The following is a 144,179-nucleotide window of genomic DNA, read 5'->3' on the forward strand; positions in this document are numbered from 1 at the left end:
CCCTCCAAAGTGGTGCCATTCTGTCTGGGTTACCACAGGGGTGTGGGAGGGGGTTTAGACACCCAGGACCGAGTTGCCTTGCCAACTCCGGTCGCACTCTGGTGTGATTGGGCCAAGTGGTGAGCCACCCCGCTCACCACTTAGCGTGTTTTGATTGACAGCTAGGCTGAATGAATGGGGGTTTTCTGCATAAAAGCAGGGCTTTTGGGACTGGATCTTTAGAAGTCGCCACAGGACCTAAGAATCCGACGAGGGTAAAGCTGAGCTGACCTGCAACGATGACACCTCCGGTGGAGCCCTGCGGAATCGACTCACCACTTCCCGACGACAGAGGAGATCTCCCTGCCGGAGAGTCTCTTCCCCTGACTGGTGGAAACAACCAGTCCCCTTTGCTTTTTCTTCGCTACAGGACGCAGTGGTCGAATTGCCCGTGCAGAGCACTTCGGCAACCGGATAGCCACTACCCCTGTACCGCGACCAAATGGTGGTGCCTTGTGACAGAGCACTCCGCGGCTGGTCTCTTCCCTGGTGGTGCACCGGACTTCACTTTTCTTCGACGACGAGATCATCTCTACTCTTGGCAAAGACCCGACGTGCATCCACCACCAGGAACAACTGCCCCCGCCGGAGCTGTCTCTCCACAAACAAGGTACCGTGTCCGCCTGGCTTCCCTTTCTGCCAGATAGAGTGAGGTGTCTTAATCCTCGCCTTTCCATTGGGTCGCCTCCAAGCTTTCTTTAACGTGTTGTTCTGAACTGGTCCAATCTTTCCATAACAATTTGCGATAAAGACTCGAAGCGCATTTCCACTGAGACACTTTTTGGGACATATCGCCTTGCCTCTCTCCGAGTGGGCCTGGCCTCTGAACCTTGTGATCTGCAGTAGACCCTGCCTCACTTGCCTTGAATTTGTCCGTAAAGTATTGGTACCGAGTTGATTTCGTAACCTGCCTTATTTTTTTCTCTCCCGTCCTAACGAATACTAGAGTGCCATCTAGGTTAAAGCATACACCTCTGTCTGCAAATAATTGATGCCGGTGAACCTAGACTTGTCGAACTATTGTTAGGGGGATTGATCTTTTTCTTCGTATAGTAATTGTGATTGAAGTTGTTTGCCGTATTAGTGCCAGAGTGTTTTCTATAGATGTGTTGTTATAAATAAATACCTTTATATCTTTACACCGAAGCCTTGTTCCGTGTTTGCTTGTTCTACTGTGTAGATTGCCCTATCATGTATACTCCACATACTGCCTAACTCTTCTTGAGTGAAGTCTGACTGCTCAGCCACAGCTACCAAGTGAATCTGTGTTGTACAGACTGCTACCAAGTGGGTTTACTGTCAAACACCTGTAGTCCTAAATCTTTTGCAGTGGTCTCAGAGGGAACTGCACAGGTTTCCGCCTAACAGTCCAACTCATGTCCCCCTGCACCCCCACCCCCCAGCATCCAGGGGCAGCCTCCACCAGGCCCCCATTCATGTCTCCCACCACCCCCACCCCCCAGCAGTGCAGGGGCAGCCTCCACCAGGCCCCCACTCATGTCTACCAACATCCCCACCCCCCAGCAGTGCAGGGTTAGCCTCCACCCGGCCCCCACACATGTCTACCACCACCCCCACCCCCCAGCCACCCGGGGCACCCTCCACCAGGCCCCCACTCATGTCTCCCACCACCCCCACCCCCCAGCAGTGCAGGGGCAGCCTCCACCAGGCCCCCACTCATGTCTACCATCACCCCCACCCCCCAGCAGTGCAGGGTTAGCCTCCACCAGGCCCCCACTCATGTCCCCCTGTACCCCCACCCCCCAACAGTGCAGGGGAACCCTCCACCAGGCCCCCAGTCATGTCTCCCACCACCCCCACCCCCCAGCATCCAGGGGCACCCTCCACCAGGCCCCCACTCATGTCTACCATCACCCCCACCCCCCAGCATTGCAGGGGCAGCCTCCACCAGGCCCCCACTCATGTTTTCCTGCACCCCCACCCCCCAGCATCCAGGGGCAGCCTTCACCAGGCCCCCACTCATGTCCCCCTGCACCCCCATCCACCAGCAGTGCAGGGGCAGCCTCCACCAGGCCCCCACTCATGTCTCCCACCACCCCCACCCCCCAGCATCCAGGGGCACCCTCCACCAGGCCCCCATTCATGTCCAACTCATGTCCCCCTGCACCCCCACCCCCCAGCATCCAGGGGCACCCTCCACCAGGCCCCCACTCATGTCTCCGACCACCCCCACCCCCCAGCAGTGCAGGGTTAGCCTCCACCAGGCCTCCACTCATGTCTACCACCACCCCCACCCCCCAGCCACCAGGGGCACCCTCCACCAGGCCCCCACTCATGTCTCCCACCACCCCCATCCCCCAGCATCCAGGGGCACCCTCCACCAGGCCCCCACTCATGTCTCCCACCACCCCCACCCCCAGCAGTGCAGGGCACCCTCCACCAGGCCCCCACTCATGTCTACCACCCCCACCCCCCAGCAGTGCAGGGCCACCCTCCACCAGGCCCCCACACATGTCTCCCACCGCCCCCACCCCCCAGCAGTGCAGGGCACCCTCCACCAGTCCCCCACACATGTCTCCCACCACCCCCACCCCCCAGCAGTGCAGGGGCAGCCTCCACCAGGCCCCCACACATGTCTCCCACCACCCCCACCCCCCAGCAGTGCAGGGCACCCTCCACCAGGCCCCCACTCATGTCTACCACCACCCCCACCCCCCAGCAGTGCAGGAGCACCCTCCACCAGGCCCCCACACATGTCTCCCACCACCCCCACCCCCCAGCCACCAGGGGCACCCTCCACCAGGCCCCCACTCATGTCTCCCACCACCCCTATCCCCCAGCAGTGCAGGGCACCCTCCACCAGGCCCCCACTCATGTCTACCACCACCCCCACCACCCAGCAGTGCAGGGGCACCCTCCACCAGGCCCCCACACATGTCTACCATCACCCCCACCCCCCAGCAGTGCAGGGTCAGCATCCACCAGGCCCCCACTCATGTCTACCACCACCCCCATCTCCCAGCCACCAGGGGCACCCTCCACCAGGCCCCCACTCATGTCCAACTCATGTCCCCCTGCACCCCCACCGCCCAGCATCCAGGGGCAGCCTCGACCAGGCCCCCACTCATGTCCCCCTGCACCCCCACCCTCCAGCAGTGCAGGGGCAGCCTCCACCAGGCCCCCACTCATGTCTAGCACCACCCCCACCCCCCAGCATCCAGTGGCACCCTCCACCAGGCCCCCACTCATGTCCAACTCATGTCCCCCTACACCCCCACCCTCCAGCATCCAGGGCACCCTCCACCAAGCCCCCACTCATGTCTACCACCACCCCCACCCCCCAGCAGTGCAGGGGCACCCTCCACCAGGCCCCCACACATGTCTCCCACCACCCCCACCCCCGCAGTGCAGGGCACCCTCCACCAGGCCCCCACTCATGTCTACCACCACCCCCACCCCCCAGCAGCGCAGGGGCACCCTCCACCAGGCCCCCACACATGTCTCCCACCACCCCCACCCCCCAGCCACCAGGGGCACCCTCCACCAGGCCCCCACTCATGTCTCCCACCACCCTCATCCCCCAGCAGTGCAGGGCACCCTCCACCAGGCCCCCACTCATGTCTACCACCACCCCCACCACCCAGCAGTGCAGTGGCAACCTCCACCAGGCCCCCACACATGTCTACCATCATCCCCACCCCCCAGCAGTGCAGGGGCAGCCTCCACCAGGCCCCCACTCATGTCTACCACCACCCCCACCCCCCAGCCACCAGGGGCACCCTCCACCAGGCCCCCACTCATGTCCAACTCATGTCCCCCTGCACCCCCACCCCCAGCATCCAGGAGCAGCATCGACCAGGCCCCCACTCATGTCCCCCTGCACCCCCACCCTCCAGCATCCAGGGCCCCCTCCACCAGGCCCCCACTCATGTCTACCACCACCCCCACCCCCCAGCAGTGCAGGGGCACCCTCCACCAGGCCCCCACACATGTCTCCCACCACCCCCACCCCCCAGCAGTGCAGGGGCAGCCTCCACCAGGCCCCCACACATGTCTCCCACCACCCCCAACCCCCAGCAGTGCAGCGCACCCTCCACCAGGCCCCCACACATGTCCCCCTGCACCCCCAGCCGTGCGATTTGCCTGGGTACGTGTATTCCTGGGGTGCGCGGGTAGTCTCCCATGCGATACCATCAGGGTACGTGTATTATGGGTCCGCGTGAACTTCCACACGCGATACCAGCAGGCTATGTGTATTACGGGGTTCGCGGGAAGTTCCACACGCGATTGCCCTGGGTACGTGTATTTCGGGGTGCGCGTGAACTTCCACACGCGACTGGGCCTGTGAGAGTGGGGTATGTGTATTCCAGGGGTGGGCGGGAATATTTACTCGCGACTGGGCCTGGGAGAGCGTGTTATGTGTATTCCTGGGGTGGGCGGGAAGATTCACACGTTCGCCTACAACGCGCCGAAAAATAAATGGTCCAATCCTGAAACACGTACGCCAGCATGAAGCAGGCGTACGTCGATCCGTGCAGCACACAAACAACAAACAAGCTCAGACGCCAGGATGAATATACCGTTCCTAGCAGCAGTGGCCGTGAGTTACCAAAGGAGGAGGAGGAGGATAGTGAGGGCCCGAATTTTCACTCCCAGAACCAGCCTTTTTGGGATGCCTGATGACCAGGTGTATGGGAGGTACAGGTTTCCACCACACATAATTCTGGACCTGGTCAGTGAGTGGGAGGATGACCTCACATCGCCCACCCTGTGCTCCCAAGCACTCAGCCCCCTGGAGAAGGTCCTCAATGTACTGCACTTCTTCGCCAAAGCATCATTTCAGCGGACAAGTGCCATAGTGGGTGGGGTGTCACAGGCCACCAGTCACACTGCCTACACCAGGCCTTGAACATCATCACTGCAAGCCCATCAGTCAGTAGGCACATATACCTGCCCAGGACACCTGCAGAAAGGCAGGCTTCCGCCCTCGATTTCTACGGTGTTGCACAATTCCCCAAAGTGCTAGGTGCCATTGACTGCACCCATGTGGCACTACGTCCCCCCAGGGCATCTGAACACATCTATAGGAACCGCAAGCACTGGCATTCCATCAACGTGCAGGTAGTATGTAATGCCAAGGGAATCATCACCTCAGTATATGCCAACTATCCAGGGTCCACCCACGACAGCTTCATTTACCGAATGTCTACCCTAAGCCGGGACCTAGAAGCTGGGCGGCATGGCGATACATGGCTGCTTGGTGAGTATGAATGCCACTGCACATGCATGCATGTCCGATGCAGAGTTATGTCACTACCCCACTAATGATACCCATCACCTCCTCACCAGGGGACAGTGCCTACCCTCTGAGCACCCACATGGTGACGCCAATTTGGAACCCCATCACGCCTCCCAAGGTAAGATACAACACAGCCCATATTGCAACCCGGAGCATAGTGGAGCGCACATTCAGAGTGCTCAAGTCACGCTTTCGCTCCCTTGACCGTTCTGGCGGGCAGCTGTTATATGCGCCCCCAGTAGTGTGCATGATCATAGTGGCAGCATGTGTCCTGCACAATGTTGCAACACGGCGGGGCCTGGCTGTGGACATGGTGGTGCCCCCACATCCCCAACCACATGCACGCCCACTGCGCATGGGAGGGGAAAGGGCACAGGGTGAGGCAGCCCATACGCAGCTGGTGGCTAATTACTTCACATAGAAATCACACCCCTGAGGAGTGCACACAGCCCTGGCACATACCATCTGATAGGCAATGATGACTCGACCTGACAATTATGACGAACAAAGGGACAGTCAACTGTCAGAACCACAGCAGCCTGAGATTGTTCATGTGGAAGTGTCACAATGTGTGCATCCCTACCTACACAAACACCACCAATGCAGTGTCATCAAAAGACACTTCCATGCTGCAGAAATGAATACCCACTCGCAAAATACTACATGAAAACAGTGCCATGTCACCCAGCCCCTCCCCGGCACGGCCACACAACACACCATGGCATGTCATGCAATGTGAGAGGAAAGAAATTAATCCCCACAACATGCCCCAAGTGTCACCAGCTACAGTGTCCCTAATGGAAACATGTCCACACATGAAATGCTCACAGTAATGCAGGACCTGCAACACACATTACCAAATACTTACCAAGAATACCAATCACCTACACAACCTCCAACCTACCTTAAACATGACATTACAGACTTAAAAATTTGGTAGCCTCACTACCTGATGATGCCAGCACTTTGAACACTTCCAAGTATACAGTGTTAGCGCCACGCAAGAGTGTAGGTGCACTGCTTACAACATGGACTCCAGTACCAAGGTGGACCGCCTTGTGAAGACATGAGAAATGGACCTGCAAATTAGGAGGATGAGATGGATGCAGAGGCACATATCAATATGCCATGCAGTGTACAATACAACAACAATATGCACTATGAATTTATACACAGTATTGACTACAGACTGCCCACACATCGAATGGGAGTCCAATGTCACCATGTACGTCAATGTCACTTGGGCACACCCTTTGCAAGCCCATGGAAACGGGAAGCAGGACGGGTGAGTGTCACAAAAACCCAAGCATCTGAACCAAATGCATGTCCCCAGCCACAATGCAGCGTATGCCCACGGGAGCCACACAAGGCAACACACTGTCCCAAAAAAAATCAAAAATGGCCATTAATGGGCCGGGGGTGTGGGGGAGGCCACCCAGGAGGTCCGAGGACAGGATGCACACCAAAACCCACTTACACGGCTACCCTATTGTGGGAGAATCACTGCTGTCACTCTCCTCACCCTCTGCAGCTGCATCAGGAGGTGGTGGCACTATGGGAGGCAGCCCACGCAAAGCCCTAGTCTGTTCCTCCATGGCAGCAAGCATGCGGGTGTGGTATGTCTCGTTCTGGAGGATAATTGTGCGGAGGTCCCCATGCAACAACTCAAGGGATGCCGCCCTAGTTGCCTGCATCTCAGCTGAGAGCGTACGTGTGAGATGCTCCAGCTACTGTTCTGTCCTTCTGTTTGTTGAAGCCTCAAGCTCAACAAGAGTCATCCTGAGGTGAAGGAGTTCCACCCTCAGGGCTTCCCTGTGGCCCTGGGACTCTATGGAAATGGCTTCCCGCAGAGTTGCCAGTTCCGCCCGCCTGTCCCTGTCGGACGCCAACATGTCCTCCCTGTGTGACTGGCAGATGGAGTCTGTTGCCTGCTGTAGTCGCTCCATCAGCCTTTCGGGGGGGACAAATGGAAGTGGCCACCCTATCCATGGCCTGAGCCATCATCTCTGATGATGCTGCCTGTTGGGTTGCCATACCGCATATGGATTGCTCCCATGCGGTATTGCCAGGTGGCTGACGGCCACCACGTCGGCGGGCACCACACCTGTCTGGGGCAAGGCGAACTGCGCCTTGCTGTGCCGGCACTGCTTGAGGCTGCAGGACTGCATTCCCCCTCTGATCTGCTGGCCCAGGAACAGGATCAGATGTCGCGGAGTGTGACCCTGCATCCATAACCACCAAAGGCGTACCTGCCAACATTGACATCCCCATTGAGGGTTCTAACCCTGGTGCAGGTGGGTCAGACAGAACAGAATCCCTCCCAGGAACACTCACCTGCGACGGCACATAGGTCTCATCATCCGAATCGACACCTGAATGCAGCTCGGGGGAGGTGCAGCCAGGGACACCCCTTGAGAGCACGACCTGCAGCAGTTGTGGGTTCTCACCCACCACCACACCACGTCCCTCACTGGTGGTCGGTCGGGCCTGAGACCCCTCCTGAGTCTGCACCATCTCCACAACCCCAGCAGTATCAAGTGCGTCATCCCCTGCAAAGACATAAAAGAAAACAAATGGAAACAGGCATTAGCACTAAGGCACACAATTAGGGCTGAGAAGCTACAGAAACAGTACTTGATTGACACATGTCCCACATGACTAAAACCCTCCCATGCATGCACCGTCACTGCGTGTGAAGGGGAGGCAGATGGCACACATTGATGACACCAAGATGGAAGATGAACACATTTGCTGCATGCTGCCTAGCAGTGGCATCACACATTGGCCAGTGATTGGCAGGTCAAATACACATGCCATCACACAGATGGCATGTACCCTAGCCATAAAGTGAAGAGGGAGAGGAGGGCACCAATTGTTAATTCAGTCCAGTTTGCTCATGAAATTGATTTTTTCATTGAAATGGTTCAAACGTTTAACCTGGAGCTGCCAGTCCAAAATGGTCCTATAGCACAGGGACATGTCTAAACAAATCATGTCCAGGAAACAAAGCCAGTCCACTGTACCATAGCCATGTCAGACATGTGACAATAAGACTGAGAAATCCAGAGTAAAAGTGGTGGTATGCAAACAATCTGCCTGAATAAACAGAGGAAAATAAGCCAAAATGTTTTGGCAAGATGACACTTCAAGGGCAACTGGCGTGGTGTTGGGCTGGATGTCCAATGTTGGCAGAAGAGATGCTGCTATACCCAAATGCTGGTGCGCAGAATGTATTGGGTGAGGCACATGGGTGACCCAAACCACTCAGGCACACACACCCTCACCTGGCACCCAAACAGAAGCCCTCCCACACACACCATGCACATGGATGACACACACATGCATGTGCACTCACCGGACAATGCCTCGTAATCTGCCAGTTCTCCCACGCCTTGGATCTGTTCCTCCGTGACGTAGGTCCCAGCAACCCGCTCATATGGAGTGAGTTCTATGTCCTCTGCTGGAGACCCACCTCCAGTCACTAGAGTTGCGGCACGACTTGAGGCCAGCTTATTCTTTGCCCTGCGCTTCAGGTCATTCCAGCGCTTGTAGCATTCAGTAGCTGTGAGCCTCACGATTCCAAGGGCACTTATGATGTCCGCAATGGTCTGCCAGTGTGCCTGACGTTGTGCAGGTGTGGTCTTGGATCCTGCAACAATCACCATTTCACGGTCATGTGCGGACACATACTCTACAAGTGCATTCAGTTCGGCCTCATTGAAGCTGGGCTTCCTTGACGGGCCGGACTGTGCAGCCGTGTGTGGGGCATCAGCCTCTACTGGACGAGCACTCTTCCTCTTCCGCTTGGAAGGTGGTGGGGATCCTGAGTGTCCTACGCTGCTCTGGACACTAGGGGCAGGAGCCCCGGTGGACTCTGTACAAGGAGTGTGGGATTGCACACTCAGCATGGGAGTTGGTGCAGGCATTAGCTCAAGTGTGATGGTGTCAGGGGGAATGTCAGCATGATGGACTTGGACCGACACTGTCCTGGCTGGGTGTGTGAGAGGTGGGGTGGATGGAGCCGCAGCTGCCCCTGCAACCTCCCCAGCCTGCCTACGCGGGGCAGCAGATGACCTAGCTGCCCCTGATCCACGTGGCCTGATGACACCAACGTGCACCGGCGCACATGGCCTAGACCTGCTGACCTGGAAGTCAGCCATGGAGTCACCCTGTGCCAGGTCTGGTTCCACAGTGGGCTGGTCCAACAAGGGCTGAGCATGGATGGTGTCAGCCACGTTAACCTCAACCAGGGGGGGGGCATGAGTGTCCCTGACTGCTCCTCCACACATGGGGGGCTAGGGGCACCGGATCCACCACGGCCACCACTTGGGGCTCGGCCACCTTTGCCACCCTTATGGCTTGTTCGCCTCCCAGCCATGGCACTGATGTTATTGTGCGTATGGGAGTCGATGTGAACTATTGTCCTGGGCAATTGGGGGTCAAAGGGGTTGGGTACCAGATGGTAATCGTACCCTAGTGCTCTAGCAAGGCTGTATGCCACCCCTGGGGAAAGATGACGGGTCACGCAACGCACAGGCACCCCAAAAAAGGGAAGTAAGGTGCACGCAACCCCTCCTAGACCACGTGTGTGGAAAAATAAACCTGCACTACGCTGTGGCACCCAGAAACACAAGAATGAACGTATGCGTGTCACACGCATCCTAGAATGACCTCTGAAGAGGTACGCTACACACGGGGCAAGCACAGATGTTAAATACGTGCGCGACTCACCGTCTGCCAGGAACAAAAGCGTGAAAAATATGCGCGTGTGCACGTTGGCAACACCCCGCCAAAAGAAGAATTGTACTCTGTCTGAGGAGACAGGACAACAGTAGAAGGGAACGCTGTTTGAGGAAACAGGCCCAGGAAAAAGAGGAAAAGAGAAAAAGCTGTCAAAGGTAACAGGGAGTACGAACTTGAAACGCCGTGAAGTAAATCGCGTGTGAACCGACAAGAAGTACAGATTTCACCCACTCGCTCTCCACGAAAAGCACTTGCAAGGAAATGGCGTTCTACACGTACCTTTTATACACACGTCACAGACGCGCATACGCGATGAGGCCATTTCCACCAATTACACGCTTTGACACTCGGACGTGTATCTTTTTTTTTACACGCGCCATTCTCTACGGCCATGCGTATGATGTCATAGCTGCGCATGGGGGCCTTTGGGCCAATGAAATTGCGTATGCGTGCAGACGCGCTTACGCGCTAAGGGTCTTTCCTCGAATTACACGCAGACGTGCAGGACCTTTCACGTGCCAAATCACTCCGTATCAAGCTGGCCATGCGTAGGCACACGGAAGACCACGCTCCTGCCCAGAAAGCCGATTTACTGCCCCCCAGAGCCCCAAGCACGCTCCCACCTGCGATCTACTGCTGCCTGACTGCGTGCTGCCCACGTGCCCTGCCATTTGCTGCTTGCACATCAGCCAGGGGTGTGTTGCTGTGACCACCCCTCCTGGAACCGAAGACTCTCGACTGGGATTCCATCGCTCCACAGCCCAGCTCCAGGACCCAGTTGCCCACCCACTCCTGCCTCTGGGGTTGTCATGTCGGGCACTGCAACATCTGGCAACACTGACAACCCCCGGCCAGAGAGGCAGAGGGGCACCAGCTTCAGTGCCAGGGAAGTTGGTGTCCTGGTGGACCAAGTCCTGGGGCAGTATGATGCCCTCTATGAAAGTGTGCGCTGCGACAAGGAAGGACGGACTCGGATCTGGACGGACATCGTGACTGCCATCAGCGCGGAGGGGGTGGCAGTCCGTGACTTCCAACATGTCAAGAAGCGCTGGGAGGACTTCAGGTCCAGGACCCTGAACAAGGCCCGGCGCCTCTTGAAGGCAGTGGATGCTAAGGGGCGCTGGGGCCACTTGTCGGAAGATCAGATGAGGGTCCTGGAACGCATATCCCCAGCGCTCCACAACCAGGTCCTTGAGAGGCAGACCCGTCTGGAGTCGAGCGGTAAGTGTACATGCATCATGATTGTAAGCTGTGCGTGTGGTTATGTGCCAGTAGTGTGCCGGTTGCACATCTGTTTGTATGGGGCCGAGTATGGGTGGGGGTGTACAGGACCTTGAGGCTAACACAAATGCGAGGGCTGTCATGTGTGAGACATGGATGCCAAATGCAGTTGTGTGGGCACACATGTTTGGATGAATGTGTATGTAAGTAGGCATGTTCGTGATGTCACGCATGTATGTTGTTTTCAGCTGCATGTATCAGCACTGTGTACATGTGCACGTGTGTGTATTTGACAAGGGTGCAACAGTGATGCAACATGGATGCATGTGACAGCGGGATGTGGAAGCCTGATTGGCAGATGTGACATGGATGCCCATCGGAACAATGCGATAGTTAGCTGAGGTGTACACATGCATGCACGTGTGGTGGTGTGCGTGCATGTGTAGTGCACTCCCTGTGTTGCATGCGATGTCTGGCTCACCTTTGCCTGCTCATGCTGTTGTATGTGTATGGATGGTGCTGGCAGTTGCGATGTGGCTGTGGTATGGCTCATGTGTGCAAGTTGAAAAGTTGAAAGGACATGTGTGTTGCCAATTGTGATGGCATGTCTGAGGTTTGCCAATGCCACTCATGTGCAACTGTCATGTGTGTATGTGTCCATTGAACAGTGCCCTGATGCCTGTGTTTTATTTCTCCCTGTCTGCAGCGTCAACTGATGAAGAGGGCGGAGAAGGTGCTGTGGAGCACAGCGGCGGGGATCGCACCGCCAGCCGGAGACGCAAGGCCCGGCTCCCCTCCCAGGTTGTGATCTCGTCGGGGAGTGAGGAGTCCGGTGCCGCGTCCCAGGCCACAGCTGCCGGGGGGAGGTCCAAGAGGTGGAGGTCGGAGTTGGACTCCTCGGCAGCAGAAGGGGCAGCTGGGACCCCACAGGGCCCAACGGGGGAAGATGGCACAGAGTCATCCAGGTTGGTGGGGGGTTTGGTGGAGGAGGAGGCCGTGCAAGCAACAGAGACGGGGTCTGGAGGTGGGGATTCCACTGGTGCTAGTGGTGCAGTGCAGGACCAGGGACAGGAGGCAGCACAGTTCACCGCGGAGGTGCCTGTGTGCAATCCTGTCCCTGATCCTGTCACTGCATCATCTTGCACCAGCAGGGATGCCTACGTCCAGACCCGTTTTCAGGCAGGGGATGAGCTCACGACAACTGGCCTTCCTCTGCCTGCGGACGTGGCTATCTGGGTTCGGGTTGAGCTTGTCCTGACTGGTGTGGCGTTGCATCAACGGGCCATGCGAGGTGACCTGCAGTCTTTTCATGAGGAGACTGCACGTCATCTCGAATGGCTCGTTGACCGCGTCGGCCTACTGGGACAGGTCACCCAAGCCGGATTCCTCCGTTTGATGGGGCTTGCTCAGACCCCCCTCCTCAACTGAACCCCCTATGCGCCAGTCGTCCTCCGTGCCATCTTCCCACCCATCAGTCACCTGGGTGCCCTGTGGAGCTGCCTCTGACGGTGTGGCCAGGCTGGTGGAGGAGGCATCCCTGACACAGTCGGGAGTCGGACGTCCAGCAGGGGTGGCCACATCAACGACTGCACCCCAGCCAGCGGAGGATGTGCAGGCAGCAGGAGGCAGTGCACGGGCAGAGGCACAGCAGCAGCAGCAACGTGGTGGGAGCCATGATGGCTCGGGGCCTTCGACATCGGAGGGGCAGGCATCGGCCGGAGGGCAGGAGGACCCAGGACGGGAAGTGTCTTCCGTGTGGCAGCGGTTGGGCCACGTCATAGATGCGGAGCGGCAGCGGGCATAAGAGGCATGGCTCACGATGGTCAGGGCGGAGAACTCCATGCAGAGGGCCCTTAGGCGGGCCGAGTGCCTCGAGGCAATCCGCAGGGAGTTTGGGGTGAACATGTGGACAGCCCTGCGGACCCTCGGGGCCATGGAGGAGGACCGCCTCCGGGACATTGAGCAGGAGTTCGATGATGCCCCGGCCCGGAACATCCCGAAGTGAGCCGTCGGATTAGCCCGCTGCCCTTGTAAATAGTTCTGTAGTTAGTGTTAGGTTTCCTTTGGTTTAGCATTTTTTTGGACCTTTTGGACAATGGGCCACATTTTTGTATATAGTTTCTTTTTTTAGGTCGTGTTATTAGATAGGTTTCATTTCTTCGGTTGGGATCATGGACCCTGGATTGTTTATCTGTATATAGTTGACTTTTGGATTTTCATTTTTTTTTATGATTTCCCCATGGAGCAATGGTTTTCGATTTTAATTTTCCATTGGATTTACTTTTGTGGACTGTGACTTTGGACACCTTTCCTTTGCATTATGATTTGTGGTTTTGCATTATTTCACGTACCTGCTGGTTTTTTATTTTTTTTATTTCCATTATTGTTTGTTTATTTTTTATTCAATTTATGTTGCTTTTAATACATATTTTTTCTTCAAACTTCAATGTGTAGTATCATCTCATTGGTTTCATGCATATCATGATATGGGTTTTGACATTCACTGACTCCCATTGGGTGTATGTGAGGGACATGTGTTCATTTCCAAACTTGCAATTGGGGTTCTATCATGTTTTTGCCATTTCTAAGTGGGTGGATGCAATACTCAGGTGGGTGTTTGGCATTTGGAGGCTGACCATAAGGGCCAGGGATCTACATTGTGGTGACATGTTGGCTGGGGGTAATGAGTGGGAGCCTGGTGGAGGCTGCCCCTGGTGGCTGGGGGGTGGGGGTGGTGGTAGACATGTGTGGGGGCCTGGTGGAGGCTGCCCCTGCACTGCTGGGGGGTGGGGGTGATGGTAGACATGAGTGGGGGCCTGGTGGAGGCTGCCCCTGCACTGCGGGGGAGTGGGGGTGATGGTAGACATGAGTGGGGGCCTGGTGGAGGGTGCCCCTGGATGCTGGGGGGTGGGGGTGGTGGTAGACATGAGTGGGGGCCTGGTGGAGGGTGCCCCTGGTGGCTGGGGGAGATGGTAGACATGAGTGGGGGCCTGGTGGAGGGTGCCCCTGGATGCTGGGGGGTGGGGGTGGTAGTAGACATGAGTGGGGGCCTGGTGGAGGCTGCCCCTGCACTGCTGGGGGGTGGGGGTGATGGTAGACATGAGTGGGGGCCTGGTGGAGGGTGCCCCTGGATGCTGGGGGGTGGGGGTGCAGGGGGACATGAGTGGGGGCCTGGTGGAGGCTGCCCCTGCACTGCTGGGGGGTGGGGGTGGTGGGAGACATGAGTGGGGGCCTGGTGGAGGGTGCCCCTGGATGCTGGGGGTGGGGGTGGTGGGAGACATGAGAGGGGGCCTGGTTGAGGGTGCCCCTGGTGGCTGGGGGGTGGGGGTGGTGGAAGACATGAGTGGGGGCCTGGTGGAGGCTGCCCCTGCACTGCTGGGGTGTGGGGGTGCAGGGGGACATGAGTTGGACTGGTAGGTGGAACAAATCATTTTACAGGGAAAAGAGGTTCACATTGCGTACATTTTAGTAAGCTATATGTGGCTCATTTAAAATGCGGTAATCTTGCAGTTAGTGTGTCTTATACATAAGTTGGAGTTTTGATAAACATGTTATTCTGTAGCTAGTTGAAATACATTTTAGCTTGCATCATGTAGCAACATAACGAGCAACAATGTAATTGCAAATGTCATCATGATAGGGTAAAACTTTGTAGCGCATAGAAGTGGGTTTGAGTAAACTTGTGAAGTAGATATGTGGAGAATTAGGATAAATGTGTAATTAGATTGCTATGGTCTCAAGTATTCTGCCATCTTTGCATAAAAAGTATTCTTAAAGCTTGCAGGCTCATCATAGGTAGAGCATTAGGCTGCAGTGTTTCTGGTTTGCAGCGGTTGAGTGCCCTTTCCTCTGCAAGTGTTTTGGATGTCTATGGTCAGGAGATGGGGAGGAAGCAGAGCACATCAAGCAGATGGCATAGCAAGCCAAATGGTTGCTGGAGGCAAGAATAGAATGAACTGCCATTAGGTCTGTTTTTATGGTTAGATGGTTGTGTAGATGTGATGGACAAACTTCCTAGGAACACAAAGCCTTGTTATTGAATGACCAATGGGCCCGGTTACATTGCGAGGGTCGTATTGGGGATAGTCAATGAATACATGAAATGGATGCTGGAGGGTACAGCTTGACCAGTGTTTTATGATTCCAATTGGGATGATAAGCAGCATACGTGCTGGGGGGCCATGTTGATTTAAGATTGAAGTCGCATGAGGTGTTGCAGAGGAATACTGAAGGAGCAGTTCATGGCACCAGCTGGTCCAGGATAATGAGGAGACCATTGTACGATCAAAGGAATGGCCATTGTTTTCACTTCTCCCTCTCTTTTATGGGAATCTTGTGGTGGTTATGCATATCACAAACTGGGTTTGTTTCTTTGACAAATGAGGCAAGTCAATTATTGTAAATTGTGTGAAACGACAGACCAGTTATATTTCAAAACATCATGACTGACTGCGTAGTGAGACCACATAAAAGGGGATGTGTTTAGATAGTTGTATCCAATGGGGTTAGATAATATAGGTGATGTTTAGGTATTTGTATAGGAGTTAGCCAATGGAACTATGGGGATTATGTTGTAACTGTTATGTATTAATTATGTCAATTGTCTGATCTTGTGTATAAAAGCTGTAACTGTGTTGAACACTACAAGGAGTTGTTAGTTTTCAGTTTTACGAAGTTGACTAACCCTTCCGGCTGTTTGCATGTAATAAACTTGCTTTTCCGGCAACCTGCAATCTTCAGAATTTTTGTGTTATCGGGTTTTGGGTTTACCCTTCTGCAATTGTTTTGAATGATAGCGCTTAAATGGCCTGGCTGTAGGCACTATATAAATAGAAATAGCAATAACAACCACATCTTGCTACAGCTCAGTAGTGGGAAAGTGGGGGATGGGCTGGTGAGCCAGTTTCGGGAAGAAATTGTTCAGTTCATCAGGGAAAGCTGCATAAATCTCATGAGATTACAGCGGCAATGCCGCAAGATGTGCTCAGAAAAGAATGTGCATGACACAAAGCGATGAATGATAGGGGTAATGGGAGGGGGTCAAAGAGGGAAAAAGCAATTGAGTTCAGTGAGGGGATCTGGAAAAAAGAAGGGGGACACACGTTGAGTGCCTGTGAGGAAATGGCATACTTTTTAATTCTGAGCAATTTTTCTCGTTATCACATGAATTAGCGAACCGCCACTCTACTGCAGGAATTTCTGCTATTGGAAATGATTACTGTGAAATTATTGCTGAAGTAAGGTTTTAGAAAGGTTTAACATCTGCAATGCCTCCATCTAGTGGGCAGGGGGTAATGGGTGTTAGGTGACAAATTAATGGTGTGACATGGGCAGTGGCCATGGCTTGTGGGCCCAAAAGAAAGATATTGGCACAACACGAACAGAGGCAACAGTCAGATGCCATAGCAAGTGAGACCTATACAACTTTGCAACATGTTCAGCCTTGGCCATTGCTGATGGCCATGGCTAGTGGGCCCAAAAGAAAACTATTGGTACAACATGTACAGTGGCCACACCAGGAGGACATGGCTAGTGGGCCTTGAGGAAACCAAGGCGTAGTAAAACCCTTGAAATCAGTGGAAAAACATTTGTTAAGAGAGAGTTAAGGTAATCAGAATTACCGCATCAAAACCCCTGAAGTTCAGCACTCGCATTTAAATCAAGTCCACCTAGTAGAAGAAAATGTGTTACAAAAACTAAACACTGATAATGGGTAATGGCCAGGAGAGGGCCAGTAAGGAAAAAAACAATTGAAGGGAGTGGGTGTGTTATGGTGATGTTTTAGCATAGTCTTCTATTATTGTGCTGAGAGGAACTCTGGTGAGAGATGCTATGACATGATGCTATGACATGTAAGTTCTGGAGCATTGCTTATAGAATGTTATTGCTTGACTAACCAGTCAGTTGATGTTACACTGTGGAGATGGTTTGGGGTCTCTACTACCCAGTCTTCCTCATAAGCAATAAACCATCTGTCTAACTCATGTTGCTTGGTTCTTTGCTTCTACAGGGTGGACCATGGAAAGAGGAGGGGTGACTCTTGGTGAGTGCCTATGAGGCCATGGCTAGTGGTCCCCAAAGACACCTAGTGGTGCAACATGTGCAGTGGCCATGGCCGAAGGCCATGACTAGTGGGCCCGAAGAAATCTATTGGTGTAACATGTACAGTGGCCATGATGGAAAGCCGAGGCCACTGATCATAGCCATGGCTAGTGGGCCCCAAGGAAACCTATTGGTGCAACATGTACAGTGGTCATCTTTGAAGGCCATGGACAATGGCCATGGCTGAAGGCCATGGCTAGTGGCCCCAAAGAAACCTGTTGGTACAACATGTACATGTGGCCACTGCCGAAGGCCGTGGATAATGGCCATGGCTGAAGGCAACAGCGAGTGGGCCCCACAGAAACCTATTGGTGCAACATGTACAGTGGGCCCGAAGAAACTTTAGTATAACAAAACCCTTGAAATTCAGTGAAAATACATTAGTTAGGAGAGATTTAACGTGATCAGATTTAATGTGAAAATACATAGTAACAAAACCTTTGAAATTCAGTGAAAAAAACCTTGGTTGAGAGAGTTTAGGGGATCAGATTTACTGCATCAAAACCCCTGAATTTCAGCACTTGCATTTCTTTCAAGTCCACCTAGTACAAGAAAATGTGTTACACAAACCAAGCAGTGATAGGTCGTAATGGCCAGGAGAGGGCAAGTAAGGAAGAAAGCCATTGAAGCAAGTGGGGGACCATAGAAAGAGGAGGGGTAACATTTGGTGAGTGCCTGTGAGGCCACGGCTAGTGGTCCCCAAAGAATCCTATTGGTGCAACATGTGCAGTGGCCATGGCCGAAAGCCGAGGCCACTGATCATGGCCATGGCTAGTGGGCCCCAACGAAACCTATTGGTGCAACATGTATAGTGGCTACTGCCGAAGGTCGTGGACAATGGCCATGACTGAAGGCAATAGCGAGTGGGCCCCAAAGAAACCTATTGGTGCAACACGTACAGTGGACCAGAAGAAACTTTAATATAACAAACCCTTGAAATTCAGTGAATATACATTAGTTAGGAGAGAGTTAAGGTGATCAGATTTAATGTGAAAATACATAGTAACAAAACCTTTGAAATTCAGTGAAAAAACTTTGGTTAAGAGAGAGTTTAGGTGATCAGATTTACTGCATCAAAACCCCTGAAGTTCAGCACTCGAATTTCAATCAAGTCTACCTAGTACAACAGAATTTGTTACACAAACCAAACAGTGATAGTGGGTAATGGCCAGGAGAGGGCCTGTAAGGAAGAAAGCAATTGAAGGGAGTGGGGGGACCATGGAAAGAGAAGGGGCGACACTTGGTGAGTGCCTGTGAGACCATGGCTAGTGGTCCCCAAATAAATCTATTGGTGCAACATGTACAGTTCCCATGATTGAAAGCCAAGGCCACTGATCATGGCCATGGCTAGTGGGCCCCCAAAGAAACCTATTGGTGCAACATGTACAGTGGCCTTGGCCAAAGGCTGTGGACAATGGCCATGGCTGAAGGCCATGGTTAGTGGGCCCCAAAGAAACTTGTTGGTGCAACATGTACAATGGCCACTGCCGAAGGCTGTGGACAACGGCCGTGGCTGAAGGCAATAGCGAGTGGGCCCCAAAGAAACCTATTGGTGCAACACTTACAGTGAACCTGGAAGAAACTTTAGTGTAACAAAACCTTTGAAATTCAGTGTAAAAGCCTTGGTTAGAGAGTTTAGGTTATCAGATTGAATGCAACAAAACCTCTGAAATTCAGCAATCGAATTTCGAGAATGTCCACCATAACGATGCGTCCCCTGTTGTGCAGTGTTTGACAACAATGATTACATAACTGATGACATCACTGGTGACATCACTAATTACATCATACAATACATCACTCATGTCATCACTGATGGTGTCACTAATTACATCATGCAGGACATCACTCATGTCAGTGATTTGATTAATTATATTGCGAATATGACAACTCTGTTTTTTGACATAACATATATTTATATATTTCATACTTACACAGTACAACGTATTCTGTATTTATTTGTCATTTATATAGCGCTTTAGGCCAAAGTGCTGCACAGACCAAACTTACAGTACAATAAAATCAGGATAAAGGAAAGTACACAATTTAGCAGATTTTACATCAGGGCTGGAGGAGATGGTCCTTTAGTGTAGAATAAAAGGACAAAAAAGAAGTGATAGAATGAGGAGAGATAGGTAAAGTATTCCAATGAAAAGACGTCAACAATGAGAATTAATGAAATCATGAATGGTTACAAGGGGGCAGAGCAACTGATAATCAGAATTGAGATTGAAAACAGAGAAGATGAACGAAGGTGCATCATAAAAAGAAATGAGAGATAAAAGATGAGGAGAGGAAAACCATAAAGTGATTTTTTTAAAAATACAGAGAAAGTTCCATTTAAGACGCAAATGAAATGCTAGCCAACCAAGAGAGGAAAAAGACAAAGAGATAGCATCTTGAGGAGGAAGTAAATGTAAAAGACGAGAGGCACGAAGACCAAAAAGTAAGACAGAGCAATAGAAAAGATGTGAAAAAATAAGTGTTAAAACCAAGCGTTTAGTGGCATTAAATGCAAGAAAAGGGCAAGCTCTGCAAATATTGTAGAGATGATAATGACAAGAGCGAGACATAGTAGAGATGTGATGAGAAAACAATAGATCAGTGTCAAGATAAACACCAAGATTGCAAGCGGTAGAAGAAATAGGAAGTACAGATGGGGGGAAAGAAACAAAAGGAGAAGGAGGAGGAGGAATGGTGTTATTCAGAAAGAAAAGACCTTTAGTTTTGGAGGCATTGAGAACAAGAAAATGAACTGGCATCCGAGATTTTATAGCGAGAAGACAAGAGGAAAGATTATAGTGAATGGAGGAAGTAAAAGAAAGAAAAGACAGAAAAAGTTGGGTATCATCTGCATAGAAGTGATGAGATATCCAAGAAGGCGAAATAATATCTGCCAACTGAGAAATATAAAGAGAAAACATAAAAGAACCTATGACAGAGCCTTAAGGCATCTAGTGGGGAAAAAGGTAAAGTAACAGAAACAGTCTAAGCCCAAGAAACAGAATATGGCCCTCATTACGACCCTGGCGGAAATCGTGGTGCAATATGCACCATGGAGCATGGCGGAAAGCTGCCGATACCGCCATGGGGGTTGGCGGATTTACCGCCCCATTCCGACCTTGGCGGGGCGGTAAATCCCCATTCCCCATTTTACCCTTCCCCATTCCCATTTTTGCCCCATAGGGTATAATGGGAGTGGGGAAGGCGTTAATTACGCCACCGTAAAATACGGTGGCGTAATTAACAACAAGGTCCCGTAGCGCCATGGATTTCTCCGCCCGGAAAAACCAGGCGGAAAGCGCTCCATGGCGCTACGGGAACTCGTAGTAGGGCGGACGGGTCCGCCGCGAATACTGCTGGCGTAAACCCACTCCGCCAGGGTCGTAATGAGGGCCTATGTCTGATTAGATAGGTAAGAACTAAACCAAGATGAAACAGAACCTGAAAAGACAAAGGAAGAAAGAGAAGTAAACAATAAAGTATGATCCACCATGTCAGAAGCAGCTAATAGATACAATAGGATGAGTAGAGAAGATTGTTTTGAATACTGAGCAGAATGCAGAGAGTTATAGACACAAAGGAGAGCAGTTTCAGTGAAATGAAGAGGATGAAACTCAGACTGAAAACAAGGATGAATAGAGTAATCAGAAACCAAGAAAGAGACCTGAGAATAAACAAGACATTCAAGTAAATTAGAAAGATTGGGAAGAAGAGAAATAAGATGGAGATTTGTAGGCGAAGAAGGATCTAAAGAAGGATTTTTTCAGAATAGGAAGAATAGAAGCATGTTTGCATAGGGAAGGGAAGATCGAAGTACGAAGAGAAATATTAAAAATACAGGTAAGATAAGAAATCAAGGAGGGATATACTTTTGGTATAAGTAGTGAAGGAATAGGATCACAAGGAGACGCAGTGGTTGTTACTCACTCGTAACAAGAAGGATATCACAACTGAGAAACTACTTCCACTCATGCTCCCACTATTAAATTCGGTCTCCACAACTTGTGCTGACCCTACCGTCCTGGTGAACACCTACAATCGAGCTATGTTAAAAGCATTGGACTCCATTGCGCCTCTTAAACAGCACAAAGAAAAACCACGCAACCACCTTAATTCCTGGTTCACCCCACACCTACGAGAACTTCGGAAAGAGAAACGTAAAGCCGAGTCCCTCTGGAGAAACTCACCTACGCCAGTAAATAAAATCAACCTTCTAGCCATCACCCTCTCGTACAAAGAAGCCATACTAGCGGCAAAAAAAGAAGTCTATAATAACAGGATCTTACAAGCTCAATCCAATACTAAGGAACTCTTTAAAATTCTCAAGGAATTAGAGTCCCCAGTTGCCCCCCTCGACACATGCACCTCTGACACCGAATGGTGCGCCAACATTCAAAAAGCATTACTTAACAAAATCACTACAATCCAAGCTAAAATCAACACTACAAAAAACATCTCCTTGACTCAGCAGGTAACTCCCAACCCTCCAACTTCTCATCCCCCAATCACTCCTTCAAACCTTTCAGCTTCTCACCTCTTACCATTAGGGAAGTGGAAAATATCATCAAGAAGTTAAAACCATCCAATTGTCAAGGCGATGCCTGCCCAGCACCAATCATGAAGGAAGCAGCGCCTGAGCTCGCCCCCTTTATCACTTCCCTCATCAACTCCTCCTTTAAATCCGGCATAGTACCAGATAACCTTAAGGATGCATGGGTAATCCCCTTAATCAAAAAACCTAACTTAGACCCTAGTAACCCCACAAACTATAGGCCCATCACAACAGTACCATACCTTCTAAAAATCCTGGATCGGGCTGTATATCTCCAAATTCAAGACTCTTATCTCGATAAGAACAACATATTAGGACTTAGGCAATCTGTTTTCCGGCCGAGACACGGCACAGAGACAGCTCTAATAGACCTAAAAACGCAAATTGAGGATTTGAAAGACAAGGGCAAACAAGCGCTCTTACTCCTCCTAGATTTATCCGCCGCTTTTGATCAGGTGGACCACCAAATCCTCTGCCAGCACCTCAAAACAGCCGCACACTTCTCTGATGCAGCCACCTCCTGAATCAGCTCATTCCTTGCCAACAGATCCATGAGAGTCTTCTCATCTCTTGCCTCTGCTGACCCAGCACATGTCCCTTGCGGAGTCCCACAAGGCTTGTGCGTATCACCCACGCTCTATAACATCTTTATGAAACCACTCTTTGATATTCTTGACCATCTGGGTGTCACCTACACAAATTATGCGGATGACACCCAGATACTCATCCCTATCACCGGTGACTATGTAACTGACGCCAAAGCTCTTAATGCAGTTTACACCGTCATCCGGGCGTGGATGGCCCACCACGGTCTCTGCCTAAACGATGAGAAAACTGAGCTACTCATCCTAGGCTCTCAGTCCAAACTTTCAAAACTTGACAGCAAATATGATGCATTCAACATTGATGGTAACATCATTAAGGTCACCAATGTCACTAAAACACTCGGAATCTACCTAGACTCCACCCTCTCGCTCACCAGACAAACCAATTCAGTAGTTTCAGCATCTGCATACACGTGCAAATTAATCACTGTTTGCAGGCCCTTCTTAACTATGGACAACTGCCTGATCCTTGCGAGAACCCTCATCTTATCTAAAATTGACTACTGCAATGCCCTTTACCTTGGAACGAGTCAAAGAAACATTGACAAACTTCAGGTAACCCAGAATAACGCCATTAGGGCTGCTCTCAACATACCTAGGCGCGCCCACATCTCATCCACTAGACGCAACTTACGATGGCTCACTATCTCACGGCGTATCGCACTCAAAACACTGGTTTTAAGCCACAAAGCACAGAGCAACGCAGCACCTGCCTACTTGTCTGAGCGCTTTACACAACACACCGCCCACATACCTCTAAGATCTGCACATGCACACACACTCATTATTCCTAGCTTCAAGCGACAGACTGCCAGAGGCTCGAGCTTCCCAGTCCTGGCAGCGAAGCTTTGGAACTCACTACCCAATGATCTCAGGAATGTCCCCTCCCTCCAATCCTTCAAATACAGAGCAAAACAATGGCTCTATGAGCAAGACGAAGCCTCGGCCACCCTTTTGTAAACACCTATCTCATGCTTCACAACCTCGATTACCGCTGTATATACTGAGCCGACAAACTACCTCAGTAAATATGTGTATATGTCCTTGCTCTATGTATGTATATATATTATGTATTATGTAATTTGTAACTGCCTTCTGTAACCCTCTGTAACCATTCCAAACATGCGCCCTGATGCCCGTGGGCAGGCTGCGCAATATAAATAAATAAATACAAATACAAATACAAATGAGCACGCACTAGAAGAGATAAAGTTTCAGAATTAGAAATCAAAGAGAATGATGAAATAAACAGAGTTGGAGAAGATGTAGACGAAGAGGAAGAAAGAGACGGTCAAGATGGAACAATTGCAGCACAAAGAGTAGCCACTTCAAAGGAAAAATAAGTGGTAAGATCAGACACAATTACGGTAGAATTAAGGGATTAATCAGGAGAAGGCAGAGAGAGAAGAAGAGAGAGCGATTGAAACAGAACCCTCGAATAAGCAGATTTTAGTAGTATGACCATTTGACAGAGGGAAGTAGTCATTTTATAATGCATAATAAGAGTAAGAGAAACAATATGAATCAGAGAAAGTTTTGCACCATTGCCGGTCAAGGCGATGGGGAACTCGCTGCATTGAGCGAATATACAGAGTAAGCCAAGGTTGTGGTGGCTTCAGAGAAGAATAGAAATCAGAGGCAGGATATAAAGAATCAAGAGATGTATAAAGAAAAGAAGAACAAATTGAAGCTGCATCATCGACGGAAAGAGCAGCAAACAAAGAATGAGAAGGGATATCAGAAATGCAGGAAGATACAAACAAAAGAATTATTAAAAGCACGAAGATCACACCGAGAATATGTAGATAATTCAAGAGAGGATTAATTAGTTGATGAAATAGAGGAAAAAATATAAAGGAATAAAATGGTGATCAGAAGAATAAACTGGGTGAACAGAAGATGTAGATAGTGATGAAGTAGGGATAAGATCAAGACAGGAACCAAACACATGAGAGGGGGAGTGAGGAGAGTAGGAAGATGATAAGCGTCAAGCATTGGAGGAAATGGGAGAGAAGAATGGACAGTCGAGAGTTGACGTTAAAGTCACTCAGTTAAATAAAAAGGGGTGAACAGGGGAGAATAACAGTAAGCAGAGCATCACTATCATCACAAAAAGTAGAAACGGGACCAGGAGAGTGATAAACAAGTAAGAATGTCAGTGAGCAAGGTTTAGAAAGAATAGTCAAAGAATATTCAAATGAGTAAAGGTAGGAAGAGACAGAGAAGTAGGAACAGAAGTAAATGATGAACAGTAGAGAATACAAGTCACACCCCCTCGGGCCAACAGGCCAAGGGTATGACGGAAAACAGTAGCAGAGGTGGAAAGAGATGCGGGAACTGCTGTCTTAGAAGACGAAAGCCAGGTTTCAGTGAAACACAAAAAATGCTATTTTAATTGAAGAATTGTATCCAGAACCAAATGAGATTTGTTACATGGTGAGCAAGCATTCCATAAAGCAAGATTATTAGGAGACAAGTAAGGGGCAGAGGTAGGTTAAATAGGGTTGGAATAATTACGAGAAGAAAAGCAAGGAGCAAAGCCATGGTGTGTAGAAAGAATACGAATTGGATTAGTCATATCAATAGCGACGACTGGAGAGGAACAATCGGGTCGAAGGAGTAATAATGCCCTTGTTTATTTAACTGTAATGCTGCTCTACAATTATACAGCATAAGTAACTGAATTTTTTGAATATTAACCAAACTTTGAATTCTAGATTATAAACTATCACCATGCACACAGGCATGTACTTTCTTTTGTATGTTGAATTGTTTTTTAAACTTGTCCTTTAGAAAAGAATGTGTTCATGGAATATTATTACATTGAGGAGAATTGTAAATTTAAATGTGAGCATTGACTGTTTTCATAACACTTACTATTAAACATGGTTTTACTTCTAATTGTTCTTAAATTTGTTTTACTATTACATACACTTAATAGATTATGTTTGAAATACCTGAAATAGATTTACCGGAAACAGGTACTTTCCCTGCAATTAAGTATTGCAATTGTTTACTAATACATGACATTCAAGCCATTTCTATAACGTTACATATTTTGATTTTAAAGTTTATAAATTGATAAGTACTACAAATTAAATCGCCACACATAATCATATCAAATTTCTATATTAGTGTATTATTCCATGTCATGTTGTTATTATTGTTAGGTTTAGTCAAACAATATATGTTTCAAAAGAGGTCCAAAAAAAATATTTAATCAGTACTGTCACATTTGATGTAATTATTGATCTCATCGCTGATATCATGCATGATTTACTTAGTGATGTCACCAGTAGTTTCATCAATGATGCTCGAAATGCGATTGCTGTATTTCACGGGTTTGTTGCGTTAAATCTGATCACCTTAACTGTGTCTTAACCAAGGTGTTTTCCACTAAATTTCAAAGGCGTTTTCACTGATATATATATATGTGTAGTTATGATTAAGTTGCTAATCCCATAGGAAGAGCACTTTTTGGGCGGCTTATAAGTTTGCTCCCCCTGGACGAATCCTCACCAAACTTTGCAAAAAAAGTATATGGCCCACTCTGAATTATTTTTGCTAAGTTTGGTGAGGTTTGTTCCAGGGGGGGAAAAGTTATAGGGGGGTCCCCCAAAATGTTTTTTCCCCATAGACTGAATGATGAAAAAACTTTGCTCATGCCTAGAGCTCAAACCGCTGGACGGATTTTCACCAAATTTGCGGTAGGAGCAGCGGCTTGGTCCCGTAAGCGTGCTTTTGTAAATTTGGTGAAAATCTGTCCCGTAGTTTTTTTAAAATGATCAAAAAGTAGGTCTGCGGAGTCACTTCCCTGTTCGCTCCGCAGACAGGACACCGATTGGCTAATCGGCTTGCGTCATGTCCGCGGACATGTGATGTGTTCGCTGATTGGATGGTGAAGAGTGTGCAGTGCGTCAAATTGTTCTGATGAAAAAACACAACATTGCACTTGTCAAACTATAATAATCTCTGGGGAGGTGAGAGGTGATTCGGATGGGATGGGATATGGCTGTAAGAAGCAAAAAACTGTTGTTTTTTTGTCATGAAAGTCACACGGTACATTTGGAGGTGTTCCACAATATGTGCCTAAACTACAGGCAAAAGAGATTGCATTTTGGCATTCAAGGGATGGAGATGTATAATCATGGAATTGTGGACTTGGAAATATAGATTGTTGCTTCTGCAGTCTGTAACCCCAACCTTACCTTGTGGTATTACAGAGTAATACTACATTTCGAATGTCCGTTCCTCTATATAGTTTATATTGGTTGCCCAATATTTATTAATATTAAATAGAAGCAATTTCGGGTTATTTTACACTCTTAATTAAAACGCTTGATGTATATAAATTGATGTGCTGGTGGTACACCCAGAGCGCGGAAAATAAAGGACTAATGTGTCTGTGTTCAAATGTAATTAAAATAATAATGGAGTCAGACTGGCACCCCCAAGAGCCTGGCATCTCAGGCTGCCACCTGCAGTGCCTGATGGACATGGATGAGAATAACAGTTCTTATGGATGCGGTGAGGAAAGCTGTTGCAAAGTAAGAGTGTATTTTGATTCTGAGTGAAGGTCACCAGCTTTGAAATTTTGGTTGTGATCTAAGGAAGCCCACGCATCGGACACAAAGTATAAGGTTCAATTGTTTTTTGACCTTGAGAGAAAGGGACCATTCCGAAAGGAATTCAATGAAAGGAGGTTTTTAATAATGAAGGTATGATAAGGTTATGCATTCCAAAAGTGGGTAAGGAACATGTACATTTAGTTTATGAAGAATTGTTGGTGCGAACGCAGTAAGCGTTACGGTCTGAGATACGCCAAGAGAATGGAAATGGTGAATATAATGTAAGTTTGATTTTCGACGATTGTATACCGGAACGACCATTAACTTATTATTATCTGAAGTTTATTTTTGGGTTACATTCTATTGGTCTGTTCTGTGTGGTTTATTGCAATGAAACGCAAGTACAATTTTTGTGTGTAGTTGTCTTTTTAACATTGTTATGGGGAGTCCAGCATCGAGGTGCATGTAGACCACCACTCGGTTCACACAGGTTCAACGCTAATATTTTATTAAAATGTCATGTATGACCATCTCGAATTGTGTATCACTTTCCACGTTGTTTTCTCTCTGTTGAGATTGTTTGATGTCTGTGCTAATCATTAGTTTAAACTCTATGACGAATTAATAAGTCAATAGATAAAATGCAATAAAGTTCAGGTAGTGAGACACATTTTCTGTTCTGTTTTCGAAACAGATACATTCTGCCATTCTGCGATTGTCATAGATTCCAGATGCCAACTGACGGTTTTTTCAATTGGCAGCTGAACATAGTTGTCAACACCTGGATCACAGAGACTCTTTTTTGGGACGATCGCCCAGGGCCCATATGCCCACACGCTGTACTAGCGATTAGGAGTAACATAACATCCTTCACGGTGGTCTAGCCCCAAGTTGATGCAGAAGCTTTGGAATTCACTGTGCGACCCAAGCGCATATTTACGTAAAACGAACACCTTGTGTACGCAAAAATAACAACGCGTGACTCATGATAAACATTTTGGATGGCGAGCGAAGAAACAAATTTTAAATTTGATTGAATATGGCAATAGTCGGATGTTCTCGGAGCATTTATTGTGAAATAAAAGTACTTTACAAATTGTACAGTGTTGTTGTTTTCTTTTAAAGTATGGTTTAATATCCGAATTGTGATGTTCTGTGTTGTGAGTCGATGTGTGTTGATTTTCGGGTTCTGTGTCACGTCACGTAGGTGATTATGGGCGCGTTTGGCTACGCTGATGAGGAACGTCACTGAGAGAGGTGGAGAATATCAGGAAGTTAGGTGATGTGAGGCTCAGGGGAGGGGCATATGATTTAGTAACGTCAGGGCAGTTTACCTTAGGCAGATGCAGCAATGGATAAGAATAGCACAAGATGGACGCGCCCTGCTGCCAGATTTCGCATGTTTATAAAAGAGGAAAAGTGAGGTAAGGTGAATTGGAAATGTTTGCGATAGATCAACGTATGTATAAAAATACATGGCCGAACCCTCGGGACAATGATATTTTCTGACCATTACACTTGTCAAACTTATGAAATAATGTCTGGGGTGGTGAGGGGTGATGAGGATGGGATGGGATATTTCTGACCTGATTTCGAATGAGTTTACAAAGTTTGGTGGGATTTTGTACAGAGCTTATACGACGATTGTATGTGCATTCATTTGACAGTTTTGAAAAAATAAAACATGGGTGGATTTCCAGAAAACTTGCGTAAGGCGCATTGGCAAGGATCTACAAGCATGGTTTTGCAGATGTGGCAGTGTTTTCTTATTCGACAAGTGTCATGATGTAGTTAAAAAAAATATCGGTATAGCTTTAGCGACTGAGCGGTAGCCTGTGGCCATGGGAGGTGGCCAGAATGTCCAGGTCATGGAATAAGGTCATGATCCAGACAATCTGGCTACTGGCCATGACCAGAAGGGACAAAACATAGGATTAAAGTGGCCATGTCCACCTAGGATAGATTTGAAAGAGAAGAAAAATGTGCTTGTGGTATCATGGTCAAAGGGTGTCCTTTTTGCCTTCTGCAGGCTGCCATGGAAAGCGAAGAGGGCCCTGTATGGACCCATCGTCTTCTTTGTCCATGGTGGCCAGAGGTGTCCTGGTGTAGGAAGCAAAATCCTCTTTTTTAGCACTTTGGGTTCCCGCTTTGGGAACCTAGGTTGCTAATGGCTTTCATCCCCCATTTGAGGGGCTGTAATGGGGGGATAATGGTCCAGAGACCTCGTTATCCACCCTCGCTTTGCTTGGGCTGATAACTTGGGCTGCTGACCCGGTATCCACCATTCCAGTCCCTGGAACGGAGGATGAACGCCATAATATTCCCATTAGCATAACACAAAATGCAAATGGACTGTTGGAAAATCTTATCGAGTGTATGTACTTTACTGAGAAATATAAGGTAGATGGAGTCTATACGTTTTTGTTTTTAATTCTATTTTTTAACTGTGAAAGGTGGTTCCTAAAGGAACATTTATTTTGTTTTTGGATGCATTTATTTTGGCAGGAGAGCTTAGAACGAAAGGTGGGGAGGGAAATGAGGGAAGAGGCACCAAACACTAATATGGAGGGGTAGGTGGACAGGGGAAAATGTTGCGAGTGTGTTATTTCTAAGGCAGGGGGCAGTGTTTCTCATGCTCCTTGAGTACAGCAGTGGTGGTGCCTCTTGGGGAGGAGGGATGGCATTAGCTGATTCTATTTGAAGATAAATAGCAGTTTTGCTAAAAGTATGTACTGTGTACTTGATTATTAATGGATGAGTAGGAATAGGTGTTGGAGCTGTGCAAGGGAAATTTTGAAGTTGAAAGTTCCTAAATCAGTAGAAAATGCAGTTCCGAATTGTTCGCGAAGCACAGATCTTATCGTGAAGTGCGTACAGGTTCTCGGACACGTCATTATGCTGCGCGCCAGCATATGGTCATGTGGCACTCTCCGGAAGGTCTGCAATGAAGTCAGATGTTCGTAGACAGTATGGTTAAGTTGCATTAATAAAAACCTATAAAATTCAATGAAAACACTTTGTTAATGGAGCGTTATGGTTAAGTTGCGCTACTAAACACCTATGAAATTCAGTGAAAAAACGTTGTTAAAGGGATGTTATGGTCCAAGTAAATTTTTTTAAAAAAATGAAATTCACCAGTTATGGTAAGCTAAGCAAACATAACTTCGTGCCACCACCGTGCACTGCTAACACTAACACCCAAGCCATCAAAGATGACATCACAAATGTCATTGATAACATCACTGATGACATCACATGTCTGGCTCACTCTTTTTTCCTTTACTGATATATCTAGACCAGTAACAGTTAGGAACTAAAAATTCACTGTACTATAGTATAAAGTACTATATTTGTAGACTTATACTTCAAATATGTTCTTACAGTAATTCACTTAGAGTCCACTCAAAACATATGAAACATATACAAAGGGGAAAACACAGACTTGGAAGACAGCAATGCTTTCTATGTATGAAGATGATTAGTACGGTTATCAACACTGTCTTATAGTTCTGTTGTTTTTTTAATACTGTACTTTCCCTGGATATGCTCATATTTGTACACATTGCACTTACACTACTTTCCTTAGGGTTAAGTCACAATATGTGATAGTTATACATAGTGAAGTAGTAGCTTTGAAGCAGAGCAATCAGTTCTGTTCATGAAGATAATCAGTTAGATTATGAAGATTGTCGGGTAATACTGCTGTTTTTTTTGTTTACTTCACTTTCCCTGTATATGCTCTATTTGTATGTGTTGTTTTCTGTTTGTGTTTTGTGTGCAGTAATGCAATAATGTAGTAAGTGGGTTTGATTAGGTACACAGTATGCAAGATTCTAATAAGAAAGCATTTATAATTTTAGTATTTAACATGGCAAGATTATTAATATTGCATCTTCATCATGTCTGCTGCACACTATGACCATGTTAGTACATGTGTACTTTAGTATATTGGAAAAAACATCATAATACAATGCTATTTGGATTAATGCATTACTTAATGCACTACGTGCCTCATGATATTTATTCCAATGATCCTTGACACTTTTTTATTAGCATTACAATAAGAATCCCTTGTACAGACTTTTCATGAAAAGTAAATGCACATGTGATGTCATCAGTGATGTCATCAATGACATATGTGATGTCATCTATGATGTCCTGGGTGTTAGCCCTAGCAGTGCACGGTGGTGGTGAGAGTTATGTTTGCTTAGCTTACCATAACTGGTGAATTTCAGGGGGTTTTCGGTTTTATTTGGAACCATAACGTCCCTTTAACAAAGTTTTTCACTGAATTTCATAGGTTTTTAGTAGTGCAACTTACCCATAATGTCCCCTTAACAAAGCTTTTTCATTGATATATATATATATAACAGCAGGGGAGGGGCTAACTCTGGTAGCCTGCTCAATATCCCTTTCAGCCACTCATCTTCCCCTCCAAACCTTTTCAGGGCTCATCCCATCATCAGGGAGGCAGTCTCTGCTTGCAGCTTGCAGTCAGTACAGGTGTTTTAAATCAGTGCCCATTTTGCAGCAAGGACCTCTGGTAAATGTAGTTTTCAGGTTACAGGGAGCCCGCTCACCCCCAATCACCCACAGTGTGGTGGTGGTGAATAGTCCACAGTATGGCACTCTAAAGCTGAGCATGAGTCACCCCGGTGCGGCACCCTACTGTAGTTTAGATATTCCACCTTCCAGAAGTCCATATTGAACAGGTATATTGAGAAAAGAACCTGAGTGTGCTCCTCAACAACTGTACTGTAATCTATATGGAATACTTGAAGGTGGAAACTCCAGATTCGAGTAGTGGATTGCCACACTGTGTGCTTCTCCCGATCCCTGACTGTGGGTGATTGCGGGTGAATGCATTCCCTGCAACCTGAAAACTACAGATACCAGAAGTCCTTACTTCAAAATTGCCACTGGTTTAAAACACTTGCACTGACTGCAAGCGGAGACTGCCTCCCGGATGATCGAATGAGCCCTGAAAATGTTTGGATGAGAAGACTGTGGTTGAAAGGTATATTGCGCAGGGAACCATTCATGCTGCATCCCCCATCACCATCGCCTGTCTATCCTAATTTCCCTATCCGGAAAACATTTTGAAACTTCTGTTTCACCTCCCACCTTTTTAACTTTTGAACCTTGTAAGGCGCTATGAGATCCTCCGGGTAGGACTAGCACTGAACATAAATTCAAATAAAATAAATAAAATAGAATATAATATTGTTGGGGTTGATTTTCAACCCTTATAACATTTTCTCTCATGGCTCGTCTGATATTAACATTCTTACTGTAAGCAGATCCTACCTACTCTTCACAATTCATAATTCTTATGTTAATCGAAATGCGACTTGAACGCATTGAAGCATCTGTGAAACACATCTTCACTTATCTATGGGGCGCCGCTCGTAATGACTCGTCTATTGAACTGGAATAGGAATAGAAATGCTACTTTTGCCCTCTTTGGTAGAAACCACTCCTTTCTGGACACCTGAGGACACTTAGGATTAATTAGAAAATCCCCATCAAGAGCTCAGCGGCCAATATCAGCTGTCACAATCCCATGTCCCCCTCTCTCACCTCTTTCAAGTGCAAAACAACCTGTGTCTAAAAATGTGCCATTGAATGAAAGGGCAGGCCATCGCCATGGGCTTTGACTCGGGCCTATTCATGCCCACCCCGCTATGAATACAGCAAAATCTCAAATGAAACTTTTAATCTCCCCACTGCATTCAGCCTGCAGAGAAAAGGCTTTCCTTTTATCAAGTCCCCCTTAAACCTTTTGTCAGCTCTGGCCCAGAAAAAAGGCAACATTTTCCCTCTGACACTGCAAGAGATTTTTGCCTTGGAAAATGTGGCACCAAAACACATTTTGTTGATGATATCAATAAGGAGCTCTCCTCTGACCAGCGAGGTCTGGGTCCAAGTGAAACTATGCGCTGGTTCCCAATTGGAGCAAATCCACCCCGCACACGTTTTACTGCCCCTGTGATAAGGAAGGAACAGCACAGGTTTTGCTCTGAAGTGTATCACATTAAGATTGTTTTCACTAGTGCAAAAAAGTAACAAATTGATATTGCACTCTGTGCCCTTTATGTTCGCCTCGTATCTTGCTCAATCTTTGAAACATAGAGCAATATATATTTGCCATATTCCCTTTTAAATTACAGAAAAAGATAAGAAATCATCATTCATTAATTTCAATTATACAAAACTTAACGTGCTTTGGTGCAGAGTAAATCTACTGCCAATACTTTGCTCTGTTTACTAACATACAAGCAGTCTGCAGTGGTCCTTACTCTATGATAGTCCTGTCCTGGTTGTTATAGCAAAAATGGTATTAAATGCTTTACTTTTGCATTGAGTTGAAATTGGCAAAGCTACGACAAAGAGATTAAGAAGACACCTTGCTAAAAACAAATGTGCGTGGAGATGTACTTCTCTCATCACACCTGGCCACAGAAGAAGGCTCTTTGACCCGGAAGACAGACACCTTGCTAAAAAAAAAATGTGCGTCGATATGTACCGCTCTCATCACACCTGGCCGCCCTTTGACCCGGAAGACACCTTGCTAAAAACAAATGTGCGTGCAGATGTACTTCTCTCATCACACCTGCCACAGTAGAAGGCTCTTTGACCCGGAAGACAGACACCTTGCTAAAAACAAATGTGCGTGGAGATGTACTGCTCTCATCACACCTGGCCACAGGGGGAGGCCCTTTGACCCGGAACCAATCGTTCAAGTTAGTGCTTAATTTGTAAAAAGATAAGTGCCAGGGCCCAAATATTTTCTACCACTCATGTGACACTATGGGTGGGCAGTTCCCCACCACTGCTCCCACCACTCATAGCTGCTCCCCAGAGAGTCAATATATGTGGTGTTACACTACAGCTCGCAGCTGCTCATTGTGGTGGATGGATGCACTATCACCACTTTTTGGTAAACACCCCCACAAATGAACCACTGTATCAAGTTAGAGAAATACTTTCCACATACAGTCTATGCCTGTTACAGTCATCCTGTACGCTGCTCATTGTGCAGTATTTCCAATGCATTGCACAGCATAAACCACACGGACTTTTTCTTCCAAACAGTTTCCGCATGAGAGGCTGTTGCTCAGAGCACACAATCAAATCGCATTATTTTGGCAGCATGATTGCTTATGGAGCTACCCCACTAAGTAAACATCTGGTTCATACAACTTTACACGCTGCACGAGCTTCACCCTGCTTCACGTTTTGCATGCTTCCTTTAAGGGCGAAGCACAAGCCATGAATGCCTAGGGCTCCCCCCCCCATTTCCCCCGTCCCATCAGCACACTAGGCCCTTTCCCTTCAAATGACGTATTACTTTGTTCTTGTCACTCTCCCACCCCCTCCGAGCAGTAACACCTATATTGTACGTGCCTAGATTGCATTGAGATCCCCAAAGCCATTCACAGGAAGCCAGATGGGGAGGCCGAGGGTTCGGCTCAGCCTCTTCACTCTTGGATGAGTTTTGTGCAAAGCTGAAAGATGGAGCTCTTCCCTTCACAGATCCAGGCAATTAAACACGCAGGCGACGGGAGAAGGATAGAACATTCTGTGCATGTTTTGCGCACATAAAACACTGTCAGTTGTTGTATTGTTGGTTTGTTATCGAGTTATGCTCTAGAATTCCTCCCCTGAATGCAACCCATCGAAAACTTGGAAAATCAAACTTGATTTTTTGGAGAACATTTAACTTCGATCTTAAAAATGTTATTTAAATTTAAATAGTTTCCAAATGTTTCCAAACACTAGCTGGGGATTTTGATTGGCAGACAGACAATCTCATTGCCCTGCTTTGGCAGATGGTGAATGCAGTCTTTCCAAATGACTTGCCATTTTTGTGATGTATCTGAAGTTTGAAAGGCTGTTATCCAATTCAGAGGAAGTTTCATCAATGAGATGTGTGCATTAGTGCCCAGAAACACATCTAAAGAGAGCAGCAACATTGGTCACTTATACAAAGGCAGACCGCACTCTTTTCCCCTTGTGAGGAATTCGAAATTCCGAATGGTGGCCTTCGCGTGTTTTTTTAAAAAATTTGATATGAAATAGAATGATGGTAGGTCAACCTCTGGAAAATGTGTGTGGCTAATGCGCACACATGTTCCTATGTTCACCGCACGACATACACATAGACCTGTGCATTCTGGGCAGACACAGCCTACAGGCACAGTCCTCCCTGTCATATTTAGTTGGGATCTGACAGGTGGAGTACACAATGTATCTCAGAAGGGGGAGGGCCGAAACCTTCCTCCACCCTTGGACAGCCAAATTAACTGTCAAAGGCTCCATAAATCCACCCTGTCAGTTTGTTAACCCTCTTCAGATTGTGGCAGCAATTAACATAATTGATATACTAATAGAGTATTCTTCAAACAGGCCCACACGGGGCCTGGCTGCAGAGGCTAAACCAAAGGAGACAGGAAAACCCAACACCCCTTTCATATGTCAACCTGAAGCCAGCTCCCACCCTAAAATTATCAATGAGAGTAAGCTGTCATGTCTGGGACTATGTGTTTACAGTAGACAACCCCTGCAGGGGCACCCCATTCAGAAAGTACAAGAATTTGGTTTGCGGGACACAGAAAGTCTGTTCTCTCAGCAGCTTCAAGTGACACCTGCCACTTTAATCAGGAACCACAGAGAGCTCAATTAACCAGAGAAACACAAAAGACAGGAAGATGGGCGGGACTTAGTATTGCATGTGTTCACCCCTTTACCGTTTCTGTTGCAAAGCACTCTGGTTATGACCTCAGGAATACAGTAGATTGGTGGTGGAGACCCAGGATTGGTTCATTAAGGTAGGCTTAGCCTACACCAATCACGGTGGCCCATTTGGCTTTAAAGGAGGGCTGAGACCTCTTTTCGGGAGAACATCTGAAGACTTTGCAAGGAGTAACAAGAAGAACTCAGTTGGACCCTGGCTGAAGGTACAGTCTGCCTTACAGCTTCCGCCAGTGAACGAAGGCCAGGATCTCCAAAGAGGGAAGCAAGATCTGTCCCTTAACCATCTCCCAGGGAACAGAGGGAGATACTGAATCCAGAGGACCCTCCAGCAGCTCCAGAACCGGTACCTGGCCAGCACACAGCATGCCATGCTAGGCTCTGCAGCAAGCTTCCTAGGTGGAAAGTGCCAGAGTGTCTCTGAACCAAACCAAGTACAAGGCTGTTGCCTGCAACACTCTCCTCAGCTTTGGGCCATCCGCCTTAAATGACGACACAAGCCCAGTGAAGAAGCTAGGACGAGTGCATTGACAAGCATCAACCAGTGTCCCCCTTAAAGGACATTTTCGAGCCAGTCGAGCCCCTCGAGCTGCAACCGGCTGCGCCGCTGACTGTTATGCCGCAGTCCCTCATGCCGTCCAGGACACCTCCACCAGTGCATCAGACCCGCCGCCCAGCACTGAGGCAGTGATTCCTGACCCTGAGCCGCTGTGTAGACCGTCCTGCAGCTGTCTGTCCAGCCTCGCTCGCCGAACTGCCTGCCACCTGATACCTGCAGCAGTCTCCCGTCTTGGACTGTGTCACAGAAGCTGCAAAGCGTCCTGAAAGCGACTCTACACTTTCGAGCACCAAGAACTTCTACAAGCACAAGGTACATTGTGGTTCTGTCCCACTTATCCTTCTCCGAAGGCTGCTAGTGACATTTTACAACCCATTTCTCCCTTTGGGCTGAAACCAAGTATCCTTGAACGATTGCGATTAATTACTATACCGACTTCCCTCCTGTCAATATCCAGAGTGCATACCTTTTCCTTCCTGAAACTGTCTGTCCTCTGCATTCCTTCACACAGTGGGTTTTATTTTGTAGTGTGCTAGAACTGTCTGTTTTATAATAATAAAGTAGATTTTTTTATACAACCTTGACTGGACAGTCCCTTTTATCATTGGGTAATTGTATATTCGCTGTGTTGCAACTAACCAACGATCCACGACCTTGCAGAGATAAGCCTGCCATTCCATCCACCTTCCCAAAATTGGACAATGAGGTTTATAATTTGCTTGTGTATCCAATCTGTTCAGATACCTTCTGATATACTAGAGTTTGGGGCTTATTGAGGGTTTAGAAACCGATATTCCTCCCTTGACCAATGGGGTCCCAGAAGTTGATTCATCACTCCCCTGCTATCTGTACCTTTTGTTTTGGCAATGAAACCCCAAGCGGTTAGCCATTTTGCCAGAGATTGTATTTATTGAGGATACATTGTGACCAGAAACATATACATAAGCAAACAACAGATGGGTTGGGGGTTAGCCTGAGTCAAGCACCATACAATATAGGGAAAAAGAGACTGTTTTCTGACCTGTGGATGAGGGGGGGAGAAATGTGACAAAGATTGGGGACAGGAAAAACACATAAGAGAGACCTGGAAATGAAACAGTTTAGAATGTGCAGAAGAGTGGAGTGCAGATAGGTCAGGTGGACAAGTAAAGTGGGAGTAGGTGGTGGCACCACTTTTGTCATTGGAGCTTAAGAGGGGACATGAATGAGTGAATAGTTGTAGAGTTTTTACCATTTAGGGGAAAGAAGGTGAAGCAAGACAAGGAAGAAGGCGCGGAAGCAAGGGGGAGCGCAGGGAGAGCAGTGAAAGGAGAGATTCCAGCACAAAGAAGAGCAAAGGAAGTACCTGGGTGTTTATCGAGGTAAGGTATCAGATAGGCAGGGGGGCAAGACCATTCAGGGATTTAAAGACAAGCAGTAAAAGTTTAAAGACAGATTATTTTTCATTAGGAGTCAACCAGAGCGAAGATGATGGGTGCAGTTGGGAGAAGAGCAGGAAACATTGTAGAGAGTCTGCATCCCCAAGTTAAGGACCTTGTCAAGGTGCCAGAAGGAGTAGAGAGGGATGCTGAGATGAAGGGTGGCACAGTAATCCAAGCATCTAAGTGCCACGGTTAGAATATGGACTTTAGAGGAGTTGTAGGTGATGAGGGGACGGATTGTTCCGATATTAAGTAGAATAATCCTGGCCTTGGTCACATTAGAGCTAATGAAGTGCTGAAGGTTGAGGTCATTGTTTAAGACGTTCCTGAAGACCTGGAAGCCTTCTGAGAGGGGAAAGCAAATCAAGTGGAAATGAGATGATGAAGGAAGGAGGCAAGAAAGTAGATTACCTTGGTTCTATATGAGTTAAAACAGCCAAGAGCCATAGCTGAGAGACAGCAAGATATACAGGCAGAAAGCTCAGGAAAAATGTCAGAAAGGAGAAGAAGGCTTCTTGTTGGAGGTAGTAGATGTAGAGGGTAAATAGTATGCGGCTAGGGATGCATCCTTGCGGGATGCCGACAAGGACTTGGGTTGAGTCAGTGTTCATCAAATCCCAAGAAATGGAGAAAGACGGATGCAGGAGGAAACAGGCTATCTATTCAGAGCAGTTACCTCGGTGCCAAGGCCATTCAGGGTAAAATAAAAGAGAGGAGTGGTCTATCAAATCAAAGGTGGCCAAAGGTCAAGTAGGATTAGGATGTAGGATCATTTGGAGCAGGGCTACAAAGTTAGAAACATGAGTCAGGGTAAGTTCTGTGCCTGAAAGATAAGATTGGAAAGGGCACCTGAGACTGTTTGAGTCGAGATAGGAAGCTATCCTGAAGGACTTTTAGAACATTTAGTAGGGATGAAGTATCCAGACAGATAGTTGATGGGATTTTCAGGGTCATCCGAAGGCTTTTTACCGATATGAAGAACAGTTGCAATTTTGCAGTAGGCTGGAAAGGTGCCCTGAAATGAGAGAAGTTGAAGATGGAGGTGAGATGGCAGATGAGAGGTGCAAGTTCCTTGACTGTCTGTGGCCACAAACAGGTAAACAGGGGGGCATTAGGTGTTGGAAGTCATAAGAATGCACGCAGTTCAAGAGGAGAAGTAGGGAAGGAGCATAAGGTGCAGGTGGCAGAGATCAACAGAGTGTGGAGAAGGAAGCAGGGGAGTGAAATAAGAGTAATGTAAGGGTGTTTAGGTTTTTTCAATTTTAGAAGAGAAGTAGTTGAAAGAACACAGAAATATCAAGGCCACAAATGAAATAGACCAATCATGGGCTAAAAAGATACAAGTATCTTTTATTACTGTACAGTTTACAAGGCAAAACAGATAGCTATCTGGCTCCCAACACCTCGCAGTGTGTACCAGCCGACACAGAGAGGAGAGAGAGTGCTGGACATCTAAACACTGGCCTTTTTATACATTTCCTACTGTATTGTCCAGCCTCTCTTCGCGTTAATAATTTGTGGTCTAGAGTTCATGGCTATTTCACATAACAGATTTTACAATATTATGCCAAGGATTACACAAGTTTGTACTTCCATGAAAATACAATAGTGATGTATGTTCTTGGATCCACGGTAAGCCTTATTTCAAGAGTCTCTACAATGTAGTTCAGCGAAAGCATACGCTCGAGGTTTGTTCTTCATTGTCCCAATGTTTATAGAAGGATGAGGCTTGTGAGCACAGACAAAACTTGAATGGCAGTTCGTATGAAGCACAAGGTTTCTTTGATCATTTTAAACAGTCAGCTCTCGGACAACCTAAACATTAACAGAACTCAAAGGTCATAAGGCTTGGCTGCAAGTCGAAAACACAGTCCACCATTTTAGAACATAGAACCCAAGTGAAAATCAAAATGGCGGACTAATCTTAAAATGGCGGTGAAGTTAACCCAAAAATCAGAACTTTGCAATGCGGTTTTCTGTGTAACGCAAATGCGCTTAGGCCAATATTCATAATAAGGAGGCACTATATAATTACGGTTTAACAAACCCTCCTTTTGGCCTCAGCCAAGAGCTTTACTAAAAATATTCGCTTTACTCGCAACTCCACGTTTCAATATCCGTACATCCCGAATCACATTCATCAGATATATCGGTCGCCATTACATCCTTGACAATAATATCCTTCATCACAAAAACATTAGTGATCTTCTCGGGTGCATGTATATGCGGTCCTAATGTTCCTACAGTTTGCGCACAACATCCCCCTAACATTGAACATATGGCAGGAAGACATTGTATGCAACAACAACAACAGAACAATAGAATACCAAGGATTACCACTAAGGCTGAAAAAAGTTTCCATCCCCAAGACCGTAAAAAGTCCCAGAACCAAGCACTAAGATCCCAATTTCCCTCGGGAACATGTACTTCTGTACTTAGGATGTGCAGATTTTGTATTGCCTTGAATATGGTAGGGGAGGCGTCAGGTACAAAAACACAATAAGCAGATCCCACCAATTTACATACTCCACCACGCTCAGCCAGGATGACGTCTAACACCATCCGGTTCTGTAGAGACGCTAATCTAATTGCTTTCTGTTCTAACGTCATATTGTAGAGTATGTCGGTGGTCCGGTTGATGGTTTTCTCCAATACTCTTGCTAGTCTTCTAATATCCTCGGAATTCATGATCTGTCCCCAAAAGGGCACAAAGGATTTTGCTACATCACCCATGACCTGCGAAGGAGTATCACCATTCTCGTCCCGCCTTGGACGAGCTCTAGAGACCTCAGAGGTGCTAGCTACAAATACCCCTGGTAGCAGGATACCTAAATAACAAAAACCCTGCCAATCTCTAGGTAGCCAAGGATAAGCTTCATTGCCACAAACAAAATAAATGGGATCAACTACATACAAAGGTCTGTCCTCACTCATCAAATTCGCAATATTGGTACAACCCTCAAAAGTACCCATTGACTGAGAACCATCCCTTTGTATGCAGAAGGAAACAGAGTTGGGGCTATGATTGATAGTGTAAGAAGGAGGCATGGCATCCCGGTTGCCTACAGGAGCCATTTTGAAAGAGATTAGCGATTGGAAAGGTCTTGAAAGTCTATCGGAAGGCCTAATAGAAGTAACATTGAGCTTGCTCCTATTTGCAAAAAGGGAACATCCGAGAGGCGTCAAGAATCACCTTCCAAACTCATTCAAATTAATCCCATCGAAGTTCCCTGAGATGCTGTCATTCCAACGACCAAAGAATAGTGCCCTTAGAGAGGCGTAGCATGCAGTAGTTAAAGGCAAAGGACAAATATACCAGCCCAACCCTTTTTCCCCGTGTTGTGGCAAATGCGAACATATCCAGCAATTAGTTCTATTCAAAATCGCATGGGTCGCATTCATGATTAACAAAAGTGTATTGTTGTGGTAACTCTGTCTGTGTTGGGAATCGCTAGAAGGTAGAGTGTGCAGATGCACGAAAGGAGAAGACGTAGTGGGAACACTCCCAGTGGGTATCAAAGTTTCAAGTGGACGCACCCCTTCAATATACCAAAACCCAAGAACTATTACTACTGTTAGACCAGTTAACATAATTACAAGAAAACAGTAAGTCCTCAAGGACCATGAATTTTTATGTCTATTGTCTTTGCTAGCCACACAATCAATTGGTTGCTTCATACGAGTAGGGTTAGCGACATGCATTGTTCCTCAAAGTTCATTCTGGAAAGTCTCTGCGACAGACTCCTTAAGTTCGTTTGTTGGTGATCTACTGACCACGTGATTTATCTTGATTGAAGATAAAGCTTTGCCGGTCTCAGCCACTTACTTATGTTTCAGTGAGAGAGTGGCAAAGGACTAGCTCAACAGTCATTTCCTGTGGGCACAGCCGTGCTGTGCTGTAAGTCTAGTGCCATGGATGGAGATTGCACCTTAAGACTCCAGGCACTGTGTGATCTGCGAACAGAGTGTCGTTGCTTCCTGATGGAAGTGGTGAAACAGAGGCAAGATTGCCCAAGGGTGCAGAAAGATCTCCGAAACATCCTTGATGTTGTTCAAGATAGATTGATCACCAGGAGCAGAGCAAGTAGTTTCCGTCTTTTCTTCTTCATCGAGTGGCAAAGGAGAAGGTCCTCTCCAGCACGATGCGAGACTGGATGCTCTCTCAAATGATTTAGTAATTTACACATTTTTCTAGCACATATGTGAGTGGGACCATGAGCCATTGTAACCATGGCGATGACATATGCATCGGGTAGCATCCATCTTTTCCTTTTGTTGTCCACCCAACAACCTTCCTCATCCAAACTTGCTAAACCCTCAGCCCAGTGTTTAAGTTCTTCTGGAGTGGCATCAGCTTGAGTATTCTTTATCGAATCAATCCCTTCATCTATTGTACAGGTATTTGTGGTTTCTTTCGTGACATACATTTCTGAGTATAAATCAGGAGCAGTCTGTTTAGCTATCCTGTCAGCAAAAGCATTTCCTCTCCTTACATCATCTACTACCTTCTGATGTGCGGCGCACTTCATGACTGCTAGTTGAGTAGGAAGTGCAAGTGCTGAGAGTAGCTGAACTATCAAGGTGCCATGTTGGATTTTTGTTCCATGTGAGGTCAAGAAACCTCGTTCTGCCCATAACCTACCGAAGTTGTGAACCACCCCAAAGGCATATTGGCTGTCTGTAAATATATTTACTCTAAGCCCTTCGGAAAGTTCACAAGCTCGAGTCAGTGCGATAATCTCTGCAGCCTGCACAGAGTTATGCAAAATTATCTTGGTCTCCACGATCGTGCTTAATGTAGTGATGGCATAAGCAGCAGTGGAAGGACCATTCGAAAGTTTGAAGCAGGAGCCATCACAAAACAGCTCCCCTTGTGGATCATTCAGAGGTGTGTCATTTAAATCAATCCTGCCTTTAGTTTCTTGCTCTGTGGTATAAAGGCAGTCATGTGACACTTCGTCACTGAAAGCAATTTCTTGCGGAAGAGGTAACAATTCAGCCGAATACGCAACACCTCTTAATTTGCATATGCGGTGCAAATAGAATCAGTTCGTATCTCGTTAATCGTGTGGAAGTAAAGTGTTGCGTTTGCGTTCTGTTTAATAGAACATCTACGGAGTGAGGTACCATCATGGTTAAAGTGTGACCTAAAACCATACCCTCACTTTGTTTTACAGGCGCAGCAGCAGCAGCAACAGCTCTCAAACATCTCGGCAAAGCGCATGCAACAAGATCAAGTGTGGAGGAAAAATAACTGCACAGTCTATTCTTCCCCCATGTTCCTGCGTTAACACAGCCAAAGCACATCTGTCATGTTCATGCACATACAACATGAAGGCCTTTTCATAATTTGGTGTGCCCAAAACCGGTGCTGGACACAGTGCAGTCTTCAGCAGATCAAAAGCTTTCTGGTGTTCCAAGTTCCATGGTAATGGAAAGAAATGCCCTTCTTTGTCAATGCCAACATTGGTTTTATCACTAGTGAAAAGTTCGGGATCCACTGTCTACAGTAAGAAGCCATTCCTATCAAGGCTCTGACTTCCTTCTGTGTATTTGGGACAGACATGGTAGAAATGCTTTTTATCCGTTCAGGTGTCAATCTTCTTCCCTCTTTTGACAGGAGATAGCCTAAATAGGCGACCTCCTGTCGACAATACTGAAACCTTTTTAATGAAGCTTTATGCCCATGCTTTGCTAGATGAATAAGCAATAACACGGTACCCTCTTTGCAAGCAATCTCTGAGTCTGCAGCTAAGAGAAGGTCATCAATGTACTGCAGCAATGTACAAGTGGAAGGCAACTCAAGTTTATCGAGCTGCTCTTTCAAAGCCCTACTATAAATGCTCGGACTCTCCGTTTACCCTTGTGGTGCATGGGTGAATGTAAACGAGTGTAACCCCTAGGGTGAATGCGAACAAACATCTACTATCCACGTGTATGGGAATGCTAAAGAAGGCATTCTTAAGATCCACCACACTAAAATGAGTAGCAAAAGCTGGGATCATTGTTAATATCGTAGTTACATCAGGCACAATTGGAAATTGGGGAGCAAAAATCTTATTGATAGAGCGCAAATCGATAATGAAACGAACAGGAATCCAATTATCCCCTTTCTTGTACACTGGTAAAATCGGGCCATTGCACAAATGTCCTGCAATTTCTTCAATTACTCCACAATGTACAAAATCGGAAACTATACTCTTCAAAGCTTGCTCACAATCATCTGAAATCTTATACTGTGGAATACGTGGCAACTTAACTCCTAGTTTCAAAACAATTTGAACAGGCTCAATTTACAAAATACCAACATCATGGTAGTCAACCGCCCATAAACACGCTGGAACTTCACTAAATTCAGGCGGCAAAGGTCTAGTCAAAAACTTTGAGGCAGAAGATTGCTGGATCGAAATCCTCAAACGTACTCCATCCGAAGAACAATTAATTACCGCATTTAATTCCTTCAAAAGATTCAACCCCAACAAATTCTCTCCACAGTTCGTTGTCAGAAGAAACAGACAGTGATCTGTGAATGGCCCCAGTTAAATCGGTACCAGCCGGGAAACCGGACTAACCACTGCCGTGCCAGAAAACCCTACAGAAACGTTATTCTGCCCTGACAGTGGGATGTCTAGAACCCGCAAATGATCAATGGAACACTTCTGTGCTCCTGTATCTATCAAAAATAGATGCTTCCTATTCCCCACCGTCATCTCAACGTAGGGCCCTTTCTGATTAACGGGAATAGGTGTTGGTTCCAGACCCTGCTTCGGGCTGTCCTAACGAAACAATATATCGTCGAAGACAAGATCTTCAGAAATATAGGCAGTTGAAGGATTATCGAAAAATGTTCTGCTATCTATACTAGGTTGCTGATTATCTTGCGAGAATGACTGTGGATTTTGAGCAACCTGGCTTCTACCAGGGCCCTCTACCCCAGGGCGGCCTCTGGATCGTCTACCCATGACACCATATGTGTTATTCGACCTTTGCTGAAGGGTCGGGCATTGTGCTCTCCAATGACCCTCTTGTCTACAATAAGCACATTGGTTCACGTGTACAGGACCCAACTGCGCTTTACTTTGTGGAACAAATTGACCTCAAAACTGTGTACTCCCACCTCTAGGTCCTCTAACCATCTGTTGCAATAATACTTTGGTTTTTAGATCTCCCGTTTTCTTTTCAATCCTCTCTTTTTCATTATTGACTCTATATTCGTAATACTGAGCCATATGCAATACTTCAGACTGAGATTTAGCTTGTCAAGCACTCTTAGAAGTCATGATTTGTGACTGGATATCAGGCAACAATCCACACACAAACTTATCCAGAAACAATCTTTTCCCTCACTCGGTGCTTAAATCCTATATGCTAAAATCTGAGAATACTTGTTCGAACCAATTAAAGAATTTGGTAGCACCTTCAGATTTTCCTTGGGTACAAGCAGTGAGTTTGTCCCAAACAATCCTTCTCTCGGGAACCAGAGTTTTTAATTTCATTACTATTCTGTCTAGCAAAGTCAGTATCACTTGCGGTGGTCTCTCACCAGCTTTCCTTTCTCCGTCTATCCTCACCAAGTTAACCCATGTGTCACCCAACCCTGCTTGGTCATCTACAGTCCTAATCTGTTTCCATAAATCAGCAGGTAGGATCACGGGAAACAACAAGTCTATATCACCCAAAGTGAAAACTGACGAATGCAAGACAGATTCTATTTCTTTGTAAAACCCTGTTGGATTTTCCCTAATGTCTGGAATCGACTGTCTAATAGTATTCACTTCCTGTCTGGAGAACGGGACATGAACAAATTGTGATACATAGTGAGCTTCAATATTGATGGCTGCTGTACCTGCTGCGACATTAGCTGGAATTTCAACTTTAGGAACGAATGTCGGAGGAACCTCTTTCATAGGCAACTGAGAACTAAGCAACTCCGAACGTTTGTTAAGCAACAGAGCCAAATCGAGCGCTAAAGTGGTGGAAGCACTATCAGGTGCAAAATCTCTATTATGAATAATCAACAGTTCTGCGGGACAACAAATCTTTTTCTGTATACACTCATCCTGCAGGTATTCTACCATTACCTGTAACACTTTCTTCTGAATTTCTGGAGTATACTGACCATACGTATCATATACTTCTATGGGAGATATCGACACATCCGAAATCAAATTCGCGTCTCTTCACTCGTTGACTTACAAGGAGGAAGGAACCGTTTCTGCACGTACAAAGCGTCCAAACTATCATCATCTGTTTCATCATTCTGTAACCATTCTAAACTCAAAAACCCTCTCGACATGCTCATATACTTTCTCCGCAGTATCCCTTGAATAGGCTAAAACATTCAAATTCCTCAACCCTTGTGGGACATCCATGTCCGTCAAATTATTCCACATTAGAGCCAAATGTATCCCCATCCCCTCAATAAAGACATTCTGTTCGGGAATACTTTCTAGATTAAGGAGTGTAGCTAAGACAGTAGATATTTCACCTTTCTCTATACATTGCTTAGCCCATGCATTCAAATCTCTCCTCTTATCTTTAGAAACTATGCTCCTAGTCACCACTTTTGATTCAACACCCGCCCCTTCATCAGCTACAAGCGGAGCAGAACCACTTGGGAAAGAGAGAGTAGACAGATCCTGTACAACAGGTAGCGGAGACACTACCACTCGTAACAAAGACGGAATTACCGGTACAGTAACAATCGGTAAAGGTGGAGGTACAGGCGGAGGAACAACAATAGGAAGAGGAGCAATAGCTGGCGGCGGAGGAGCAACGGGAAGAACAGGAATTGTTACGGGAGGAGGTACGACAGTGGGAAGAGGTAAGACAGCAGGAATAGATACATAAGGAGGTGGTGCAGTTGCACCAGGCCTATGTTCATTTAAGAGTGTATCAATTAGTTCATCTGAGACATGAAAATCTTTAGACGGATATATTTTCTGTACACCAAGTTGAAAAGCCCTATCCATGTTTCTAACAGACTCTGACTGTTTTTTTTGATCATACAATAATGCCTTTTCTGAATTTGACATATGACGACGTGAATGTTTCTCTTAACTCTTAAGTTGCTGCATAGCTTCTTTAATTCCAACTTTGAATTACATCAAATGCTGCAGGTCTTGCTTTTTTTATTTAACAATATGGACTCTAAATACTGTATTCGGGCAATCTCAAAGCTACCATTGACAGGCCACTGAAATTAGGAAGCATGTCTAGTTTGTCTGTGCCAAATATCGTTGAATACTATACTACCAATGCCGTACTTACAGCACATAGTACATGCCGGCGACCCCTCCTGTGGCGCCGGTCGGGCAATTTCCAAAGATTGTCTCTGCGGAATAATCCCTTGAAACAGGCAGACCATTTCCCAGGAATGTCAGATTACTGGTGTTTCCTGGCGTTGTTTGTGCTCATGAGTACAAAAATGCAACCAAATATCAGGATACTTAGGAATCGGGGCACGACTCACCTGATTCAAAGGACTAAGGAGGTCCGATCGGATTACAAAGGACAAAGGACCCTTGTGGTTGGTGATTTCGGCAAAACTGCCTGCCTCGATATGTGGACCCTCGTCAAGATGCTGTCTCGGACCGTGTGCTCACCGTCCAGGGATCGGATTGTGCAGTACTGTTGAGGTATTGCATCTCATCCAAAAGGGGACCCCTTTTTCTCACTGTCTGATCCCGGTCCAATAGCCGCGTCTTCTCTTCAACGAGGTGGCATCAATCTTGAGGGTCCCTATTTGGGCGCTATCTGAAAGAACAAAGAAATATCAAGGCTGAGTACCACAAATGAAATACACCAATCGTGGGCTAAAAAGATAGAAGTATCTTTTATTACTGTACAGTTTACAAAGCAAAACAGATAGCTATCTGGCTCCCAACATCTCGCAGTGTGTACCAGCCGACACAGAGAGGAGAGAGAGTGCTGGACATCTAAACACTGGCATTTTTATGCATTTCCTACAGTATTGTCCAGCCTCTGTTCACGTTATTAATTTGTGGTCTAGAGTTCGTGCCTAGTTCACATAACAGATTTTACAATATTATGCAAAGGATTATACAAGTTTGTACTTCCAGGAAAATACAATAGTGTTCTTGGATCCGCGGTAAGCCTTATTTCAAGAGTCTCTACAATGTAATTCAGCTAATACATACGCTCGAGGTTTGTTCTTCATTGTCCCAATGTTTATACAAGGATGAGGCTTGTGAGCGCAGACAACACTTGAATGGCAGTTCGTATGAAGCACAAGGTTTCTTTGCTCAGTTTAAACAGCCGGCTCTCTGACAACCCAAACATTAACAGAACTCAAAGGTCATAAGGCTTGGCTGCAAGTCGAAAACACAGTCCACCATTTTAGAACATAGAACACAAGTGAAAATCAAAATGGCGAACGAATCTTAAAATGGCGGCGAAGTTAACCCAAAAATCGGAACTTTGCAACGCGGTTTTCTGTGTAACGTGAATGGGATTAGGCCAATATTCATAATAAGGAGGCACTATATAATTACGGTTTAACATAGTAGGCAACATTGTTAGTGGATAGGGAGAAACAGAACATCCTGTGGCAAAAGGAAACATGGCTTGCAGTGTGTAAAAGTGTGTAAAAGTGGGAGCATTGTGTAGTGATAGGAATTGTGAAATAGAATGCGTTAGCAGAGTCAAGCGCCATGGTGAAGTGAGGAAGGGCATCCTTGTAGGTGAAGAGAAGAGACAGGGTGCGGTTTTACGCCACATAGAGGTGACATTGCATTTCTATTCTGAGGAAGCAGATCTGGCATGCAATCCAGTCCTGGGAGAATGGGGTAGATGGAGAGAAGGTACAAACGGGATAGTGGAGGTCAAAGGGTTGAGGGAGAGTCAGATTAAAGTTCTAGAAAGCCTGTACCAAGGATGAAGCTGGAGGAGAAGCAAGAGGGCGTAGGGAGGATCTGACTTCAGCTAAGTAAGGAACTAGGGAGTAAAGTTTACTTTTTTGTTTAGTGATAACTGGAATGGGGATGGAAGCAAGCGAGGGGAACAGTAATATTAAAGTGGAGGAAAGATTATTCAGAAGGGTAAGAGTTGAAAGTGATGTTGAAAGTTGGGAAAACGGAAGAGAGGAAGACAAGGTCAAGACAGTTACCTTGGGAGTGAGTGGGTAGATTGGGAAGGGAGGTTAGTGAATGGTTAGGGAGGAGAGTTGGTGGTTGGGAGACATTTTGGGGTGGTTAAAGTTGCCTTTGATTACAATAGGTAGGAGTCCAGAAAGATGACAAGATAAAAGAAGAAAGATTTAAAACGAGCTGGTAGTCTATAGAGGGGGAATGGGATAATGGGAGGAGTTGATTGGGGATGAATTTGAAAGAGTGGCAGAATGTCAGAGAGTCCAGGGGGCTAGAGAGGTAGGCTTGGTTGATCATTCATCCAACCCCCACCTCTTTTGAAGGAGCAATAGCAACAACAAATGGTAGCAGATCAGTGACAAAGGAGGTTTCATTGGAGATTCACTGGGCATTCAAGAGCCCTAGTTTGAGAGTAGTAGGAGAATAGGGGGATCAGAAGGAGCACTGAGGAGGCACGAGGTAAGGGTATATTATGTTTAAGGTAAAAGGGCAGCCAGGTTTCTACGGTTGTGTGAAGGATACAGATGCAATGGGGTGGAGAGGGGACCTAGAGGTCTAGAAGCGATGGATGAAAAAGGGGGCAAGAGTCCAGATGGAATGTCAGAATTGTAATGAAATTGAGAGGAGTAACATATGGGGTAGTGAAGGAAGCCTACTGAGAGGAGTGAAACAAGAAAGCAATTAGAGAACAATAAAATACAAATAACTAAGATGCAGTTTTTAGTGTATCAGTGGAGAGCATGTGTCCAATTGCAGCCTTGGAAATAATTTCTCATTGGGGTTCATATGTGTTCCTTTTCATGGCTGGCAAGGGGCTGTTATTGTGCAAGTGAGTAATAACTGGGTTTGGGTACCGCAACTGCTAATCCTTGCACCACAACTTATTGGTGTGTATCAGAGGTGAGGAGCATTAGGATGAGAGCGAAAGATGTGCTCCACTTATGGTGTAATTGATTATCATGACTGAATGTTAGGCTCAAGATAAATTGGAAAGATTCTATCTTGTGAGCAAATGTGTTATAGATTCTATATTTGAAGATTGAAAAACCACCTTAATTCAATGCACATTTGTATTCTCTTTGGTTCCTAAAGTACACAGTAAATGCAAACTAGTTCATGTAAAACCTCTTTTTGTTAAGTGCTTTGCAGCATGTCATAGCCCTCTCTCATTACCAATGATCAATTTCCATATGGCTTCTTAGAGAAACAACTGACAAGATGGCATTTGAACACTATTTGCACCGATTGGGGGTACACAGCATCCATTTCCTGAAACAGGCAGAGCCCTTTATGAACATTTTTCGGTCTAGAAAAACTTTATAAAAAATAGACCAAAAAGGTTTGGGGCTATAGATACTTAGAGCAAATACCTAAAAAATTAATGTATCCGAAGAGGTCTCGGAATGTTCATTTCCCCCTCTTTTGATGAGGGCAATTATGAAAAATTATCTGAAAAATCAGACAACCGGCTCACCCAATCTTACTTCAGCCTTATTCATTTACTAATAGATCATGCAGGCACATTTTAAGACAAATCAAAGGAAGAGATTGAAACTATTAAATAAGAAATATAAGCTATTGACTCCCACAAATTCTAAAAAGAAAAACTGTTTAGACCTTGGGCAGGATTATCCAGGTGAAATAAAAGTGAGGAAATACCAAGCATGTCTTGGAGTTGAACATGATTATTGAGATGGCCTGGCTTACATCTTTGAACCAAAGTATGATGCAACATTTAGCACTATCAAGTGTGGAGGAGCTACACCTACCACTTCTCCAGTGAATGATGATCCTTGGAAAGTAATGACGACAATCAGGCCTTAGGAAGTAACTCAGACACCACTGACATAACCATAATACACAGAAGTTGTATTTTATAACAAATACACTATTTCAGAAAAGGCAATCAAACTCAATTCACTGTCACACAGGTACAATTCCAAGAGCCGTATGATATCCGTTTTCCAGGTACAGACCAAGGGGAAACAGAGGCAAACAAATACAGAACAAGAAAATGATGCAAGCAAAGTAACAGGGTCCTGCTGGACAGCAGGCATTACATCTAAAGAAAGGCAAGCAATAGTCACCATGGTTTGAAATTATTCACTTACCTCGACTGAAATCCAAGTCTCAGAAAAAGGCCTTTCTTTTTGTTCCACAAATTGTATTGATTTCACAGATACTTAAGATAGGTACCTTTAAGTAAGTTCTAAAGTAAACGTATATTAAATAAATATGTTCACAATAAAGAACACCCAGAAAACCCTTCTATACTGCAACCAATTCTTGCACAAATCTTGTCAGACATTGAACATATTCAAACGCTATTTTGAATAATAGAAGTTGATCTATATGATAAACCTAGAATTATGTATGGAGCACTCAGCAAATTAACTTTCAAATTTTAAATGCAAATCCCAATCAGGCAAATGTATAGAAAAATATTTTTGTATCTCATAATAAAGGAAGTGTATCATTTAATGGAAGAATGGAACCTCAGTTCGCTTAATTGTATAGACAACTTCAGACATGATGAAAGAAAGGCACTTTGTTCAATACAAAATGCCGACAATGTTGTTATCAAAATGGCAGAGAAAGGAAGCAATATCCTGGTGCTCAATAAAGAGGACTACGTGTTCAGGTACATGGACCACTTGAATAGTCTGAACATTTATATTAATCTTACCAGTGTTCTTACAAGAGTAGCACAACTTGAAATCTTTCAACAAGTACACAAATGGACAAATGAGGGACTACTGTTGATGGAAGGAAGCAACATTTGAAAGTTACTGATCCTCGCACACCAGTCAGCTACTTTTTAGTGAGGTTACACAAGTCTTATTGAAGACCTCCAAGTGTCAGGCATATCAAGAGCAGGTAAGTTCACCAACAGAACCAATTTCATAGTACATAGATTAGTATTTATGTTGTTTTTTATTAGAGTTGCCCTCCTACCAAATACAATGCACATACTCAATTAGCTTGACAAGCTACAGTGGAAAAAGCAGTACTGATTAATAACCGTAGACATTTCTGCACTGTGTACCTCAATTGAACACCAACTAGCAAAAAATATGTTTTATTTATTCACCTAGAGAAGTCTTTACCAACACAACAGGATACACGACATGATGGACATCACACTTATGAAACATTTCTTTTTATTCAATGTAAATGATTTGAACAGACTGGCCCTGGGGGCTCCTTATTGGGTAATATCTTTATGTGCCATCTTGAACAAACTGTCACTTTGCAACCAAGACCATCAAATAATAAGGATCACGTTATGTTACAGAAAAGATATTTTTATGGTATGGTGGGGTACAGAAAAAGAAATTAGTTGACTATGTGGATGAACAGAACAATAAACATTTTCATACCAATTTCACGCTAATTTAAAGTAAAATTAATATTTTCTTTTTGGATATAAATGTCTTTAGTATCAAAAGTACAGTTAAACTAAAACATTTAGAACATCAACAGACATAAATTATGTACTTTGGGTTACCAGCTGTCATATGTAACATGTCATTAACAGTAACTCACAAGGATAATTCACTCGAGTAAAATGTACTGTAATCATGAGTACAGTGGTTATCAAAGTGACATCATTAAGAAAGTCACTAGAGATGCTGATAAAAACGCTGCACAGATGTATTAACACCCAAACCATGCAGTAAATCCTCTTTGATCAATTCAGTGTCCTTTATAACTCAATATTCTACTCACAGTCATGATCACTATCAACTACTCAACAAACACTGGCACATACTACTACTGGATCAGTATCTAAAATATTATATACAAGATCATACTGTTTGTAAAAAAAAGGCACTGATACGGTGCAACAAACTCTCCCCTAGTCACCCTACAGTTGACAAATTAACAACACTACTATGCTAATTAAACTAAAAAGTGCAATGTGCAATGTCTGTCCTTTCACTTTAAATATCATAACAGAATGTTACTATGGGACTGGTAAAGTACACGCATTTATGCAATTCATTAATTGTAAATGCATGTATGTTGTCTACGCTATTATATGCGCAACAAGTTCTACATTAGAAGGACCAAACAACAATTAAGAGTACAACTCTCTGAATATTTAAGAAGTATCAAGAATAAAAATGCGAGATGCACCATGGCTCAAGGTTGGGAACGAGTACATCTGAATGGCAAGGTAGAAAAGCTGGAATTTCTTGGTCTTAAACAATGGAAACCAATAAGCAGGGAGGCGTTCAAGAGCCATGTTGACACCAACGCAAAGCTACAGGCATTTTTATTATGAGAACAAGCTCAACCGGACTCAACAAGAAAATTAAGTTTACAAGTTTTTAGGTTAAATAAAGTAAAAGTCATTATTTCCATGAAAACTTTACTCTGGAACACTAGGGCAATAACCTGCTTGCTTTCATCTGAGTTTGGTGCTATATTATGAATCCTGCTTACCTGTCGCACCGCTGAAGCTCCGCTCATCACTTGAACCAAAACCGGACACCGGCAATTGTGGACCGCAGCGCTTCTTCTGCCGGACATACCTGAAGTGAACTGCCATTCCATTAACGTAATTGCTTGATGCAGCCTCTCAATGCTGGTAAGAGTGTCCGTTTTTTCTTGGAAGCTTGAGCGGACAGTTATCAGTAGCTGACGGGAGGACTCTGCACTCACTCACTGGAAGATACCTTACTGCATGAAATAAAGAATGGGAGTGCAGTGACAAACTTATCTTCATTTCATTTTACTCTGAAAACTCATCATTGGGCCCCCCATTCTTTCACTCTCTGCCTCCTCACGTATGTCGGCGTTGCACACCACTTTATATTGTGGCTTCAGATTGTGAACCAGGGCCTATTCAGTGCTGCCACCCGGTGCTCAAACAAAATATTGCGTGCATCCTATCTACAATTAAAATACTCTTACTGCTTATTGTGTAGCTCTCTACTACTATGGCTGACACTACCACACCTCTGTCAGGTAACTCCACTCTCAACACTTGTATGGAAAAAATACATGAAGAACTTAAAATGATATTCGCTCCTCAATTACCACACTTGATGCTAGATCCTCTAACATACCAGAAGAAATTAAAACATTTAAGCATGATATGAAAACTGTGGGGGCAGATTAGGTGATGCTGAGGAAAGAATAACCATAGTCAAAGACAGAGTTGAAGGCCTTGAAAATATGCAGCAGAAAATACTCCAGCTGGAACTTGATGTTACTGAATTAGAGGATAGAAACTGCAGAGACAATGTCAGATTTGATGGGATCCCAGAATATCTAGAATCAGATGACCATATAAATGTTCTCAACAATTGGATCCCCACAACCCTAGGTATTACTTTCAATCCTCCTTTAGAACTACAGCAAGCTCATAGAATTTGACCTCGGTTATCTACCAACAGTTCTACATGGAGACCCTTCCTTTCTTGTTTCCTAAGGCACCAACAAACTCGCCAGGAAAAAATCTCCTATTTCATTCCAAGATCAAAAAATCTTTATATCTCCTGATTTTACAAAGTCCACATGAGCCAAAAGAAAAAGATTTCTTGATATGAGACCCCTTTTGAAAAACCTTGGCATCAGATATGGACTACTTGATCCCGCTAAAATGATTATTACAATCCCTGATGGCCCGACAAAGATATTCACAAACCCTAATGATCTCTTCAACTTGCCGCAATCACTTCATCTCAATAGAAGTCTCAGCTCCCTCAGAATCATCTACTTATACCTCTATATCGGATCATCACACACATCAGCCATTATACAAAAGAGCTAAGAGCAAGCAAAGCAAATTCAGCACCCCACAAAGCAGGCCCAAATCTTTGGCTCCTTTCGATCCACCTCACAGCTGCTCCAGAGACAAATCTAGATCACCCGTTAAAACTGGAGGACCTTCCCTTTCTACATTACAGACTTGAACATATCTCTCCTTTTTGGCTACACTCTTTAAGGAAAGTTAAACTTCAATTGTCCTCCCAAGTTATTATCTTCATGCCTCTCTCCATCTTGAGCCGGACCTCCTTAAGTTCCTGAAACTCCTCCAGATATAACTCTTCTCTTCCTCTTTCTCTCTTCTTTCTCCCTGGCTAACCTCCTTTCTCTTCTCTCCTGCTTCCCTCCTTCGATCTCATGCCCAACCCATTCAGTTAGCTGTATGGTCGTCTGGTGCACCTCCAGAGCCTCACAGGTCCCAGGCTCCCCCGCCAGTCCTGCACTTGCCTCTGGGCCTCCGCACTCTGCCTTGCATTACTGCACTCGGAATACTTTCCACGAGGGTGGCACTTAACCCTGGACCCTGCTGGACTGGGCGCACTTGCCCCCAACGCCCTCCCTCGCACTTCTGTCTGCACACTTGCACAACCTTGAATGTACTAGGCTTAGCATGTTCGTCTGTCCTGACCCCCTATCTCTCTCCCCCTAGCTGTCTGTGCCTGCATGCATAGGTGCATTGTGACCAACCCTTCTGTCTTGTATGTTCCTCTCCCTCCTTGCCCCCCCCACTACTCCCACCACTCCGTGCCATGCACATATACTAGTAGAAATGCCCTGGCCTAGTATGCTAGCTTTTATTGTTAGTTCATTCGGAATCTTCAAGGCCTAAGAATGATGATTATGTCCCCTTGTTCCCTTCCCACCTTGAAGCGCTTTGAAGCAGTTCACTTTTGTATAAGTGCTTTACAAATACACAATTAGAATTACAATCTAGCCTGAAAATTACTAAATATTTTCTTTATTTATGTGTTGCTCTTTTCATCGCATAACATTTTTGCTGTTATCTCCTGTTGGCTAACGCATTTTCTTGTGTCGCGCTCTTCTGCATGCCCTTGCATAACCCATGATATTCTTCATCTACAACAACCTTATGTGGACCCTTTTCCTCTCCTGCATTTTTATTTCTCATCATTCCCACATAACATTAACTTAGTCTATATCAATGACTTTTTTATTTGTCTGAACTCTCCCCCTCTTAAATGGTTCGCTCCTCATATGTTTCCCTGGCTTATCACTTTTCCGGCAACGCAAAGCTGCTAACATTACATTTATATTTCATTTGCATTGTTATTTTGTCTAGTATCGTTTTGAATATTGTATCTGGTGTTATACACATTAATGGACATTTAAGCATTCCATTTATGATGTACAATGACTCATCACTTGGAATGTTAAAAGATTAAACCATCCCATCAAGTGCTGCAAAGTCATATTTCATCTCCCTAAATTCAAGGTTGATCTTGCGTGTCTTCAAGAAACTCACCTGAATTCGGATGAGGAGAACAATAAGGTTAAAGCCTCATAGGTTGGTCATACTCTTTTTTCCAATGCAGTTGACAAAAAAGGAGGTGCTTCAATTTTGATTAACACACGTTTAACCTTTTAATAATTAATGAAGAAAAGGACTTTCAAGGGTGGTGGATCATTATAGAAGCAACTATCAATAATATACCAGTAATTGTAATTGATGTATATGGCCATACTGCTCCTGAACCCCTCTTTTGTTCTAATTTCAAATTGAAAAGAAATGCAAAGAAATTTGTATCGCATCATTGTATGTGGTGATTTTAATCACATTTTTTATTTTACTCTTGATTGTAAATCGTCTTCCCACTTTGCTAACTCCAAATCCTGCAAAAACATTCTTAATTTTTTTTTCGAAAATCTTAATTTAGTAGACTCTTGGCGCTTTTGTCACCCTGAAGTCAAAGATTTCATGTTCTTTTCCCCTCCACACCAATCCTTTTCTAGACTGGATTACAGATTCATCAACCCCTCTTTAACCTCCTCCTTAATTAATTCTGAAATTGACCCTATAGCCATTTCCGATCATACCCCTGTCATTACCACTCTAGATTGGTCTCTTGCACCTACATTTTCTCCTAGATGGAGATTCAATTCTTTTTTCCTAAAAGACAAAGGGCCTCATTACACGGAAGGTGGTAAACCATGGTGCTATTAGCACCACGGTTGCCGCCGGTACCATACCGGTACCACCATGGAGGAAAGGGGAATTACCACCCCATTCCAAGGTTGGCGGGGCGGTAATTCCCTCTTTCTCCATGGCCCTTCCCCATTCCCATTTTTGCCCCATAAGGCATAATGGGAATGGGGAAGGAGCTAATTACGGTACCGCAAATTGCGGTACTGTAATTAGCACCAAGGTCCCTTTGCGGGTCCCAACTTTAACGGCTGGTCTACACCAGCCGTTAAGGTCAGATCCCATAAAGGGACCTCGTAGTAAGGCAGTAAGGGTTAACGGTCACCGGTACCCTTACCGGTGACCGTTAACCCATACCGCCTTCCGTGTAATGAGGCCCAAAATCTTTGTCGAAAAAACAAACTCTTTCATTGAAGAATTTTTTTTTTCATAATCCCCCTAAACATACTTTGGTGCACAATAATTGGGATGCATTTAAAGTTACTTTGCGTGGGTTCATATTATAGTAATACTGATCTCAATGTAGCCAAAACCCATATGAATAAACGCATTGAGTTCAAAAACCTATGCACTAATAAAGCGTCAAATTATATACTTTGCTATAAATGCAAATTCTATAGCAGCTCTAACAAAGCAGGGAAGATTTTAGCATCTTATTTTAAAAATAAGAAGGAAAAATCACTTATTACTTCTAACTTCTCTACAGATGGCAGAAGGTTAACTAACCAAAAGGATATTAATAAGGTCTTTCTAGATTTCTACTCTTGCTTATGCTCAAAGGACTCTTAAAATTGCCAGATATCCATTACTTCTTCAAATGGAATGAGGAAAAACCCTGATAACCCTATTGACTTATCGTCCCTAAATGTACCTGTATCTCTAATAGAAATTAAACAAGCAATCCTAGACCTCAATCCAGATAAATCCCCCGGTCCCAATGGTTTCTCCATTGATTTTTTAAAGACTTCTACTGTTTCTATCTCTCCCAAACTCTTAGAATTATGTACGCATTTTACGGAAATTGGACAAAGTTTACACTGTTTTGGAGAAGCTCCCCTTATATTATTTCCTTACCTGATAAAGCCCCTTCTCTCGTCAAAAATGATAGACCCATCTCCCTAATCAATTCTGACTCCAACATTTCGCAAAAACCTCTTGCCAAATGCCTAGAAATATTTCTCCCAAACTCATCCACATAGATCAGACAGGTGTCATCAAACAATGTTCTGCCCCCTCGAACACTAGATTGGACTTCCATGCCTTGTCTCTCTCCCAAACATCAAATCACTCATTGGCTCAAAATGACTTCAAATGACTTCAAATGACTCAAAAGGGTTAAACCGCATTTCCAGGACTTTCATGCTGCAATTGCTAAAATGGCATGGTTTTTCACCCCCTTTCATCAATCTTATCCAAATCATGTACTCTTCTCCATCTACCCGAATACTCATCAACAACTCACTCTCTCCCTCTTTCCAAATTCAAAGAGTCACTCGCCAACGTTGCCCACTTTCACCATTGTTGTTCAATTTAGCGTTGGAACCCTTACTACAAATATAAAGAATAATGTTAATATTAAAGGTATACTGATTAAAAATACAATAGTTAAAATATCAGCACATGCTGATGATATTTTACTTTATCTTGCTGATCCCGGTTCTTCTATTCAGCATTTAATTTCCACTATTAATGACTCCTCTAAGGTCTCCGGATATAAACTTAACCTTGACAAATCAGAAATGATGCCCTTTACCAATGCTTGTAATTTATCTAATTCTCCTTTGTTTGGTATGTCTTGGCAACCTTCATCCATTAAATACCTTGGACTTCATATTGCTAAAGATATTCACACTACAATCTCCCTTAACAGTAATCTTATGCTAGAGAAAGATTCTAAGATGGTTTCAGGTTGGTCTCCTTTTTCTTACCATGGTGGGGATGCTTAGAATCTATAAAGATGATGATTAGTCCCACCGTCTTGTATTCTCTATCTATGATACCAATAACCATTCCGGCCAGTTTTTTCAAAAAACGTGATTCTATACCATTAAAATTCTTATGGGACCAAAAAACTCCCAGAATTGCTATTAAAATGCTCAGACTTTTTAACTGACAACATTCTACCACTATGAACATCACCTCCACGATGCCCCTAGCTGGATCATTGAATCCAATCGTATTGCTTCACTTTCCCTTACTCACTTTCTTTTAGTACCTTCATTGCCCAATGTCACTTCTTCCCCTTCTCTACACTTTTTAAAATCCATTTGTAATAAGCTTCCACCTAACTTTTATTTCCAATCCAAGACAAAAGATATTTTCTTTTGATATTGCAAAAGCTTCCCCAATAATACCAAATATAATATTTTCAATATGTGGTACTCTTCAGGCATCAAGTTAATCATCTATTCCACAATAATATTGAAATTCCTTTTGTACCACTATGCCATGAATAAAATGTCCTAGAAACAGATTTGTACTTTCACCGATCACTCATCAACACACTAATCAAATTCTTACCCGCTCTAACCCAAAAATCTCCTTCGCCTCTTCTGACTTCTTTACTATTTAGACCCTCCACTAATGCTGCCAAATTGTACTCCTTTTTAAATGATAATTACACTACCAACACGCCAATCTCTACTACCATTAGACAGTGGGAACTAGACTGGAACTTTCAACCCACTCCAGATTTATGGACTGACATTTGGAAATTATATTACTCCTCTTAAGTCACAGCCACCCTTACTCAAACACTTTTCTTTATTCTGCACCATGCATATCTTACCCCTTGAAGAATTGCAAACATCTCTGGCAATTCCTCACTAATTGCTGGTCTTGCCGTTCACCTAATGCAGGGTGTCCTCATCTAAGTTATGATTGTAAATATGTTCAGAAGTTTTGGATTGGGGTCTGATCTTGTCTTCAAAATATTTTTATTTTTCAAGAACCACTATCACTCTGTAACCTCATGATTGGTACTATTGTAAAACCCTACCTACAAATGATTGATTCCCAAAGTGTATTCAAACTGTTTGTAAGTATTGCATTCCATATTATCACCTCCAATTGGAAAGATTGCTCCAAACTCTGTTATACTGCTTGGTGGAATTACATTTGTTCTACCCATCGCATAGAAAAATACCATGCTATTTCTACTTTGTGTTTGCATACATTTGATAGGAAAAGGAGCATTTTTATTCAATATCTTATCAGACTGTTTAAAAAAATTTACAGATTGCAATGTTATTATATATTTTTCATTATGCTCTTTCCCTCCCCGATCTCGCCTCCTGTCTCGTGTCCTGTTCGTACATCCAGTTTGTCCACCTTTTACCGGTTTAATCAATTTTGTATTGATTGGTCTATCGATATTCAAATATGTTAAATCTATGTTAAATACTCTTAAAATTGTATTTAATTTACATGTTATATTATCAATGATTAATTACCATGTTTAGTACAAATTATCAAATTAAAAATCAAGTAAAAGTTAATAGAACCCACATTTATAATATTTATTTTTTATGTTTTATTTTTACATTTCCAAAAAGCAAAACCATGCAGGTGGGTTACAACATTTGGTAGTTCCTCACAAGTATAATCTGGTGAAGCCACGCGCAATCGTGTGGGGGGCTACATCAGGTATACAGCTAGGCAAGAGACAAAATCAGATAAGTGTATAGTCTGGCAAAGCCACGCCCCAAGGGGTGGCGGCTACATCAAGTATACCAGGTATATATAAGTATTTCAGGTATAGATAGACTTCATAATGGCAATATAACAAGCTTTGACTTAATTTGCCAAATGAATGACCAGCTAATAAATCACCACATAAATGTTAAAACAAATCAGGCTTTCCTGGGATTCATTGGATTTTCTGAGGATGAGAGGTTTACCAAAATCTTATTTTACATTTACTCCAACTATGCTAAAACTTTGTACAATGGCAGGTACGTGAATGAGAGGACGCCATTCCCAGGAAGTGTGTATCTTCAGTATATGCTATTTTAATCTTACCATGAACAACTCTCTGTATACAATTTTACCACACTTACATATTTTGGGGGTAATTCATAGAATTCAGCGCACAAGTGGCACACGCAGCTGGCGAATAGTGTGCGCATGCGACAGTCTGCGCCAGCCGTGTGCGCTGAAATCCATTTCCGCGCACAGCGTATTCATGGATTTTAACATCCAAAACCAGCCGTGGCGCAGAGTGGCGCAGCGACCCTGCAGCAGCACCAGTTACGCCCCCAACCCCTCCCCGTGCGCCATGCACAGTGCACAAATCCCATACATGGCGCACAGGCCCGCCCTAAAACTCCCCGCGCACCCCTCCGAATACATGTACACCCCGGCGTGGGGAGTTTCACATGCGAATGGCCCTGTGTGAGCGGGGTACGTGTATTACTGGGGTTCGCGGGAAGTTTCACACGCGATTGGCCCTGTGCGAGCAGGTTACGAGTATTACTGGGGTTCGCGGGGAGTTTCACATACGATTGGCCCTGTGCGAGTGGAGTACGTGTATTACTGGGGTTAGTGGGAAGTTTCACACGCGATTGGCCCTGTGCGAGCAGGTTACGTGTATTACTGGGGTTCGCGGGAAGTTTCACACGCGATTGGCCCTGTGCGAGCGGGTTACGTGTATCATTTGGATTTGCGGGGAGTTTCACACATGATTGGCCATGTGCGAGCGGGATACGTGTATTACTGGTGTTCGCGGGGAGTTTCACAAATGATTGGCCCTGTGCGAGCAGAGTACGTGTATTTTGGGGGTGCGCTTGAAGTTTCACACGCGATTTCGCTGACAGAGCAGGGTACGTGTATTTCGGGGGAGCGCGTGAAGTTTCACACACGATTTCGCTGTCAGAGCAGTGTACATGTATCCAGTGGGGTGCGCGGGGAGTCCCACACGTGAATTGGCAGTGTGGATCCTCCCAGGTGTCCCCTCTACCCCCTCCACGGCCCTGCAGGCAGCCCACACCACAGGGGAATACCCTGCACCCATGGTCATGTCCCCCACCCAAGCCACATGTCACGTTGCAATATGATCACCAACTCATGTCACACTGCACCCCTAACCCACAGCAGTGAGGGTCACCTGCCAGCAGGCACCCACTCATGTCCCACTCATGTCCCCCTGCACCCCCACCCCCGAGCAGTGAGGGGCACCTGCCAGCAGGCCCCCACTCATGTCCCCCAGCACCCCCATCCCCCAGCAGTGAGGGGCACCTGCTAGCACACCCCCATTCATGTCCCCCTGCACCCCCACCCCCCAGCAGTGAGGGGCACCTGCCAGCAGGCCCCCACTCATGTCCCACTCATGTCCCCCTACACCTCCACCCCCCAGCAGTGAGGGTCACCTGCCAGCAGGCACCCACTCATGTCCCCCTGCACCCCCAGCCCCCAGCAGTGAGGGTCACCTGCCAGCAGGCCCCCACTCATGTCCCACTCATGTCCCCCTACACCCGCACACTCCAGCAGTGAGGGGCACCTGCCAGCAGGCCCCCACACATGTCCCCCAGCACCCCCAGCCCCCAGCAGTGAGGGACACCTGCCAGCAGGCCCCCACTCATGTCCCCCTGTACCCCCACCCCCATCAGTGGGGGTCACCTGCCAGCAGGCCCCCACTCATGCCCCACTCATGTCCCCCTGCACCCCCAGCAGTGAGGGGCACCTGCCATCAGGCTCCCACTCATGTCCCCCAGCACCCCCATCCCCCAGCAGTGAGGGGCACCTGTCAGCAGGCTCCCACTCATGTCCCCCTGCACCCCCACCCCCCCAGCAGTGAGGGTCACCTGCCAGCAGGCCCCCACTCAAGTCCCACTCATGTCCCACTCATGTCCCCCTGCACCCCCACCTCCCAGAAGTGAGGGGCACCTGCCAGCAGGCCCCCACTCATGTCCCACACATGTCCCCCTGCACCCCCACCCCCCAGCAGTGAGGGGCACCTGCCAGCAGGCCCCCACTCATGTCCCCAAGCACCCAAATTCCCCAGCAGTGAGGGGCACCTGCCAGCAGGCCCCCACTCATGTCCCCCTGTACACCCACCCCCCAGCAGTGAGGGGCACCTGCCTGCAGGCCCCCACTCATGTCCCACTCATGTCCCCCAGCACCCCCACCCCCCAGCAGTGAGGGGCACCTGCCAGCAGGCCCCCACTCATGTCCCCCTGCACCCCCAACCCCCAGCTGTGAGGGGCACCTGCCAGCAGGCCCCCACTCATGTCCCACTCATGTCCCCCTGCACCCCCACCCCCCAGGAGTGAGGGGTACCTGCCAGCAGGCCCCCACTCATGTCCCTCTGCACCCCCACCCCCCAGCAGTGAGGGGCACCTGCCAGCAGGCCCCCACTCATGACCCACTCATGTCCCCCTGCACCCCCACCCCCCAGCAGCGAGGGGCACCTGCCAGTAGGCCCCCACTCATGTCCCCCAGCACCCCCATCCCCCAGCAGTGAGGGGCACCTGCCAGCAGGCCCCCACTCATGTCCCCCTGCACCATCACCCCCCAGCAGTGAGGGTCACCTGCCAGCAGGCCCCCACTCATGTCCCCCTGCACCCCCAGCAGTGAGGGGCACCTGCCAGCAGGCCCCCACTCATGTCCCCCAGCACCCCCATCCCCCAGCAGTGAGGGGCACCGGCCAGCAGGCCCCCACTCATGTCCCCCTGCACCCCCACCCCCCAGCAGTGAGGGTCACCTGCCAGCAGGCCCCCACTCATGTCCCATTCATGTCCCCCTGCACCCCCACCCCCCAGCAGTGAGGGGCACCTGCCAGCAGGCCCCCACTCATGTCCCCCAGCACCCCCACCCCCCAGCAGTGAGGGGCACCTGTCAGCAGGCCCCCACTCATGTCCCCCTGCACCCCCAACCCCCAGCTGTGAGGGGCACCTGCCAGCAGGCCCCCACTCATGTCCCACTCATGTCCCCCTGCACCCCGACCCCCCAGGAGTAAGGGGTACCTGCCAGCAGGCCCCCACTCATGTCCCCCTGCACCCCCACCCCCCAGCAGTGAGGGGCACCTGCCAGCAGGCCCCACTCATGTCCCACTCATATCCCCCTGCACCCCCACCCCCCAGAAGCGAGGGGCACCTGCCAGTAGGCACCCACTCATGTCCCCCAGCACCCCCATCCCCCAGCAGTGAGGGGCACCTGCCAGCAGGCCCCCACTCATGTCCCCCTGCACCCCCACCCCCCAGCAGTGAGGGTCACCTGCCAGCAGGCCCCCACTCATGTCCCACTCATGTCCCCCTGCACCCCCAGCAGTGAGGGGCACCTGCCAGCAGGCCCCCACTCATGTCCCCCAGCACCCCCATCCCCCAGCAGTGAGGGGCACCTGCCAGCAGGCCCCCACTCATGTCACCCTGCACCCCCACCCCCCAGCAGTGAGGGTCACCTGCCAGCAGGCCCCCACTCATGTCCCACTCATGTCCCCCTGCACCCCCAGCAGTGAGGGGCACCTGCCAGCAGGCCCCCACTCATGTCCCCCAGTACCCCCATCCCCCAGCAGTGAGGGGCACCGGCCAGCAGGCCCCGACTCATGTCCCCCTGCACCCCCACCCCCCAGCAGTGAGGGTCACCTGCCAGCAGGCCCCCACTCATGTCCCATTCATGTCCCCCTGCACCCCCACCCCCCAGCAGTGCGGGGCACCTGCCAGCAGGCCCCCACTCATGTCCCCCAGCACCCCCATCCCCCAGCAGTGAGGGGCACCTGCCAGCAGGCCCCCACTCATATTCCCCTGCACCCCCACCCTCCAGCAGTGAGGGTCACCTGCCAGCAGGCCCCCACTCATGTCCCACTCATGTCCCCCTGCACCCCCACCCTCCAGCAGTGAGGGGCACCTGCCAGCAGGCCCCCACTCATGTCCCCCAGCACCTCCATCCCCCAGCAGTGAGGGGCACCTGCCAGCAGGCCCCCACTCATGTCCCCCTGCACCCCCAACCCCCAGCAGTGAGGGGCACCTGCCAACAGGCCCCCACTCATGTCCCACTCATGTCCCCAGCACCCCCATCCCCCAGCAGTGAGGGGCACCTGCCAGCAGGCCCCCACTCATGTCCCCCTGCACCCCCACCCCTCAGCAGTGAGGGGCACCTGCCAGCAGGCCCCCACTCATGTCCCCCTGCACCCCCACACCCCAGCAGTGAGGGGCACGTGCTAGCAGGCCCCCACTCATGTCCCCCTGCACCCCCAGCCCCCAGCAGGGTGGGTCACCTGCTAGCAGGCCCCACTCATGTCCCCCTGCACCCCCACCCCCCAGCAGTGTGGGTCACATGCCAGCAGGCACCCACTCATATCCCACTAATGTCCCCCTGCACCCGCACCCCCCAGCAGTGAGGGGCACCTGCCAGCAGGCCCCCACTCATGCCCCCTGCACCCCAACCCCCCAGCAGTGAGGGGCACCTGCCAGCAGGCCCCCACTCATGTCCCCCTGCACCCCCACCCCCCAGCAGTGTGGGTCACCTGCCAGCAGGCACCCACTCATGTCCCACTCATGTCCCCCTGCACCCCATCCCACAGCAGTGAGGGGTACCTGCCAGCAGGCCCCCACTCATGTCCCACTCATGTCCCCCTGCACCCACACCCCCCAGCAGTGAGGGTCACCTGCCAGCAGGAACCCACTCATGTCCCACTCATGTCCCCCTGCACCCCTACCCCCCAGCAGCGAGGGGCACCTGCCAGCGGGCCCCCACTCATGTCCCCCTGCACCCCCACCCCCCAGCAGTGAGGGTCACCTGCCAGCAGGCCCCCACTCATGTCCCACTCATGTCCCCCTGCACCCCCAGCCCCGGCAGTGAGGGGCACCTGCCAGCAGGCCCCCACTCATGTCCCCCAGCACCTCCAACCCCCAGCAGTGAGGGGCACCTGCCAGCAGGCCCCCACTCATGTCCCCCTGCATCCCCAAACCCCCAGCAGTGAGGGGCACCTGCCAACAGGCACCCACTCATGTCCCACTCATGTCCCCAGCACCCCCATCCCCCAGCAGTGAGGGGCACCTGCCAGAAGGCCCCCACTCATGTCCCCCTGCACCCCCACCCCTCAGCAGTGAGGGGCACCTGCCAGCAGGCCCCCACTCATGTCCCCCTGCACCCCCACACCCCAGCAGTGAGGGGCACGTGCTAGCAGGCCCCCACTCATGTCCCCCTGCACCCCCAGCCCCCAGCAGGGTGGGTCACCTGCCAGCAGGCACCCACTCATGTCCCACTCATGTCCCCCTGCACCCCATCCCACAGCAGTGAGGGGTACCTGCCAGCAGGCCCCCACTCATGTCCCACTCATGTCCCCCTGCACCCACACCCCCCAGCAGTGAGGGTCACCTGCCAGCAGGAACCCACTCATGCCCCACTCATGTCCCCCTGCACCCCTACCCCCCAGCAGCGAGGGGCACCTGCCAGCGGGCCCCCACTCATGTCCCCCAGCACCCCATCCCCCAGCAGTGAGGGGCACCTGCCAGCAGGCCCCCACTCATGTCCCCCTGCACCCCCACCCCCCAGCAGTGAGGGTCACCTACCAGCAGGCCCCCACTCATGTCCCACTCATGTCCCCCTGCACCCCCAGCCCCGGCAGTGAGGGGCACCTGCCAGCAGGCCCCCACTCATGTCCCCCAGCACCCCCATCCCCCAGCAGTGAGGGGCACCTTCCAGCAGGCCCCCACTCATGTCCCCCTGCACCCCCACCCCCCAGCAGTGAGGGTCACCTGCCAGCAGGCCCCCACTCATGTCCCCAGCACCCCCATCCCCCAGCAGTGAGGGGCACCTGCCAGCAGGCCCCCACTCATATCCCCCTGCACCCCCACCCCCAGCAGTGTGGGTCACCTGCCAGCAGGCACCCACTCATGTCCCACTCATGTCCCCCTGCACCCCATCCCACAGCAGTGAGGGGTACCTGCCAGCAGGCCCCCACTCATGTCCCACTCATGTCCCCCTGCACCCCCACCCCCAGCAGTGAGGGTCACCTGCCAGCAGGCACCCACTCATGTCCCACTCATGTCCCCCTGCACCCCTACCACCCAGCAGTGAGGGGCACCTGCCAGCGGGCCCCCACTCATGTCCCCCAGCACCCCATCCCCCAGCAGTGAGGGGCACCTGCCAGCAGGCCCCCACTCATGTCCCCCTGCACCCCCACCCCCCAGCAGTGAGGGTCACCTGCCAGCAGGCCCCCACTCATGTCCCACTCATGTCCCCCTGCACCCCCAGCCCCGGCAGTGAGGGGCACCTGCCAGCAGGCCCCCACTCATGTCCCCCAGCACCCCCATCCCCCAGCAGTGAGGGGCACATGCCAGCAGGCCCCCACTCATGTCCCGCAGCACCCCCATCCCCCAGCAGTGAGGGTCACCTGCCAGCAGGCCCCCACTCATGTCCCACTTATGTCCCCCTGCACCCCCACGTTCCAGAAGTGAGGGGCACCTGCCAGCAGGCCCCCACTCATGTCCCACACATGTTCCCCTGCACCCCCACCCCCCAGCAGTGAGGGGCACCTGCCAGCAGGCCCCCACTCATGTCCCCCAGCACCTCCATCCCCCAGCAGTGAGGGGCACCTGCCAGCAGGCCCCCACTCATGTCCCCCTGCACCCCCAACCCCCAGCAGCGAGGGGCACCTGCCAGCGGGCCCCCACTCATGTCCCCCAGCACCCCATCCCCCAGCAGTGAGGGGCACCTGCCTGCAGGCCCCCACTCATGTCCCCCTGCACCCCCACCCCCCAGCAGTGAGGGTCACCTGCCAGCAGGCCCCCACTCATGTCCCACTCATGTCCCCCTGCACCCCCAGCCCCGACAGTGAGGGGCACCTGCCAGCAGGCCCCCACTCATGTCCCCCAGCACCCCCATCCCCCAGCAGTGAGGGGCACCTGCCAGCAGGCCCCCACTCATGTCCCCCTGCACCCCCACCCCCCGCAGTGAGGGTCACCTGCCAGCAGGACCCCCACACATGTCCCACTCATGTCCCCCTGCACCCCCACCCCCCAGAAGTGAGGGGTACCTGCCAGCAGGCCCCCACTCATGTCCCACACATGTCCCTCTGCACCCCCAACCCCCAGCAGTGAGGGGCAACTGCCAGCAGGCCCCCAGTCATGTCCCCCAGCACCTCCATCACCCAGCAGTGAGGGTCACCTGCCAGCAGGCCCCCACTCATGTCCCACTCATGTCCCCCAGCACCCCCACCCCCCAGCAGTGAGGGGCACCTGCCAGCAGGCCCCCACTCATGCCCCCCGGTACCCCCCCGGCAGTGAGGGGCACGTGCTAGCAGGCCCCCACTCATGTCCCCCTGCACCCCCAACCCCCAGCAGTGTGGGTCACCTGCCAGCAGGCCGCACTCATGTCCCCCTGCATCCCCTCCCCCCAGAAGTGAGGGGCACCTGCCAGCAGGCCCCCACTCATGTCCCACACACGTCCCCCTGCACCCCCACCCCCCAGCATTGAGGGGCACCTGCCAGCAGGCCCCCAGTCATGTCCCCCAGCACCCCCATTCCCCAGCAGTGAGGGGCACCTGCCAGCAGGCCCCCACTCATGTCCCCCTGCACCCCCACCCCCCAGCAGTGAGGGGCACCTGCCAGCAGGCCCCCACTCATGTCCCACTCATGTCCCCCAGTACCCCCATCCCCCAGCAGTGAGGGGCACCTGCCAGCAGCCCCCACTCATGTCCCCCTGCACCCCCACCCCCAGCAGTGAGGGGCACGTGCCAGCAGGCCCCCACTCATGTCCCCCTGCACCCCCACGCCCCAGCAGTGTGGGTCACCTGCCAGCAGGCCCCCACTCATGTCCCCCTGCACCCCCACCCCCCAGCAGTGAGGGGCACCTGCCAGCAGGCCCCCACTCATGTCCCACACACGTCCCCCTGCACCCCCAACCCCCAGCTATGAGGGGCACCTGCCAGCAGGCCCCCACTCATGTCCCACTCATGTCCCCCTGCACCCCCACCCCCCAGGAGTGAGGGGTACCTCCCAGCAGGCCCCCACTCATGTCCCCCTGCACCCCCACCCCCCAGCAGTGAGGGGCACCTGCCAGCAGGCCCCCACTCATGTCCCACTCATGTCCCCCTGCACCCCCACCCCCCAGCAGCGAGGGGCACCTGCCAGTAGGCCCCCACTCATGTCCCCCAGCACCCCATCCCCCAGCAGTGAGGGGCACCTGCCAGCAGGCCCCCACTCATGTCCCCCTGCACCCCCACCCCCCAGCAGTGAGGGTCACCTGCCAGCAGGCCCCCACTCATGTCCCACTCATGTCCCCCTGCACCCCCAGCAGTGAGGGGCACCTGCCAGCAGGCCCCCACTCATGTTCCCCTGCACCCCCACCCCCAGCAGTGAGGGTCACGTGCCAGCAGGCCCCCACTCATGTCCCACTCATGTCCCCCTGCACCCCCAGCAGCGAGGGGCACCTGCCAGCAGGCCCCCACTCATGTCCCCCAGCACCCCCATCCCCCAGCAGTGAGGGGCACCTGCCAGCAGGCCCCCACTCATATCCTCCTGCACCCCCACCCCCCCAGCAGTGAGGGTCACCTGCCAGCAGGCCCCCACTCATGTCCCACTCATGTCCCCCTGCACCCCCACCCTCCAGAAGTGAGGGGCACCTGCCAGCAGGCCCCCACTCATGTCCCACACATGTTCCCCTGCACCCCCACACCCCAGCAGTGAGGGGCACCTGCCAGCAGGCCCCCACTCATGTCCCCCAGCACCTACATCCCCCACAGCAGTGAGGGGCACCTGCCAGCAGGCCCCCACTCATGTCCCCCTGTACCCCCACCCCCCAGCAGTGAGGGGCACCTGCCAACAGGCCCCCACTCATGTCCCACTCATGTCCCCAGCACCCCCATCCCCCAGGAGTGAGGGGCACCTGCCAGCAGGCCCCCACTCATGTCCCCCTGCACCCCCACCCCTCAGCAGTGAGGGGCACCTGCCAGCAGGCCCCCACTCATGTCACCCTGCACCCCCACACCCCAGCAGTGAGGGGCACGTGCTAGCAGGCCCCCACTCATGTCCCCCTGCACCCCCAGCCCCCAGCAGGGTGGGTCACCTGCTAGCAGGCCCCACTCATGTCCCCCTGCACCCCCACCCCCCAGCAGTGTGGGTCACATGCCAGCAGGCACCCACTCATATCCCACTAATGTCCCCCTGCACCCCCACCCCCCAGCAGTGAGGGGCACCTGCCAGCAGGCCCCCACTCATGTCCCCCTGCACCCCAACCCCCCAGAAGTGAGGGGCACCTCCCAGAAGGCCCCCACTCATGTCCCCCTGCACCCCCACCCCCCAGCAGTGAGGGTCACCTGCCAGCAGGCCCCCACTCATGTCCCACTCATGTCCCCCTGCACCCCCACCCCCCAGCAGCGAGGGGCACCTGCCAGTAGGCCCCCACTCATGTCTCCCAGCACCCCATCCCCCAGCAGTGAGGGGCACCTGCCAGCAGGCCCCCACTCATGTCCCCCTGCACCCCCACCCCCCAGCAGTGAGGGTCACCTGCCAGCAGGCCCCCACTCATGTCCCACTCATGTCCCCCTGCACCCCCAGCAGTGAGGGGCACCTGCCAGCAGGCCCCCACTCATGTCCCCCTGCACCCCCACCCCCAGCAGTGAGGGTCACGTGCCAGCAGGCCCCCACTCATGTCCCACTCATGTCCCCCTGCACCCCCAGCAGTGAGGGGCACCTGCCAGCAGGCCCCCACTCATGTCCCCCAGCACCCCCATCCCCCAGCAGTGAGGGGCACCTGCCAGCAGGCCCCCACTCATATCCCCCTGCACCCCCACCCCCCAGCAGTGAGGGTCACCTGCCAGCAGGACCCCCACACATGTCCCACTCATGTCCCCCTGCACCCCCACCCCCCAGAAGTGAGGGGTACCTGCCAGCAGGCCCCCACTCATGTCCCACACATGTCCCTCTGCACCCCCAACCCCCAGCAGTGAGGGGCAACTGCCAGCAGGCCCCCAGTCATGTCCCCCAGCACCTCCATCACCCAGCAGTGAGGGTCACCTGCCAGCAGGCCCCCACTCATGTCCCACTCATGTCCCCCAGCACCCCCACCCCCCAGCAGTGAGGGGCACCTGCCAGCAGGCCCCCACTCATGCCCCCCGGTACCCCCCCGGCAGTGAGGGGCACGTGCTAGCAGGCCCCCACTCATGTCCCCCTGCACCCCCAACCCCCAGCAGTGTGGGTCACCTGCCAGCAGGCCGCACTCATGTCCCCCTGCATCCCCTCCCCCCAGAAGTGAGGGGCACCTGCCAGCAGGCCCCCACTCATGTCCCACACACGTCCCCCTGCACCCCCACCCCCCAGCATTGAGGGGCACCTGCCAGCAGGCCCCCAGTCATGTCCCCCAGCACCCCCATTCCCCAGCAGTGAGGGGCACCTGCCAGCAGGCCCCCACTCATGTCCCCCTGCACCCCCACCCCCCAGCAGTGAGGGGCACCTGCCAGCAGGCCCCCACTCATGTCCCACTCATGTCCCCCAGTACCCCCATCCCCCAGCAGTGAGGGGCACCTGCCAGCAGCCCCCACTCATGTCCCCCTGCACCCCCACCCCCAGCAGTGAGGGGCACGTGCCAGCAGGCCCCCACTCATGTCCCCCTGCACCCCCACCCCCCAGCAGTGTGGGTCACCTGCCAGCAGGCCCCCACTCATGTCCCCCTGCACCCCCACCCCCCAGCAGTGAGGGGCACCTGCCAGCAGGCCCCCACTCATGTCCCACACACGTCCCCCTGCACCCCCAACCCCCAGCTATGAGGGGCACCTGCCAGCAGGCCCCCACTCATGTCCCACTCATGTCCCCCTGCACCCCCACCCCCCAGGAGTGAGGGGTACCTCCCAGCAGGCCCCCACTCATGTCCCCCTGCACCCCCACCCCCAGCAGTGAGGGGCACCTGCCAGCAGGCCCCCACTCATGTCCCACTCATGTCCCCCTGCACCCCCACCCCCCAGCAGCGAGGGGCACCTGCCAGTAGGCCCCCACTCATGTCCCCCAGCACCCCATCCCCCAGCAGTGAGGGGCACCTGCCAGCAGGCCCCCACTCATGTCCCCCTGCACCCCCACCCCCCAGCAGTGAGGGTCACCTGCCAGCAGGCCCCCACTCATGTCCCACTCATGTCCCCCTGCACCCCCAGCAGTGAGGGGCACCTGCCAGCAGGCCCCCACTCATGTTCCCCTGCACCCCCACCCCCAGCAGTGAGGGTCACGTGCCAGCAGGCCCCCACTCATGTCCCACTCATGTCCCCCTGCACCCCCAGCAGCGAGGGGCACCTGCCAGCAGGCCCCCACTCATGTCCCCCAGCACCCCCATCCCCCAGCAGTGAGGGGCACCTGCCAGCAGGCCCCCACTCATATCCTCCTGCACCCCCACCCCCCCAGCAGTGAGGGTCACCTGCCAGCAGGCCCCCACTCATGTCCCACTCATGTCCCCCTGCACCCCCACCCTCCAGAAGTGAGGGGCACCTGCCAGCAGGCCCCCACTCATGTCCCACACATGTTCCCCTGCACCCCCACACCCCAGCAGTGAGGGGCACCTGCCAGCAGGCCCCCACTCATGTCCCCCAGCACCTACATCCCCCACAGCAGTGAGGGGCACCTGCCAGCAGGCCCCCACTCATGTCCCCCTGTACCCCCACCCCCCAGCAGTGAGGGGCACCTGCCAACAGGCCCCCACTCATGTCCCACTCATGTCCCCAGCACCCCCATCCCCCAGGAGTGAGGGGCACCTGCCAGCAGGCCCCCACTCATGTCCCCCTGCACCCCCACCCCTCAGCAGTGAGGGGCACCTGCCAGCAGGCCCCCACTCATGTCACCCTGCACCCCCACACCCCAGCAGTGAGGGGCACGTGCTAGCAGGCCCCCACTCATGTCCCCCTGCACCCCCACCCCCCAGCAGTGTGGGTCACATGCCAGCAGGCACCCACTCATATCCCACTAATGTCCCCCTGCACCCCCACCCCCCAGCAGTGAGGGGCACCTGCCAGCAGGCCCCCACTCATGTCCCCCTGCACCCCAACCCCCCAGAAGTGAGGGGCACCTCCCAGAAGGCCCCCACTCATGTCCCCCTGCACCCCCACCCCCCAGCAGTGAGGGGCACCTGCCAGCAGGCCCCCACTCATGTCCCACTCATGTCCCCCTGCACCCCCACCCCCCAGCAGCGAGGGGCACCTGCCAGTAGGCCCCCACTCATGTCTCCCAGCACCCCATCCCCCAGCAGTGAGGGGCACCTGCCAGCAGGCCCCCACTCATGTCCCCCTGCACCCCCACCCCCCAGCAGTGAGGGTCACCTGCCAGCAGGCCCCCACTCATGTCCCACTCATGTCCCCCTGCACCCCCAGCAGTGAGGGGCACCTGCCAGCAGGCCCCCACTCATGTCCCCCTGCACCCCCACCCCCAGCAGTGAGGGTCACGTGCCAGCAGGCCCCCACTCATGTCCCACTCATGTCCCCCTGCACCCCCAGCAGTGAGGGGCACCTGCCAGCAGGCCCCCACTCATGTCCCCCAGCACCCCCATCCCCCAGCAGTGAGGGGCACCTGCCAGCAGGCCCCCACTCATATCCCCCTGCACCCCCACCCCCCAGCAGTGAGGGTCACCTGCCAGCAGGCCCCCACTCATGTCCCACTCATGTCCCCCTGCACCCCCACCCTCCAGAAGTGAGGGGCACCTGCCAGCAGGCCCCCACTCATGTCCCACACATGTTCCCCTGCACCCCCACACCCCAGCAGTGAGGGGCACCTGCCAGCAGGCCCCCACTCATGTCCCCCAGCACCTACATCCCCCACAGCAGTGAGGGGCACCTGCCAGCAGGCCCCCACTCATGTCCCCCTGTACCCCCACCCCCCAGCAGTGAGGGGCACCTGCCAACAGGCCCCCACTCATGTCCCACTCATGTCCCCAGCACCCCCATCCCCCAGGAGTGAGGGGCACCTGCCAGCAGGCCCCCACTCATGTCCCCCTGCACCCCCACCCCTCAGCAGTAAGGGGCACCTGCCAGCAGGCCCCCACTCATGTCCCCCTGCACCCCCACACCCCAGCAGTGAGGGGCTCTTGCTAGCAGGCCCCCACTCATGTCCCCCTGCACCCCCAGCCCCCAGCAGGGTGGGTCACCTGCTAGCAGGCCCCACTCATGTCCCCCTGCACCCCCACCCCCCAGCAGTGTGGGTCACATGCCAGCAGGCACCCACTCATATCCCACTAATGTCCCCCTGCACCCCCACCCCCCAGCAGCGAGGGGCACCTGCCAGCAGGCCCCCACTCATGTCCCCCTGCACCCCAACCCCCCAGCAGTGAGGGGCACCTTCCAGCAGGCCCCCACTCATGTCCCCCTGCACCCCACCCCCCACCAGTGTGGGTCACCTGCCAGCAGGCACCCATTCATGTCCCACTCATGTCCCCCTGCACCCCATCCCACAGCAGTGAGGGGTACCTGCCAGCAGGCCCCCACTCATGTCCCACTCATGTCCCCCTGCACCCCCACCCCCCAGCAGTGAGGGTCACCTGCCAGCAGGCACCCACTCATGTCCCACTCATGTCCCCCTGCACCCCCACCCCCCAGCAGTGAGGGGCACCTGCCAGCAGGCCCCCACTCATGTCCCCCTGCACCCCTACCCCCCAGCAGTGAGGGGCACCTGCCAGCAGGCCCCCACTCATGACCCCTGCACCCCCACCCCCCAGCAGTGTGGGTCACCTGCCAGCAGGCCCCCACTCATGTCCCCCTGCACCCCCACCCCCAGCAGTGAGGGTCACCTGCCAGCAGGCACCCACTCATGTCCCACTCATGTCCCCGAGCACCCACATCCCCCAGCAGTGAGGGGCACCTGCCAGCAGGCCCCCACTCATGTCCCCCTGCACCCCCACCCCCCAGCAGTGAGGGTCACCTGCCAGCAGGCCCCCACTCATGTCCCACTCATGTCCCCCTGCACCCCCAGCCCCGGCAGTGAGGGGCACCTGCCAGCAGGCCCCCACTCATGTCCCTTAGCACCCCCATCCCCCAGCAGTGAGGGGCACCTGCCAGCAGGCCCCCACTCATGTCCCCCTGCACCCCCACCCCCAGCAGTGAGGGTCACCTGCCAGCAGGACCCCACACATGTCCCACTCATGTCCCCCTGCACCCCCACCCCCCAGCAGTGAGGGGCACCTGCCAGCAGGCCCCCAGTCATGTCCCCCAGCACCTCCATCCCCCAGCAGGGAGGGGCACCTGCCAGCAGGCCCCCACTCATGTCCCCCTGCACCCCCACCCCCCAGCAGTGAGGGGCACCTGCCAGCAGGCCCCCACTCATGTCCCACTCATGTCCCCCAGCACTCCCATCCTCCAGCAGTGAGGGGCACCTGCCAGCAGGCCCCCACTCATGTCCCCCTGCACCCCCACCCCCCAACAGTGAGGGGCACCTGCCAGCAGGCCCCCACTCATGTCCCCCTGCACCCCCCCGGCAGTGAGGGGCACATGCTAGCAGGCCCCCACTCATGTCCCCCTGCACCCCCAACCCCCAGCAGTGTGGGTCACCTGCCAGCAGGCTCCACTCATGTCCCCCAGCACCCCCACCCCCCAGCAGGGTGGGTCACATGCCAGCAGGCACCCACTCATATCCCACTCATGTTCCCCTTCGCCCCCACCCCCCAGCAGTGAGGGGCACCTGCCAGTAGGCCCCCACTCATGTCCCCCTGTACCCCCACCCCCCAGCAGTGAGGGGCACCTGCCAGCAGGCCCCCACTCATGTCCCCCAGCACCCCCATCCCCCAGCAGAGAGGGGCACCCGCCAGCAGGCCCCCACTCATGTCCCCCTGCACCCCCACCCCCCAGCAGTGAGGGTCACCTGCCAGCAGGCCCCCACTCATGTGCCTCTCATGTCCCCCTGCACCCCCACCCCCCAGCAGTGAGGGGCACCTGCCAGCAGGCCCCCACTCATGTCCCACTCATGTCCCCCTGTACCCCCACCCCCAGCAGTAAGGGTCACCTGCCAGCAGGCACCCACTCATGTCCCCCTGCACCCCCACCCCCCAGCAGTGAGGGTCACCTGCCAGCAGGCCCCCACTCATGTCCCACTCATGTCCCCCTGCACCCCCAGCAGTGAGGGGCACCTGCCAGCAGGCCCCCACTCATGTCCCCCTGCACCCCCACCCCCCAGCAGTGAGGGGCACCTGCCAGCAGGACCCCACTCATGTCCCCCTGAACCCCCACCCCCCAGCAGTGAGGGGCACCTGCCAGCAGACCCCCACTCATGTCCCCAGCACCCCCATCCCCCAGCAGTGAGGGACACCTGCCAGCAGGCCCCACTCATGTCCCCCTGTAGCCCCACCTCCCAGCAGTGAGGGCCACCAGCAAGCAGGCCCCCACTCATGTCCCTCTGCACCCCCATCCCCCAGCAGTGAGGGTCACCTGCCAGCAGACCCCCACTCATGTCCCCCTATACCCCCACCCCCCAGCAGTGAGGGGCACCTGCCAGCCGGCCCCCACTCATGTCCCCCTGCACCCCCACCCCCCAGCAGTGAGGGGCACCTGCCAGCAGGCCCCCACTCATGTCCCCCAGCACCCCCATCCCCCAGCAGTGTTGGGCACCTGCCAGCAGGCCCCCACTCATGTCCCCCTGCACCCCCACACCCCAGCAGTGAGGGGCACCTGCCTGCAGGCCCCACTCATGTCCCACTCATGTCCCCCTGCACCCCCACCCCCCAGCAGTGTGGGGCACCTGCCAGCAGGCCCCCACTCATGTCCCCCAGCACCCCCACCCCCAGCAGTGAGGGGCACCTGCCAGCAGGCCCCCACTCATGTCCCCCCCTACATGAAATAAAGATGAACAATCATGGCCCACTTCCACACCAAAATACCCCAGCACGCCACCCCATTCTTGAGACGCAATGATTTCCCAATCCACCCCACACTGACATGCCTATCGCAAGACACAAACCAAAAGTCAACTATGTACATCAACACATGTCCGTCACACACACACACTGGTTTGCATTGATTGTGTATACCCACATTTTCACATGCATTAACCCAATGAACGAATCCCACACATGGAACTAAAATATCAAAATGTTTTATGTACAAAAATAAAGCAATGAAATGAAAGCATAACAAAATAGCAAACATGAAATGAAAAGCATGTGCAAAAGATGAGTAAATGAAAAGTGTAACCAATCCAAAGAAATCCGAAAGAAAAATATTTCAAACTCTCCCTCCACCAACGCAAATCCAAAAGAAAAATCCATTAATCCATGGTGAAATCAAAAGAAAAAGTTCAAAATAATCCATTGTCCAACTACGTACAATCCATAGTCCAAAAGAAAAATCCATTAGTCCATGTTCAAAATGAAATAAAAAGTTCAAATAAATCCATTGTCCAACTATGTAGAATCCATTGTCAAGGGTCCATGAGCCAAATGAAAGAAATTAATTCTACCTAAGAAACTACCTAATAAAAAAACTATATACAAATGGGTGTGGCATCGTCCATTCACCAGAAATCAAAGGAAAAGGAAAAGGAAACCTAACTCTAAAAACTATTTACAATGGCAGCGGGCTAGTCCGATGGCTCACTTCCCGATTTCCCAGGCCAGGGCATCATCGAACTCCTGCTTGATGTCCCGGAGGCAGCCCTCTTCCATGGCCCCGAGGGTTCGCAGGGTCGATGACATGTGGACCTCCAACTCCCTGCGAATTGCCTCGAGGCACTCGGCCCGCCTCAGAGCCCCCCGCATGGAGTTCTCTGCCCTGACCATTGTGAGCCGTGCCTCTTCCGCCCGCTGCCGCTCCGCATCTATGGCCTGGCCCAACCGCTGCCACACGGAAGACACTTCCAATCCTGGGTCCTCCTGCCCTCTGGCCGATGCCTGCCCCTCCGATGTTGAAGACCCTGAGCCATCGTGGCTCCCACCTTGTTGCTGCTGCTGCTGTGCCTGTGCCTGTGCCCTGGCTCTTGCTGCCTGCATGTCCTCCTCTGGCTGGGGTGCAGTTGTTGAGGTGGTCACCCCTGCTGGACGTCCGACTCCCGGAGCTGCAGCTCGATCCACCCCAGCTCTGAGTCTCCCTGCCGGGACAGTGTCGGTCCCGGTCCATCATACCGACGTTGCCCCTGCCAACATCACCCTGCAGCCAATGCCTGCACCAAGACCTATGGTCATTGTGCATTCGCAAACTCCTAGTACCCAGTCCACCGGCGCTTCTGCCCCTACTGACCAGAGCAGCGTAAGCCACTCAGGATCCGCACCACCTTTGAAAAAGAGGAAGAAGGGTGTTCTGGCACTACAGGCTGAGACCCCAGGCACGGCTACACACTCCGGCACGTCAAGGAAGCCTAGCTTTAATGATGCCGAACTTGATGCAATTGTGGTCTATGTGTCGGCACATAGCCGTGAAATGGTGGTGACTGCAGGGTGCAAGACCACACCTGGTCAACGTAAGGCACACTGGCAGACCATCGCAGACATCATTAGTGCCCTTGGATATGTGAGGCGCACAGCTGATGATTGCTACAAGCGGTGGAATGACCTGAAACACAGAGCAAAGAACAAGCTGGCCTCAAATCATGCTTCTACTCTGGTGACTGGTGGTGGGTCTCCACAAGAGGACAACCAACTCACTGAACATGAGTCTGTTGCTGGAACCTTCGTCACAGAGGAACAGATCCAAGGCGTGGGAGACCTACCAGATTATGATGCATTGTCCGGTGAGTGCCCATGCATGTGTGTGTAATCCATGTGTATGTTGTGTGGGTGACGGGTTCTGATTGAGTGCCAGGTGAGGGTTTGTGCACCTGAGTGGTATGGGTCACCCATGTGCTTCCTCCAAAACATTCACTGGCCTTGGATTTGGGTATGACAGTATCCCTTCTGCCCACAGTAGCCAATTTAGCGCCACATTACTGCAGTTTCCCTTGAACTGTCATCTTGCAACAACATTGTTCAGAATTTTTCAGTGTTCATTCAGGCTGATAGTTTCAATTCTCCCACTTTTGCTTCTGTCATTGATTACACCCCACATTGACCCACATTTGTTACCTTGTTATGTGAATGATTAGACCATTCAGGCTGATTGAGTATTGGCCTGCTCACATTGATTTTTGGTGCCTGTTTGTATGTGGTACATGATAGTTGTTTCCTGTCAAGTTTAAGTGACCAACCATTGATGTGTACATCTGCCTGCAATCACTGTATTCTTGTACACTGGATGTGTTGCAGTGAGTGGCACATGCATATTTTGTCACACTATGTAGCATTTTTCATCTCATCATGTCCATCTCACATGGATGGCTGACAGTACTCATTCACTGACATATGGCTGTACTTGTGGAATGTACCATGGCTATGCTACATGCCATCTGTGTGATGGCATGTGTCATGTATGTGTATTGGACATGCCACTCACAGGCTAATGTGTGATGCCAGTGCTACCCAGCATGCAGCAAATGTCTTGCTTTTCCATCTTGGTGTCATCAGTGTGTGCTTTTTGCCTCCCCTTCCAACTCATTGACAGTGCATGCATGCCAGGGTTATAGTCATGTGGGACATGTGTAATTCATGTACTGGATCTCTGCCTTGTCAGGCCTATGTGTGTGCTATGGTGCTCATGCCTGTTTCCATTTGTTGTCTTTCATGTTTTTGCAGGTGATGACGCACTTGATGCTGTTGAGGTGGAGGAGATGGTGCAGACCCAGGAGGAATCTCAGGCACGACCGGGCACCAGTGGGGGACGTGGTGTGGTGGTGGGTGAAAACCCTTTGTTACTGCAGACCATACTGTTCAGGGGTGTCTCTGGGTGCACCTCCCCAGACCTCTATTCAGGTGCTGCATCGGATGATGAGACTTATGTGCCATCCCAGGGGAGTGTTTCTGGCAGGGATTCCGTTCTGTCCAACCCACCTGCACCAGGGGTAGAACCCTCTATGGGGATGTCAGTGTTGGTTACTCCGCCTTTGGCAGTTACGGATGCAGGGTCACACTCCACAACATCTGATCCTGTTCCTGGGCCAGCAGATCAAAGGGGGAATGCAGTCCTGCAGCCTCAGGCAGTGCCAGCACAGCAAGGTGCAGATCGCCTTGCCCCAAACAGGTGTGGTGCCCGCCGACGCGGTGGCCGTACGCCACCAGGCAATACTGTATGGGAGAACTCCATGTACGGTATGGCAACCCAACAGGCAGCATCACTTGAAATGATGGCTCAGGCAATGGAGAGGGCGGCCACTTCCATTATCCCCCCTGAAAGGCAGATGGAGCAACAACAGCAGGCAACAGACTCCATTTGCCAATCACACAGGGAAGACATGTTGGTGTCCAACAGGGACCGACGGGCGGCACTGGAGACTCTGCGGGAAGCCATTTCTATAGAGTCACAGGGCCACAGGGAAGCCCTGAGGGTAGAACTCCATAACCTCAGGGAGACTCTTGTTGAACTTGAGGCTTCCACAAATTTGAGGACAGAACAGCAGCTGGAGCGCTCACATGTTCGCTCTCAGCTGAGCTGCAGGCAACTCGGGAGGAGATCCGGGCATCACGGGAGGCCATGCGTGCAGAAATGCAGGCAACCCGTCAGGTGCTGCATGGGGATCTCCGTACTATCATCCTCCAGAACGAGACCTTCCACACCCGCATGCTTGCTGCCATGGAGGACCATACCAGGCCTTTGCGTGGGCTGCCTCCCATAGCACCACCACCTCCTGATGCAGCAGCAGAGGGTGATGAGAGTGACAGCAGCACTTCTCCCACAGTAGCGAGCCCATGGAGGTGTTTTTTTTCCGCAACATCCACACAGGTGGGTGTTGGTGTGCACCCTGTCCTCGGACCTCCTGGGTGGCTCCCCCCACCCCCAGCCCCCACATGGGCATGTTTTATTTATTTTGCACTGTGTTGCCTTGTGTGGCTCCCGTGGGCATCCACTGTGTATTCCGCCTGGGCACATACAGACTTGTCCTGTGTTTGGGTTAGATGCTTGGGTTCCTGACACACACACCCCTCCTGCTTCCCGTTTCCATGGGCTTGCAAAGGGTGTGACCAAGTGACAGTGACTTACACAGTGACATTGGGCTCCCATGAGCTGTGTGGGCAGTCTGTAGTCATAACTGTGTGGGCATCCCTAGTGGGGTTTGTTTTTGTATTGAACACTGCATGGTGTATTGATATGTGCTTGTGCATCCATGTCTTCCTCCTTATTCGCAGGTACCTTCTTCATGTCTTCACAAGGCGTCTCCTTTGCAGATGCAGTTTATGTTGTGTGCAGTACACTGACACATTTGCCTGACAGCAACACTCTGGAGTTGGAAGGGGTCGATGTGCTGGCTTATTGAGGTTGTATGACTTACATTACTTTGAGTTTGTACTGTCATATTTTGGCAATGATTCATGCTGTGTTGCTGTATTGTGTTGCTGGTAAGTATTTGGTCATTTGTGCTGTTTGTTATTGATTACTGGGAGCATATTGTCCGTGGCCTGTTTCCATTTGGGACAGTGCACTTTGTGACACTTGTGTCATGTGTTGTGCATTCCTTTGTTTGCTTTCACATTGCAGGACATGCCATGGTGTGTTAGGTGGTGGATATGGGGAGGGGTTGGGTGACATGGCGCTATTTTCATGTTGTATTTTGCAAGGGGGTAGTCATTCATGCAGCATAAATGTGTGTATTTTTGTGACACAGCATTGGTTGTCTTTGGGTAGGTAGGGATGTACACAATGTAACACTTCCAGGTGACCAATCTCAGGCTGGTATGGTTGTGACATTTGACTGTCCCTCATGTCATCATCATTGATTGTCAGCTGGTATGTGCCAGGGTTGTGTGCACTCCACAGGGGTGTGATTTTAGGTGAAATAATTAGCCACCAGCTGCGTACGGGCTGCCTAACCACGTGCCCTTGCCCCCCATGCGCAGCGGCCATGCTTGTGGTTGGGGATGTGGGGGCACCACCATGTCCACCGGCAGGCCCCGGTGTGTTGCAACGTTGTGCAGGACACATGCTGCCACTATGATCCTGCACACTACTGGGGCGCATATAGCAGCTGCCCACCAGAGCGGTCAAGGGAGCGAAAGCGTGACTTGAGCACTCCGAATTTGCGCTCCACTATGCCCCAGGTTGCAATATGGGCTGTGTTGTATCTTACCTCGGGTGGTGTGGTGGGGTTCCGAATTGGCGTCATCATGTGGAAGCTCAGAGGGTAGGCACTGTCCCTTGGGGAGGTGATGATGGGTATCATTAGTGGAGTTGTGACATTACTCAGTATCTGACATGCATGCATGTGCAGGGGCATTTATACTCACCAAGCAGCCACGTATCGCCATGCCGCCCAGCTTCTAGGTCCCGGTTTAGGGTTGACATTCTGTAAATGAAACTGTCATGGGTGGACCCTGGATAGTTGGCATATACTGAGGTGATGATTCCCTTGGCATCACATACTACTTGCACGTTGATGGAATGCCAGTGCTTGCGCTTTCTGTAGATGTGCTCAGTTGCCCTGGGAGGACGTAGAGCCACATGGGTGCAGTCAATGGCACCTAGCACTTTGGGGAAGTGTGCCACCCTGTAAAAATCCTAGACGACAGCCTGCCTTTCTGCAGGTGTTCTGGGCAGGTATATGTGCCTGCGGACTGATGGGTGTGCAGTCATGATGGCCAACACCTGGTGCAGGCAGCGTGACTGTGTGGCCTGTGACACCCCCCCCCACTATGGCACTTGTCCGCTGAAATGAACCAGTGGCCAAGAAGTGCAGTAAATTAAGCACCTTTTCCAAGGGTCTCAGTGCTTGGGAGCACAGGGTGGGTGATGTGAGATCATCCTCCCACTCACTCACCAGGTTGAGTGTTATGTGAGGTGGAAACCTGTATCTCCCATACACCTGGTCATCAGGCATCCCAAAAAGGCTGGTTCTGGGTGTATAAATTCTGGCCCTGACTATCCTCCTCCTCCTCCTGCGGTATCCCACGACCACTACTGCAAGGGACGGTATATTCATCTTAGCGTCTGAGCTTGTTTGTTGTTTGCGCGCACTTTTATGCTGCGCGGGTCCACGTACGCCTGCTTCCTGCTGGCATACGTGTTTCCGGATTAGTGCGTCTTTTTTGGCACACGCGTTGGCCCCGTTCGATTCCATGAATACGTGTTGTAGGCGTGCGTGTGGGCGTTCCGCGCATTTGCCTCCTGTACTTCCCCCATGACGCCCACATTTTCATGCGTTGTTCCCCATCCCGTGTGTTACGCCCCGTGTTACGCCTACTTTTGTTGTGTGTGCTGCGCTATGTGCGCGTAGCACACGCTGTTTGAAGATGTGTGCGCCAGTGTGCGCCACGCAGGATTTTAGCGCACATCCATGGATTTACACGCACACGGACTTCCATGAATTGCTGTGCGCGGGTTTTGCTGCGATTTTCGCACTTGCGCTGCGATTCACATGCTTTCGCACCCTTTTTTCGGAAATTTTCAGCGCACATTAATTCTATGTATCGGCCTGTTTATGTTTTGTCATTTCAACATTTTGTTTACAATGCCACACTCACACTTTGGTTGTCGTATGCTTTACTGAATAGTTTCCATTTCAATTTTTAGTGAGTTCACCATATTTTTCTCACCTTAATCAATTCAATGCTATTGGTTCTAGGGTATGGATATACTTTATTCCTTTACCAGAAGTTACTTTAAACTGGTGCTAGTCTTATATTAAACTAGTAATTTCTCTGTATGTGTTTAGCAACACAAACATGGAGTCTTCCATTGGAATACTTAGTCCTTCATTTATTTCCACGAAGAACTCACAAATATGAGTTCTAGATATTATGAACTAAAACCATTCGTATATCTTTTGATAAGTAAATCATATGTTTATTTTCTTTCTTAGCTGGATGCCTTTGGTTCTAGTAAAGACACGCCCTCCTTAGTTAACAGAAATGATTAACCATAAAATATGTCAGTCTTTTGTTTATACTGTTAAATAATACACAGATGGGGTCTTTCATTGAATTACTTAGGGGCTGATTCATGGAATTTGTGCGCCGAAAAACAGGGATTTGTGCGCCATTCTACCCACAAATCCCTCTTTAACAAATGGGGATTTGCGGGCAGAATGGAGCACAAATCCCTGTTTTTCGGCGCACAAATTCCATGAATCAGCCCCTTAGTTATTCTTTTATTTCTACTTGGTACTCATAAACTGGAGTTCTTGGATGGTTATGAAACCATCTCCTCCATGTGCCTATGCATTTGATGATTTTATTTAATCGAGTCTACCTTTACTGGTTACGAAGGGTTGCCACAATTAAAATTTTAAATGGTAGCATGGAATTCTTCTTTTTCTCCTTATCTTGAGTACACCTCTTCCCCAGCGCTAGACACACACAAACACCCAACTTTTCTTCAACTGCCCCACTTCCCCTAAAGAACAAAATAAAATGTACCCTAACCTGACCCCCCTAAAAGAAAACGCAGCTATAAATGCAGCAAAACTGCAATGTCACCAAATGTGGTGAAACAGCTGCGACCAGGGGGGTGGGCCCCTTCTTACTAAGTTGCAACAGAACTTCATTTGTTTTGGGGGATGTCTTTCCTCTTCTCAGATGCCTGCCTGCATTTAAACATCAACCTTTACCCCTGGGTTCCAAATCAGAGCCTATTTGAAATATATTTTTTTTTCCTGGATGGCTCTAGTTTAGGATAGCCAATCAATGCATTCTTCAGATGTACTCATTTGAATGATTATGGGATTATATCACTATTTGTATTCTAATACTTATCTTTTATGTCTTTTCTCCAACCTATGTTTTTATATAAGACTCATTTGACCGTTTGCCATGCTTGCTATGATCAGCCAGTTGTTACAGGACTTGCTGAGGAAGCCAAGAGGTGACATCACGAAGAGGGTAAAACAATCAAGTCACATTGAAATGGACATGTCTGAACAGCATGCTGGAGGGGTGGGGGGGGGGTAAAGGATCACAAGAGTTGAAAACATTCTACATTTGAACCACTTAGGTTTTCGGGGCTTCTGATAAAAGTGGCCCAGCTCAAAGATACAGCTGAGAGTTGAACTCAATGATTCATGGAACGTTTTCCTATGGGATTGCGCCATTATAAAACACTTCCATGAATCAGGCCCAATATGTACCAGGTCCCTACACAGCATTTAGAATTCAGTGTTAAATACATAATTCGGACTGACCAGTCAGCATTCTGAATTGCAGTTGCCATGAAGGTGCGCATAAACAGAAATGGTAAATTCAAAATCACAACCCTGCCAAGATTCCAATTTCCAGTCGACTTTAGAACTTCAGAATTCAGGATAGTATTTCAAGGCAATAGGCACTGTAAATGCCAACTGATCATTTGAATTCCGGTTTTATTCATCAATATCTAATTGCCAAATCAACTGAATCTGTGATCAATTTTAAATATGAAAAGTAGTTTCCACCTTCCATTTGCCCATCCCTGTAACCCCTTTCTCTAGCATCCCAGAAAGCTCATCTAAGGAGCATATCCTCCTAATTTAAATGTGAATTTTAAAAGAGAACATGATGTGCCAGAGCAACAATAGGACCTTTAAAGCCAAACCTCAATTACATGCCTCTGAGAAAAGTAACACCCACTCAGGTATCCTTTGCAATAGAAAATGTGCCATGTCAAAAATGCATTAAATGAGACATTATTCTCAGCATTTGAATGTTGTTATTTGACATTGGTACTTCCTAGTGAGAATGAAATGGGGAATTGCCACTGGAGCCTTTCACATCATCTTTAACCCTAGAACACAGCTGGGCCTTTACCACATTACCTGCAGCACTACAAGTGTAATTGTGTACAATAGAATCACTAGGGCAACAATTGCGCTAGTGCAAAAACCTATTCTTTCAATGCATTTTTGCACCAAGTCAATGTTTGCACTAGTGCGAAAAAGGAACAGTATCAGCACTAGGGAAAACATTAGCCTGGAGGAAATATGCATGACAAAAATGTGTTTTACCTTTTGTCAATGAGGCATAATTGTGTGACGTTCCCAACATCGCAACTATGTGAACTTGCAAGTTTCACAATTGTTTGCCAGTTGCGCTTCAGCGATAACATTTCCAGCCAATTTTCGTTGTGAAAAAAAATCAACGCACATATGTATGTGTGCGATGTTCACAAAAATACATTTGCTGAGAATGAAAATACACATAACCAAATTTGCAAGATGTATTACTTGCTAAGCTACTTTTATCTAAAAAAAAAACTAACAAGCAGGACCACATTTGTGAACTGTGTTACTGGGTAAATTAAATGTTGCAGATCACAAAACGTACATATCTGCCTTTTATTACATGAATTCATTCTTAGCGCTCATGGCGCACGGGTTCACACCACACAATTTTTGGTCAGCCTAGCTAGTGTCCAGCTCACATTGTCACTGGGTGACAGTCTCTGTCCCTGCCAAATGTTCTTTCTTTTTCTAGGTGCCCCCAGGAGCACTGAATTGGCGCTAGCTTGACTCATAGGTCATTGGCACGACACATGCCCAGAATGCTAGGATGGGGTAAGAGGGCATACCTTCTCCAAGTTAGAAAGGCCATGTGGGTGCAGGTGGCAACAAAATTGGATAGGATAAAGGGTAAACATGGCATCCCAAAAAAGGCGTGCCATTGCTTTGTCAGTGTTTTGTGCGGTGCTATGCAAGCTGGTGTGCATGTATAGAAGGCTGTTAAACCCGCGCCTCAAAACAGAACTGCAACACACAAGGGAGTGGTGACAGCAAGTGAACTGCAAAATCTGTGTTTCAATTAACTCTTACCTTTCTGAAACTCGTTTAGCTTTTAGCGGGAAATGACATGGAGTATTTAACCCCTAGGTCTCGGAGCCTTCTTTTTACTGCCACAAAGTTTTTGCGTTCCTGCTGCACCGCTACAGAGAAATCAGGGTAAAGATGGATCCTCGCCGCCCCCATACGCAGTTCCCCCTTGACTCTAGTCGCTCTCATGAGAGCATCGCGGTCACGGAAATGTAAGATTCTGGCTATGATGGGGCGTGTAGGTGCGCCAGGCCTAGGCTTTGCCGTTAGGGAACGATGGGCTCTTTCCACTGCGAACTGTGGGGAAAGTTTCGGCGAGTCTAAAACTGACAGCAACATGTGCTCCACAAAGTCTTCCATGGGCTCATTGATATTATCCTCGGGTACTTAGACTATGCGCAGATTATTGCGCCTCGAACGAGATTCTAGGTCATCATTCTTTTTTTTCCACCACCAGCACCTGAGTGGAGAGTGAGGGGACAGTGGCCCGTAGAGAACCCAGCTCATCTTCGGTGGCACCCACCCTGGTTTCAATCTCTGCCACCCGGCCTTCAGTCTTCTCGATATGTGCCTTTATGGATGAGATGGTGCCATTCATGTCATCCAGTTTGGTGTGTAGAGTGGTGAACCCCTCGCGGATGTATTCTAGCATCTTCTGCGAGTCATCAGGTGCCGGTGTGACCAATGTTGCAGGGGCCTCATCCAATGTCTCAGCTGTTGATTTAGCTGGGGTCTTTGTGAACATGTTCGAGGAGCTCTGTTTTTCCCTGTACCCGCTCCTTTGGTCATGGTGTCAGCGGAGGGGGGTTCTGGGAATATGGGCATGTGTGGGTGGCTAGAGATGGCAAAGTTCTATTGCCACTCTGCGTGTAGCAGGATATCCAAGACCGCCCTGGTCGGACAGCTAAGAGAGCTGCTTTGGGTCCTCTAAGGTAAGTTATGTCCCCGGCCCCTCCAGCGGGTTGTGATTATGTTACAGCAGAGATTATGTCCCCGCCCTATCTGTTGAGGGTTTTGTGCCAAGTGCTGGGGTCGATTGAGCCAATATAGAGCTGGGGCAGTGGGTAGGACTCGACCCATGGCAGTCTCCTGTAGGGTGTCCGGTCAGGGGTTTGATTTATTCGAAGGGAGTGCTCGAGTTCCAGTTCACAGGGCAATTTGCTCCCGTTGCCAGCGGATGTCGGATGGCGGGGGAGGTCCTCTCCAGATCAAGTGATCGGGTCGCTAAGTGAGAAGTGGGGCTGCTCCCAGCAGTGTGCGCGGGGGCGAGTAATGGCTGCAAGTATTATCTCCTAATGTGTCAAAAGCCTCTCAGTCCGGGATAAGAGGCAGCAGATGTGAGCGCCAACACTTTGAGCGGTTGTCCTTGTGGGCACTGCTAAACCCAGCAATCCCCCCAGCCTCCTACTGTGTCTTCCAGTTTGCGAGTTTCATCTGCCATTAGGGGGGGCGGCGAGGAGCGGGAGGCCAGTGCGGGCACCACCTCAGTGCCGCGATCCCTCTGTGGTGCACCAGCCCAGCACTGTGCCCGTCCGCAAGGCCGCCTGCAAGTGAACAGGATCGAGTTGCAAGTGTTCAGGGCCCAGCGGGCGTCCGACCGCCTCCGTTGCAGGCCTGCGAGACCCGATCTCCCGTTGTTCTCAATCGGCTGCCAGCAGGCAGGCATGCAGCAAGGGCCAAGTCGCCCCTCCCCCTCACAGGCCGCCGCGCGTGGCACACAGTAGTTGGGCAGGACGCGCCCCACTGGGGCCGTAGTGTGGGTAGAGCCAGCAAGCTCCCCCGCTGGTATTAGAAGCTGCTGCATCTCCGCAGCTGTAGTATCCCGGGCTCTGTGGAACAGCAGGGATAGACTATGGAGGTCTGTCCGCGGGATGCAGGGAGATGAAAAAAGAATTATAGGTGTAAGCCGGTTATATTTAGAAAAAGAATCGCCCCAGTCCGGAGCTCGGCTCTTAGGCTGCCAGTTCCATTGAGCGCAACAGCGCCCCACCGAAACTCGTTTAGCTTTTAAAACATGTTTAAACCTGTATTCAACAGTAGACACTAAATTAGGCTATTAATTGTGTTGAACACTTACCTCTTTTTAACCTTTCTTTAGCTGATTATGAACGTTTTTAACTCAATGAAAACTTTTAAAATTTGCTTTAGCAATTTTTTCTATACGAGTGCAGTAGTAACGGAGAAGTACTTGTGTGAGAGAGAGAGAAGTTGTGGGGTCTATCACCACGAATGCATAATGAGGGAGCCTCCGGGGTTGAAGAAAGTTAGCACCAACAGAGTTAAAATAATGCATTTGCATTGCACTTATTTATTCTCCTACTAGTGATGTTAGCATACCATGCTAACCATCACCTGTGCTAGTTGGACTGGTATGGGTAGCTACTATATTAATACTATGCACTGTAATATACTATAAGTGATAATATATACTATTTAATGAAAAAACATTGTTAAGGGGACGTTATGGTTGAGTTGCACTAATAAAAACCTATGAAATTCAATGAAAAAACGTTCTTAAAGGGACGTTATGGTTAAGTTGCGCTACTAAAAACCTATCAAATTCAGTGAAAAAACGTTGTTAAAGGGACGTTATGGTTACAAGTAAAACCGAAAAACCCATGAAATTTGCCAGTTATGATAAGCTAAGCAACCATAACTCGCGCCACCATCGTGCACTGCTAAGAATAACACCCATGACATCAAAGATGACATCACAAATATGACATCTAAGAACTGCTTTAGTAATGCAGAGGTGTCCGCGAACTTTCACAGGACTGTTCGCGAAAATTCCGGACTGTTCGCGGACTTACCACGATGTCCGCGGACCCCGGCCGATGTCCGCGAATCCAAGATGGCGGGTGTTTCCAAAAATCTGATGCATCTCACGCTTCACGCCAACCAATCAGCGAACACGTTGTGTGTCCGTGGACATGACGCAAGTCTATTAGCCAATTGGTGTCCTGTCCGCGGAGCGAACAGGGAAGTGTGTCCGCGGAGCGGACATAGATATCACTCATTTTTTTGCCTTACATTTTGGTCATTTAAAAAAAACGAATGGACGGATTTACACCAAATTAACAAAAGCACGCTTTCGGGCCCAAGCTGCCACTCCTGCTGCAAATTTGGTGAAAATCCATCCAGCGGTTTGGGCTGTAGGCGTGAGCAACGTTTTTTCCCATTATGTCTATGGGAAAAAAAGAAATTTTGGGACCCCCCTATAACTTTGCCCCCCCTGGACAAAATCCCACCAAACTTTGCAAATTCAGAGTGGGCCATATACTTCTTTTGCAAAGTTTAGTGAGGATTCCCCAGGGGGAGCGAAGTTATATGTCACCCCAAAAAGTGCTCTTCCTATGGGTTTAGCAACTTAACCATAACTACATGGCCGCTACCACAGGCCATGTAATGTATACTGCTACTGCACGATATATTATGAATTCGTCTACACATTGCTGTTCGACACCTTATACTATAGCCTACACTACATACTCCATTAGTACTAAATACTTGAGTATAATACTATAAAAAAGGTGATACATGTTTCCTTTTTCGGAAGGAAAGCAACAGGATCCTCCAGGAGCTTTCAGTAGCAAATGCACAGAGAAAGTTTGATTCGCTGCAGGAATAGCACCCCAAATAAATACAGCCTGCAGTGGCCCCAACCCCAAAGAATGAGAAAGAGAAGCCCACATCACAAACACAACTCACCAGGCCTTCCACCACCACATCTTTCAGGTATCCATAGGTCAAAACATAAAAAAGTGTAGTTGTAGGTCCATATGCTGTACAATATGGGGGTCATGATGTGCCAGTTTCAAGAGAGACTTGACCATGCCTGCCATGTTAAAGTTCCCTTGTTCTACATTTGTCCTTTTGACTTGATGCTCTTTTTGCCTTTTGCTTTTATGTTTGTGTTGCTGTCAGGTAATTTTTTCTTGTGTAATGAAACATACGTACACCACTTTAAGACATTTTCCACGCTGTGTTACATTGTTCAGCTCTCTGGAGTAGTTGGAGCAGTGCCATGGTGTCTAGGTGACAAATATCAGGACTTATGGGCGACGTAGTGCATTTGTTCTGTGGGCTGAGGTAGGACACATTGGTCTCTTCCTCTATAACTCTTAAGGCAGATATTCTATTTCTATGGTGAGTTACATCTTGTATTTCCAGACAACGGCACTGTGAACATTAAGTTAAACTTACAAACTGCATTGAATAAATAAGGGTGCATTCAACAATAAATTCATTATAAAAAATAATATTCAGGCAACTGTATATCTAGAGCACAACGTTTTAGAGTAATTCAGAGGAAGACATACAGTTAACCTCAAGTAGTGTGCCTTCTTTTGTTGTTGTGGTGTGATGTATGTAACCATTCTGTGGTGATAATTCTCTAAGTGGTTTTGTGGATGGACCTTTTTTGGGAAAGGCATTCTTTATTAGACTGCTCACACATCCTCTCACAATTCTGGGTTGAACAACTTCGAAATATGTCTATCATACCAGGGTCTCCCTCTCCGAAACAAGCAGCAATATTGGATGATGATGGAACATTCTTAAAGATATGCAGATGTGCTTGTTCCAAATCATCATCATCTGGAACAATATATGTGTGGGGTATGATCACCTTGGTGTGTTAAAAGCATGTTCAGATTTGACACTGCCATCAGAATACAAGAAATATTTGATTGCCAGGCCTCTTTGTGTTAGCCACTGCTCTGTTTTGCTTTGAAACTAAAGCAGAACCTTGCCATATGCAGTCAGCTGAACACGATCTTTGAAATACTGCTTGACTTTCTCATCTGCTGTCCATTGCTATGTATGGACTCAAAATGTGGCTTAGCCCTTCCATGTGGTTCTGCGCTTTACATTGATGTTGGGAAGTTCCTGTATTACAACTTGCCCTTCTGTGTCTCAATTTACTTTCTTGGGAAAGTAATTAGCACTGTTAAGTACCACAGGCACTGCTCGCTCTGTGGTGTGTGTGTGTCTTGACCAGTCATACTTTTACTCACATGTCCATAACAATGACTTGTTATTTATATAGTGCTTCTGCCAAACCACTGTGCATAAAACATTTACATACAATTATCACCCAACCGAAGTTGGTACTCATTTATCAACCTTAGAAGGATGAAAGGCTGAGTTGGCCTAGCTGTGATTCGCAAATGCGACCTGCATATCACACACAGATTGCAGCAGCAAGCGTTCAACGCACTGAGCTATGTCAACCAAGCTCACTAAACTCATCAACCAATCTTTTCTGGAGGGTCGGGTACCAATGGATCTGAAAGAAGCATGGATTACACCGCTTTTTAAAAAAGACAACTTCGATCCTCTTCAGCCCAAGCATTACCACCCTATCACTAACGTTCCTTTCTTATATAAGGTTATGGATCGGGTGGCATATCTCCAGCTACAGAGAGTTATCGAGGAGAATTCTACCTTGGGGCCGTGCCAATCTGGCTACCGTGCCCGACATAGTACTGAGTCTGCCATGCTCGAACTGAAGTCCAAGCTGGCGGCCATTATCGATTGTGGTCATCCAGCAATTCTTATGTTGCTTGATCTTTCGCCCGTGTTTGATTTTGTCGACCACGAGCTGTTGGCATCTAGGCTGGAATCCCTGGTGGGCTGTACCAATTTAACCACGCAATGGTTGGTCTCCTTCCTGGGTCCACGTAATGCTCGTGTTGCAATTCATGATGCCTCTTATTGTCCCACTCCTCATACATGCGGTGTCTCGCAGGGGTCTTCATTGTCTCCCACTCTCTTTAACATTTACATTCTCCCTCTTCTTCTGCTGTAAGGTAATTCTTTCTCGTGAAATAAAACATACATACACCACTTTAAGACATTTTCCACGTAGTGTTACATTGTTCAGCTCTCTGGAGTAGTTGGTATGTGTACATTGGGTGTTCCTGTCCTCCCTAATTCAATACTGCAATCACTTTTAAGCAGTTTATGATTTAAACCTTCCCAAGGACCCCATGCATTAGTGATAAATCCTAATCATGAGGTGAAGAAACAACCATCAACTATGATTGGTTTTGTGGTAGACTATTTATTATTTTTGTGGCTAATCTTGTAAGTTTTTCTTAAAAAGAAATCGAATGTTTTGGTTAAAAGAGACAACACAGAGAAACACCATGATTTTAACATGACATAGCTAAGTCAAAAACTGGTCAAAACTGTGTGTATAAACAAAGGTAAGGGTGAACAGTACAAAAGGTGCAATTCTTCTCAGGTCTGTACAATCAATATGGAACGACTCCTTGTGATTGTTATAATTGAACTTGAGGTATACACAGTATTGCTTCATAAAGGTCACAACCTCGTAGTTCCAATGCTGTGAAGTATTGTAATCAATTACTGTTTTTTTCAATACATTCAAACAGACCAATAGAGTTAAGAAAACATAAAGTCCTTTTGATGTAGGGCATAAATATTCGCCCTGACCGGGCTACTGTAGACAGTGGCAGTTGTATCTGTCTATGTAGAAATGGTTAGAAAGAATGGTCAGCAAAGGCTGATCCCTGACCAAGAGAGACTGGTCCTACTTCTATTAAACAATAAAGAGAATTCAGTGTGGTCCTTAGGTGTGGTCTTTAGTAAATTTCACACGAGGATCACTGACGTTTCGATTGTTCTAATTCACAATCTTCTTCTGGGGCCTTATATATGCAGGTCTCCCTAAAGGTAAACAAAGACAAGAGTGTCCACTAAGAAAAGGGTACCAAGTGTTTCTGTGAGATTAAAAAAGCAAGTGGAAGGGTAAAAAACACTGTATTGTGCTGGTACAGGAAATGAGTGAAGGGCTGAGGGCCATTGCAGTCCAGTAACTGACCTTTCCTGGAAGCTGTGTGGAAACTCCTGTGCTTCCAGAGATTTGTAGGGGTTATAGGCATAGGCTATGCACTGGTGTTACAGTCTGTGCAAGCTGCAACTAACATCAATGTGGTTGCCAAAGTACTCGGGTCGTTTTTGAATAAGCAACCCTGTGGAAAAGGATACAGAAAGACAAGGGGAAGCTGTGTCAGTATATGAAGTTTCCCTGTATGGGGATAGCGCTATTGATCAAGGCATTAGTAGTGGGGAAACAATTAGTTTCCAGTGTCAGAGACACATGGGGGCTGGAGTGTGCTCACCTGTGTAGAGCTTGATATGAATAAAGCTGGAACAGGTCGCCGTGAGCTGCGAGTCAGGCGAGGTCCCGTAGTGGAGCGAAATTAAGCTGTTGGTCATGCGCTATAAGCGCATGCGCGCGCAATCAGTGTATTAGTGCATGCGCATGCGCGGAGCGTAGCAGACTAGTGTCTGTGGCTTGCGCGCACGCGGTGTGTGGCTCAGGAGGAGGGCGTCTGTGAATGACGCGGAGCTGTGGCTACTGCGTCTGGGAATGACGCAAAGCTGTGGCTGCTGTCATTCAGGTAAATGCACAAGCGCAATGTGACAAAGACAACGTGCATGTACAGTATGTGACTCCCAATAGGTGCGTGGGGAACTCTGAAGGTGCGCAAGGTTTGGGTAGCTAGCCAGGCGGAGGGATTAGAAAACAGGCAACAAATACTGATGATAGGCGCCCCCCTTGGAGGTGGGGGCGGAGTAAATGTGGGAAGGGCCGGGGGTCCTAACTATTTAAAGCTGGGTGCTGACTAGTGAAACTTCACTCCTGGTGGGTGTGAATAAGCACATGTCAAATGGGCCCGGATTATTGTATGCTTGTCCTGGAAGAAGGAGAACAGGATGGACCTGATGAGCCTGGGCTGGGTAGTAAGGCACACAGGAAAAGGAAGAGAGGGCGCAGGACAAGGTGTCAGAAAGTCAAGGGCGCTCTCAGGTTGTGGCTTGATAGTTCATGGGGGCTGCTTCATTAAGACCGTTAGTCAGGGTTTGCAATTTCAATATCCACCAAGATTCCTTGAAATTCAGGGAGTTGGATATGTTGGTGGTACCTAGAACCCGGTCAATCACCCACCATTTGAAGGAATCATGGGCATGTTGTAGTTCCATGAAATGTGATACTAATGGTGCATTGTGTACTTTGCACCTGATCCTCGATTTATGCTCGCTTATTCTTTTCTGCACAGGTCTCGATGTTTGTCCCACGTATCTAAGTCTGCAGGTGCACTCGATAAGATAGATCACGTTAGTTGTTTTACAATTGGTTCCCATTCCCTATCTCCTATGAGGAAAGATTTCATTTTTTGCGTCTGGTTGCACGCCATGCATGCGCCGCAAGGGTGGTGCCCTCGGATTTCCCGCATGTTCCATAATGTAGATCTTGTGGGTTTCCTACGTGACCTGGCATGTGTAAGGAGGTCTTTCAAGTTCTTGTTCCTTTTCAGGGCCATAAACAAACAATGGGGCAATTTCTACAAATTGACAGGGTATTGCCCTTAGTAAGTAATGTTCACACAAAAGTTTAGGCAACACACAACTGTGTAAAAGCTACTAGCAGCTGACAGAGAACCCAAGACTAGGTCCAGTTCGTAAAACCCAACCCAAAAAGGTTTTTTACTGTGGGGTGGACTCAGGTCTATTCAAAAAAGGAGAAGAATAGAACAAGGTTGTGGCTGAAGACAGAAGGATAGAGCGAAAGGACTATCCCTGCCTACTGTGCACTCTCAACTAGGTTGCGGTGTTACAACGCCTATCTAGTAGTGACAGAATAAGAGTAAAATTACCACTTTTATGGTGTGTAATGCATTCAACCTTGAGCGTCCCAGCCCACTCTCTTCCAGATTAGCTGGAATCGAAAAGAGACCACCAGTAAAACAAGGGAAGGGAAAAAAAGAGAGTTAGCCCAGGAAAATGAAGAGATTCAATTTTTCTCTTCAAAACAACTCATGTGACATCTAATGGGATAAACAGTTTTTTTAATGATCCATTGATTGTCATGCTGATCCGGGGGTACTCAAATTTTAAAAATGACACAAATAAAGGGAATAAGAGATATTCCCATTCCAAAGAACACAAACAAAGACAATACAATCACCACTTCCCATGTGGAATCAACTTTGTACTCATGGAAAGTGGGACAATGTAAAAAGGTTTGCTCAAACTAAGAATGGGGGCAAATTGGAGCCCTTTTAGATTGTAACAAACAACGTCGACCGGTTTCAGTGGCCTAAATTTAGTGACGCCACATTCATCAGGACAGTCTAAGCTTACTCAAAAGCTGGTGTATTTCATTGCTCGGCAATCAGTTTATGAGAAACATCGTTAAAAACGGTAGATGGCATAGTACATTACCACCATGCCGTAGGTGTCATGGAACTGGAACAGTCTGGGGAAGAACCTGTGGGGTCAAAGAAATGAACCACGGTTACTAAACCGCTGCTAAATTCCACATATTGGGTTAGGATGGCACAACACTAGTGTGTCATCCAAGTAAACACAGCCTATGGCTATCACAAAACACTGCTTTATTTCTCAATCTCGGTGTCTGGATCTCGTCTCCTTATTGTCACACCGAGCCACCTATATTAGGTAACCACAGTTCTGTTTAGGAAACAACACACCATATGTGGTTATTCTAACATAGAGTGCTCACAGAAAGCTCTTTAAAAATGTGTTGAACAAAAGGACCACAACTCACCCTTGGTGTTCTCTCCCTCTTGGTCTAGAGAATGGTGTGCCTCAGAGTAGGGCACTGCTTAACTGTCCAGTTCATATGTGATGCATCTGTAAATGATTACAGGAATGTAACAATGTTCGAAGTACTGGGTTTCTCAAGATGTCAGTTTAAGGAAACCTCAATGTAAATCATGTGGACAATTTTTTAGGGGCAGGAATGTTTACAGGCTAGAAAAAATTGTTTCTGCAGAGTCCCAGACATAGTACAGGGCTTTTCAGGGCCATCCTTGGTAATGGTTCGTCTGGTAGGTTAAGTTGGACGATGGGCCAGTATTTTTTGATCATGCGACTAAATTGCGAGGTGTTGGCACCGAACGTCGAGATGCAAGCCAGTATGTTGTCTGTGTTAGGGGCATGAGATTTGGCAGTTAGCAGAGTTTCTCTCTGTGTGTAGAGGGCCCTCTTCATAGTGTTTTTAAGCACTTTTTTAGGGTAGCCCCTAGTTTCCAGTTTCCGCTGTAAAAGGTTCGCATGGATCTTAAATTCTCCTGTTTCAGTACAATTCCTACGTATTCTAAGGAATTGTCCGTATGGCAGGTTGTTGCGTAGGTTCTTAGGATAATGACTATTGTAATGTAGAATGGTATACCTGTCTGTTTCTTTTTTGAAGATAGAACATATCAGCTGGTCATTGTTAACGCTGATTTTGAGATCTAGGAAATTGATATTCATGTTGCTGTGTTCCATGGTAAATTGGGTAAATTGTATGTCTTCTGATCTCCTATTGATCCATGTGAAGAAACTCAATAGTTTGTTATTCTCTCCTTCCCAGACAAAGATAATATATCCTCTGGAGTAGTTGGAGCAGTGCCACAGGGTCTAGGTGAACAAATATCAGGACGTATGGGCGACGTAAGGCATTAGTACTGTGGACTGAGGTAGGACACATTGGTCTCTTCCTCTATAACTCTTAAGGCATATATTCTTTTTCTATAGTGAATTATATCTTCTATTTCCAGACAACGGCACTGTGAACATTAGGTACGGTGTGCGTTCAGCAATAAATTAATTGTCAAAATAATTTTCAGGGAACTGTATATCTAGAGCACGACGTTTTAGAGTAATTCAGAGGAAGACATACAGTTAACCTCAGGTAGTGTGTCTTCTTTTGTTGTTGTGTTGTGATGTATGTAACCATTCTGAGGTGATATTTCTCTAAGTGGTTTTATGGACCCCGCAGGGGTCTTCATTGTCTCCGACTCTCCTTAACATTTATATTCTCCCTCTTCTTCTGCTGCTTGATGACATGGGTGTCCGGTATACCAATTATGCCGCTGACACCCAGGTCATCCTCGAACTCTCGGGCGTTTATGCCCATGATTCTCAGACTATCAATGCCATCTATACGATCATTCATTCTTGGATGATAACGAATTCCATGGCCCTCAATACAGACAAGACTGAGATTCTCATCACTGCTTCCAATTACATGCTAAAAAATCTTTCACCGGAATATGCATCCTTCTCGATATCCAATGTCTCAATTCCTGTGGCTAAGAGCATTAAAACGCTCAGTGTTACGATTGATTCCGAGCTCACCATGAGGTCTCATGTTGCCAAGATCTGTGCCTCTTGCGGTTGGATCAATATGCAGCTGGGTTTTTTGCGTCCCTTCCACTCCGTCAAAAACATGTCTATCCTAGCCTCGGCTTTAATCAACTTGAGGCTAGATTATTGTAACAGCCTGTTAGCAGGCACTGCTCAATCCAACCTCGCCGACCTGCAGGTGACACAAAACGTTGCGGTCAGAGCAGTGTTGGGCATTTCCAGACGGCACTTCATCACCGAAGCCAGACAAAATCTGCACTGGCTTCCGGTTAAGCACTGTGTCTCTTTTAAGATCTTGACACTTACTTTTAAGTGTCTGACCTTTGCAGCGCCAGCTATCTTTCCGAGTGCATTCAGCGATATGTACCTGCACAATCTCTTAGGTCATTTGAACAGACTAAGCTCAACCAACCCAGATTTCGCCTAGCCAAATTTGGGAAGCCAATGTTTGATGTCGTGGCCCCAGCCACTTGGAACTCTATTCCATTGGACCTTAAGTTATCCACTTCTCTTGTTGAATTAAAAAAGAACCTGAAAACCTTTCTCTTTAGGGCTCCCTAGATCTAGCGCTTGCTTTGTTCACTGTTTCTGTTTCCTCATTACGTCTGTTTGTTGTGTGTCTTTTTGTGCGCCTTGAGGCCTGCGGATGATCTGCTGCGTCATTAAGAATTAAAAAAAATATATCTTAACGGCTGGCTTACCAGAATTAATAACTGAAAGGGGTGATGATGAGGGACAGCTGCACCTAGACTTTTCCTTCGTTTCACTACCATTCCCATCTTCACATAAAGAAATTGCCTTGTCTGCAACCCCTGCACGACCATCTTGCTTTTTTCCATTTGATGCTCCTCCTCACCCCCTAAGAATGTCGCTGCCACTACAGGGATACTCAGAAGGGACGAGCAAAACGATGGGTATCCCCTGAACCGTGGACAAGGGGAGCAATATATGTGAGAAAGCAAGGCAAAGGGTCACAGGGGTGAGTACAACTATTATTCAATTGATAATTGATTCAGATAAGTGTGCAGGGGAAAGAGGTTCATCAGATGAGCAAATATAACATCATATTTTATTATTTATCAAAAACCTTATAGTAGAATAGAAAAGTGTTTTACATTCACGCAGTAACATCATAAAATAAATATAAATGTATATCAACATTGAAAAAATCTAGAAAAATATATCTAAAAGCAACCTATCAGATACTGCTGGATGTAATTCATATCCATCTATATTTAATAAGCAGTAAATACTAATTAATATGAAGATGCTATCAAAAAAGTGCTAAGTGTTACTGTGTGAATGTAAACAACTTTTTTATTCTACTATAATGTTTTTTACTTCCAGGTCCAATACTAGTAGTGGCTCATACATCATATAGTGACTACTTTTGTAGACAACGTGTGAAGAATTGGAATGGTTTGATACAGGAATGAGCTACACTTATTGTTTTCTTGGTGGTGGGCTCATTCTTCCTTGCTCAAGTTATTTGTTGAGGCACCATTTTTCAGTTAGGCTTTTCAGGAAACGGAAACTTCTTTGATTGTCTACATGCAAAGAAGATACTTATAAGTATGCAAGCACTATACAGGCGTTAGGGTTTGTTAGAAAAAAAACAAATGTTGAGCAACATATTCATAAGGTGTATCTGTTTATAAATGTATTTCTTTGGCCTGCGTGAAACTATAACTGAGCTGCTGAATCTGGCTGGAGTGAAGGTTTAGTCAAAGCCAAACATGTAAAAATAACAGATTGCACCAATTTTGTTTTGTGTTTAATACTAAATTATACAAAACTGTTGTAGTGTCAGATTTGTTTCTTATTTCTCAATTTGGTTTCATAATCTATTTCCATTTTCCTCTTTCAACCTCTTTTGTGATTCCTTTTACTATATCCAGCCAGTCTACAAACAATAACCATTAATAAAAACTGTTTAAATATGTTTGCAAAATAGTAAAAAATCATAAAATAGGAACGCAAATTAAAATGCACACCAATGTGAATTAATGATCGAGCTGAGTAGTAAAATGAATTAATAAGCCATATTAATTTTAAAAATAGTAATAATTAGTCATACATAATAAGTACAAAGTAATAACAAAAATATGAATGCACAATTCATTTAATCATGTTTAATTATCAACATAACTAATCACAGAACATAACAAGAGTTGCACATAGTAACAAATAATATATTACAAAATAAAAGTAATCATTATAATATCTAATGTACATGAATAAATAATCTATAAAAAAAATTACATCAAATTTAAAAAACAATCTGATCAGTCAAAATAAAATGTTTAAAAATCATTGCAAATTGTAAAATATTGGATGTATGCTATGTATATAATTTCAGTGAATACTTTATTTGGATTAAAATATAATCCATACAAGTTCATACATGTTAAAAAAACACCACAAATACTAAAAACTGTTTCATAAAACTCACACTTGCATTATCATAACAGAATAACTACAGTAATCAGTCAATCCACAACTCGTCTCAAGGCATGTAGGAAATATGTTAGCAAGGTCCAGTCTACCAAGCAAGAGTCAGCTTGTAAAATGAAAAATAGTACTGGTCTACATTGTCTGATACATGATTGTTTAAGGAGGAGGACTAGTCTTGACTTTCTAATCCTCAAATATCCTGGGTAGAAAAAGAGAAAATGGGTCAAATCTTCTTTAGGGGCATTAAATAACAATCAATTGACATTATTAATATTATTAGTATCTAGGTCCCCTCTTGATTGCTATAAACCTGTAACCACCTTCAGGGACAGCAGTATGAACCTTGCCCGGGTAATGAGGATCCGATATGTATACTGTAAGTGACTTCAATCAAGCAATCCCACTAAGTCAGTGCCTTGTCTGGGATGCCCAAGGGAAGCCCTTATTTATATGTTTTTATGGCAAGTTATAATCTGGATGATGAACCCTTGTATAACATCCCTCTCTGAGAATCCCCGTGACCCCACTGAGCCAAGAAGTAGGTGTGTTTTGCAAATTTAAAAGGTTTTATTTGAAAAATTGAACAATCTATATATATATATATATATATATATATATATATATATATATATATATATATATATCGCACTTTTATAACAAACTAATATCTGATAGTACACTTAGACATATGATGTGGATCCACAATGGGTAAAGTTACAGTGGTACACTTGACTACTTAGGAGTAGTATAGAGGATGAGGTAGCTGAAAATGCTTGATGGTTTCAAGGAAATGCAAGGTGGAATAAAATGCAGTACAGCAGATAAACTTGATATGATTTCAACCAACAACAATGTAATCACCTTTCTCTCGCAACTCACTCCCCCCCTTTATACAATATAAGGAGATGGAAAGGAGAGCACACAGTCTTCAAGAATCCCAACAAATCACACTTTATAATGCAATACACAGTTCCAGTTCCCCCAGCAAGCTTAGAGAAAACAGGTATGAGTTTTAAACACAGGCGAATTACTTTGAAATGTGGTGGCAATGAAGTGAAAAGATGCTAAAATTGATTTTAATTCCCTCTAGAGGTTCAGGGTAGGTGATGGCTACTTTATATTAGTTCAGGCTCACTTTAGCAATGCTCTATGAGTAACTAGCAGGTTAAACGAATTTTAGCAAAGGAAAGCAAGGAGCTGCTGACTTTTTTACTGGAGAAGAAATCAGGCCAAATTAGCTTTTAAATGAAAGTTAAACCACGTTCCTAGGACAAACGGTTCCAGGGATACGGACGATTTAGTAAAGGTAGTTTTTTGGATTTAAAGTAAAACTCAAAATGACAGGTGACAGTTTGCAGCTTTAGAATGACAGATGATAGCTCGCAGTTTTAGAATGACAGATGACAGGATTACTAGGAGGCAGTTCTACTTAGGTTAAAATAGTTTGGATTAGATTATTTTAACTAAGAGATTGGGTTCTGCACAGTTCTGGCAGATACTCACTCCTAATTTTGAAATGAATCCTCGTCACGGATCTGGTCAACTGGACTGGACTTCGGGCGGTTCTGCTCACAGCGTCTGGGTCAGCTCTGCTCTGCTGGTCTAGCCTCTCTGGATACAGCGGCCTCTGGTTCTGGATACTGCTCTGCTTTCCGGTCCGGATCAAGTGGATTCTGGATGTAACACTGCTTTCTGGGTACTGGCAAAAGTTCTTGGCAAAGAATTCAGACAGCTTGTCCGGCTGTGGAATAGTTTGCAAATGATTTTAAGGATGCTGAGGCCTGCTGAGAAATACTTTTGCTTGCAGTGGGCCTCCTTGGTTCAAAGTTCTGTAGTCTCTGTTTAGCTTGGAAGTCTAAGTGTTGGATCTCTGGATGTGAAGTCCGCGGTCAGCACGCTCCGCAGCAAATGGAATTGAATCTCCCTACCTGGGTTTCAATGTCCCTTTTTATGTTTTTAGAAAGTGGGTTTGTGCGTTGGTTATAACTAAACCTGCCCCTTTCACTTATCATTGGCCAATTCCTCCTCTCTCCCTTGATTGGGGCAAGGAAATGTGAGTCAGAGTGATGCTGTAGGTTTTATGGTCAGAGGAACCTCCCCTTGTCAGATTGCACACAAATCTATTTCTGATCCAAACACATATTTATCTATGTACCATTTTTCTAATATTATAGGTCCAGTTAACATATTTTCTGTAGCACCAAACCATCCAATCCCTGTCTTTGTACAATGTTGTGTCCACTGATGACAGAATTCTCCCCTTTTCATCCAGATAACGACCTCTAAATCTTTCCAGATTTTACACAAATGTGCACCAGGGATATGGGTTACAGATGATAAAGTGTCAGATTTTTAACATGCATACATTTGGAGTAACAACCTTTTCTCCGCTACTATCCCCATGAACATCCCACAGGGTCCTAACACCTCTTAAAATATGCACAGAAAAATCCCAAGAATAATGATATTATTTATATAATTTTGACCAGTCCGCACTATGAGTTATCTATCTTTTTAAAATTATGCCCTGGTCAAAAAGGGGTGTGGCTTCCCACATCTCATGGTGGAATAACTGGTTTATCCACTTTCCCCAAGCTCAGTTTGCTAGCAGAGGCACTGCCCCTCCCAGTTTCTCCCAAGAGGAAGCCACTTTACGGCCCCTCCAATATAACTTTTGCCTGAGTCCAGGACAAGGCTTTGTTCAACCTCCTGCAGTCTGCAGGTACCCCTCCCTTAATTCAATCAGAGAGGTGTGATCTCCTTTTGGTGGGGGCAGCTGTCACGATGCCTGCCCCCGGAAAGCCAGACCAGGCCCAGCAACCCCGGAAGCAGGCATCATGCCACTTGAAGCATGCCCAAAAACCCCAGTTAGGGGCTCTTTGGCTACAGTCCTGGCGCCTATAGCGCCAGGCTCATAAGAATAAAGTCAGTCCTGGCGCCATGGGCGCCAGGCTCATTACAGAAATATTACCTGTTGCAGACCATGCTGCATACCTACCTGATGCAGACCATGCTGCACGAAGCCATAAGCCAAATGAGGCTTAAAGGGACTACTTTAGCTCAGGGACTCCTTTCCTCTCGGGTGGGGCTGCGGAAGAATACTTACCTGGGACTTCTTCCAAGGCTATTTAAGCCACACCCGGACAGCCACACGTGCTTCGCGTTATTCTGCTTGCTGCAGCGTAACGCTCACCGTGTCTTCAGCAGCTCCAGTCTTCAGCCACGCCCGCTTCAGCCCTGGAACACCTGAAACAAGAAAAGGAGAAGGAGAAGAGGTCAGAACAAAACCCTTACCTGAATCCTTGATCCAGCACATCGTCGATCTGGAAGAGAGAGGCCTTCTCAGGTGCATTGCCACGCACCTCACAGAGCCGCGCTGAACTCACCAACCGAGGCTGCATTCCTTTACTCCATCGCGAATCCAGCATCTCCAGGCCATTCTTCAACACCTGGGGGAGACAAGAACAGATAGGTGAGCAAGGGCAATACAAACCACCCCCAAAGACTTACCTGATTTACCATAGGGGGGTACTCACCTCATCTCGGGTCGGCGTAGTCAATTCTGCATCACTGCCGCACCCCGGCCCCTAAGGGGAAAAACAAGGACAATACAAATCACCCCCAAAGACTTACCTGATTACCACAGGGGGGTACTCACCTCATCTCGGGTCGGCGCAGTCAATTCCACATCACCGCCGCACCCCGGCCCCTAAGGGGAAAAAACAAGGACAATACAACCTAACCCCAAAGACTTACCTGATTTACCACAGGGGAGTACTCACCTCATTTCGGGTCGGCACAGTTAATTCTGCATCATCGCTGTACCCCGGCCCCAAAGGGGAGAACCACAATAGACTTACCAGGATCTTACCAATTGCCACTTGGAACTCTTCTGGTGGTTTAAATCTGCAACCTGCAAGGAATCTGGCAGAGTGAAGATCAGACTTTTGAACTCTTACGAACAATTGGACTTAGAGTCAATACTGGAACTCACCAATTCCTCCACGCCAGTGAAGTAACTGGTCGTCTACGCGCCCCTGCGCTCGACGCAGGATGGAGAGCTCATCTTTCCAAATCTACAGGTGAGATTAAGAGGGAACTTCAGGAGTGTTCTGTGGGCAGACAAGGGGAGTGGGAAGGCGGGTTAACGCTCAGATTATGGGAGGTTAATTCCCTTTCTCCATTGCAGAAAGATATTCGTACGAGTCCAACAAACGAAGCTAAGTGGGTCTGTCCAGTCTGTCATCTCGGCTCTACGTGTTACTCTGGTGGAAGCAACAGTGGGCCAGTCCAGATCGACGCCCCTGTGGGAATCAGGTGAGCGTAACAGAACGCGAAGACTACCCACAAATACCCACCTGGGCGTCATGGAGACCTCAGAAACCGATCAGTTGGCCCAATTATTAGGGGAACTAAGGGCCGAAGTGTATTCCGCCCGCCAGGAAACCAATGCCCTCAGGAGGGAATTGATAGTGTCAAAAGAACTAACAGATGATTTGGCCAGACAGCTATTACAAAACCAGGCTGGACAAACACCTCTACCTGGACTCGGGGCCAGCCCAGCTCCGGTGCCACTGAGTAACCCTGTGCAGATAAACCTTCTTGGAGCCGTTCACTTGGCTCCGCCTGAACGCTTTGCTGGAGACCCTAAAAGGTTTGCTATATTCATGAATCAATGTCGCTTACACTTTTTATGTAGACCTGGAGCTTTCCCAAACGATCAAGCCAAGGTAGCTTTTGTACTGTCATATCTCAGCGGCAGTGCAGCGGACTGGTCCATTCCGCTAGTAAATCAAGATGACCCGATTCTTCGAGATTTCAAAGGTTTTCGAACTAGCATGGAAAGACTGTTCGCCCGACATTCCCAAGGACAGGCTTTGGATAACGAACTTTTATCCTTACGGCAAGGTAATCAGGATCTTTTATCTTACATTGCAACTTTCAATAGATTAGTTGTGGAAACCGAATGGCCTGAAGCCAAGCGAATTACATTATTCCATCGAGGGCTTCGGGGAGAACTCAAGGATGTTTTAGCCCAAGTCGTGAACCCGCCTTTAGACTGTGCTGAATATACAGATTTTGTGGTCCAGTTAGATCACATACTTCAAACCAGAAAGGCTGATCGGACCAAGTTTGAAAACAAGGTCTTGGTTAAAACCTACGTACCCTTGAAGGGGGTAGATGCCTCAGAACCCATGCAAATCGGGGGGGTTAGAGGACCCTTAACCCAGAAGGAAAGGGAAAGAAGACGGCAACAGCAATTATGTTTATATTGCGGAGCTACTGGTCATTTCCTTCGGAACTGCCCTGTAAAACCACCCAAGAAAACTATAGGAGCAGCAGACAAAAACCACTTGAAACCTGACTCGGGAAACGATCACGCCCGGCAAGCGTAGAGGTCAGCTTGCCGAGCTTAAAGAAGGACACTCTGACCTCGCATTTCACCATACCCATGGTCCTTATAGATCCAGAGCAGCCATCACGCATGCACGCGGTAAAGGCGTACATAGATAGTGGAGCCATAGGAAACTATTTGGACTACGGATTGCCTTCCAGGATGAATCTACCTCTCACCCGAAAGACCACTACCGATGTCGTCACCACTGTTGATGGAACTGAAATTGCCTCTGGGCCCGTAACTCATTCCACTGCAGAGATGACTTTGCTGGGTCAGGATGGACACCGAGAGGTTATGGTGTTTGATTTAATCAAGGCTCCACAATTTCAACTGATACTGGGAATCCCTTGGTTGGAAAAACACAATCCCTGTATTGATTGGCGAGAGAAGAGACTAACCTTCCCAGAATGTGCTAACACCTGTTACCCAAAGAGAACTCTAAATTCAGTACTGGCCCCAATAATCCCAGCTGCCATACAATTACCTGCTGAATACCAAGACTTTCAGGATGTCTTTCAAAAGGAGCAGGCAAACACCTTACCGCCGCACAGATCGTATGATTGTCAAATAGATCTCATACCAGGAGCACAACCACCTTGCAGCAGAATCTATGCCCTCACGGAACCTGAAAATCTCTACTTGCGCCAGTACCTAGACCAGTATCTTGCTAATGGCTTCATCCGCCCGTCCAAGTCCCCTGCATCTTCCGCTTTGTTCTTCGTGCCAAAAAAGGAAGGCGACCTTAGAACATGCATTAACTACCGCGCGCTGAATCAGATAACTATCAAGAATTGGTACCCATTGCCTTTGATCCCTGAACTACTGGACCAGGTAAAGAACGCTTGTATATACACAAAACTAGACCTTCGGGGGGCATATCATCTGGTACGCGTCAAAGAGGGTGACGAATGGAAGACTGCTTTTCGTACCAAGTACGGATTATTTGAGTACCAGGTGATGCCTTTCGGACTGTGTAACGCACCAGCAGCCTTCCAGTTCTTCATGAACGATGTCTTCCGAGAGCTCATCGATGTTTGTGTAGTCGTTTACATCGACGATATCTTAGTATACTCCCTATCAGAATCCGATCATGTAAAGCACGTCCAAGCAGTCCTAGAAAAGTTACGCCAGTATAAGTTATACGCTAAACTGGAAAAGTGCCTCTTTCACACTACGGAAGTAGAGTTTCTTGGATTTATTCTGACCCCGAAAGGAATCCGGATGGATACACGGAAGGTGGACGCAATTCTTAATTGGCCTTCACCAAGCTCAGTCAAAGGAGTGCAAAGCATGCTCGGCTTTGCCAATTTCTACCGTAGGTTTATCCAGGACTTCCCACACATTGTACATCCCATTACAACACTATTGCGAAAGAATAAACGCTTTACATGGACAGAAGAAGCCGAGAACGCCTTCCAAGAGTTAAAAAAGAAATTCACGTCCGCTCCTGTATTACGACACCCGCGCCCAGAGCTTCCCTACATAGTGGGAACAGATGCATCCAGTTCAGCTATGGGAGCAGTGCTCTCTCAAAAGGATCCCGAAACTAACCAGCTGCACCCAGTGGCGTTTTGGTCAAGAAAGTTTTCGGCTCCCGAATTAAATTATGCTATAACCGACAAGGAACTGTTGGCCATCAAGTCCGCCTTCAAGGCTTGGCGGAACTATCTGCTGGGCGCCAGGCATACCATTACGGTCATCACTGATCACCGCAACTTACAATACCTAAAGGTAGCCAAGGCCCAATCTTCACGCCAACTCCGTTGGGCATTGTTCTTCGCCGAGTTTGATTTTGTAATAACCTATCGACCAGGTTGTAAAAATGGAAAAGCTGACGCCCTGTCCTGAATAGGAATGGGAGAAACAGAAAGAGCTTTAGAACCTGTACCCATAATTCCTGAACAGAGGATCCTTGGTCTGACATCCATACACTCTCTGGAGGACATTCAAGAAAAGGTCCATCAACTCTTTGATTCCGATGCCTTACAGGGCTGGGCAAGGAAAGGTCCAGAGTATTCTGTCACCAACAATCTACCTTATTACCAAGGCCGGCTATTCTTGCCACTAGAGGAACTACAGAAACTTGTCATTTCTCATTACCATGACACCTTGATGGAAGGAGATCCTGGCATTGCTAAAACTGAAGCCAAAATCAAGAAACAGTTTTGGTGGCCCACCTGGCGAAAAGATGTCAAGTTGTTTGTCATGTCTTGTGGCATTTGCACTCAAAATAAAGGGGAAAAGAAAAAACCCGCTGGATTATTACAACCGTTAGACATACCACCTACTCCTTGGCATACCTTGTCATTAGACTTTATCACGGATTTACCCCCGTGCAAAGGTTACAACACCATTCTAGTTATTGTAGATCTTTTTTCTAAAATGGCCCATTTCATTCCTTTAAAAGGAATACCTTCAGCTTCAATCCTGGCCAAGGAGTTCCTTGAAAATGTTGTCCGTCTACATGGTTTTCCTTCCGTGTTAATTTCAGACCGGGGAAGTCAATTTACTTCACATTTTTGGAGGAAGTGCTGCCAGCTGGCACAAATTGATGTTAGGCTTTCAACCAGCCACCATCCCCAGACCGATGGTCAAACTGAGAGAACCAACCAGACTCTTGAGCAATACCTACGTTGTATGCTACATCAATCTGAGGAGGATTGGAAAGACATTCTTTGGATTGCCGAGTATGCATACAATAATTCTGTACACTCAGGAACTAAACAAAGCCCTTTTTTTTACCATATATGGTCACCATCCTCGAACCTCAGACTTAGATTCTCCCCAGCATTTAGAGATGCCTGCGGTGGACCATCTCCACGCTGTTATCACACAAGCCTTTAAAGAAGCGACTGCACATTTACAAAAGGCTAAGGATAAATACAAGAAGGATGCTGATCAACACAGGAGTGAAGCACCACAATACCAAGTAGGGGACCAAGTATGGTTAGTCACCAAGTACTTACCACTCAAGGGAACACAGACTTTTAACCCCAGGTACTTGGGACCTTATTCTATTAAGGCTATTATTAACCCAATGGCCGTCAAGTTGGACCTGCCTGGTCATATGCGTGTTCATCCTGTTTTTCACGTGTCTCTTTTGAATCCTGTGCAACCAGGAACTAGACTAACCACCCCACCTGAACCTATCCTCATAGACGGGGAACCCGAATTCGAAGTCAAGAATATTTTGGACTCTAAAAGGGTGAGATCAAAACTCTTCTATCTCATTGATTGGAAAGGGTATGGTCCACAAGAAAGATCTTGGGAGCCTAGTGACCATGTGCATGCACCTCAAGTAGTGAAAAGGTTCCACCAAGAATTTCCTGACAAACCAAGGCCGAGAGGGAGAACAGCTTTAGGAGGGGCCTTGAGGGGGAGTGCTGTCACGATGCCTGCCCCCGGAAAGCCAGACCAGGCTCAGCAACCCCGGAAGCAGGCATCATTCCACTTGAAGCAAGCCCAAAAACCCCAGTTAGGGGCTCTTTGGCTACAGTCCTGGCGCCTATGGCGCCAGGCTCATAAGAATAAAGTCAGTCCTGGCGCCATGGGCGCCAGGCTCATTACAGAAATCTTACCTGTTGCAGACCATGCTGCATACCTACCTGATGCAGACCATGCTGCACGAAGCCACAAGCCAAATGAGGCTTAAAGGGACTACTTTAGCTCAGGGACTCCTTTCCTCTCGGGTGGGGCTGTGGAAGAATACTTACCTGGGACTTCTTCCAAGGCTACTTAAGCCACACCCGGACAGCCACACGTGCTTCGCGTTATTCTGCTTGCTGCAGCGTAACGCTCACCGTGTCTTCAGCAGCTCCAGTCTTCAGCCACGCCCGCTTCAGCCCTGGAACACCTGAAACAAGAAATGAGAAGGAGAAGAGGTCAGAACAAAACCCTTACCTGAATCCTTGATCCAGCACATCGTCGATCTGGAAGAGAGAGGCCTTCTCAGGTGCATTGCCACGCACCTCGCAGAGCAGCGCTGAACTCACCAACCGAGGCTGCATTCCTTTACTCCATCGCGAATCCAGCATCTCCAGGCCATTCTTCAACACCTGGGGGAGACAAGAACAGATAGGTGAGCAAGGGCAATACAAACCACCCCCAAAGACTTACCTGATTTACCATAGGGGGGTACTCACCTCATCTCGGGTCGGCGTAGTCAATTCTGCATCACTGCCGCACCCCGGCCCCTAAGGGGAAAAAACAAGGACAATACAAATCACCCCCAAAGACTTACCTGATTACCACAGGGGGGTACTCACCTCATCTCAGGTTGGCGCAGTCAATTCCGCATCACCGCCGCACCTCGGCCCCTAAGGGGAAAAAAACAAGGACAATACAACCTAACCCCAAAGACTTACCTGATTTACCACAGGGGGGTACTCACCTCATTTCGGGTCGGCGCAGTTAATTCTGCATCATCGCTGTACCCCGGCCCCAAAGGGGAGAACCACAACAGACGTACCAGGATCTTACCAATTGCCACTTGGAACTCTTCTGGTGGTTTAAATCCGCAACCTGCAAGGAATCTGGCAGAGTGAAGATCAGACTTTTGAACTCTTACGAACAATTGGACTTAGAGTCAATACTGGAACTCACCAATTCCTCCACGCCAGTGAAGTAACTGGTCGTCTACGCGCCCCTGCGCTCGACGCAGGATGGAGAGCTCATCTTTCCAAATCTTCAGGTGAGATTAAGAGGGAACTTCAGGAGTGTTCTGTGGGCAGACAAGGGGAGTGGGAAGGCGGGTTAACGCTCAGATTACGGGAGGTTAATTCCCTTTCTCCATTGCAGAAAGATATTCGTACGAGTCCAACAAACGGAGCTAAGTGGGTCTGTCCAGTCTGTCATCTCGGCTCTACGTGTTACTCTGGTGGAAGCAACAGCGGGCCAGTCCAGATCGACGCCCCCGTGGGAATCAGGTGAGCGTAACAGCAGCAGGATGCAGCCAGGCCTGGGAAGAGTGGCTGAGCAGGTTTCTCCTGTCGGGGGTAGTTGTCAGGCAGAATTCAGCTAAATGTCACTTTAGTTCCCAGTTTTCTACATTCAAATCCAACTTACATGCAGCTATTTTTTATATATACATTAAATAATTACTTCCTTCAAGTCATTTCAGAATATAGTTTTACATCGTATCCACCTTTTAGCAAGTCTTTCCTTGGCCTGGTTTCGGTTCATTTGTTCAGTTTTACACAAAAGTCTGGTGGTTTTAAAACGCCGGCTTTCTGATAGTGGTGAGCACCGGTACTGCATCCATTTTTGACATTAAGAAAATGAATTCCCCACAGTTCTGGGTTGCTTTTGGCAATCTGCATTGCCATTCCCAATGGTGTCAGGCTACTGTGTGTGTAGCCCAATGGTGGTTTTAGGCAGTGCCCTCCTGTGCTCACAACATAGGCAAAAATGGGTGGCAGCCTATTCTTCATGTTTTCCCTGTGCACTCTCTGGGGAGTTCTGGCCATCATGATGTTTTCAATGCCAGTACTGCACAGTTTTATGGTAGGGCTTGGATGCATGGGTAAAAACATCCCACAAGCCCCCCTTCTTGCGATGGCCATTCTGATCTTTCACTGATGGAACTCGCAAGATCTGGGATGTTCGCCTCATCTTCTTCCAATTCCGTAGATGGCACAGTTCAGCATCTTTTCCTCCCTCCAGTCGTTCAATCAGTTCTCCTTGCCTGTCCTGATGGGAATATTGGGCGGTACCCCGGGCCCCTCGGATCTCTGCTCCCGGTCCCCGGATTGTTCTCCTTGGTCAGTCTCCATGGTTTCATCTCTCCTAGGATGATAAAGCAAAAGCGGCAATACCTATTCATAGACATTTTTCCACCACTATTAATGGTGTGGCGAACACATACATTTTATACATCCGGTTACATTTTTCAGTCTTATTTTAAAAACCAAGATAGAACAGGAAGCATTTTTACAAGCATCATAATATTTCAGAGACTACATGGGATAATTTAGGTTGGAACTGGATTAATCTGGAGCGGTCCGCTCTGGTACTGCAGAGGACTCCTCCAGTTGCTGCAGAGTGTGCCTGGGATGGCAACACTTTAGCTGATTTATATGTACCCACTTGTCTTCCCCTTCCACCAGACTACCTTTGGGGATGCGGACCTTACACGCTACAGGGGAGATCTTGTCTATAATTTCAAAGGGTCCCTTCCATGTAGGCAAAAATATTCGCTGTTTGGCCTGGTTCCCTTGGAAATGGTATAGATAGACCCGGTACACTACCTCATATTCCATCCTGGTGGTTTTCAAATCATAGTGCGTTTTCATACTCTCAGCTGATCTTTCTAGATTCTGCTGAGCATAGGCAAAAGCATGTTGGAGGTGTTTCCTTAAATTCTCCAAATACTCATAAGTTGTGGAGGCATTTATCAATGTTTGCTCTTGGGTTCTGTAGAGCAGATGCTGGGAAAGAGCCATCTTGCGTCCAGTCATCAACTCAAATGGTGACATTTTAGTTGCAGATGAAGGGGTAGATCTGATGGCCATTAGGACCAGAGGTAGTCGGACATCCCAACTTGGCCCAGAATCTGCCACAAACTTTTTTAATATGCTCACAATGGTTCGGTTGTATCTCTCCACTGCTCCAGAGGAAGCTGGCCTGTAAGCAATGTGTAGCTTCCTTTTAACCCCCAGTATCTCCCACATCTTTGTCATTACTTCACTGGTGAAGTGGCTACCTCTGTCTGACTCAATCCTTTGAGGTAGACCAAAACGGGAAAAGATGTGGTTAATCATCAGGGCAGCTGCTGTTTCTGCCTTGCAGTTTGGGGCCGGGAGACATTCCACCCACTTGGTAAACAAGCATGTAACGGTCAACATGTACTTGTTTCCTCTAGACGAGCGAATTACAGGGCCTACAAAGTCGATTTGCAAATCTGACCATGGCAGTTTCATCACCCTCTTTTGGAGAGGTGCACGGTGTGTGTGAGGGATGATGGCTGAAATTGTGCACACACAAGACACCCCTTCAAGTATTGGTCGAGGTCCTGCCCCATGTGTGGCCAGTATGCAACCTCTCTTAAGATTTCCAGTGTTGTGTGAAACCCCCTATGACCGGCGGTGGCCGCATCATGGCCGTGACTTAACATCAGGCTTCGGAATGAGGTAGGGACCACCCACTGATCATGGCCAGCTTGGGATTTCCTTACCAACAAACCGTCTTGGATTCGGAACATCTTTGGACATTTCATCAACACTCTAAGGTCCTCCTTCCCAATGTAATCGGTATCCGTCAGGGGAAAGTTCTCAGGGTCCTCAATGTGTTGGTAAAACTTACCAATGATTGGATCCCCCTTCTGAGCTGTAATTAAATCAGCATCAGGGGTCTCCTTACTCCATTGTGCAGTTGAAAGATCATTGTGAGCGTTTGTCTGGGACCTAGTGATAGCAGTGACCTGAATTTCCCCCAACAGGGACTCTATTTCTATTAGATCCCCTTGGATGGCCCCGGTTTTGGCCAGCTGATCAGCTAAGTCATTTCCAGTTTTGTCTGGTCACTCTACTTTGGAATGACCCTTGATCTTTTTCCAGTAGATGGTCATCCCATTCGAGGTGACCAGATCATCAATGTTTTGGATCAACTTCCCATGTTTCAAGGGTTTGTTGTTAGCACATACCATGCCTCTGGTTTTCCAATTAACCAGGTGCTCCACGAACCCGTTTCATACATAATCCGAATCTGTGATTATGACCAGTTCGTGGAGTTGATGTTGGACAGCAGTGAGGATGGCCTGATGCACAGCCATCAACTCTGCCACCTGACTACTTCGGGGACCAATTTTGTACCCAGCGGAGGGTTCAGGAAACTCCTTCACCCATGCATTCCCTACGCCGGCCACCAGTTCTTTCTCCCTGTTGTTGTCAACATGGTAAAAGCATCCATCCACATAGACAGTGGGCATTCCCTCACACTTGTCTTCTTCAAAGACTTTGTGGGGGGAATTAAGGTATGCCTCCATGTTGTCCTTTATTTTTAGACTTTCGTCCTCGAGACAGTTTTCTCTGGCACAATCATGCAAGTCAGCCAGACCTTGCGCGAGGGGACTCTTCTTGTTTTGGCCATATCTGACCTCCACAGGAAAGCCTTGCATTGACAGAATCCAGGAAGTAATTCGGGAATTACTCACATTTCCGGCCCGGATTCTGTCACTTTGGAGATATTGCAGAGGCTGGTGTAGAGTCTCCACTATGATGTGTTCCCCCTGGATGAACGGGCGGTAATTCTTCAATGCCCACACCGTTGTCAGGAGTGCCTTCTCACAATCATTGAATTTTTCCTCCACAGAGGATAAAGTTTTGCTCGCATAGGAGATTACTTTATTGACCTTGTCATGCTTTTGGTATAATACTGTCGTCAAGCATGTATTAGAGAACCCTGTCTCCAGGACGAACTCCTTGTTTCTGACAGGGTAAGCTATGCAAGGCGCTTGTGAGAGGCTTCTCTTGAGTTGTCTTACTGCCTCGGATTGTTCTGGACCCAATTCCCACTTGACCCCCCCCTTCAAGAGATGAATCAGGGGTCTAGTGATCTCTGCGTAGCCTTCAATGAACTTTCTGCTGTAATTAGTCAGTCCAAGGAGGCTCCTTAGTTCCCGCAGAGACGTGGGATCCTTCAGTTTCTGGAGTGCTTCCACTTTCTTTTCTTGGGGACAGAGACCCTGAGGAGTAATCTCATGCCCCAAGAAATTACCACGGGCTCTACACCACTGTGCTTTCTGAAAGGAAAGTTTTGCTCCGGCGGCCCTCAACTGTGTCAGAACATAACAGATCTCCGCTATGTGTTCCTCAACAGATGAACTTTTGATGAGGACATCATCTACATAAGCCAGGTTACCCCTCGCACCCAGGTCGGGCATGGCCTTATGTAGGAAAATGTTGAATTCATTGCCGGAGTTGAGGTATCCGAAGGGAGTCCGGGTCCATGTGTACTGCTGGCCCCCAAAGGTAAAAGCCAGTTTGTATTGGTCCTCCCTACTGACAGGCACGGTCCAGTATCCATTGGTCAGGTCTATTGCAGTGAATACCTGTGACCCCTGGATCTGGGCCAGCCCTTGGTCAATGTAGGGCAGAGGCCATCGGGAAGTATGGACCCGTTTGTTGAGCTCCCTAAGGTCGGCGCAGAGTCTCCACTGGCCGTTTGGCTTCAATATTCCCAGCACTGGATTTTTTGATTTTTTTTTTTTTTTTAGTTTTTTTTTTTTTTATTATTTTTCAGTTTTTTTTAGTTTTTTTTTAGTTTTTTAGTTTTTATTTTTTTAGTTTTTTTTAGTTTTTTAGTCCAGTTAAACAATTATGGACTATGCTCTTGTTGCCAATGGAGATTTTGAGCATACACCTGCTTGGCAGGAGATGTTTGGAATTAGGTGCTTCCAGGTCCATTTCCCATTTGTCTATCAGTTGGAATGTGGGAATGGCTGGATCTTTTGGGAGTTGGCAGAACATGGCTTCGCTGATGAAGCTCTTACCGTTGTTCACACACACTCGGCGAGAACAGAGTCCTTCCCATCATTTAACTGAACAGGGATGAACAACTGCTCTCCAATTTGCTGAATATCAGCCAGGCTCTGAGCTGATTTCACATCTTTCTGGACTATAGGAGTGGGAGTGTCTAATTGTGGATTGGTAAAGAATTTCAGAGTGTTTCCTTCCAGTTTGGAATACCACCTTAAACTGGAAGGAAGGTTGATTTTCAGAAATAGAGAGGACCCCCCATCACCAGTCTGTTGTCCTACTGCTATTACTGTCACATCTGGAATTTGGTTGTTCTGGAAGTGAAATTCTACTTGGTCAGATTTTGGTTCAACCATGTGGCACGTGGCGTTTAAACTAACATGGTTGACACTCTGTTTTAATTTTATTGGTCGGCTAGTCTGGGTCCAGAGGACCTCGTTTACACAATCTATTAGGGGTGACAACCTTCTCAGGAGGTCATTCCCTAGTAAACAAGGGGTGCCCTCTGGAGTCACTACTATGACCGGGTGTTTCACCTTGTGTCGCCCAATTTTGATGTCCAAATCTGCAGTCCCCTCGACAGGAATTTCCTTCCCGTCAAAGTTCTGCAGTTGTCCGGGAAGAGAGGTGAGAGGAATACGGTAATTCTCCCCCCTTCCTGCATTTAGTTCATCAAAGGCCCTTTTGGACAGAAGGGTAGCTTGGGATCCAGTGTCCACCAGTGCCAAAATTGTACCCTGCCCCTGTACTTGTACCGGGGCATAGTATCTTCCCTCCTTCTCCTCAAGGGGGCACAGATAATGCACATTTTTGGACAACTGGTGGGCTAACTTTCTGGTTTTGGACATTGCTAGCAAAGAGATTTGGGCAGAATTCTGTTGAGAGCCTGGGGAATCTGAAAGAAAAAATTGGCAACTGGAAATGGTTTCGGGTTCTGGGCCGCCCCCCCCCCCTTTTTGGAGGCAGTCATCAGGATGGGTTTGACCCATGGGATTTTGGTATTGTCGGTTCTGGGATGAGATGATGGGCGGCGGTAGCTCAGTCTCCACATCTCCCCAGTCTGAATTGGCATCCCTTGGGACCTATTTTTTCTTGGGAGGAGTTCCCCCATCTCTGAAGGAGAAGATCCTTTTCCCAGGATCTTCTGAGGATCCCTCTCCCTTAAATTGGAAGACCTGTACCTCCTCCACAAAGTGGGTCTGTTTGGGTCCTTTGTTTCTCCTACCCCCCCTCTGCTCCTTGGGAGGCAGGCTTTCAGGGGCAGGAGATTTTGTTTCCGGTTCCTGGTTTTCCAGGGGCTGTTTACAAGTTGGGAAGGAAGCTTCCTCCAAGCCTTTACACCCCCCTTCCCCTTGCGCCTCCTCCCTGGGAACCGGTGGGTTATCGGGGTGCTGCCCCCGTCAATGTTCTGGAGCACCAGGTCCAGAGTTTGGGGCATTCTGCGGTGGCATGCTCATCTGAGGGTTCTGTTAAGCACTCAGTATGTGACCCAGATCCCGTGCCATATTTTGGACCTGGCGCTCTAACTGGGAAGCCTGCTCAGGCTGATACGGGGCTCTATTTTCTCCCCTGGGCTGATCCTGGGAAGGGTAACTATCCCTTCTCTGGTAATACCCTGGGTTGGGAAGATTTGCGTACCCCTCCACCCTTGGCCTCCCCTCTCCCGGATTAGGTTGTCTGGGCTCAGGGAATTGGGGATAGAAGGATGGATGATTTTGGGTCTGGAAATTGGGTGGATACCTGGGGAAAAAGTTCTGCCCAGGATTTGGTGAATTTCTGCCCTCCTGGGGGAAGTTCTCTGGGTCAGGTGCTTGGCTGAATCCCCCCTTGGGCTGGAGGAGTCCACACATAACCCAGGATGGGTCGGTTTCCCTTGTAACGGGGACTTACATAATCAGGGGAGCGGGGGACCCCATTTGTGGGACTACCTCCTCAACTCCCTGTCTGTGACTGGCCCGAGGGCCTTCTGGGCTGTGAATTATTTGGTGCAGGCAGGTTTTCAGGCCCCCCCATCTCCAAATCTAAAACGGGGGCAACCTTTACCTCCGCCACCTTGGCAGCAGCAGGGGTGCTGTTGGTTTTGGGGTTTTTCTGCGCATTACTTTTATTTTCTACGGGCTTCTGCACCTCATAGATCTGGGTAGCCTGTTCAATGACCCAGTCTAGTGACCTCTTCTCGTGAAATCTCTCACTAGCTGGGTCATGATGTATTTGGGCAAGGCATGGAAAAAAGTATTGACAAATTCTCTGCTGTCTGTGCGCACCCTTCTGGTGGTCTGCGCAAAGGCACGCTTCAATTCTTGCACAAATTCTTGTGGGGCCTGATCCTCCTCACATTGCAAATTGTAGGCTGCCTTGCGAGCCTCTTGAGGATTTCTATGAACAGAAAAATGTTTCAAGATGGCCGCCCTATATGCGGACCATCTTGAATGGTTTTGGTCCTCCAGCCCTGCTAAGAAACTGCAGTATTCTGGGGAGAGTGTCCATTTGACGTACTGGATGCAGCTACTGCTGTCCTTCAAAGTGAAAGTCTCCATCATTTGCTCATAGAGCTCCAAGTGTTCCCAAACAGAATACTTGGCGTTCTTATGATAAGGCGTGATGACACTCCTTATTGCCTTTATTTGTTTCAATGGGTCCTTAAGCAAGGCCCTTTTTGCCTTATTGGCCTTTTTGGTTCGGGTAACCCTGGTACATTCATCCTCTGACTCCGAAGCACTGCTCCCAGAGGTGCCCGTCTGATCTTCCAGGTTTTCCCGGATTCTGCGAGCCTGGGAATAGCTTGCAGAATGTGGGGACCTGGTCTCCTGTGTCCTGTGACGCTCAGAGGAGTCTTCAGATCCCTCCTTGCTACCAGGATTTGATGGGTATCCCCCCACTGACCTAACTGGGCAGAGGTTTTCAGGATGCCCTTAGTGGGCCTACTCTCCTGGGGTTCCCCACTAAATTGCACTGTGCTTGGGTGCCCATACCCGGATGCCCGCCCCTCCATTCCTGGGTGGTACTGGCCTATGAGCCCCATACTTTTGGCTGGATAGTAATCTGCCATTCCTGTGGCCCTGTGCTCATGTGCGCCAGAGGACATGGGGGTGGCAGAGTCCAGGGACTGAGAGAGATGAAGGCCTCTGGTACTAGGGCTCCTGAGGTTATGTTCGGGCGTTTCCCCTTCCCAGCGTACTTCATCTCTGTCAGCCCCTGCTCCCTGTTGCAATGCAAGAGCCTGCGCTTTCAATTCCTCAGTTAAGGCCTTACCAGACTCTATCAGTCTCTCCTGCATCGCTACCTGTTGCTGGAGCCTATCATTGTGCTGGCAGAGAGCCTCATTCTCTCTCTGTGCCTCCTGATTGGTCCTGGAGTACTGGGCCAGTCTTTGCTGCAGGAGGGTTACCTCCTGAGCTGTGTCCCTATTGGCCTGCTCCTTTCTTGCCAGAGCATCCTCCATCCTCCTGGTGTGCTCTAACAAGTTCTGGTGTTTTTTTTGGAGGTCACCCAGTCCCTGGAGGGCCAGGTGATTTTCTTCCATTTTCCTTTTTAAGTGGCAGACTTCCTGGCCTAAGGTATCCCTTTCCTGACTAAGAGCCTGCATCTGTGCCGCCAGGTCGTCCCTTTGCCTTTGGAAGGCACCAGCTTTCTGGCGCTCCTGGTCAAACTCTGCCTGGGTATCCAGGTCTTTCAAAATCAGTTTATTGCTCTCTGACTTCTCCCTATCTAGGTGGCTTTGCAGGGTGACTACCTGCTCAGCACATGCCCTATTGAAGTCTAACTGTTGCTCCAGCTTTTTCTGGCTTTGCAGTAGGGAGTCCAAACCTTCTTGGTACTCCTTCTGCAAGGCCATAAATCTGGTATCCTGGCCAGCCTTTTCCTGTTGCAGCACATCCATATCCTCCTTTATTTTAGTGATGTACGGTCTGCTGTCCTTTTCTGACTCCTGGCTCCTGAGCAGCCTCTGCTCAGAAGAGTCCAGATCAGATTGGGCCTTCTCTAACGCCATCTGTTGCCTATTTGCCAGATCTTGGCCTTCAGCACATTTGTCCTGCATGACTCCCATATATAGATACAAATATCCCGCTATCCTGGCAATCTTATTGTGTTCATCTTTGGCTTTAGGGGCCATATATAATTCACTCAGGGCCACATGTAATGGACCCTGATCTCTCCCTATGTCTGACCCTGTTTCAGTGACCTGTTGCGCGATTGCCTGCAACCAGACCATCTGGTCCTGATGAGTCCACTCACCTCTCACAAATAGCTTATGTAAGAGGTGCTCCCTAGCTATCTTCATATCTACCAAGGTCGTCATTCTGGAAATTGAGTTCCTTCCTGACTTACAGAAGTTTGTATTTTATTTTGCAAAACAGACCGTTTCCTTAGAGCGTTCCTTTGAGGAGTGCTTTACAGCGTACCACAGCGTGGTGATCCGACCGGATGTATGTATCCCGTCAGTTAGCACACTGTATTAAGCTGCACAAGTGCTAAATCTAACCCAGAAGATCCCGGCTACGAGCCCCCACTCTGTAAGTGACTTCAATCAAGCAATCCCACTAAGTCAGTGCCTTGTCTGGGATGCCCAAGGGAAGCCCTTATTTATATGTTTTTATGGCAAGTTATAATCTGGATGATGAACCCTTGTATAACACCCCTCTCTGAGAATCCCCCTGACCCCACTGAGCCAAGAAGTAGGTGTGTTTTGCAAATTTAAAAGGTTTTATTTGAAAAATTTAACAATATATATATATATATATATATATATATATATATATCACACTTATATCTGATAGTACACTTAGACATATGATGTGGATCCACAATGGGTAATGTTACAGTAGTATAGAGGATGAGGTAGCTGAAAATGCTTGATGGTTTCAAGGAAATGCAAGGTGGAATAAAATGCAGTACAGCAGATAAACTTGATATGATTTCAACCAACAACAATCTAATAACCTTTCTCTGGCAACTCACTCCCCCCCTTTATACAATATAAGGAGATGGAAAGGAGAGCACACAGTCTTCAAGAATCCCAACAAATCACACTCTATAATGCAATACACAGTTCCAGTTCCCCCAGCAAGCTTAGAGAAAACAGGTATGAGTTTTAAACACAGGCGAATTACTTTGAAATGTGGTGGCAATGAAGTAAAAAGATGCTAAAATTGATTTTAATTCCCTCTAGAGGCTCAGGGTAGGTGATGGCTACTTTATATATGTTCAGGCTCACTTTAGCAATGCTCTATGAGTAACTAGCAGGTTAAACGAATTTTAGCAAAGGAAAGCAAGGAGCTGCTTACTTTTTTACTGGAGAAGAAATCAGGCCAAATCGCAAATCGCGGTAAAATTCGCGAGTGTGTGAATCGTGATTACAGCAAAAGTATAAGGAGTAGCAGGTCGATATTAGGTTCGTTGGAAAGCCTAGAATTTTAGCTTTTAAATGAAAGTTGAACCACGTTCCTAGGACAAACGGTTCCAGAGATACGGACGATTTAGTAAAGGTAGTTTTTCGGATTTAAAGTAAAACTCAAAATGACAGGTGACAGTTTGCAGCTTTAGAATGACAGATGATAGCTCGCAGTTTTAGAATGACAGATGACAGGATTACTAGGAGGCAGTTCTACTTAGGTTAAAATAGTTTGGATTAGATTATGTTAACTAAGAGATTGGGTTCTGCACAGTTCTGGTGGATACTCACTCCTAATTTTGAAATGAATGGGCCTCGTCACGGATCTGGTCAACTGGACTGGACTTCGGGCGGTTCTGCTCACATCGTCTGGGTCAGCTCTGCTCTGCTGGTCTAGCCTCTCTGGATATAGCGGCCTCTGGTTCTGGATACTGCTCTGATTTCCGGTCCGGATCAAGTGGATTCTGGATGTAACACTGCTTTCTGGGTACTGGCAAAAGTTCTTGGCAAAGAATTCAGACATCTCTCCCGGCTGTGGAATAGTTTGCAAATGATTTTAAGGATGCTGAGGCCTGCTGAGAAATACTTTTGCTTGCAGTGGGCCTCCTTGGTTGAAAGTTCTGTAGTCTCTGTTTAGCTTGGAAGTCTAAGTGTTGGATCTCTGGATGTGAAGTCGTCGGTCAGCACGCTCCGCAGCAAATGGAATTAAATCTCCCTACCTGGGTTTCAATGTTCCTTTTTATGTCTTTAGAAAGTGGGTGTGTGTGTTGGTCATAACTAAACCTGCCCCTCTCACTTATCATTGGCCAATTCCTTCTCTCTCCCTTGATTGGGGGAAGGAAATGTGAGTCAGAGTGATGCTGTAGGTTTTATGGTCAGAGGAACCCCCCCTTGTCAGATTGCACACAAATCTATTTTTGACCCAAACACATATTTATCTATGTACCATTTTTCTAATATTATAGGTCCAGTTAACATATTTTCTGTAGCACCAAACCATCCGATCCCTGTCTTTGTATGATGTCGTGTCCACTGATGACAGAATTCTCCCCTTTTCATCCAGATAATGACCTCTAAACCTTTCCAGATTTTACACAAATGTGCACCAGGGATATGGGTTACAGATGATAAAGTGTCAGATTTTTAACATGCATACATTTGGAGTAACAACCTTTTCTCCACTACTATCCCCACGAACATCCCATAGGGTCCTAACACCTCTTAAAATGTGCATGGAAAAATCCCAAGAATAATGATATTATTTATATAATTTTGACCAGTCGGCACTATGAGTTATCTATCTTTTTAAAATTATGCCCTGGTCAAAAAGGGGTGTGGCTTCCCACATCACATGGTGGAATAACTGGTTTATCCACTTCCCCCAAGCTCAGTTTGCTTGCAGAGGCACTGCCCCTCCCAGTTTCTCCCAAGAGGAAGCCACTTTACGCCCCCCCCCAAAATAACATTTGCCTGAGTCCAGGACAAGGCTTTGTTCAACCTCCTGCAGTCTGCAGGTACCCCTCCCTTAATTCAATCAGAGAGGTGTGATCTCCTTTTGGTGGGGGCAGCAGGATGCAGCCAGGCCTGGGAAGAGTGGCTGAGCAGGTTTCTCCTGTCGGGGGTAGTTGTCAGGCAGAATTCAGCTAAATGTCACTTTAGTTCCCAGTTTTCTACATTCAAATCCAACTTACATGCAGCTATTTTTTATATATACATTAAATAATTACTTCCTTCAAGTCATTTCAGAATATAGTTTTACATCGTATCCACCTTTTAGCAAGTCTTTCCTTGGCCTGGTTTCGGTTCATTTGTTCAGTTTTACACAAAAGTCTGTTGTTTTTAAAACTCCGGCTTTCTGATTGTGGTGAGCACCGGCACTGCATCCATTTTTGACATTAAGAAAATGAATTCCCCACAGTTCTGGGTTGCTTTTGGCAATCAGCATTGCCATTCCCAATGGTTTCAGGCTACTGTGTGTGTAGCCCAATGGTGGTTTTAGGCAGTGCCCTCCTGTGCTCACAACATAGGCAAAAATGGGTGGCAGCCTATTCTTCATGTTTTCCCTGTGTACTCTCTGGGGAGTTCTGCCCATCATGATGTTTTCAATGCCAGTACTGCACAGTTTTATGGTAGGGCTTGGATTCATGGGTAAAACATCCCACAATACACATATATTTGGGTATAAGATTACAAAGTGTTTACACAATTAAAAAACCAAATAGGTAATATTCTGTACATTGTTTACATTCTTTTCTTTCTTTCTTTTTTCATAATTAAAAAAGATCTTAAAATGTTTTAAAATATATTATTCTGTTTAATTGGGCTTCATCATCTGTTTTTATGACTTTGTACTTTCATTTAGACTCCCTTAGGCCACCTCCATTCTCCCCAAATGGAAAACAAAGATCCATCCAGTGTCAGTAACTTCAATCATTGTATCCTGTGCCACTTGCCCCTGCCACTGTGCTGTCACACCCTGGGACCTATTTCTAGCCTGCCATTCCCACCTCTCTGTGCCCCCTGTGTTGAACTGTGTGTGGTGTGCAGTGTGTATTCAGAAACAAATCATACAATGAAAAGATAAGATTGAAGTAAATATACGTGTTGGGGCACCAGTATCCTCCAGTCCCACCAACCATTTCTCCCAAAAAGTACCCAAAAAGTACAAATGAGTTCACCAACAATGGACTAATTGGTTCTAATAAGTGCAATTACCTGTGTTTAGTATGAAACCAGTACACGGATCACACAGCAGATCAAATGATTCTTCCAGTCCCAAGCAGGTGGTAAATCATCACCACCAGGGTAGAGAAAAACAGGAAATTGTATTTTTCGAGCACGGCTTGTTTGCCCCTATCATTGGTTTTTTTACCTGTAAATAATTGGTGGGTGTGAAATCATTTCAATAAACAGTGTTTTGTAGGGATACTTATCTACACCCTGTTTGTTTGTTGTACATTTATACATTTGTCGAATGTGTTTCTCTGTTACAGATGTTTGCAGCTGGGAGAAATATGAATCACTTTAGTATATCATATACATACTTAAATGTTCAGGTACCAGTGCAAAAAGTGTGCATCTTCAAGAAGTTTGCACATTTTCATGAAGGGTGTGCAAGCGAAGGCCTACAACTTTATACAAGCATAGTACTGTTAATACCATGCACTTACACAGATGCAAAGTTTCTGTAACAGAGTAACTGGTCTGTGGATAGCCAAAGTACATCTTTTTTGGCTATTACAACACCGCAATGATCTTTGGCATGCAAACTCTACCTTATCTATGTTCAATTATCTATGCATAATATGATATGATAGGTTATTTATAACGTGCTTAATACCCAGAGGTTTCTAAGCGCGGACCGGGGATTGAACCTGCGTTGCTCCGTGTCGTCTTGCTTCCAAGGTGAGCATGTTGCCGCTGAGCTATCCTCCCGAGACTGCATGTCTACTGTAAACCTTCTGCCTCAATGGATACAAGTATCTCCTCGCATTGTGATTATAGGGCTTTTGCCTAGGCTTATAGGAGTCATCATATGCACATCCCCCCTTCCTAATATATGCCCAGGGAGCAGGTGTGTAATGGCATTTATAGCCTTCGGTAGGTGGGCCATTGCAAGGTGGTATGACGCCCATTGTGAAATGAAATTAGGTCCATTTCTGTATAAAGGGGTCTTGCTTAAGGATTGAAGGGAAGATCTAGTGCCACTTGCTGGTGTCACCTGACACGGCTTCCCAGAATGCATTTATTCACTTATTGGTGCCTTGTAACGCACCACAGTGACCCGGAATCAACCTTGGTTGAACCCTTTAAGGAACTGAATGGCTCTTTTTTACAGGTCTACTCTGCGGAAGTTGTGTTCAGTTCCCTTGCTTCCCCTATGCTGCTGTTGTCTCCCATGATTCACGTATCAAACTGTTGTGCTGTGAGGTATGTGTTAATGTTCTCAATAGGGCTAATTATCTTTTTCTATATATTTCATTTTAGAGGATAAGATTAACCGACTGGCGTATAAAGTTTATAATGACATTTCGATTTATGTTTTTCAGAAGCAACTAATTCAATTTAAAAAATATATCTACGGATTAAATTATTTCCTGCGAAGACAAATATTGTAATGTTTTTCAGCAGAAGATATTCCAAAAGCTTAATCACTATAATATCACTTCAAAACAGTGCAAGACTCTGAAATATTTTCGGTGCTTTTTTCCTATTTTTTTCCACCCTCGAAAGCTTCCCGATATAATGCACTTTCCTACTTTCAGGAACACCGAGTCCAACACACAAAAAAGGGCTGCTTACGAATGCCGCCACCAGCACCAGGGCCTGTTGTGTTTATTGCCTCGACCAGACTGTAATTTCATAGATTTTGCATGGCTCTGCCCCTGAATGCTTATAATTACCGTGCGTCCTCGGCAACATAAAAGGCATGTCGTGCGCCCCGAGCTTCACTGGGAACACAGCAGGTCCTGAAAGGGGGCCGGCACGTCGCCTCTGTCGAACAGCGGGTTCCATGACAAATGACGTCTACCATTTTAGGTGCGCTTCCCCCGGTTTGGGCAGTTGGCGCAGTCACTAAAAAACATACACGAGGCAGACGCGGCAGCGTTGTAATGATAATGAAACGGTGCCACGTTTTTAAATGTCAAACACTTTCCGAATTCTGGAACCATCGTTTGGCAAATAAGTTATCTAAAGACATTGAAAAGAGTGGGGGAAAGAGATATTTTACGATGGCCGCACATTTGGAATACTAAAAATCCGTAACAACAAATCCATCGGAAATGGTTAATATTGTGTCGTTCCAGAACTTTCTATATGTGTTTTAATTGCACGGGTGGTATAGTTTAGCGCTCAGATGATCAGTGGTGCGATATTTCCGCAGTAAAACCGTGAAACAAAATTATACAAATATTTTTTGAAATAATGATTCACTCTTTTTTTATTGTGACGACATACGGTCACCGCATGATTTCAAGGACATATTTTGACCCTCTACGTTATATTCAAACGGATTATTTTCGATTAGTTTCTCATTTTGAACACCGTACTGCAAAAAAGTGCCATGTTGTTTTCATGCTGAAATTTTGGAGCTGCCTTCCAAGGCAGCGCCATAGGGCGTAGCGTCAGATAGTGTACTAGTAGCACGCCTTAGTATAAATGCAATGAAAGTTAGCCTGGGGAATTCATGCCAAGGAGAGGATCTTTGGTTCATTGGGCAGAAGTCACATAAGTTACATTTTGAATGGTCAGTCTAAGAGCCTGATTCTCTGAGTAACAGAATTGTTTATTATAAGCGCCATCATTTGTCGACATATCACTTTCGCAATCTGCGTTGTATTATGTAGGTGGTGTTTCAGTGCCATGTTACTAGACTGTATGCCACAATCACAGATCGCTGTTCATTTGGAAAGGTATTGGTGTTGCCGAGAGCAGCACTCGATGCTGTCCATAGTGATAGTGCTCCATAGCTTTTTGGCATGAGAATTTGAAAAAGTCAGTATTGCAGAAAACCTGCACCTGTACTAATGCAAACATTGCCCTTGTGCAGAAAAGCATATTTTTTCAATGCAGTTTTGCACCCGAGAAATGCCCTAATTCTGGCACTAGTGTGTAGTGAAAAAATGGATTTGAAGAATGTGTTGCTTGCACTATGGTCATTTTTGCACTATGGTCATTTTTGCACTGGTGTTAATTGCTCTTGCACAAGAGCAAATGTTTCCGCCCTGTTTTTTTATTTATGTGTTGAGGATGATATGTGATTGAAATGCAGGATGAAAATCATGTGATGTGTCATTTAATTTAATATAATGTGGTAATTAATTAAGTGACAACTATGTGTTTCATGGATAGTAGTACTTAATTGAGAATATAAGTATATCTAATGGCTAGTTAATTAATAATTGAATGCTTGGCTGCTGGCGCTGTGCAATATGATTGCTCACCAAACAGCACATCATCATTGTCGATTATAATATTTCCCCAATGATTTTCATACAATCTGCTTTGGAATGGCATCCACAGCACTAAGAAGGCTGGGGAAAGTCTTTTATGCTAGTTATATTTTGTTCTGCACCATAGCAATGTGCACAAATGTGCAACAGCATGTATCTTTACATGGTGTTTTTATAGAGCCCTGTTAAGAAGGATTTCTGAACTCTGACCTGGAGTCTGACCTGGAGGGTCAGAGGTTCAGAAGGCCAGCCTAATTTCTTGGAACAGGGTAACCTCTGGACAAGCCAGACCAATCAGGGTAGCTATGGCATGTGGTTAAGACTAAGTCTCAGGAGGGGTGAGGGTGACTGAAGGACCTCAATGAGCACACAGAGCAAGGACACTTACAAATTACTCCAGACAGGTGTTATATTAAAAATATAGACACATTTATTACAAGGCCTTTGTAACATAGACTACAGCAAAGAACAACAGTAACACTAAGTAAACCAATACATCACACTCAATACAATATATATACAAGACCATTGGGGTCCAAAGGGTTAAAATGCACGACATACGTTGACAACCTAAAGGGGAAGAAAACAGGCAGTGCAGGTAATCTTTAGACCCAGTGCCACATCAATAATACACCTAACTAAGAGGCAGTCCAAGCCCTACGAAGAGAGGAGCCTTTTGCTCAATAGTACATGCACACGCTTGTGCCAATGGGCGGAATAGGGTCTCTTCAAGGGTCTCTAGCAGCTCAGGAAGGTGGATGAGGCAATGCAGAACAAGTTCCCACTATTCAAGAAGGACCTTCACTTGAGGACAGAGGCAGTTTGAGAGTGCGGGATGGAGTCGCAATTTCGCAATAGCTGTGGAAAGGAAAGGGGCCCTCAGGGGCCACTCGTGCGTAGAATTGGGCTCCTGTGCTAGGGGCCACCGGTTCGGGTAAGGACTATTCACTGGTCCCCGATGCAGGCAGACCCAAACCTCGCCAGTACAGTCCACTTCGCTGGCAGGTTCGAATGCGACAAAAGAACGTCTCAGCACCTTGTAGTTCCCAAGATACAGCGATGATTCCCTAATGGGACAGTGGCGATTTCTCCTCTCCGGGAGGACGAATCAACCCAGTTTCACTGCAGCAGGCTTCAGGGGCAAGAGGGTCACAAATACAGCAAACTTGCACAGGTCTTTGCAGCAGCAGAGCAACACGGTAACCGTGTTTACTCTGGTCCTGGTGCACTCGTCTCACTTCAGACCTGGCAATGCCAAGTGTACGAAATTCGGTGTGAGGGTGCCGTGGACACAGAGCTAGCAGTATACCAAGTTTCGAGGGCCTCCTCGAAACGGCGGCGGTGACAGAGTAAAGCAACTGGGTAAGCTGGTCAGTCCACTGGTTGGCCCAGGAACACTTCCCAGAAAGCTTACTTGCAGGGTTTGATGAAGGTGCAGAGAATAGTTGGTCCCACTATTCCAATGGGTCAAAGCATCTTCGCAGACCTTCTAGGACGACCAGATGCAGAGGGGTCCCATGGGACGACAGCGGGCTCAGGGTGCCAAACCTTCCAGCGGGCCACCAGCGGTTCCTCGACTCAGCTTCGTGTTGCAGGATACTTGGCTCCTATCCTTTGTTCGGTGTGAACTCAGGAGATCGACCTGGTAGTGGTGTTTTCAACCTCCTCTTTGCAAAGTTCCCTTCATGCCAAAACGGAGAGGACCCAATGTGGAGATCTGCTCACAAACACACACTCCCTACGTGGACCAATCAGGGATCACGGTGTTCCCAAGCATTCATGGCACTCCAGACTCTCTGGCACCCAGGATGTGTATTGGGATCAGACATCCCAGCCCACATCCTGGAGGCACACACACAAGACATGCAGAAGCCTGCGAAAGCATTGAGTTTCGCGGGAAAGTGCATGACCAAATAAGGACTGGCCCGTGTCGGCTGGACCTGGGGAAGGTGAAGGGGCAAGATGGCCAAAGGACAGGACAAAGAACCTTGTGGCATGGCCATTTTGGAGCCAGGCCACCTATTAGTGGCAAACGCGGTTAACGTGGTTAACATGGCAAGAAAAGGTTAAAAATAATGCGAAACGATAGCTGCCACTAGTCCTGTCCATGACACATCTGCACAGTTCATAAAAGGTCCAGGGAGAGTTTCTAGGGCCTTTGGAAATGACCAGAGACCCAAATGTGCTGTATGGTAAGATACATTGCATACTTGTTACATGTTGCACAAAAGCTGCAACATGAGGAAAGGACTAAGGGAAACAAAGTCTCCCAGTACTGACTGTCTTAAGGGCATGTCAGTTTCCCCATACAAAGTGAGCAAAAGCCCAGAGGAGTGTAGCTGAAGGCTGTGCTTCTCTGGCAAAGTCAGTCAATGGTGTCTAAACAGCAGCAAAAAGTTTGGGGGTTGACAGATGGAGGGAAAATTACATACAATTATGAAATCTTTCCTAACAAGCTCTGTACAAATTATATTATATATTATACTTAAGGAAGGACATAGGCAGCGTTGGCCGCCTAGGGCGTGAGCTGGCTCGCCTATCAGGGACCAGATTAAAGGAACTTTACACTGGGGAAAGTGCAACGTTGCATGGTATTAGCACTAGGGCAAGAAAACTATCCTTTCAATTCTTTTTTGCATGAGGGCGTTTGCCCTTGTGCTAATATGTAGTGGTTTTAGCACTAGGCCAAACTTGCCCTAGTGCTAATACTGTGCAAAGCTTCTGTAATCTGGCACCAGGTGTTCTATGATCACAACATGATTGTGGCCACTTGCAAAATGGGTTGAGGGGAGCCTTTATTAATGCACCCATATTCATAAACATGTCTTAGGTCAATCCGGGAGACCCTTATCAGTCTGTCCTCCAGGAATGTAAGTGCATCCTTCATGCCCCTTGACATGCCCTGTAGCTCCTCCATTTTCCGGCCTGCATTCCTCTCCCCTGAAAAGCGCAAGACATGCACAATAGGGAAAACCCTCTATGCAAGTGCCACCCAAGCACAATGCTAATGAATGTAAAGTGCTGTTTTATAGCACATCTCTACAGTTTTGGAGGCATTGCTGCATACGCCTTGGAAAGAAAAGGGAAGGGTTGGGGTGCTACTAGGATAACTGGGGAAGCAGACGCGAAACCTGAAGTGTTGATGAATGCGGTCTAGAAGTACCCGTGTCCTGATAACTGGTATGGCTCTATGGGATTTGTGTCTGTGGCACTTAGGTATGTGGTTTATCCAGAGGTGAGAACCCAAGCTCTATTAGATGGCGGATATGAGAACCAGGCATATTGGGAGGGGGGAGTGTGCAATACGGCTAAGCATGTGAGTTCTGGCCTTCTTCTGCCGAGGTTAGTGTGCTACTAGTAGGAATAAAGTTGCCGTGTTCATGGTGGTCTGTGTGTGTAGCGTGAAGGTACTATGAAGAATTGAGTCAGTTAGTTGGGGGCAGGAGATGGGATGTGGGATTAATGAAGTCTCTGGTTGTTGGAGTTTAGCGCTGAACTGAACTGTTTGATATCTAGTCTGATATTTACCTGTATAATGCATTAAGAAACTACAATGCCTGGCTTACAAAATAGGGAAAATAATCATATGCATGTTTATAATCTACAGCCAGTGGCATTATTTCTTGAACATCATAGAAATGATGAGAGTAGCATACAAATAGGAAAGAGCCCTTCAGTCACTGTGATAGGGGGCCAAATATGCAAGCAAGGAGGGGTGTTCAAGTAGCAGCTCTGACTCTGATGAGTGAAGTTGGACCCAAGTAAGGAGGCACAGAAAAACAAAACTACAATCACATTCCGTGAAAGTCCTAAGCACACAGATTAAGGCCTTAAAAAGATTAATTACCCCATATAATAAAAATGCAAAATATTTTGTTTGGGAACATCTAGAACTGTACAAATAGACAATGGCATCATTTGGATTGAAGATTGATCAAAGAAATATTGAATTCATAAAATTGACATTTTTTTCTGAGTTTTCTCGTTTTTTTGCTTGCCTGGAAGACCAAACCCATTAAAAATTGACCTCTTAGAAGGCGCTCATTTTAAAATATCTCTCAACTCATAGAAACTCCAAGAAGCCTGGAAGGTGGCCTTCAACTTAGTGTGTTCGAAGAATCAATCTCCTCGAGAGTTTGCTCAAGAAATCAAGCGTGCATTTGCCCAAATTTCTCAATGTGTCGATGCTGAAAGTTGAGACTTCAAAACTTCATATTTTCACGCCCTTCCAAAATACATAGTGAGTAGTGACTCAGTTAATTCATGATTTTGATGACTCAAGCTCCCTCGAGTGAATCATCACCCAAGCCACGAGAATGAATGAAGTACAGAACCCAACAATTCCCAAAAACAAACAAAACATCCCAAACAAACACCTGCTCCGACCTTAATTAAGGTAGCTGAAGTGAAGAGTATTCCTCAGTTGGGTTCAGGGACAGAGGCAAAGACTTATTCCTCTGCTGTTAAGGAAACTAACAGACATGGAAGACTCCCTGTTCAAAGCCATAAGACTAGTCCTCTACTGGGCATGCAAAGCACAGATCCAACAAAACCAGAGACTTAGGTTAGTCCTTGGTATTTAGGTTCTAGGTCTATGCAGCTCTACAAACATGTTCCTCCATCAGAGACAAAAAGTCAAACGCTAGGTTTATGTTCACAGGGAAATACAAGTCAAATGTTTTCTAGAAAGAGAAACTAATCACCACCTCCTAGAATCAATTGCCAAGAAAATGATCCTCTTTCTCCTTCTAGGTTCCAGGATAATAGATCCCAGTACCAAGGTGAGTGGAGACCAAACAACACATAGAACAGTTATCAGAGTTATCAAAACTGCTCTCCTAGAAAAGTGGGTTACCTTACTAGGGAAGATCAGAGATATGACCAAAGACAACGACACAGTCCAGCTTGTGGAGACAAATGTTCATAACTTGAGCGATAGGTCAAACAATTGACGGAAAGCCCAACAGGGAAATACTGATTCTAATGCTCACATAAACTGTAACGCTCACCTGATTCCCGCAGAGGCGCCGGTCTTGACTGGGTGAATGCCGTATCTTCAAAGGTGATGTGTAACACACGGTTGGCTCTTTGGGCTGCACCTCTGTGCACTGTATGTCTGACTCGAAGAGTAAGATGTCTGCAGATAGAAAATATGGGATTAATGAACTGGGGTTATTGGGTGCCTCTCTCCTCTTCCCTTTCTCTTCTCCTGTAGAACCCCAAAGGTTAACGCCCTCACCTTAGGTAAATGAACGCCGAGCTCTCCATCTGCCTCGGGGCAGGGTGCCGTAACCAGTTTCTTCACTGGATAAGGGTGCAGGCCTCTTGACCTCAGAGGACTGCTGTCCGTCGTTAACTGCACGAACGGTAAGTTCTGGGTACTTCAAATGTCTTAAAAGTCTTTTGTAATGATATCTCTTGTTTTGCAGGGTTCCGGCGATGGCGGATGGCGGGCTGATGAGAGTTGAGGATCGAACCCGCGTGAGGAATAGAAGCGCCTGGAAGCACGTAAGTAAGCGCTTGTAGCCTGCTTCACGATGCGCACTAACTGTCCCTTTTATCTTGCAGGTACAAGTTCGGAGCTTTAGAGAAGCTGAAGGGTGCTGGAATACCCACTGGATTCGGCGTGGGAAGGAGTAATGGCACGTGAGTAATAAAGTTGCCCAATGTCTTTAAACGCACCTTCTTTTGTCTTTCAGATGTGGGATGCAGCGCCGAAGGCCTCCGGAGCGTGCGAAGAGCTGGTAAGCTTTTGTCTTTCAGATGCCGGAATGCAGTGCGAAGACCTCCGGAGCATGCGAAGAGTAGGTAAGCCTTTGTCTTTCAGATGCTGGAATGCAGCGCTAGGCGTTGGTGACAGCCGATGGACCAGGTAAGAGATGCGCTGCCACTGAAGACCGTAGTGCTAACCTGTTCTTTCTTTGTCTTTACAGGTGCTGCTGAAGACTGGATTCCAGGATGGTAAGCCTTTGTTCCCTTAGGCCCAGGATCAGAAGCAGAAGACACGATGAGCGTTCTGCTGCAGAGAATGCAGAATAACGCAAAGCAAGATTCATCCATCGGGTGTGGTTTAAATAGCCTCCTGTAGTGCTTAGGTGTCTCCTTCCACAGCCACGCCTAGGTAAGAAAAGAGTTCCTGCTTTCCAGAAGAGTTCCAGTGTTCTGAACCTAGGGAGTGGCTCCTGCCCCACCCAACAGGAAAAGTAGTCCCAAACAGAAGAGGATCAGGGGTTCAACTGGCAGGTAAGTAAGCAGCATGGTCTGCTGCAGGTAAGTCCACCCAAGCATCATGAGCCCGGCGCTTCCAGCGCTGGGACTGGGCATCTTTATGAGCCTGGTGCCACTGGCGCCAGGACAGGGTCCAAAAGGTCCCAATTGGGACTGGCTGGCACTCGGAACCGGGGTTATGGGTCTGCTTCCAAGGGAGTCGGGCAAGTCCTGATCTTTTGGAAGCAGAGATCATGACAGCACCCCCCCTCAAGGCCCCTCCCAAACCGGGCTTCTCTGGGGGTTTGGGCTTGTTAGGAAATGTTCGATGAAATCTTTTGATTAGACGAGGTGCGTGGACATATTCTGCAGGTTCCCAGGATCTTTCTTGGGGACCGTAGCCTTTCCAGTCAATCAGGTAAAATAGTTTAGATTTGGAGATCTTGGAATCCAGGATGCTTTTGACTTCAAACTCGAGTTCTCCATCAACTAGAATAGGGTTTGGAGATGTAGTTAGTCGGGTTTGAGGTTGCACGGGTTTTAATAGAGAGACGTGGAAGACCGGATGTATCTTCATGTGAGGGGGCAAGTCCAACTTGACCGCTACTGGATTTACTATGGTAGTGATGGAATAGGGACCAAGGTATCTTGGGTTGAATGTGCGTGGTCCTTTTAGAGGTAGATATTTGGTGGATAACCAGACTTGATCTCCTACTTGATATTGGGGGGCTTCCTTCCGATGTTGGTCTGCTCCTTTCTTGTATAGTTCTTTAGCCCTTTGAAGGTGAGAAACGGCTTCCTTAAAGGCTTGGGTGATTGTAGAATGCAGGTGGTCTACTGCTGGTGTTCCAAGATCTTGGAGTGGATCCAACTCCGAGGTTCGAGGGTGACTACCGTATAAAAGAAAAAACGGGGTCTTCCCAGTTCCTGAGTGGACAGAGTTATTGTAGGCATATTCGGCTATCCAAAGGATATCTTTCCAAGTTTTTTCAGTTTGTTGTAGCATGCAGCGCAAATACTGTTCCAGAGTTTGATTGGTCCTCTCGGTTTGTCCGTCGGTTTGAGGGTGGTGGCTGGTCGAAAGTCTCACATCAATTTGAGCCGACCGACAGCAACTTCGCCAAAAATGAGAAATAAATTGACTACCTCGATCCGAAATTAGAACTGAAGGAAAACCGTGCAGTCGGACGATGTTTTCGAGAAATTCTCGGGCCAGAGTTGCTGCTGTTGGTAAGCCTTTGAGTGGAATGAAATGCGCCATCTTGGAGAATAGGTCCACGATTACTAGGATCGTATTGTATCCGGAGCATGGAGGTAGATCGGTGATGAAGTCCATAGAAAGCGTATGCCAAGGGCGAGGCGGGATGTCAATAGGGCGTAAGAGGCCGGCTGGTTTTTCCTTTTGACTCTTGTTTTGGGCGCATACTCCACAGGACATTATAAAGTCTCTGATATCTTTTTTCCAAGACGGCCACCAGAAGTAGCGCTTGATCTTTTCCGAGGTCTTGGTCATACCGGGATGTCCTTCCATTAAAGAATCGTGATAACAAGAGATTACCTTTTTCTGTAAATCTGTGCTGGGCAGGTATAACCGTTCTTGGAAATATAATAGGTTGTCCTTCACCGTAAAGTCCTTTCCCTGCAGATGCCAATTCTGTATGTCTGCTGGAGTTACCAGTAGCCTGGCTTTATCCTTAACTTCCTCTATGGATTGTGTGGCGATTACACCTAGAATTCTTTGTTCGGGAATGATAGGTACAGGTTTATGATTGATCAAATGTTCTTCCACTCCCATCCGAGAAAGGGCATCAGCTTTACCGTTTTTTGTACCAGGTCGATAGGTAATTATGAAGTCAAACTCGGCAAAGAATAGTGCCCAACGGAGTTGCCTAGAGGATTGAGCTTTTGCGGTTTTCAAATATTGCAGGTTTCGGTGATCTGTAATCACAGTAACGGTGTGTCGGGCCCCCAGAAGATAATGCCGCCAAGCCTTAAAGGCGGACTTGATAGCTAGAAGTTCCTTATCAGTAATAGTGTAATTGATTTCAGGAGGCGAGAATTTGCGGGACCAAAATGCCACGGGATGCAACTGATTGGTTACTGGGTCCTTTTGTGATAGAACTGCCCCCATGGCAAGGCTCGAAGCATCAGTTTCAACTATGTAGGGGAGTTCTGGGCGAGGATGTTTTAAGATCGATGCAGAGATAAATCTAGTCTTCAAATCCTGGAAAGCTTGTTCCGCCTCGGTAGACCATTCAAAACGTTTGTTTTTCTTTAACAAGGCGGTGATGGGCTGGACTATTCGAGAGAATTCGGGGATAAACCTGCGGTAAAAGTTAGTGAAGCCTAACATGCTTTGAACACCTTTTACGGAGGATGGCGATGGCCATTTGAGAATTGCATCGACCTTCTTTGAATCCATACGCACTCCGCTAGGTGATAATATGAATCCCAAGAATTCAACTTCAGTCACGTTGAAAACACATTTTTCCAACTTAGCGAAAAGTTTGTGTTGCCGCAATCTCTCGAGGACCATTTTCACGTGTTTCCGATGTTCAGTTTCCGATGAAGAATAAACGAGGATGTCGTCAATGTAAACAACAACACACACATCTATGAGCTCTCTGAGGACATCGTTCATAAAATATTGAAAGGCGGCCGGGGCATTGCAAAGTCCGAAAGGCATGACCTGATATTCAAATAGCCCATACTTGGTGCGGAAGGCCGTCTTCCATTCATCGCCCTCTTTTACTCGTACCAAGTGGTAGGCTCCTCTAAGATCCAGCTTTGTATATATGCATGCTTTTCTGACTTGGTCCAGGAGTTCAGGGATCAAAGGTAACGGATATCTATTCTTAACGGTGATCTGGTTCAGGGCGCGATAATCTATACAAGTTCTAAGGTCCCCTTCTTTTTTTGGAACGAAGAACAAAGCTGAGGAAGCAGGGGACTTGGAAGGACGAATAAACCCATTCGCTAGGTATTGATCCAGGTATTGTCGGAGGTGAAGATTCTCGGGCTCGGTGAGGGCATAAATTCTACTACAAGGAGGAGTAGATCCAGGTATCAGGTCTATCTGGCAGTCATAAGACCTATGAGGAGGTAGAGAGTTAGCCTGATCCTTCCGGAAAACATCTTGGAATTCTAGGTATTCAGGAGGTAACTGGGGAGCCTCTGAGGAAATTGCTGCCAGTGCAACACCAGGTCGAGGGTGACAAGTAGAGACACATTCTGGAAACTGAACCGTTCTTGCTCGCCAATCGATCTGAGGATTGTGCTTCTCTAACCAAGGAATTCCTAGAATAATCTGGAACTGAGGGGCCTTGATCACATCGAACACGATCTTCTCATGGTGTCCATCTTGACTTACTAGCGTCACTTCTTGGGTGGTATGCGTTACTGGTCCGGAGGCTATCTCCGTACCATCCACCGTAGTAATGAAGTCCTTTACAGCCTTTGGACAAAGAGTCAGATTCATCCTCAAAACCATTTCATGATCCACATAATTGCCGATGGCACCGCTGTCGACGTAAGCTTCAATCGCATGTAATCGATCCGGATGTTCAGGGCTAATGAGGACCATAGGTATCACGAAATGCGAGGTCACGGAACTGGTTTTAACGCTCGGCAAGAGGACCTCTATTCTTGTCGGGCGAGGTTGTTTCCCTGCTCAGAGTTTGTGACCCTGGTAACTGCAGCTCCTTCTGCCTTCTTGGCTGGTTTCACCGGACAGTCTCGAAGAAAGTGCCCCGAGTTTCCGCAATAGAGGCATAATTGCAGCTGTTTTCTCCTTTCCCGCTCCTTTTGTGTTAGTGGTCCTTTCAGGCCCCCTATTTGCATGGGTTCCCCGGAGTCTACTCCTTTGGTAGGAGTTGGTGGTTTGGAAAATACTCGAGCATCAAACTTGGAACGATCGGCCTTCCTGTTCTGCAGTCTGTGGTCAATTTGAACGACTAAGTCAATATAGTCCCAACAGTCTTGCGGGGGATTCACTACTTGGGCTAACACATCTTTGAGCTCTCCACGTAAACCTCTATAAAACAGCGTAATCCTTTTGTCCTCAGGCCATCGAGTTTCCACTATCAGTCTGTTGAAAGACGCAATATAAGCCAAAAGGTCTTGATTACCCTGTCGCAATGAAAGGAGCTCATTGTCCAAGGCCTGCCCCTGTGAATGTCTTGCAAACAGTGTTTCCATACTGAGCTGAAAAGCTTGAAAATCATGGAGAACTGGATCATCTTGATTAACTAGAGGGATCGACGAGTCTGCCGCATTGCCACTAAGGTACGAAAGCGCGAAAGCTACCTTAGCTTGATCAGCTGGAAAGGCTGCTGGCCGGCATAAGAAGTGCAACCGGCACTGATTAATAAATACTGCAAACCTCTTTGGGTCACCAGAAAATCGTTCGGGCGGAGCCAGAGGTACATTCCCAGGTAGGTTGATCTGCACTGGGTTCGTAGAGGATGTTGAAGGAAGATTTGCCCCTGATGCGGGTAACGGAGTTTGTCCGGCTTGTGACTGTAGCAATTGTCTAGCGAGATCGTCTGTTCGCTCCTTGGAAATAATCAGTTCCCTTCTTAGAGCATTCGTTTCCTGATGGGCTGCATGCACTTCTGCTCTTAGTTCCCCAAGTAACTGGGCTAGCTGGTCGGTATCCGAGGTTTCCATAGCGCCTGGGTGGGAGTTTTGCGGTAGGCTTTGCGTTCTGTAACGCTCACCTGATTCCCGCAGAGGCGCCGGTCTTGACTGGGTGAATGCCGTATCTTCAAAGGTGATGTGTAACACACGGTTGGCTCTTTGGGCTGGACCTCTGTGCACTGTATGTCTGACTCGAAGAGTAAGATGTCTGCAGATAGAAAATATGGGATTAATGAACTGGGGTTATTGGGTGCCTCTCTCCTCTTCCCTTTCTCTTCTCCTGTAGAACCCCAAAGGTTAACGCCCTCACCTTAGGTAAATGAACGCCGAGCTCTCCATCTGCCTCGGGGCAGGGTGCCGTAACCAGTTTCTTCACTGGATAAGGGTGCAGGCCTCTTGACCTCAGAGGACTGCTGTCCATCGTTAACTGCACGAACGGTAAGTTCTGGGTACTTCAAATGTCTTAAAAGTCTTTTGTAATGATATCTCTTGTTTTGCAGGGTTCTGGCGATGGCGGATGGCGGGCTGATGAGAGTTGAGGATCGAACCCGCGTGAGGAATAGAAGCGCCTGGAAGCACGTAAGTAAGCGCTTGTAGCCTGCTTCACGATGCGCACTAACTGTCCCTTTTATCTTGCAGGTACAAGTTCGGAGCTTTAGAGAAGCTGAAGGGTGCTGGAATACCCACTGGATTCGGCGTGGGAAGGAGTAATGGCACGTGAGTAATAAAGTTGCCCAATATCTTTAAACGCACCTTCTTTTGTCTTTCAGATGCGGGATGCAGCGCCGAAGGCCTCCGGAGCGTGCGAAGAGCTGGTAAGCTTTTGTCTTTCAGATGCCGGAATGCAGTGCGAAGACCTCCGGAGCATGCGAAGAGTAGGTAAACCTTTGTCTTTCAGATGCCGGAATGCAGCGCTAGGCGTTGGTGACAGCCGATGGACCAGGTAAGAGATGCGCTGCCACTGAAGACCGTAGTGCTAACCTGTTCTTTCTTTGTCTTTACAGGTGCTGCTGAAGACTGGATTCCAGGATCGTAAGCCTTTGTTCCCTTAGGCCCAGGATCAGAAGCAGAAGACACGATGAGCGTTCTGCTGCAGAGAATGCAGAATAACGCAAAGCAAGATTCATCCATCGGGTGTGGTTTAAATAGCCTCCTGTAGTGCTTAGGTGTCTCCTTCCACAGCCACGCCTAGGTAAGAAAAGAGTTCCTGCTTTCCAGAAGAGTTCCAGTGTTCTGAACCTAGGGAGTGGCTCCTGCCCCACCCAACAGGAAAAGTAGTCCCAAACAGAAGAGGATCAGGGGTTCAACTGGCAGGTAAGTAAGCAGCATGGTCTGCTGCAGGTAAGTCCACCCAAGCATCATGAGCCCGGCGCTTCCAGCGCTGGGACTGGGCATCTTTATGAGACTGGTGCCACTGGCGCCAGGACAGGGTCCAAAAGGTCCCAATTGGGACTGGCTGGCACTCGGAACCGGGGTTATGCTCAAAATGAGTGAACAGGTCAAGGTGGACAATGACAAGGGAATTTGCTCCAATTCAAAATCCACAAAGAGAAGAGCAAAGGGGAATGTGGTAGGAAAGATATACCAATATTAGAGGAAGCTTCTGTTACAAGCTATATCTTATGACCCGAAATTGTTATTGTTGGGGATATGGGGTGAAACCTCGTATAACCTATTTGAAAAGAATTGTCCTCTCCACTACTATTATCTTGATAAAAATGCAACATTTCTATGATGCGGGAAAACCCGATTTCCCAAATACAACAAATAGTGCTCAGATGTAGACATATGTATGTCACTTGGGAGGAGAATATATAATGCACAGGGTTGCCCCTTAAAAATCCAGAAAACTTGGAACATTGGGAAGGGGCCATCTAAAACTTTGTTTTTATACTCAGTATTTTGAAGTTGGATGCTCTGGGCATATAATTGTTTCGCAAATATATTATTTTGCTTTCTCAAATGCTCCCCGATGTATGATGCTCAATCTTGTGTTCATTTTTACAATCAATAAATTGTGTTTAAGAACAGCTGGTGGAGATCTGCCACATGTTGATCCAATTTTGAAACACAGTTGGGAAATTATCTCTCACAAAACACAGTGGTGCAGAGCTAAAGTAAAATATCTAGGCCATGAAATGACAGCCAAGGGTGTTAATCCCCCAAAAAACAAGATTGAGGCCCTACTGAAACTGAAGAACTCCACTAATCTATGTGAATTACAAATTCTTTTAGGATTGACCAACTGCATTCTTAATTCCTGCAGAATTGTGCAGAGATCACCCAGCCCATGGACCCACTATTGAAGGCAGGGGTGAATTGGGAGTGGAAGGACTAAGGGACTCTGGGACTGCAGTCTTATATCAGATGCATGGCCAGGTTGCTAAAATGATCTCTTATGTCAGTTAAATATTATCACACATTGTGATCAAGTCCAATACATGTGAGAAATTACTCCTGTTAATGGTATGGGCATGAACAACTACCGTTTATTGATCCACAGGAAGCATAATGCAGTTGAGATCTGCTACCAGCCTCTGCAGTATTTGCAGAGTGATCGAATCTGGTTTGGGATTGTCTCTAATTCAAGGGTTACTTCCTGGATTCTTTTGTTGCAGGGTCACCCTTTAGAAATCAGATATTGCCAAAATAAAAAGAGTCATCTGGCACAAGGATTAGCAGATCTACATGACTGTGTCCAAGACAACTGTATAGAAGATGAAGAATTAAAAACAACCAATAACATGAGGGCATATCTAGCATCTCATCAAAAGGTGTATGGCGAAAGCTCCTATCCAGAAATGCCCATAGTTAATGTGGATGTATGTCCCTACCATATTAAAGAAAATGATGAGAAGGAATTAGTCACTATTGTCAGAAATGCTTGAGTGAATGAGATCCCTGATCCCTGAGCTCTCAGCCGGCTATAAAATTGGTCTGCGGAGAAGTCAGGTGGCAGAAGGCCATAACTAAAGCTGTATTTGGAGGTGTAAACTATCAGCTCTGGAGCTGGTAACTACAACTGATTCAGACTCCAAAACAAATGCCTATCACTGAGAAAAGTAAAGATTGATTGATTGATTGTTTATTTATTATACGCTTAGTCACAAGTGTTTCAAAGTGCAAACACATATTTTTCCTTCCCTGTTTGCTGGATGGACATGCAAGTGTGACAGCTGCGGTTTAAACTGCGGCTTTCACACTTCAAGAAAAATGCATGGCAGGGTCAGAAATAACCATGCCATTATCTGATGACCCCGCTGCGCCTGTTCCCAACAGAAACAGGAGAATGTCCCTAATTTATGCGCATTCCAAAGCTCATCCCCTTTATGAATTGGCCTGCTCCTTGTTTGGGCACAAGTGATGAGAAACGCGAGTGCTTTTATAACTTGCAGCATAACACATTTATTTTCAGAATCTGGCTCTCAGAATCCCCTTCTACAGGTTATAGGTTAGAAACTCAATGAAGTTGGCAGAGCCCTGTGATTGGGTTGCCTGGAGTTAGCGAGGGTCACAAAACTGTCAAACCTTTGTAACCAAAGAAAAATGGTATTAGGACAATGAAATGTTTGAGAAACAGTTACCGGAAAGATTTAATATATTAATATCTACCTAAATTCTCTTTCAAAGCGCCAAGAAATCAGTTGCTCAAGATATGTCTTACGATCCAAGCTTCCAGGTGACTTTGTGACACCACAAATTCCCCTTTAACTGTTGGATGTCTTAACTAACTGTTGGACGTCTTAACTTGTAGGCTAGTGTTGCATCCCTACTTTAAAGCACAGGGCAGCTGATTACAGAACTCCACCGTTGTTCGGTGGGCAGCTCACAGGTGGAGCTGCATTTGAATGGGGTCTTGCCCAATGAAAATGCATCCACAAGCTCTGCTGGATCCATTTACCAAGTATGTGTTACAAAGCGATCTTAAAACAAGCTGCTTTTTGCTGGTCTCAATCTCAGTGCATTTGGAGGGGGTAACCAGCCGATCACAGTAAGAACCAAACTGTGTCAGTGGCTCTGACAGAACCATTCACACCTGCAAAAAGGTGTTAGATATGAGCCATCCCAGACGAAACAGCATAAGGTTCCTCTCACCCACTAGAGACATTCATGCCTGATGGAAATGGAATACAGCTGAGAAAATGTGTATCCCTGTACTTTTGACCTGCTGCCGGGCCAGAGTGACGTTATTTACTAGAAATCCAATATGTTTAGAAATAAATGTGGTGCTATAATATTTACTGCCCTCTGTTGCGATTAATCAGGCGGTCACTCTCAACTTCCTCAAGTTCCTTTCCCCCTAAGCAAGGTGGCACGCACCCAAAGTGATTATACAGATTCAACTTTAGTGAGGCCTCCAACCCATCTCGCACCACCCCAAAAGACACCCTCCTTACCACTAATGGGCTAGGAACCAGGTCGGTGTATAGTAAAATATACATATATTTATTTAAGGTTTGACAAAATGTAAGATTATCAACCAACATCAACCACCAATGCTGGGGCACTACACAATATCACAACACCAAATTACTTTCCGTAATTAAAACAACGTAGGTAGAATTTTGAAATATGCAGTCACAACTGACATCAGATTTAATTGCAAATTAACAAATAGAAAACATTCACAATAAAATAGAAAAATCGTTTTGGCTTTATTTTGAGAAAGGCAATGTTGGAGAAAGAAACTGAATGGGAAAATCTTTTGGCTTTATTTTTAAAAAGGCAATATGGGCCTCATTACGGGTCCGGTGGTAGCCATGCCTGTAACAAAGGCACGGCTGCCGCCGGTCCTGTGATTTTACTGGCACCCGCGAATGAGCAATTACCGGGTCATGCCGAGGTCGGGGGACCTGGTAATTGCCCATTCGCGGGTGCCGGCAATCTCCTTTAAGCGCCATAGGGCTGAATGCTGATGGGGAGCTCGGATGCTCCGGCACAGTTCATAATGGTGCCGGTGCATCCACGAGTTGTGCTCATGGGTGCCGCACTGCCCGCCAGGTCGGACCTCGCAGGCAGAGCGAGACCCGCAAGCACAACTCATAGTATGGCAGTACGGTAGCAATGGTGCCGGTAGCAATACCGGCGCCGTTGTTGCCTTGTCGTCATAATTGTAATGAGGCCCAATGTTTGGAAAAGGAACTCAAATGGGGAAATCGTTTGAGACTTTTATGAGAAAAGAAAGGTTGTGCAAAGGGAATCAAAGGGAAAATCGTTTTTCAACACACATTCAAATAAATGAGAAGTAATGCCTGTTAATTCTGGTTTGGGATGCAAAGGAATGAATGGGGAATTTCATTTTGCACCCTCTGCATTCACTTGAATAGCAGCATTTTAGGGTTACTTATTTTGGGATTATGGACATAAAGACGGGTTTCATAAAGTTAGAGTCACCCAAGTACTTTATTGTCTATACCGCAAGATTTTCTACATGGGAACTAATTGATTTAACTTCAATTCAATGCCCTAAGGATCTACACAGCCCTTCCCCCCCACCCAAAATTTTATGGAAAGGATTAAGGTAGGCTGTTCCCAACACAATTCAATTTATATGTATACAGCGATTTTCTATAGTGGAATTAATTTGAGTTGGAATTAATAAAATGTGCTAAGGGTCTTCCCAGTACCACCCCCCTACCCGCTATGTGATATGGAGATTAAGGCTGGCAGTTTTCCCCCACACACATTTTGATGGCTTTGGGATATATCTACTTACATGGAAGGCCTTGGTTATGTGGCATCCACGGAAACAGCAGGGCTACTCTGAGGACAGCACAGATCTGGTCAAGGGCTTCAGTCAAGGATGTGAGGGTGCCGTGGACACAGAGCTAGCAGTATACCAAGTTTCGAGGGCCTCCTCGAAACGGCGGCGGTGACAGAGCAAAGCAACTGGGTAAGCTGGTCAGTCCACTGGTTGGCCCAGGGACACTTCCGAGAAAGCTTACTTGCAGGGTTTGATGAAGGTGCAGAGAATAGTTGGTCCCACTATTCCAATGGGTCGAAGCATCTTCGCAGACCTTCTAGGATGACCAGATGCAGAGGGGTCCCATGGGACGACAGCGGGCTCAGGGTGCCAAACCTTCCAGCGGGCCACCAGCGGTTCCTCGACTCGGCTTCGTGTTTCAGGATACTTGGCGCCTATCCTTAGTTTGGTGTGAACTCAGGAGATCGACCTGGTAGTGGTGGTTTCAGCCTCCTCTTATCCAAAGTTCCCTTCATGCCAAAACGGAGAGGACCCAATGCGGAGATCTGCTCACAAACACACACTCCATACGTGGACCAATCAGGGACCACGGTGGTCCCAAGCATTCATGGCACTCCAGACTCTCTGGCACCCAGGATGTGTATTGGGATCAGACATCCCAGCCCACATCTTGGAGGCACACACACCAGACATGCAGAAGCCTGCGAAAGCATTGAGTTTCACGGGAAAGTGCATGACCAAATAAGGACTGGCCCGGGTCGGCTGGACCTGGGGAAGGTGAAGGGGCAAGATGGCCAAAGGACAGGACAAAGAACCTCGTGGCATGGCCATTTTGGAGCCAGGCCACCTATTTGTGGCAAATGCGGTTAACGTGGTTAACATGGCAAGAAAGGGTTAAAAATAATGCAAAACGATAGGTGCCACTAGTCCTGTCCATGACACATCTGCACAGTTCATAAAAAGTCCAGCGAGAGTTTCTAGGGCCTTTGGAAATGACCAGAGACCCAAGTGTGCTGTATGGTAAGATAAATTGCACACTTGTTACATGTTGCACAAAAGCTGCAACATGAGGAAAGGACTAAGGTTAACAAAGTCTCCCCGTACAGACTGTCTTAAGGGCATGTCAGTTTTTTCTCCTGCACCCAGACTTCCTCTGCTCCTCTGATAGGTGTGGCAGCAAGTTTCTAGATTTCCCTGTCACTGTGTCCAATGCA

The sequence above is a fragment of the Ambystoma mexicanum genome, chromosome 11 (assembly GCF_040938575.1).
Source record: "Ambystoma mexicanum isolate Mex_15411 chromosome 11, UKY_AmexF1_1, whole genome shotgun sequence".
Classification (NCBI taxonomy): Eukaryota; Metazoa; Chordata; class Amphibia; order Caudata; family Ambystomatidae; genus Ambystoma; species Ambystoma mexicanum.